The following is a 144,179-nucleotide window of genomic DNA, read 5'->3' on the forward strand; positions in this document are numbered from 1 at the left end:
CCTGAGTCTAACCACAAAAGCCCCAGAAAGCCCGCTCGGGCGCCCACCTTTACGGGGAGGACGGGCGACGGGAGGGGCTGCAGCGGGACCCCCGCACTCGCCTCCGGTGGGGGACGGGGGAGGCGGGGGAGCGGGCCCGGAACACCAGCGGTGAGCGGTGCCACTTCGCGTAGAGCCGCCTTCCTGCCCGCGCAGGACCAGGCGCGCCCGCCAAACGCTCCGGCCGCCCTCCGCTCCCGGCACTCTGGTTCCAGGGCCGCCCGGGGGGACGCGGTTGGCCGCGACACCGGAGGGGGGCGGGTCAGGAAGTGGGGGCGCGGCGGCCGGCAGCTGGTCTGGGGACGCCGAGGGGTTCCGCAACACGGAGGGCGGGAGACTCTGGGCCGCGCGGGAGCCGGAGGGGCGCCCCGGCCTCCGCGGGGACGATGGCGGAGGAAGAAGGTGACCTCCCCGGGGTCCAGCGCGCCTACTGTCGCCCGAGGTCTCGGGAAAGAGGGGCGGGGACTCGAGGGCCCCGGAGGCCGGGGCTGCGGGCGGCCGCGGCGGTCCGGCGGGAAAGAGCGGGGCGGCGGGGGGAGGTGTGTGGAGAAATTCAGGAGGAGCGGAGTAAATAGCCCGAAGCTGTGTCGGCTCTAGTGGGAAGCAAAAGTGGAGCTTGAAGTTGGGAATCGTGTAGGAAGAGAGAAACCCGTGGGGGGAGTGGTGGAGAGGGAGGGCTGTGAGCAGATGATTAATGGGGTGGGGGACATACTTTGGTTTAGAAGATGTAGGTTTAGGTACTGAGTGCATTTTCGAGAGGGATAGTTGTTTAACCAAATGCCCCTCAGTCTGAGTGCGCTCTTTAGAGGTCTGTGGATTCTGACGAGGACCCGCAGGCCAAGGGGACAAAAAGAGGCAAGGGTTTGGGGTAGACGTGGTAAGGTGGATTGGGAGGGGATGAGCAAGCAGAAACTGAAGAAGGTCAAGTTCAGTTACAGGTTAGGGCGAGATGGCAAAGGGAGAAGGGATGTAAGTGGTTTTGGGGGGATCCGGAAGCCAGGAGTGCTTTCAGGTGAAAGTGGGTGGGCTGGAGAAAGCTTTTCATGCCCCTTCAGGGCCAGTGCCAAGAAAATTAATTCATAGAAATCGATAAGTATGAGGGAAAAATGGGGAGTTGGGAGGAACTTAGAGATGTTATAGGAAACATTCGTGTCATGGTATCTTCATGATGGGCATGCTACTTTCAGGCATAGGTATAATGGTGTCTCTTGACTGAGCAGTTAGATTTTTCATCCTTTTGGAAAACATGACTTTTTACCTTACTGAGGGGGGTTGTGAATGTGATCTATTTAGATTGAAGCCTTACTGAACCAAGAGTGCAAGAAGGGAGTTTCAAGAATTCAGTGGAAAGCAATTAAAAAAAAATTAATTGTAAGAATTGTTTGCTGCTCTGTGACTTGCTGCTCTGTCCCTGTGCTCCCTCTTGCTTCATATTTGCCTCCTCTTCCTTAAGTTTCCTGTGTTAAAACTGATCTAAATTTAAGACACTCTACCTAAAAACAGCTTCAAAAGCAAAACTCTTTGTAGTTGGTAAGGAAGAATGTAATTCTGTTTGTTGCCTTGGTTTTATCTTTGGTTGCAGTATATGTAATACATTTTTTGATATTTTTTCCTTTTCTGACTAACTGCAAATCTCTAGGGGTAGGTTGATGAGCTAGCTTGTATGTTTCCATGAGCACTTAAAGCATAAAAAAATTAATACTGCAGTACTAAAAGTCTTTAATATTATATATCATGCAAATGAGAAATTGTTTTAAGAGGTTATAGTTACACCTAACCAAATAGGTATGATGTAGAACCAGTTATGGTTTCACAAACCATACAAGTCTGTGAAATTTAATTCTGTGATATAAAATGAAAAATGATTTTTGTTTGTAGAATTACAGATAATCCAAAGCAATGAAATACATCTTGGAACAATTAATGGATTGCAATTTTGTTAAAGTTTATTCAACAAATTTTTTAATTCCATAAATATTCGGCTGTCTAATGTGTTAGGTACTGGGATATAATAGTCAACAATGAGTGAGTAATTCTCATTTATTGTAATCTAGTAATGATATTTATAGTAAACATGTCTATGTCCTAGGCATTATTCTGAGTACTTTCCATTTATTAGGCACTCTATACTTATTTTCAAAATGCATGTTATTTGTATTCACTGCATTAAAATTAGACTAAATAGTCTATTTTACTTGTATCCAGATGTTCTCTGTATCGCTTTTTACTTATCATTCACATTCACTTGGATCCTCTTCATTGTCCCACTTTTCTCTAAGTAAATACTCTTTGGGAAACCTCATCTTCTCTTGATGCTGTAGAGGGTCATGGTATTTATATTTATGTTTCCTGGAAGATATGTTAGAACAAAGGAAGAAGTGATAGCCTTGAACAGAGCAGTGTTCACAATTCACTTGGAAGTTGCTATGTATAGTCTAGATGGGCATTTGCAAGCCTGTTTGTAGCCCTGTTAACTATCTTATGTGAAGATCACTGGGCCAGAGACTGAAATAGCAGGTTATTTTTGTGGCTATGTTATCATTTTTATTTATTTGATTTCTTCTTTTATTCCTTATTTTTTGATATGGACAGGTTCTTTTTTTTTTTCTTCCTTTATTTTGGCTGTTGGGTCTTAATTGCGGCACGTGGGGTCTTCATTGAGGCATGCGGGATTTTTCTTTGTAGTGTGCGGGCTTTTCTCTAGCTGTGGCGTGTGGGTTTTCTCTCTCTAGTTGTCACACGGGCTCCAGGGTGCGTGGGCTCAGTAGTTGTGGCGCACGGGTTTAATTGCCCCGTGGCATGTGGGATCCTAGTTTCCCGATCAGGGATGGAACCTGCTTCCCCTGCGTTGGAAGGCAGATTCTTTACCACTGTACTACCAGGGAAGTCCCTCTTTTTTTTTTTTTTTTTTTAATTGAAATATAGTTGATTTACTACTTTGACTTTTTCTTTACAATGCTAAAAGTATAAGATAGTGAAAAGGAAACCTGGATTCTATCCCAGAGCTTTCCTATCAAGATTAATAATCTAGTTTGTCCACTGCTTTGGCCTTTGTTACTTATCCACCTAAAGATTCTGGGCTTTGTTTATCAATTATGAAGTTAAAAGATCAATATAAAGGAAATGAGGTAAAGTTTGCATCCAGTCAGTTTTGATTTATGGTCACAGGCAAAAAATTTAGGGACAAGATTGAAGAGATTGGTTAAAAAGGTTACTGTATTTCCCAAGTAGTACTTTTTGCTCCCACAATTTAATGCCACTGAAATTGCCATGTCTTAAAAATCAATGCACATATTTAACATGGTAGTGCCAATTATCCCCTTGAAAAACTTATCAAATAGTATCTTAAAATATATGGCTTCTTAGAATCAAGAAAATATAGTATTGGAATTCCCTGGCAGTCCAGTGGTTAGGACTCTGCGCTTTCACTTTGGAGGGCCTGGGTTCAATCCCCGGTCAGGGAACTAAGATCCCACAAGCAGTGTGGCATGGCCAAAAAAATAATAATAAAGAAAATACAGTATTATAGATCCTTTACAGATTATTCATTTGTATGATAAACATTGCTAATACAGATTCCTGAGAGATGACTAAGATTTATATACTTCATAAATAACTTGGGATTCTGTGCAAAATTTTTGTTAAATTCCCTGGTGGTCCAATGGTTAAGGCTCCATGCTTCCCCTGTAGGGGGCACAGGTTCCATCCCTGGTCAGGGGACTAAGATCCTGCATGCTGCGCACTGTGGCCAAAAACAAAAACAAAAACAAAACAAAACAAAAAAACCATTTATGTGCACAGAGAACACTTTGTTAAAATCCTTGTAAAGTGATTAGTTTTATAGAGAAATTTTTTTAAAAAGAAAAATGATAGCTTTTTGTAAAGAACACTTTTTTATGTGACTATCCCCTTCCTTCCCAAATTATCTTTATCTTTTTTTTTTTTTTAAAGAAATTCATGTTCTTTTATTTATTTATTTATTTATTTATGACTGTGTTGAGTCTTTGTTTCTGTGCGAGGGCTTTCTCCAGTTGCGGCAAGTGGGGACCACTCTTCATTGCGGTGCGCGGGCCTCTCACTATCGCGGCCTCCCTTGTTGCGGAGCACAGGCTCCAGACGCGCAGGCTCAGCAATTGTGGCTCACGGGCCCAGCCGCTCCGCGGCACGTGGGATCTTCCCAGACCAGGGCTCGAACCCGTGTCCCCTGCATCGGCAGGCAGACTCTCAACCACTGCGCCACCAGGGAAGCCCATCTTTGTCTTAAATGTGTGCTTTTAGACTGTCTAATAAAAAAAGCCCTATCTAACCCATTGGTCACATAATTTGTTAACTTCCTCAATAGATTTGTTAACTTGATTTCTGAAATTACCCAGTTAAATTTTTTTTTAATCCAGTACTCTTAATGTGTTTAATCATGCAAGTGTATCTACTAAGTATATGTCTTGTGGTTATATTTTTTCCATGTATTCTTTTTTAATAAAATCTAAAATAATAACTTGCATTTGAAGACTTCATTTGGCTTTACATAAATTTTCATTCTTGTTGAATGCTTCTAACTTTTGCTTTAACCCATAGCGGAGGAAAATTAAAAGGAAATCATGAAGAAGGAATATAATAATATTTATTAGTTGTCCCATATTTTGTATGCAAAAATACTCAATATCCATGGTATGGCTTTTCTAATAATGTCATTTTCTAATGTATTCACTGACTTTACGACTTAACATGATTATAAAATAAATGATAAATAGTATAAAAATGGTTAAAAATTAACTAGTCAGACAGAATCCACTAAATATACAGTATTATTTCCCTCAGTGTGTCAGTGTTTAAAGATATTTTAGCAAACATGTGAATTTGCTTTGAAGCTACTTTAAAATCCATTTTACTCATTTTCCACAGTAAAGTTAGAGAATCAGCCATCTGATCATCAGCAACAGTAGCTGATTCATTTCTCCTTTTTTAACTCCTCCTTTTAGGCTCATTTTTCCTAGCCTTAAGCCATTACTGAGAGAAAAGAAAAAACTCTGCTTCTCTTAGAAGGAGATAAGTTCTTGTACCACCTGAAACCTTGACAGCCCATCATAGTATCTTACATCTACATGACATAGTCTACCTCATAATTAACTCTAGGGAGGAAAAGTAGCTAAGTTGAATATCGTAAATTCCTGTTTAATTTGGAATTTAGTTTACTGATTTGGAGGTGCTTTCTGCATTACATTTTTTTAATCGGGTATAGAAAGAGTAGATACTCTAATTTTGGGAAAATTTCTGAGAGTTCCCCAAATATAGGGATTTTTATAGGTTCAGCCTATTTTCCAATACCTAAATCTCTAAGACTGTTGAATGATAATGATACCACAGCACTGAAATTCTCTAGAATCTTTAGGATTATTTTTAAAAATGAACTATAGGACTTCCCTGGTGGCGCAGTCATTAAGAATCCGCCTGCCAATGCAGGGGACATGGGTTCGAGCCCTGGTCCGGGAAGATCCCACATGCTGCGGAGCAACTAAGCCTGTGAGCCACAACTGCTGAGCCTGCGCTCTAGAGCCCGCGAGCCACAACTACTGAGCCCATGTGCTACAACTACTGAAGCCCTCGTGCCTAGAGCCTGTGCTCTGCAACAAAAGAAGCCATCGCAATGAGAGTAGCCCCCGCTCACCGCAACTAGAGAAAACCCACGTGCAGCAGCGAAGACCCAATGCAGACAAAAATAAATAAGTAAATAAAATTTATTTTAAAAAAATGAAGTATAGTTTTATGATCAATGTATTTTATTTTATTTTTATTTAAAAAAAATTGTTAACTCATGAATGATGCATGTTATACTCTCAGGTAACTAGAATAATAAGCTAATTTATTAAATAACACTTTGTTCTCCAGTCATTCTGGAAAAGAGTTTACTTATTTTGGGATATTTTAAAAATAGCATCATTTCAGGAGAAGAGCTCAGTTTATCAGTAGGACTCTGAAAGCACGAGTTGGAGGCAGAACTTATATTGTCTGTTTGTAGTAAAAGAAAGTTTTGCGGGGAGTGCTAAAATAATTATGAAGAAAGTTATCTTTGGTACAAATAGTTCTTCATGGGACTTTTGCCTAAGTATAATAAAAGTAAATCAGTTCGAGATATAGACAGAATAATTTGATACATACATTGCAATAACTTCTCAAATATTTTAAGGACCAACTATAGAACTGCGCCAAAGAAAAAAGCCAAAGTCTTCAGAAAATAAAGAATCTGCCAAAGAAGAGAAAATCAACAATACTGCAATTCCTGAAAGAGTTCCAAAACGTAAGTTAGATTTGGAGTTTTTGTGCTATTACAAAAATAGTTATGTTAGGTAATATATTTTACATTAATATTTCAAATGTATAAACATATTTTGTCTTAAGTATGTGGTGATATTGGTCGACTTTCATTAGGTTTTGCTGTAGAACAATTCCTAAGTCTCACTGGCTTACGAAAAACATTTATTTCTGATCAACATTACATGTTGCGGCTGTAGGTTGGCTGATGTAGCTTCATGTCATGAAGGCAGAATCCCTATTTGGGATGTATTTTTCTTGTGGCAGAGAAAAAGAGCAGGAAAACAGGCAGAGTCATGCAGTACCTCTTAAAGTTTCTGCTGAACTGGCACACTGTCACTTGTACTCACATTCTGTTGGCCCAACCAAGTCATATAATCAGTCTAGACAGTGGGATGGAGAAGTTTAGTCTGACTACGGGGAAGCATGGCAAGTCACATGGTAATAGGCAGGGATGAAAAATCTTTTTATAGGAAAGGACAAAATAGTTGGGAATAATAATAACAGTCTACCACATTCTGGCCTTTTGGTCATAAATATTTACTTGTCTCCCTCAGACAAAATATACTTGGTACCTCCCCGACCCCAAGGAGGACATTCAGTCTTATCCAGTCAGGGCATCAGTCTTGAAGCCCAAGGTCTTGTTATCTTCATCAGGGTCAGCTATGACTCATTCAATCCAGAGACCTATGAATTAAAAAGACAAGTTATCTGCTCTGTGTCAGGGGTCCCCAAGAACACCCCCATGTTTAGAGCTTAGAAGGAGTCACAGGTCTCAGAATTTAGTCATATTCACAGCTATAATTTATTACGGTGAACAGTACAAAACAAAATCAGCAAAGGGAAAGGGCCTATGGGCTGAAGACTGCAAGAAACTAGGCAGAAGCTTCCAAGTCACATAGGAAGACTAATGCATAATTCCTTCAGGATCAAATTGTGACATTTGTAGGTTTGTCTACCTGGGAAGCTTATTAGCAACTCTGCTCAGGGTTTTTACTGGTGGCTGGCCATGTAGCCTCTGCTTAATGAGTAGGAAAATTCTAGAGTCCCAGAAGGAAAGCAGTATGTATGAACCACACTGTTTGCACAAATAAGTTAGGCACAGTAAACCACTCAGTAGAAAATGGTAGGAACCCTTTTGAAATCCAGGGTCCCAGATGCCTGCCAAGAGCCTACCTTGTAAGCAGGCTTTTCTTAGCAAAGCACATGCTCCCTCTCCCATTATACACTTTTGGATGGGGATAGGATATCAAAATAAATGCTTCCATTCAGAAAGAGGAAGAGCGAGAGACACATTAACCACTGGTCCATAGCAATTTTGAAATCCTACTAGGTAAATATGAGGTCTTCCTCCTCTGGGGTAGGGAATGTTTCTTGATTAGGCCCTAGTTGTTTTCCTTGGAAGTAGTTTCCCAGTTCATTGTTCTTTGTCGTCCTTGGCTTCATCCTCTGGAGGTCCTTCCATTTCTGTTATCCTTCTGAAGCATATCTGAAAGTGGCTTTGGAGAATATGCCATCCTTAGGAGCTGAACAGCTTTCATAAATAGATTCTTTCCTATAGGGAGTTCAGGGACCATTTATATAAATTTGCTCACATAAGATAAAGGCAGTGAGTCACCTACAGATCTAGTTCAAAGGTTAGCAGCAAGAAAACTTTTTGGGAGCTGGAAAATAATAATCCATCTGTGCATGACAAAACATTTTATAAAACTGTTTCCTGTGAATAGCTGCAATTTTAATACTAATTTTTAAATTATTTTAAGTAACAAGATCACAAACAGAATACTACTAGAGTACCTTGATTATCAGCGGCTTTTTTTTTTTTTGACATTTTTATTTTAGACTGCAAAAAACAAAAACGAGCAAACAAACAAATAGCAAAAAACTTGAAATAAGCTTGTCAAATGATGTAAATTCATCCTTTCCAGGGAAGCAGAAGGTAGACCAGTGCAGGTTATCCTCAAGGCCACATACATCCTGCTTCACTGCTGCTTGCACTCTGCTGGGTTTTGATCCTTCTTTGGGTCATAGTCTGGATTATTTTCCTCATCTCCTTCTTCTTCCCCTTCCTCATCTGCTTCTTCACCTTCTTCATCATAATCATCATCATCATCTTCAATAGCTTCTCCAATAAAGTATAACACTGATCTTGGGATTATACGCTCACGTAAAAAGTGACCAATTTCAAAGTCCACAGCAAGGATAGCTTCGGCATCATCATCCAGATCTCCACTCTCAGGAACTTCAGGAGGGGCAAAAAAATTAAAGAAAGAGTCATTAGAAACTTTTTTGGTCACAGTACGAACTGTCCCACATCCCTTGTGTTTCTGTTTCTTCTTAATGGTTTTCAAAGTGACATTCTTCCCGTTTTTCCAATCTATCTGGCACACTGTACAACCCATAATTTCTGGTCCATCAAAAGAAAAAGGATCAGAATCATCTGGTTCTGACCTCATCCTATATGTCTTTGTCAACCCTTCATTTGTCAAATATTCATTGGGTTCAAAGTGAAATTCTAAGACAAAACTCATAGGCTGACCAGCATCTGAGAACTTCACTTTAATATTTTTCAAGTGCTTCAGAATAGGTTCATCACGTTCCTGAACCATATCACTGAGCAAGTCAACATTCTTAAACATGGTCAGCCAAAATTCAGGAATTCCCTTGGGGTCTTCTTTTTCTTCATCCATTTTGTCATCTACAATCTTGGCCTTTTATTTTAGCTCCTCTGAAATTTTATCTTCCTCATCTGGTTTCCATTCACATTCTTCTTCTATAGGTTCATAAATGGCATTAATGATCTCAAATCGCTTATCAAATAGAGGCTGATAGAGCACAGCATACTTTCTTTCAAGATCATGAACTTCCTCATAGAACTTGGCTTCTATCTGTGCACATTTAACTTGAAGGTTTTTGAGAGCATTCACACATCTTTTAACTACCCTAGACAAGTTGTCGATGTCTGCCATGTTGTATGAATGCCAAATATCAGTGGCTAGCGGGGGGAGCCAGGCGGCCAGAGCTGCGCAGGCAGTGACTCAGGGCGGCGGTGGGAGGAGCAGAAGCTATCAGCTACTTTTGATTACAGGAAAGAGATACATTAGAACAGAATTGGCCCATTTGCAATCAGGAATGAAGAGGAAAATAGGAATCCAAAATTTCTGGGGCTTGTAGTGTTGAAATTAGTATTGTTTGTCTTTTCAACTAGCAAAAAATATTCAATGAAATTGAGAAATACTTTAAGTAACAAAGGCTGATTAAGACGAATCCTTAGGGCAACACTCAAATCAAGGGCATGACTGTCACATAGTTTGTTAAAATGTATGAATGGATTAAAGTAGCTCCTAGTAACTCCTTTCAGTTGAATAAAGCACTCAGGGAAAAAGAACAAAGGGTGTGGCTTTTGTGACAAATAAACAAAGCTTCATAAGCTCAAAATACTTGTAGTTAAATCTTTGAGAGAGGCATATGTAGAAGAAAAATTGTGGGTATAGTTATTGGAGTATGGAGTTGACTGGAATCAAGTAGGTAAAAAGCCAACAAAATTGTTCTTTTCTTTGCAAAAATGAACGATTTAATTTTTAAAAATTAAGATATAACTAACATATCATAAAATGCACAGAATCGGGGCTTCCCTGGTGGCGCAGTGGTTAAGAATCAGCCTGCCAATGCAGGGGACACGGGTTCAAGCCCTGGTCCGGGAAGATCCCACATGCCGCGGAGCAGCTGGGCTCGTGAGCCACAACTACTGAGCCTGTGCTCTAGAGCCCACGAGCCACAACTACTGAGCGCATGTGCCACAACTACTGAACCCTGCACGCCTAGAGCCTGTGCTCCACAACAAGAGAAGCCACCGCAATGAGAAGCCTGTGCACCGCAACTAAGAGTAGCCCCTGCTCGCCACAACTAGAGAAAGCTTGTGTGCAGCAACGAAGACCCAACGCAGCCAAAAATAAATAAATAAATAAATAAAAAGAAAATGCTGCTTAAAAATGCACAGAATCATAGGTATTTTAATTAAATGAGTTTTGGTACTTGACTACAACTAAGATACATAACATTTCCCTTATCCCAGAAAGTTGTTTTCTGTTCCTTTCCAGTAGATTTTCCCTGTACCCCCCAAAGCAACCACTCTTCTGATATTTTTCAATATTGATTAACTTTGCATGTTCTAGAATTCCTTATAAAGGGAGTCATACAGCATATATGTCCTTGGGCCTGGATTCTTTCACTTAGCTCAATATGTTATCCTTTAAAAATATAATCATTTTGAGATTCATTCGTCTTGCTGTAAGTGTTCCTGCTTTTCTTGTTGGACATTTGAGTAATTTCCAGTATTCTGCTATTATGAATAAGGCTGCTGTGAATACTTGTATGAATCTTTTTGTGGACATCTATTTTTATTTCTCTTAGGTAAAAACCTAGGAGAATTGCTGGCTAAGCTTTGAGAGAGACATACTATCAAAAGAACTGCCAGCCTAGATTAAGAAGGACACAACTATTCATGTCTTAAAATGATGTATGAGTCCCTAACTTTCTACGTGCAGAAAGCAGGCTGAGTAAGCTGCTCTAAGGGTATCTTTATTATTATTATTTTTTAATAAATTTATTTATTTATTTGTTTATTTATGGCTGTGTTGGGTCTTCGTTGCTGTGCGCGGGCTTTCTCTAGTTGCGGCGAGCAGGGGCTACTCTTCATTGCAGTGCGTGGGCTTCTCATTGCGGTGGCTTCTCTTGTTGTGGGGCACGGGCTCTAGGCGTGCGAGCTTCAGTAGTTGTGGCACATGGGCTCAGTAGTTGTGGCTCGCGGGCTCTAGAGCACAGGCTCAGTAGTTGTGGCACACGAGCTTAGTTGCTCCGCGGCATGTGGGATCTTCCCAGACCAGGGCTCTAATCCGTGTCTCCTGCATTGGCAGGCGGATTCTTAACCACTGCGCCACCAGGGAAGTCCCAGGTATCTTTCTTGAGAAGGAGTGAGTGTGTTTTGCCTTTGAGAGGGAAGTAGACATTTGTGACTAATGGGGCAAACCCTGGTGGATCCTTTTATTGTTCCCAAATGTTTTCTCCCTGCCCTGAAAGTGGATTATACATTCCTTCCCATTACCATGTGATTTGGATTGCCTCTCTGAAGTGGAGTATACTTCCCTACCCCATTGTCAGGTTTATCCATGTGACTTTCCTGGGCCAATGGAATGTGAGTGGAAGTAGCAGTGTACTAGTTCTGACCAGAAATTGTAAGAGGCATTGTATGTTTTTGCCTGTTCTCCTGCTCTTTTCCTCTGTAATGAGAACAGCATGTCCCAAATAGGGACTGATTCCATTCTGGAATTCTGAAGATACAAGAAGAGCCACAGCTAATCTAAAGTCTGGAATTGAGTGGAGAGTGACTGCTGACCCCAAACCCACAGTAACATGAATGAGAATTAAATATTTGTTCTGTTAGCCACTGGTAATATAGGGGTCACTTTTTCACTACAGCAAAGCTGACTAATAGAGTGATCATTTAAAACGTTTTGGAAAATACAGTATAAGAAAGGTATTTAAACAATTTAGAGATAGCTCCTATAAAATAGTATTTTCCCCTGGTTACAAAAATATATTTTTAGGGTAGAAAATGTGAAAATAGAGATAAGTATAATGAAAATATATGCATAATTCCAGTAGATAATAACTATTCTTAAAATTTTGGCAACTACTGCTTATATTTTTTTCAATGTATTTATACTTTTTTCTTTTCTTTTTTTCACTTTTTGTGAAATTGAGTCCTACAGTTTTTTTTTTTCTTTTGGCCGCGTGGCTTGCCGGATCTCAGTTCCCTGACCAGGGATTGAACCCTGGTTGGGCCACGGCAGTGAAAGCCTGGAATCCTAACCACTAGGCCACCAGGGAATGCCCATGATAACTTTTTTAAAATAAATTTACTTATTATTTATTTATTTATGTTTTGGCTGCATTGGATCTTTGTTGCTACACGCAGGCTTTCTCTAGTTGCGGTGAGCGGGGGCTACTCATTGTGGTGGCTTCTCTTGTTGAGGAGCACGGGCTCTAGGTGTGCGGGCTTTAGTAGTTGCGGCACACGGGCTCAGTAGTCGTGGCATGCGGGCTTAGTTGCTCCGCGGCATGTGGGATCTTCCAAGACCAGGGATCGAACCTGTGTCCCCTGTATTAGCAGATGGGTTCTTAACCACTGTGCCACCAGGGACGTCCCCCGTGATAATTTTTTAATAAATAATTTTCAGGGCCCAGAGCTCTGTATTTTCTCTAAAATATATACACTTATACCAAACACTGATAGCTTGATTCCAGCTTTGACTCTTTACAAAATCTTTCAAAAACAAAGTAGCACTAAGGTAAGCATTTATATATAAGATTTGGTTGAATATATTTTTTGTAATAGCCCTTGATAATTAGGATTAATTTGTCATTGTCCAAGACTTAATTAAAAAAAAAACAGGAAAAGATACATATTTAGGAACTTTGTAGCACTTTTACCAAATTGCCATGGTAGGTAAGTTTTTTTATTAGTCTGTTTATAGTTTACATTGTGTCAACATTGCTTTAATTAACTGTCATATATTTTTGCAAGTATGCTTCTGTAGCCCAATTATAATACCTATTGATAGTATTTACTGATCTCTTACTACGTGCCAGGCCAAATGCTTTACACGTACTATTGGAAGCAGTGATTTTATTTTATTTATTTATTTATTTATTTATTTAACATCTTTTTTGGAGTATGATTACTTTACAATGTTGTGTTAGTTTCTGCTGTATAACAAAGTGGATCAGCTATATGTACACATATATCCCCATATCCCCTCCCTCTTGCGTCTCCCTCCCACTCTCCCTATCCCACCCCTCTAGGTGGTCACCAAGCACTGAGCTGATCTCCCTGTGCTATGCAGCTGCTTCCCATTAGCTATCTATTTTACATTTGGTAGTGTATATATGTCCATGCCACACTCTCACTTCGTCCCAGCTTACCCTTCCCCCTCCCCATGTCCTCAAGTCCATTCTCTATGTCTGCATCTTTATTCCTGTCCTGCCCCTGGGTTCTTCAGAACCATTTTTTTTTTTAGTTTCCATATATATGTGTTAGCATACAGTATTTGTTTTTCTCTTTCTGACTTACTTTACTCTGTATGACAGACTCCAGGTCCATCCACCTCACTACAGATAACTCAATTTCATTTCTTTTTATGGCTGAGTAATATTCCACTGTATATATGTGCCACATCTTCTTTATCCATTCGTCTGTCAATGGACACTTAGGTTGCTTCCATGTCCTGGCTATTGTAAATGGAGCTGCAATGAACATTTTGGTACATGTCTCTTTTGAATTATGGTTTTCTCAGGGTATATGCCCAGTAGTGGGATTGCTGGGTCATATGGTAGTTCTATTTTTAGTTTTTTAAGGAACCTCCGTACTGTTTTCCATAGTGATTGTATCAATTTACATTCCCACCAGCAGTGCAGGAGGATTCCCTTTTCTCCACATCCTCTCCAGTGTTTACTGTTTGTAGATTTTTTGATGATGGCCATTCTGACCCGTGTGAGGTGATACCTCACTGTAGTTTTGATTTTCATTTCTCTAATGATTAGTGATGTTGAGCATCCTTTCATGTGTTTGTTGGCAATCTGTATATCTTCTTTGGAGAAATGTCTATTTAGGTCTTCTGCCCATTTTTGGATTAGGTTGTTTGTTTTTTTGATATTGAGCTGCTTGAGCTGCTTGTATATTTTGGAGATTAATCCTTTGTCAGTTGGAAAGCAGTAATTTTAAAACAATTGTGTCATGCTGATTTTTTTTTTAGTTTTTATTTTGTTTATTTATTTATTTTTATTTTTTGGCTGCACTGCAAGCCTTGTGGGATCTTAGTTCCCTGACCAGAGATTGAATCCACGCCCTTGGCAGTGAAAGCGCAGAGTCCTAACCACTGGACCTCCAGGGAATTCCCTGATTCTAATGTTTGATTTATTGGGTAGTGTCTTTCGAGCACTTTGAATATAATTCTTATTAATTTAGTGATATCTAGCTAGTTATTCTATTTAATGTCTCTAGTATGCTATACAAATTAATATTTATTAAATAATGTTTTGAAAATAGCTAAGATTTTAGTTTAGCCAAGTTAATAAGTCAACAAGTTTGTTTTTACAAACCTCTCAGTCATTTAATAATGTAACACTGGGCTTTGGGCCTTTAGGCCTGGGCTTAATTTACTGAAACTTTTTTTTCCCCTATAGTTTTATTGAGATATAATTGACATACAGCACTGTATAAGCATAATGATTTGACTTGCATACATCATGAAATGATTATCACAAAAGTTTAGTGAATACCTCGTATAGATACAAAATTAAAGAAATAGGAAAAAAATTTTTTCCTTGTGATGAGAACTCTTAAGATTTTACTTTCTTAACAATTTTCATATGTAACATACAGCAGTATTAATTATATTTATCATGTTGTACATTACATCCCTAGTACTTATTTATCTTACAGCTGGAAGTTTGTAATTTTGACTGCCTTCATTCAGTTCCCTCTCCCCCACCTCTCACCTCTGGTAACCACAAGTCTGATCTTTTTCTCTATGAGTTTGTTTGTTTTTGAAGTATAATTGACCTACAATACTATGTTAGTTCCTGTTACACAACATAGTGATTTGCTATTTCTGTAGATTTCAAAATGATCACCACCATAAGTCAGGTTGTCATCTGTCACTATAATTATTGACTATATTCCCCACACTGTACATTTCATACCTGTTATTCATTTATTTTGCAACTGGAAGTTTGTACCTCTTAATCTCCCTCACCTATTTCTCTCCTCCCCCACCTCTCTGCGCTTTGGCAACCACCTGTTTGTTCTCTGTATCTATGACACTGTTTCTGTTTTGTTATGTTTGTTCATTTGTTTTGTTTTTTAGATTCCACATATAAGTGAAATCATATAGTATTTGCTATTATTATACTGAATTATAGTTAATAGCTATAGCAGGACTAAATCATCCTGTGTTTAGAAAATTCAAATGTGTTTTATGTTTTCGTCAAAAAGTATTTACATAGGAGCTTCCCTGGGGGTGCAGTGGTTGAGAATCTGCCTGCCAATGCAGGGGACACGGGTTCAAGCCCTGGTCCGGGAAGATCCCACATGCCGCGGAGCAAGTAAGCCCATGTGCCACAACTACTGAGCCTGCGCTCTAGTAGAGCCCATGTGCCAGAACTACTGAAGCCCACGCGCCTAGAGCCCATGCTCCGCAGCAAGAGAAGCCACTGCAATGAGAAGCCCACGCACTGCAACGAAGAGTAGCCCCCGCTCACCGCAACGAAGACCCAACACGGCCAATAAATAAATAATGTTTTTTAAAAAATATATTTACATATATATAATGTGAATACTTTGTATATGATGTTGTATATGATGTTTTAAATACGTAATCATCAAAAGTCATTGAATTGTACAATTTAAAGAGCTGTATGTAATTTATAGTATGTAAATTATTCCTCAATAAAAAAATTTCTTGATAAGGAAAGAAATAACAATAGTAATTCTGAATGAACCTTTTTTTTTTTTCTCTAGATATTTGGTAGTACATTCCTTTTATTCCTTTTTTAAATTAGTAGACTTTAATTTTAAATTTATAGAATAATTGAGCAGACGGTATAGTACAGAGTTCCCATTTTACATGCCCCCCCGAATTTTCCCTATTATTAACATTTTATATTAGTATGGTACATTTGTTACAATTAATGAACTTACATTGATACATTATTTTTAACTAAAGTCCATACTTTATTCATATTTCCTTAGTGTTTATCTAATGTCCTTTTCTGTTCCAGGATCACATCCAGGATACCACATTACATATAGTTATCATGTCTCCTTAGACTTCTCTTGGCTGTGACAGTTTCTCAGACTTTCCTTGTTTTTGATGACCTTGACAGTTTTGAGGAGTACTGGTTGAGTATATTGTAGGATGGCCCTCCCTTGGAATTTGCCTGCTGTTTTTCTAATGATTAGACTGGGATTATGGGTTTTGGGGAAGAAGACCACAGAGTTAGAATGCCATTTTTGTCACATCATATCAAGGATACATACAACCTTTGATTACTTTTTCTTTTTAATAGAAGTCCATAAATATAAATATCATCCACAACTGATTACTTTTAATATGCTTTTTCAGATATATTATTTCAGCGCTTTGCAAAGATATTCATTGGCTGTCTTGCAGCAGTTACTAGTGGTATGATGTATGCTCTCTATTTATCAGCATACCATGAACGGAAATTCTGGTTTTCCAACAGGCAGGTAAGAAGAAAGAATTTTGAGCATTTGAACGTTTGTTTTAATATTTAATGTTAATTTAAATGTGTTTTCCAGGGAGCCAAAACATATGCATGATAAGTGTGACAAGTGCTTTCTTAATGTTACGGCTGTAAGCCAGTAGGAACAAAATGGTATAGAAGCTGTTTTGAGTCACAGTATCAACCTTGAAAAATTTAATAGAATGTATTTCAAGGTGGTAGAACAGAAATTATGAGGGGGCTTTCCTTCATGCAATTGATTTATCAGGACTTTTGATGACAGTGAAATGTTATGAAGTTTAGTCAGCTTTTTAGTAGTTTTGGTAGTTTACATTTAAGAAACAGTCTGTGGAAGTTTCAGCATCAAAATATTTTAATTTTTAGATTAGAATGTTTTGAGGTGCTGAAAATGATTAGCAGACATAACAGTATTTATTAAAATGTTGCCTCATACTAGTATGTTTAATGTTTGGTTTTAAATCATGTGTTAATCACGGACTCTTTACTCACTATAGTTATATTCATAATTCATTTGGCCTTTGAATAAGTTTTGTTTTCAGACTTACCTTCACAATCAGGTATACCTGTAATATGCATTGGCAAAGTTCGTGGTGTTACCACTTGACTCTAAAGTTTTTTTTGTTTTTGTTTTAGCCCAAACTCCTTTTTGTTGTTGTTCTTATTTTTGAGTGAGTAGTCAAGCTGACTAAATGTTTTTAAGCCATTGATTTATCTAACACCACCAAAACATTTAACTGAATAATTACTTACCTGTATTGATTTGACCAAGGCTTTTGTATATCCTGTTTCCTTGAAAATGTTATGAAGATTAAGTATTAGTTGTTCTCAACACTGGATGTACAATAGAAAAATCTGGGATGATTTAAAAAATAACTTCCCTCACAGATTCTTAGGTGGGGTGGGGGGAGTGTCTGGGGTCAATATTGCACAAAATCTTTCCATGTGATTCTGTTATGTAGGCAGAATTGAGAACAATAAGGTTTGGAAATCTAGAAGACATCCATGAAGAGCATTGTGATGAGCCAGGAGCATTGGCATCATCTGGGAGCTTTTTCAGAATTGCAGATTCTCAGGCCACACTTTAGAATCAGGATCTATGTTTGAATAAGATCTCTAGAAGTTTTATATGCACATTAACTTTGAGAAGCACTGATTAAGAGTTTACATCTTTGAAATTTTAGAAAGAAATATCAGTACCCATTCATAAAAAATAATTTTGAGGAAATTTATTTAGACTAATAATCTCTAAATGAGAAAAAAACAAGGGGTTCACTGGTCAAATAGATCTAGGAAAGACTTTATAGAGATTCTCAGTGCATAATGAATACTGAAACTCTGAAAAGTCTTGCAATGAAAAAACTCATTTAACTTTCTCTAATCCAGCCTTGACATAGCTTATTTAACTCTTTTTAGGTAACACCCATTAATACCTTAGGAAGTTCTGTTGATCAAACTTTGGGGAAACTGCTCTGATGTCTTTTGTATTAATTGATAAAATTATGCATGAAAATAAACATGTTTCATTTTAAAAGATTATAGATTTATGAAAGCTTGATTCAGCATGAAAAGCACAGGTTTCAATGTTTTTGACTACCTATATTCTTGGTTCTGTACAGCCTAATTTTAGGAATTTTAAGATTTACTTACATTTCTGGGAGTTCATTTGAAAAGAACTGGTTAGTTATCTGCTGCTCTTGAAAAGCCCTAATTAAGGGCTTGCTATTCTGGATACCTAGGGAAGTGGAATAGCAATAGAAAAATAATACTTTCTTTTTAAACTTATATTTTTATTATGGACTTCTAACACCTCAACCATCATTTTTTATTTCCTGCTATACTATTCTTGTTCTCCTTATGGTACTACTTTGGGTTTTCCTTTCAGATATTTCTTATATATAATAGGCAAATAACTTAACGAGTTACAATCTAGTTTAAATCTTAGGTATTTCGTTAAAGTGATTGCCAGATTATTGAAAAGTGTAATCTTATTAATATGGCCACTAGTGATTAAAGGAAAATTCAAACATGTCTTTGAATAAAAGGATAAATAAATGGCATTAATTTGGAATATGAGGAGAGAAAAAGATTGCAGTTGAAATTTAAGACACTGGTATTGAAATAATCATTTCATTTTCTTTTAGGAGCTTGAACGGGAAATCACATTTCAGGGTGATAGTGCCATTTATTATTCTTATTATAAGGATATGTTAAAGGCACCTTCATTTGAAAGAGGTATGATAACTACATTTGTATATTTAGTAACAATATTTTCCTAAAATAAAACATTGTTCTTATATGTGGGAGCCCTTGAATGTGGAGATTTGTCTCAGAATGTAGGTATTGGTCTTTCTTGTAGTTAATTTAAAAATTGGAAAAATGAGGCACAGAGTATTATATTTTGAGATCCTTCTTGATAATAGTTTAAAGTATTTAATGACTTCTGAATAACATGTTCAATTCTTGTAAAAGCAGAATAAATAATCTGGAGAAAAATTTTTCTGGCTTTAGGTGTATACGAACTGACACACAATAACAAAACTGTATCTCTGAAGACTATAAATGCAGTGCAGCAAATGTCTCTATATCCAGAACTTATTGCCAGCGTTTTATATCAAGCAACTGGTAGCAATGTATGTCTCTTTTGACTTTAATATTTATTTTCTCACATATTTATGAATCCTCAAAATTATACATTGTCATCCTATTATCTCCTTGTCTCTCTTTTTTTTTTTCCCAATTAGGAGATTATTGAGCCAGTATATTTCTATATTGGCATTGTTTTTGGATTGCAAGGAATATATGTCACTGCTTTATTTGTTACAAGTTGGCTTATGAGTGGAACTTGGCTAGCAGGAATGCTAACTGTTGCATGGTTCATTATTAACAGGTAAGAAAGGTGTTTTTCATTAAGTTTTACAATTTTTTGTGACTGTGGTAGAGTTCTAAAAATGGCTCCCCTCTCCAAACCTTCCATGCCCTGATTCCTGCCTGTGAATATGATGAGATTTCATTCCTGTGATTATGTTGTGTTGTACGGCAGCAGTCCCCAAACTTTTTGGCACCAGGGACAGGTTTCTTTGAAGACAGTTTTTCCACGAAGTGGGGTGGATGGGTCAGGCAGTAATGCGAGCGGCAGGTGAAGCATTGCTCGCTCGCCCGCCGCTCACCTCTTGCTGTGCAGCCCAGTTCCTAACAGGCCGTGGACCAGTACTGGTCCATGGCCCGGGGTTGGGGACCCCAGTTATACGGCATAGTTGACCTTAAGGTAGGAAGGTTAGCTGGTGGGCCTGATCTAATCGTATGAGCCCTTAAAAGTGAGCAGCTTTCTGCAGCTGGTACAAAAGGGAAGTCAGAGATATTTGAAGCATGAGAAGGATTTGGTGCCTTGTTGCTGGATTGAAGTGAGGAGGAAATGAATTCTGCCAACAACCAGTGAGCTTGTAAAAACTCTACAAGCCCTGGATAAGAACTACAGCCCCAGTTGATGCTTAGATTTTAGCTTAAGGAGGCCCTGAACAGAGAATCCAGCCATACTGTGCTGGGTTTGTGAGCTAATGAATCTGTGTTATTTTAAGCTGCTACATTTGTGGTCATTCGTCATGCAACAGTTGAAAAATAATACACCCACCTCTCTCTCTCTTTTTTCAACCATAGCAACATTGGCATACATGTCTTTCCTCATTTATTTAAAATTGATGACATAGCTTCATGAAAAGAAGGAAGAGCCATCAGATGTATCAGTTTTAAGTTAACCACTATATTAATCTGTGACAGTGTGCTTTGAATAATAAATCCATTCCTTTTGGTGATTAAAGGAGCCTCAGTTCTTTAATAGTGGGTACAAAGAGAGTAGGGGATGGGACTTCTTTGAACTGGAGAGCTAAAATTTTCTTGGCATTGGTCAGTGTCAAAAATTTATTTTTTGAATGATCCTTTTTTGGCTTTTGAAAGTGCTTCCTCTCCATAGCACCTTACCCTCATAACACCTAACATGATTAAATTTTAGAAAATGAGACCCTTCTTCTGTTACACATTTTCTTTTGGCAACTGCCAAATGAAAAATATGGTACTTCAAAGTCACTGAGTTTCAGATTTAGGGCCATATCTCTTACTGGGCTTTGTTTAGGGTCACATGCTGGCAACTGTTTGAAGTAAGCAATTTAAAAAATCTTCCTTAGAAGTTTTCAAGTATAGCTGTCCAGCTTTATGAGTCATCAGTATGTTTCTTCTTAACTCATAAAGGGAGTACAGGGATGAACCAAACTTTATTATTATAAAAGCAACACATGTACATCATAAAAAAATTGAAACCAGCAAAAATAAAATAATAACTTCACATTCCCACCACCTGGAAATCACTCAGCATTGTTTATATCTTGGTGCATATTCTTTTGGACCTTTTGCTATTGTGAATATGTGTGTGTATACATGTATGTATTTGTGGTATATGTATGTATATATATGTATATATTTTTTTAACCAAGATGAGATATATTGCACATACTGTTTCATATGCTGCTTTCCTTATTTAGAAGCCTCTGCCTTTCTATTTCAATAACTTTTTTTTTTTTTAGACACAAAGAGCTTTTTAATTATTATTTATTTATTTTTGGCTGTGTTGGGTCTTCGTTTCTGTGCGAGGGCTTTCTCCAGTTGCGGCAAGCGGGGGCCACTCTTCATCGCGGTGCGCGGGCCTCTCACTATCGCGGCCTCTCTTGTTGCGGAGCACAGGCTCCAGACACGCAGGCTCAGTAGTTGTGGCTCACGGGCCTCATTGCTCCGCGGCATGTGAGATCTTCCCAGACCAGGGCTCGAACCCGTGTCCCCTGCATCGGCAGGCAGATTCTCAACCACTGCGCCACCAGGGAAGCCCTCAATAACTTTTTTATCTTTTCTAATACCCAGCCCATATTAGAATTTCCTGTGTTGACCCCAAAATACCCTCTATAGCTGGTTTATCCAAACCAGTATTTAATCCAGGACTACGTATTGCATCTGGTTGTTATGTTCCTTAACTCTCTTTAAATCTAGCATAGTCCCTTTTTTTAATGACAGTTGGCTTGTTGAAGGGACCAAGTCAGTCGTCCTACAGAATGTCCCAACTTCTGGATTTTTCCTGTTGCTTCCTTGTGGTGTTATTTAACTTTTCTCTGTCTTCTGTGTTTATGTAATCTGGAAGATACCTCTAAAGGCTTGATGGATTCAAGATAAGCAATTCTGGTTAGACTATATTGTCGATGATGTAGTTTTCATGTTCTGTGACTTTACAAGTTACAGGATATTTAGTTGGCCTAACCCTAGTGAAGCTGAAATTGACTGCTGGTTTGAAGGATGACAGTCTGATCTCTCCATTGAATAATTATGTTTTCCTCTTATGACTATAACACAATCTGTGTGGTGTTCTGGGGCATCAAATGAGCATCCTTTTCACCGTTAACAATATACCCAAGGGTTATAACTCTAGTTGACAGTCTTTGCGTAATTTAGGGTTTATAAAATTAGGTTTTTCTATTTTCATTAGCTTCATTCTTCAAAAGTATAATCTTTCTTTATTAACCAGGTTCTTTGGTTACCTTTAAATTCAGTTACTATTAGAAAGTTAGGACAAATGCTTAATTTCACTTTAATTACCAATTTCTTTGTAAGAGATTGTTTTAATAGCTGTCTCATACAGTGATAAAAGCATTTTCTGGTGTTCTCCTTTTTAAGCATCTTTCTGTACTTAGAGATTTTCATTGATTCAATAGGGCTAAAATACATTACCATCATTGTTCTTTTTCTTGCTTAAATTTTTACAGCATTGGTTGATGGGAGTGCTTTCAGACTGGCTCCCGAGTTCTTTTGACACATATTCAATAATCTTTGAAAGTGTCCTTTTTTCTGGCTCAACAGGAAGAGCAGGCTCACCTTGTATATTCCAATGAAAGATTTGCAATTAGCCTTTTCTCTCTGGAGCTTTGATTCCTTTTAGTATAAAATAGTATTAAGAGAATCTGGTATGGATGCTAGGGGTATAGATGACTTCTTGTTAAGTCAGAAAGTGCCCGTTAGAGAACATTTTAAGTTGCCATGTAGTCTTCTAAAATTTCATTAGGATTCATTGTTAGAAATTTAATAGCACACTCACAGAATTTATTTCAGTGCTAATAGACTAGGTCTAGAAATTTCTTGCTTTTTAGAGTGAAAGTGTGTTTCGCATACAGCATTATTTAAAATAGAGACCTTCTAAAAGGATTGCTTTCTTGACTATGTGATGCATTAGTTATTGCTGCATAACAGATCAACCCAAAACTTAACAGCTTAAAACAACAAACATTATCTCTCACAATTTCTGAGGGTCAGGAATCCAGAGTGGCTTATCTGGGTGGTTCTAGCTAAGGGTTTCTTGTGAGGTTGAGTCAGTAGTTGGTTGGGGCTACAGTCATCTGAAGGCTTGACTGGCCTGGATCATTTTTACTTAGTTCACTTCGTGTGGCTTTTGCAAGAAGCCTCAGTTCCTCACTGGCTGTTGGCCTAGAAGGCCTTAGTTTCTCATCACATGGACCTCTGCAGAGGGCTGCTCACAGTTTGGTTGCTGGCTTCCTTTAGAGTGAATGATCCAAGAGAGACTGGAGTGAATGTGTCATAGTGGAAGCCAGCTATCTTTAATAACCTAATACCAGAAATGATAGAACATCACTCTGCCATATTGTGTTGGTCATGCAGACTAATTGTGGCACAACATGGGAAGTGGCTACACAGGGTGTTAATACCAGGAGGCAGGGACTGTTATGAACCATCTTGGAGGCTGGCTGTCACCTACAATGAACTTTAATATTCATTTCATTTAATCCCCAGATCTTTCTTCATCAGAAGTTCAAAGAGAAAGACTAGGCAACTTTATCATGTAAAAATAACAGCAATTAAAGAATAATAAGTCTCCCTGTCAAATAAATTATTTTAAAGATCTTAGTGAGAATTGTAAGGAAATTGCCTTATTTAATTATAATTCAATTGCCTTATTAAATTGCCTTGTTTAATGACACAATATATCCTGGGTAGCTGGAGCAGGAGTTAGGTAGAAATATTAATTTGATATATTCTGTTAAAGTGTATCTTTTAGCAATTGAAACATCTTAGCAAGTAGCTTTTCTTTATGTGTTTGTTTTACATTGTTTATTTTTTATTGGTATATATTTTCCTTTTTTTTTTTTTTTTTTGGCCGTGTGTTGTGCGGCATGTGGGATCTTAGTTCCCCACCAGGGATTGAACCCGTGCCCCCTGCAGTGGAAGCACTGAGTCTTAACCACTGGACCGTCAGGGAAGTCCCATATTGGTATATATTTTATACTGCAAAATATATTTGAATGCCATGAAAGAGTATGCTGTCTTTTTTATTTATCAGCTTTGGTTTATATATGATTGCCTAGAAAAGTGCAAAAAGATATTAGTCATTCCATTATATTATGATTATTCGTTGTGTTCTTAATGACATTTTGTGATACTCGTTCCTTAATATTAGAAGTAGAAAGCAGGATTATAATATAGCTCCTGTTTGTTCAAACTAAAGGATGTAGGTATACTAGAAAATTCAAGAAAATTTCAGGAAATAGCACTGTGCATATAGTAGTGGGGGGAAATCAGAGGCAGATGACTCCATTTGATCAGACTTATCACCAAAATGGGCTAACCTGAGTCCGGTCTTCATGTATAAACAATATAGAAATTGCTCTTGGTCCCCACTGATCGTCTCATCTACAAATATATCGTTGAGAATCACTTTCAGTGGACACATGTTTATATTTGAAAAGCAAAGAAAATATATCTGATTAAAAGTCTATACTAAGTTTAATCTTTGGCCAAAAAAGGGTAACTGTGCACATTGGTGATTCATAAAAGGGTAAGATGCAAGGAATGCACATGTCCCAGAGTTAAAAAAAATAATGGTAACACATGGTGCTGGGTCTGTAATAATGATATTGGTATTCTCTGGATGCTTGTGGAAGTATAAAGGTTTTCAATTTTAGATGTCAGTTTTTCCCAGGAATTTCATTGTATTCCAAGGAATAATTCAAAAAATAATTTTGAATTATTTAATTATTATTAATAATTAAATAATTCAAATAATTCAAAAAAGAAGGAAAGAGTTCACTGCTTCAACTTATTTATTATAGTATTATTTGTAATAATATGAAAAATTAGAAAACAACCTAAATATAAGGGAATGGTTAGGTAAATTGTAATATGTCAATGCAAGGGAACATATAGCCATTAGAAGTTATACTGATATTGCATAGGTGTTTTTCAACTTTCACACATTATACATTGGATTGACATGCCAAGCTGTTTTTCACGTCTAATCTAAATCAATGTTTCTCAAACTTCAGTTATATATATTTAAAACTTAATAATCATGGATTCCGTGTGTTGATTTAAGTAATTTGAATGGTAATGCTACTTAAATATAAAGCATTAAACTATGTTTTTAAGCTCCTTATGTATTGAAACCAATTTACTAATAAAGTAACAAACCAGTAAAATATTAACTAAAAACTTTAATGTGAAAAATTATATTTTGCTAACGCCAAATTTCTACTCTCTGTGTATGACAAACCTACACAGTTAGGTACCGTGAGATGACTCGTTTCTCATCATGTTGCTCTGTTCAGTCCATTATGAAATCTCTTTTTTTTTCTTTTACCACAGTGATCAGTACATCATTCTGTTTTTACTTGGAAATACATCATTTAGTATTAAGACCATTTCATTTTTTTTCTGATTAGCCCAAGCTAATTGAAGTAGTACTGTGTTACCAACTGGATTGTTAACACAAACATGGAAGTGAGTCCTGAAATCTTTTTGGCAGTAGTGAGTTACAAAGTGGTCATCCAAGTGATTCAGGTTATGTTTATACTATGATGTGTTTAAAATGAAAACACAAAAACTCAGAGTTAGCTGATCTCTGGGAATGTATCCATAGATACAATTGATAAAAGTAGTTATTATTTGAATTGCTGGTTTGTGCTGCTGTCTGCTAGACTCTGCCGCTGGGGAGAAAAAGTGAGTCTCGTTGGATTGTCTCACATCCCACTATTAGCCTTCTGGTTCTCACTACCACCAGGCATGGATGGTGTGGGGAAGAGCAAGAGTAGCACAGGTGTTCAGGACTGTGGCCGTGAGGAGGTGTGTTCACGTGTAGAGAATAACTGGCAGAGACCCTACTCAGTTTTTGCTGCAGTGACTAGAGAAGATTTCCTTCATCCCTTCTCCAGACAGTGCTTCTGGTGCAGAGTTTTATAGGTTTCACTGCACTACGCTGTGCGTTGGGTCGGGGTAGTGAGTGAGTCTTTGGAATGAGGATTGCCAGGTTCACCTTCCCAATCCTAGGCTGATAGAGTGGTTGACAGAGTCCTGACTGGAGAATAGACATCTTCTCCTTCGTGCTTCCTGACTTATGACACGTTAACATCTTGTTTTGTCTTTTAGAAAGCTAACTTTCACAACAATTTTTCATAAATAATATTGTATGAAAGTAAGTGGCCTTTAGAATACATGATGTTCACTAAATGGTATTGCAGCAATCAAATCTGGAAAAGAAATACTTACTGCACACATAGTAAAATAAATTCCAATTGGATTAAAGAATTAAAAGTTAACAATGAAACCAATGATCACTATACAAAAACATTGGTTCCTATTTTTAAAAACTGTTTTTAATAGGTAAAGTCAGAAACAATGTAAGTGTATAACAATAGGAACTGGTTAGATTATGATAAACCTGTACAGTTATGTGCCATGACCATTCAATATTCTTGAAGTATATTGACATATATACTATGGAAAGATGCTCATAATATATTGTTAAGTAAAAATAGTTCATTACAGAGTTATAAAAGAGATAAGATCTAATACTGTTTACTAGGTTCTGGACACTGTACTAAGTTTTTTCCAGCTTTTTCATTTGATCTTCATGTTTTTAATTTATGTATATATATTCAATTACATATACATTCATAGAACACAGGTTATTTTCTAATACTTTTTAGAAATTTTATTGAGATGTAATTGGCATAGAATAAACTTGTACATATTTAAAATGTAGAAGTTGATAATTTTAGACATTTAGACACACTTGTGAAACCATCAACAAAATCAGTATAATACACATTATCACACCCAAAAGTTTTCTTGTGCTTCTTGGTAATCTCTCCCTCTTTCCTCTTCTTACCCCACCTCTACTGCTGTTCCACTGTCTTCAGGAAACCAGTGATCTGCTTTCTGTCACTATAAATTAGTTTGCATTTTCTAGAATTTATATAAATGGAGTCATATAGCATATACTTTTTCGGTTTTTTTTTTCCTCCACTCAGCATAATTATTTTGAGATTCATGTATGTTGGGTGTATCAATAGTTATTTCTTTTTATTGCTGAGTAGTATCCTATTGTATGGCTATACCACATTAAAAAAATTTTTTTTTTAATTTATTTTATTTGTTTTTTTGGCCGTGCTGCATGGCTTGTGGGATCCTAGATCCCCAGCCAGGGATTGAACCTGCGCCCTCGGCAATGAAAGCACGGAGTCCCAAACCACTGGACCACCAGGGAATTCCCTATATCACAATTTGACTGAACTAAATTACACACAAGAATGTTTGTCTCCATTAGGAGAATTATGCAGCAATTTTCATGAAGTTTTTTAAGCAATAGCACCTTAGTTTTTTGTGTGGGAAATAGCCATTGGGTTTATGAGATCCAGATTTAATTATTATTGGGAAGGGAGTCCATTGCGGTGTGAGGATATGCATAGGAGACAACAGGCTCTCAATGAAAACTGATAGAGGAGAAACTTAGGAGGTGCCTGCAAAGACATTGTGTTTGATTGTGGAGATTTTCAAAGCTCTCTAGCTCTATCACATAAAGGACTACTGTAATGTTAATTCTGGGTAACCTGCTGATTGAAAAAAGTATTAAACTAGATATCAGAAGATATGCATTGTAATCCTAGTTGTGTCACCTACTAGCTATATGACTTCATTAAGTCATCACCTCTCTGAACTTCGTATTCCTTTTATATAAGGGTTAGTATAAGAACTGTGGATCTGCCAGGCCTGCTAGTTATGTAGTGCACATTGTGCTCTAGAGAGGGATAGCCATCTTGTTAAGGGAAGGGAGGGTGGGGGGCTGAACTCCAGTGTACTCTGCAGCAAGCTGTGTGTTGTAGCATGAGGCTGTATCTGCCCAGAGCAGGGATGCCTTTTTCAACTTCTCACAGAGGCCCGTCTATTCATCAAGCAGACACAGCAGCACTAAGTCTTCCTGGGTAGGAAGTAAGGTAAGGGTGAAACACTATTAATCTGTTCAAAGATGCTGTATAGGTAATGGTGGCTTTGTCCATGCCTACCTCACATGATGTGGAGAACAGTGTGTGAAAGTGCCTTGAAAAGTATAGTGTTACACAAATATAATGTCTTGCTATTTTGCTGTTCATCTGTGGTTCATTTTAGGGTAGATACGACAAGAATTGAATACTCCATTCCTTTAAGAGAAAACTGGGCACTACCATATTTTGCATGCCAAGTTGCTGCACTTACAGGCTATTTAAAAAGCAACTTAAATTCTTATGGAGAGGTAAGATACAAATTTATTTGTCACAATTCTGATGTATTGCAAATGTGGTACATAATTTTAAAGCTATTCATATTAAGAGTTAAATTATATTCAGTGAAACCTGGTTACTACACAGTAAAGGATATAGTTAGGTAGTCTTGTTATAACAGTTATTCTGTAATCTGATTGACAGTAAATTATATTTATGAGAAAGGAGGTGTTATATTGTTTTAGTACAGTTACTTGACAAATATATGAAGAATATCTTATTTTGAAAATTAATGTCTCGTTATTTTACCATTTCTCTCACTTCTGGAACATTGATGGCCTTTAATCATCACAAGTTGAAGAATATTAATGAAGATATAAAGAGTGACTACAAGGGACAACAGTGGTAGCACTGCATATTTTGTTTGCCCGTATGTTTTCTGTGACTGAGGTGTAGGTAAGCTAGTGAGCTTCAGGAGACTATCCTGGATAGTTTAGATTCTTACTGTTGTTGTGCTGTTGTTGTTGCCATAAGCCCTTTCAGCAGTCAAGTGAAGCTTAGAGACTCTGTCTCAGAATAATGATTTTAAATGCATAAAATAAAATAAACGTGATTATAAAACGCAACCAATTACACTGAAATTGACTTAAATGTAGCAATCCTTTGACAGTCTGTCTGCCTGTCTTAGGTTAAGAATTCCTGGCTAGAAAAAGGGACTGTAGGGACCTGGTTGGCCAGGAAATTGTATTTACTTACGGTTCCTTTTTGAAATCTCTGAAAAATGTTCTTTCCTCCTTTCAGTGACATCAGATGTCCTGAGCATAGCAAACTTTATTTCATTTTTTATAACACTAGTATTTCCTTTTTTATCTAAAATAATAACACATTTCAGATTTGTAATTTTCCTTTTGTTGGTTTTGTATAAACAGCTTTCTGAGAAAGAATATTTTCTGTAATAGGGAGTCTTTGAGTGTTTTCCTGTTATATTGTGCAGCCTTCTCTTAGGGAAGAGTAGTTCTTCAATTTTTGAATAAAAGTGTATAATATAACAAAATGAACTGCCTAAGCTTCTTTGTATTTACCATTATTTTGAATTAATATGAAAGTTTTGTTGCCAAAAAAAAGGTTTATCAAATATTTATTTTATTTTATTTTACTTTTGGCCATACCGCCCAGCACGTGGGATTTTAGTTCCCCGACCAGGGATCGAACCTGTGCCTCCTGCAGTGGAAGCGTGGAGTCCTAACCACTGGACCTCCAGGGAATTCCCTTTCAAATATCTTTTTAATAAAACCATTATTCTTATTTATTTTAAAAGAAGGAGTTTTGGAAAAGGTAGAATGAAATGTAAACTTATTTTTTCCCTTCTATACTATATTTTATATTTTTCTGAAAAACTTTTTTTTATTGCCATGTTATGTATTCTTTCCAGTATTTTTTAAATTCTAACTTTTTTAAATTAAAGTAATACAGGGGCTTCCCTGGTGGTGCAGTGGTTAAGAATCCGCCTGCCAATGCAGGAGACACAGGTTCGATCCCTGGTCTGGGAAGATCCCACATGCCGTGGAGCAGCTAAGCCCATGCACCACAACTACTGAGCCCACGCGCCGCAACTACTGGAGCCTGCACACCTAGAGCCCGTGCTCCGCAACAAGAGAAGCCACCACATTGAGAAGCCTGCACAGCACAACAAAGAGTAGCCCCCACTTGCTGCAACTAGACAAAAAGCCTGTGTGCAGCAACGAAGACCCAACATAGCCAAAAATAAAATATATAAATAAATAAATTTTTTTTAAAGTAATACATCTACGTTGTACAGATGGTAAAAAAAAAATTCAGTCAGTGCAAATGGATAGATATACAGTGAAAAGTATATTTCCGTTCAGTTTACTGTTGTTTACCAAGGACCTGGTGCTTTTTGAAGGGATCCAAGAATAGCTTATACCCCTATTTTAGTTTATACTTTGTTTCTCCTTTTTTATTTAACCACAATTATTTTTCTCCATTTTGAAAGTATTCCGTAATATTCTCCCTTCTTCCCTCCCTTCCTCTTTCTCTTTTTTTCCTCTCTTCGTATTAAGGTAAAGGAGGAAAATTGTCCTTATCAGTTATTTGATTATTTATAACTAACCACTCATCTGATACTCAAGAGTACACAGCAAGAGCAAAATATCTATGCAAATATTAAAGGGTAACAATACTAAGGATTCTATAAAAACATGGTAGTAAAAAAAAGCAGGTTTACTGTATTCTTAGCCCTTCAGCTTAAAACTCAATTTTTTAAAAAGCAAAACTGCTCTTTCTGCCTCTGCTGCCGCCATGGTGCCCGTGAAAAAGCTTGTGGCACAGGGTGGGCAAAAAAAAGAAGTAGGTCCTAAAGTTTACTCTTGACTATACCCATTCTGTAGAAGATGAAGTCACGGATGCTGCCAATTTTGAGCAGTTTCTTCAGGAGAGAAAGTGAATGGAAAAGCTAGGAGTCTTGGTGGAGGTGTTGTAACAATTGAAAGAAGCAAAAGCAAGATTACTGTAACTTCTGAGGTGCCTTTTTCTAAAAGGTGTTTGAAATATCTCACCAAAAAATATTTGAAGAAGAATAATCTGTGATTGGTTATGCGTAGTTGCTAACAGCAAAGAAAGTTATGAATTGCATTACTTCCAGATTAATCAAGATGAAGAAGAGGAGGAAGACGAGGAATAAAACTCAATTATCTGGTATATTTTGTATGAGTTCTTGAATAAAACTTAGGAACCAAAAAATATACCTATATAAAAAGCAAAACTGTCCAATCCTTCAATTATGTTTGCTTCCCCTTGAACTTACCCTGTACACACATGCCTTTGTGTGTGTGTGTGTGTGTGTGTGTGTGTTGAAATCTAAAGAAGGTTTGTACCTGAATTAATAGTATTGTATCAGCATCAATTTCCTGGTTTTGACAGTGTATAATGGTCGTGTAAGATATTGTCGTTGAGGGAAGCTGGGTGAGGCAGTCCATGGGAATTCTTTTTTTATTTTATTTTTTTCTTTTGTGGCTGTGTTGGGTCTTTGTTGCTGTGCGCGGGCTTTCTCTAGTTGAGGCGAGAGGGGGCTACTCTTGATTGCGGTGTGCCGGCTTCTCATTGCGGTGGCTTCTCTTGTTAAGGAGCACAGGCTCAAGGCGTGCGGGCTTCAGTAGTTGTGCCTCGCGGGCTCTAGAGCGCAGGCTCAGTAGTTGTGGCGCGTGGGCTTAGTTGCTCCGTGGCATGTGGGAATCTTCCCAGACCAGGGATCGAACCTGTGTCTCCTGCATTGGCAGGCGGATTCTTAACTACCGCACCACGGGGGAAGTCCCATGGGAATTCTTTGTACTGTTTTTGCAACTTCATGTGAACTAATTCAAACTAAATATATATATGTATTTTTTATTATAACATTTTTACATGCATTCCTTTTCTGGGGGGAAGGGTGTATAATTGTATGAATTTTTATCATGTGTAATTTCAAGTAACCATTACCATAATCAAGATGTGTATGTATATATACACACACACTATACGTCACTTATGTTACCCCTTAATAGTCATATCTTTCCCTCAGCCCTAACCTCTGGCAACCATAGATTTGTTCTCTATCACTGTAATTTTGTCACTTTGAAAGGTTATGTAAATGGAATTCTGTAGTATGTTATCCTTCAAGATTGACTTTTTTCATAAAGCCTAATGCCATAAACATCTATCCAAGTTGATGTTGCATGTACCAGTAGTTTGCTCCTTTTTGTTACTGAGTAGTTGTATAGCAACATGGATATTTTAATCATATATTTTGTACTTTGCTTTCCACTCTTGAGACTAGATCTCATGGTCCCAGTTGCATCAGGATATCCAAGATCAGATCTTTTGTGCAGTTACCTGGAGCCATCCAGAGATATCTGTGGTTGATTACTGAAACCCATTTAATGTTACTTAAGTAATGTATATAAAAAAGCTGACAATAAAGGCATAGTTGAAAATGAAGTGAGAAAGGTAAGGGGTAGACAAGAGTGCATAGAATTTTGAAAATGTCCAGAGAAAGGAGAAACTTAGGTCATTTTCCAGATTGTGTTTAACATGTATTTCTATTATTATTATTATTATTATTTTTAATTTGGTGGCACCGCATGGCATGTGGGATCTTAGTTCCCTGACCGGGGGTCCAGCTAGGGCCCTGCCAGTGAAAGCGCCGAGTCCTAACCACTGAACCACCAGGGAATTCCCTCTATCATATTTTCACTGCATGTTCTTAGAGTAGTTTGAGAATAAACCTTTGGAATTGGCAATTTGTTTCATTATACTGTAGCTTTTCCCTAGCATCCCCAAAGTAATCTCTAAGTGGCCAGTAGGTTACTTAAGCTGGATCTAGATCTGACCCTTCATTGATTTCTGGAGCTGGTTTTTCTGAGGATAATGGTTTTAGGCCTGGTTATTACAGTTCTGTTGTTCCACATTGGAAGATTTCCAGAACACTTTCTCTTACAGCTATGGTGATAGATAGAGCAGAAGCTTATGTATTCTATCAGTGCTGAGCCCTTCTGGGCCTTGCCCTTGATATTTGATCAACTGGTGGAATTTTTCCATCTCTTACATTTTGTTATCTGGTCTTAATCTTATTCAGGATGCTGAAAAATTCTTACATCTGCTGATGGTCTGAGGTATCTCTGACTCTGGAATTTATCATTGAGTATAGTCAGCTGAGTCTGAAAGATTTAGTTTTAGAGAACACAGTTCTTATCTTAGGTTTCTTGACTTGACTGTTATTGTCCTTTCATTGTTCTTATCAGAACCAATTCTTTTGACACTATGGCTGATGGAGGAATTAGGAATAAAAAGGTAGGTCCCTAGAAGAAGTTGAGACTGTTGCTAGAAATATGCTAAGACTTGGTTTCTCACTAAGGGATCACTTGGAAGATGACATTTGGAAGGACAGAATAGATTTTAGCCAGGCATATTTCAGGCAAGGGCAGTGAAATCCTTGTGTTTAGTATTTTAGCAGATGAAAACAACTGAGAGTTTTATATGGTTGACAGTATAAACTTTGGGAAAAGGTAAGGCCCCACTGTGCTGAAAGGAAATGAAAAAAGAAATGGACTTTTTTCCATGGGGTGTGGAATAGGCTGAGACATAAATAGACTAATCACATGGAAGCTCTTAGGAAAATATGAAGCACCAGGGAGTGAAAATATTATAGAGTGAAAGGAGTTACTTCCACTGTAACTAAAGCCCAGCAGTCAAGTCTAGTAAAAGCCACCATTTAAAAATATTTATTCCTTTATCTCTTTTGGGGTGAAAGAAAATTGTACTGAATTTTCTTTTTTTCTTTGTCTTCCTGAAGTTCTCAGTATAATGTTGAACATTGAAGGGCAAGTGGTTGATTTCTCTCTAGAGTGCTTGATTTAAGATCTTATTGTTTATGTAAGGATTTAATAATTATGTGATTTAAAAACAAAGTTTCAAAAATTGTATAGCCTTAAAGTGGAACCCGTAACAGAGCTGCAAAATTTGAGGTAACAACCTCATAGATTTTTATAGTAATGAAGCTGTTGATATTTAGTTTCTTTCTTTGTTTTCCCTAGAGGTTTTGCTACTTGTTGATGAGTGCTTCAACTTACACATTTATGATGATGTGGGAGTACAGCCACTATCTCTTGTTTCTTCAAGCAATATCTCTCTTCTTGCTAGATAGTTTTTCACTGGAGCAAAGTGACAAGGTATTATGGCATTTCAAAATTATGATTTTAAATCTAGAGAATAAATGTCTTTATCGGGTTGCATAAAACCATTTAGCTTTTAAGCTTAATTTGAAATGTTTTAATAGACTGATTTATACTTATACTCAAAATGTTGCTAAACTCATTCTCCCCTAGTCATTTTAGAAACACTTTGAAATTCCCTTAAACATGGTCTGCTTGACCAAAGTCACCCCTGTGCTTCCTCTCTATTTCTAGCCATTTCTTCATCTTCCCTTTCTGTTTCTTTAAAAAAAGAAAAAAGTGAAATATAGGAATGTACAAAAGAGTATATGTATGCTGTATATACAGTGTATAGAAAATATATGAGTATTTGAACACCCAGGCCAAGATATGGAGGATATGAATACTAGAAGCCCCTTTTTCTCAGTCACATCCTGCTCCCTCCCCATCAGAGGCTGACTGTCCTGAATTTTGTTAATCCTTTCCTTCTTTTTCTTTGTTTTTTTTGCCACCTATCTATGTATTCCTAAAACTATGTTGTCAAATAATGTATTGTTTACTCTTGCCTGATTTCCTTCTGAGATTCATCCCTGGTGATGTACAGAGCTATATTTCATTCATTTTTATTTATTGATGTATTCTATTGCTGATGAACATTTCAGGTTTTTTCCAGTTTATTGTTCATATGACCAATGCTGCTATAACCATTTTTATACATGTCACCTGGCACAGAAGTGCAAGATTTTTCTAGAATATATAGTGGAATTACAAGTCAAATTCATAGTGGAATTACAAGTCAAAGGATGTGTACGTATTCAATCTAACTAAAGATATCAAGCCTTTCCCCAGAATGGTTATATCAATTTATACTTCAGTCAGCAGTAAAGGTTCCCATAAACATTTTGTTCCTTTGTTTCTTTATCTTTTTCTCTTTTGCCCTCTCTTATCTTTTTTTCTTTATTTATAAACATGTATTAAGTATTCAATATGTTGTCTAAGCCAGAAATTTGGGAATCTTCTCGCTCTCCTCTTCCTTTTCTTCAGATGGTCCAGAATTCTGATGAGTACCAACATTTAGTTTATTTCAATAGAGAGAATTTAATATAAACAATCATTAACCAAGTATAAAGTTGTTAACTTGTTAAATGAAAAGGTAATAAGTACCTGAAAGTATTATAGAGGTAGCAACTTCAGGAAGCAGCTACCACCCCTAGAGCTGAGGGCTGAAAGGAAGAATTTGGAATTATTAACACGTAGAAGCTTAGAGGAGGGAAACCTGTGGAGCTGTAACAGACTTCTGAGGAAGGGCCACTACTCAGCTTTGCTGGTATCTCTGAACTGGGAAGAAGGGCTCTGTGGAAATGGGACCCAGACTTCTGAGAATGGTACTCTGGCCAGCTGATTCTGCCATCTCTGGGGTAAGAAGATGTGATAAAGCTCGTTCTTCAAGTGTTAGGAAAACTGCAGCTGCATCCAGCTGCCTTAACAGGAAGGAATTACTCTGTTGGAGTGAAGAAGCATTGCTGAGGTGATCCTGCCAGGAACTGCAGGCTGCAGTAAGGAACACGCCCCTGCTCTCTCCTCCAACCTTATTATCTCTCTCTAGCATGGATTGGCAGAGATTAATAGGGAACCAAATGAAAAAGCAGAAATGTAGATTGAAGAAGCCGGCCCCAGCATTACGAGGCCAGGATAGAGGGATAGGTTTGGAGCTAAGAGAACCAGCAGCCAAAATGAAAAAATAGAACATTACCAGAACCCAGAAGATCCCAGAATGCCCTCTCTTGTCATTGCTTCAGCCTCCCGACAGTGAGGTATCTTTTTAAAAAATGGCTCTGGCCTTTTAGGGATTTTTTTTCTTTCGGTTTTTTTTTTTTTTAACTTTTAACACTCTGCCTTTTGATTCCTCCCCCTCCCCCCAACTAGTGTCTATATTTTGTCTTAGTTCTCCCCTTTCTAAAAAGAATTTATTTTATGATAGATTAAATTATTATACTATTGAATTTTAGAAAAGAAATATAGTAAGACATAACTTTCCTGAGAGATCTTCTATTAGGAAATTGAATTTAACTTTCTTATTGTCACTGTTAAATGGACCAAGTGCAAAATACTTTTCTCTGGTGCTACATTTCGTGGGAGTATATTTTCACTGGGTAGGTTTTGGGAACTGCTGCTAACGGTTATGATTTTTGATTTATGCAGCTTGATGTTGCATAGATGGACAAGACAAACCAAGTGAAATTAAGTCAGAGCCTGGGATTAAAGAAGGTTCTTCCAGTCTGATTTAGACATCCATGGTTTCAAAGCTTTTTACTTTGTTTGCGGAGAGTTCTTTCTAAAAAGGAAGTGATAAATTAGTTACATTCCATGGCATTAAAACTACGAATTGAATGGTTGTAAATATAATACTGTCCAAAATTATAGTAGAGCATTTACTTTATAATTGTAGTCAAATCTTATCTAATGAAAAGATGTACAATAAAATTCATTTTATTCTCATTCATTTTATTTTTGTCCCAACAGGTTCATGAAGTTTATAAAATCTATATATTTTCTCTCTTTCTGGGATATTTACTGCAGTTTGAGAATTCAGCTTTATTGGTATCTCCTTTATTAAGTTTTGTAATAGCCTTAATGCTTGCTAAGTGCCTTCAGGTAATTAGAATTACCTTTTTATCATTCTTGGGGTGAATTTTTAAATTGTTAATTTTTTTAAACCTCACTTCTTTGTTCATATAATTTTCCCCCCTGCATAGCTGAATGTGAAGAAAGGAACTTTCGTGGCTAAAATAATGAAAGTGATTAATTTTTACTTGGTGTGTACTCTGACAGTGACATTGAATATTATAATGAAGGTAAGTAACTCTGTGTTTGAGATTCATGTGGTAGAGCAAATTGAATAATGAAATATACTGGGCTAAATTTTAACGAGAATAATGGGATAGTAAAGTAATAGAGTTTGTGCAGTAACATTTTTAGTTGAACAATAATCATACCTAGTATATTAGGTGAGAAAATAGGATTCTGAGTCTTTCCTATAGAAATACTTTTTAAAAATTACACTTTATTTTTCATTTAATTTAAAATATCATCATTACCCAATTAACACTAAGTAGTATATGGAATAAATTCAGATGAGTAAAAGACATTCAAAAGAGTGGGTAAGTTATTTAAGCCAGGTGGGATAAGGTTAAAATCTTACTACCCTATTATAGTTTTATGCTTAACTATAAGGTAATGTGATTGACTATGCCAATAAATCTCCTTGCTTCATAGTTACATCATGTATTTTTAATTCATATTTTTTGTTTTGTAGTCTTGCTGTGTTTTCTAGTTCTAGTATTGGACTGAAGCATATTGCTATAAACTTAGCTAATAGTTCTTTGTTGTAACTAGTGTTTTTCTCCTTCAGATGTTTGTCCCACACAAAGAAAATGGACATATGCTGAAATTCCTTGAAGTAAAATTTGGACTAAATATGACTAAGTAAGTTTTAGATTATGTAAGTTTACCTAACTCTATACCACTTAGAAGATAAAGAGCAAAAATAATCAAAGGAGGGAGTATACACCTAATTACATACCACTTAGAAAATAATTTAGGATATTACAATATCTAGAAGAAATAAGACATTAATACTTTTCTCATTTAAAAAATAATCTCATTTAAGTCTTTTAAAATTAGATATACTTAAACCTCAATAGCATCACAGTATGTTGAGGCTACTTTCCTTGATGAGGAATGATGATACAATCTAAGGTCAGAATAAATTAAAGATTTAAAATGAATAAAGAACCAAGGAAATTTTAACCACTAACCAGCAAAATGTTATATTACAAAGAGTATGGGTGTAAATCAACTATAGTTCAATTAAAAAAAGAAAAAAGTTCATGATATACTCCAAATCTATACTTTAAAAAAAAAAAAGGGCATAGGCATTAAAAATGGGGTGGTCAGTAAGATATTTATTTTATAGCAAAGAATCTTACCTTTGGTCATAATAGTGGATTGGACCAGAAGCTGACTTTTTTTTTTTTTTTTTTAACATCTTTATTGAAGTATAATTGCCTTACAAGAAGCTGACTTTTTAAATTCAAAAATAGTGTTGTACCTTTTGTTTGTTGGTTAAATGCATTTTTTAAATCTAAAATGAAATAAATGATTTTATGTACTGATAGAGTCCATTTGCATAACAGAAAATATATATTCACCTATATATATCTCTAGTTCATATAGTAGACCGTAGAATCTTATAATCATTTGCTGGGATTCCATGGGATTTTAGATACTGTGAATGAAATTTTATGTTGTGATATATCAGTTAACCAAGTGTTTGACATGGCTTAAACACTGGAGAAATCTTCTGAAGTGTAAATCGTATATGGCTATCTACTAAGATAAAAGGATCCTTTAAGAGGCCATGTGCTTCATAAAGGTAGGGACCATGTCTTTTTCAGGTGTATTTGTAGGCCTGACACTCAGTAGGCAACTAGTAAAAGTTGGTTGCAGACCTCCATAATTGATGGCCTTTTCACTGACTTTCTCTTTAACCTTGGAAGACTCTAGAATGAGCCTAGCATTAAGATCTGCTTTTGTCCAGTGTTTCTTAGTTGGTGTTATATAGTGCGCCTTTGTTCCTCATGTCAGGTACTAGGCTTCACAAGGTAATATACTGGGTATTTTAAGATTAAAACTTATTAATCTTGTCCTTAAGAATATTGCCAGCTCATTAGATAGTTTTTGTTTTGTTTTGTTTTTTGTTTTTTTAAATCTTTTTTTTTTTTTTTAGTTAATTTATTTATTTAATTTTGGCTGCGTTGGGTCTTCATTTCTGTGCGAGAGCTTTCTCTAGTTGCGGCAAGCGGGGGCCACTCTTCATCGCGGTGCGCGGGCCTCTCATTGTCGCAGCCTCTCTTGTTGCGGAGCACAAGCTCCAGACGCGCAGGCTCAGTAGTTGTGGCTCACGGGCCTAGTTGCTCCGCGGCATGTGGGATCTTCCCAGACCAGGGCTTGAACCCGTGTCCCCTGCATTAGCAGGCAGATTCTCAACCACTGCGCCACCAGGGAAGCCCCATTAGATAGTTTTTATACAATTAATGTCATGGGTGGTATAAATAATAAGTGCCTCATGCGCAAATGTGCCAGTTGGATATCAGGATTTGTAATTCACCAGAATTTCAGGAAACATTTCTGTTGAGACGGACTTCTAAGAATCAGTAAAGAAGTGTTAATAAATATTTATTTAATGTGCAAGGTACTGGGCCAGGTACTCTGGGGGATACAAAAATGACTGCAATCTAACACATAGCAGATTGCGTTAAGCACTATAATAAAGGGATAATTAAATTACCATGGGAATATGGGGAAGGAAGGATTGAGACTGGGGTTATGGAAAGAATATCATTAAATTGGAATTTGAATTAGACCTTATAGAATTAGTTACTTTAGTAGGCAGATTTTTTTAAAAAGTGCTTTCGTCCTAGGTACAAAATATTTTGATGGCAGCCTCTTTGATACAGTTGTATAGCTGTTTGGCACATTGTGAAACTTTGACCTTTTAGTTTAAACCCAGTGATTTATGAAGCATTCTCAGTCTATCCGTGAGCACTCCTGAACATCATTCCATCGCTTACCTCCTCCCCCAGGGCTAGGTATTTCAGGATTAAATGGAGGTTGAAGATGGATTGGGAGTGAGAATGCAGATAAATCTACGTATAACTAGGAGGCTTGTTAATTATATTTAGTGTGGGTTAAAAAAAAAAAGTTTATCTGGGCTCTTATAGCTCAAAAAACTTACATTTCAAATTTTACGATTTCTGTCTTAATAATTAGATACCTCTTTTTAAAATGGGTCCTAGTCGAGTTACATTTATCAATATAAAACAGGGCTGTCCAATAACAATATGACATTAGTTGCATACCTAATTTTCTAGTAGTTGCATTAAAAAAAGTAAAAAGAAACAAGTGAATTGAATTTCAATAACGTACTTTATTTAATCCAACATATTAAAAATATTATTTTAATGTGTAAACAATATAAAATGATTGAGATATATTTTGTATTTTTTAAATTCCTTTTTTCATGCTTTTTTTATCTTTGAAGTCCAGGGTGTATTTTGTGCTTTAAAGACTATCTCCATTTGCACTGGCCACATTTCATGTGCTATTAGCTACATGTAGCTAGTGGCTATCATACTGGACAGTGCTTTTAGAGGTTAGACAGTTGAATTTTTTTGTTATCTTCCAGGTAAAAATAGAAAGTAAAACTCCCCTAAAACTGTATTGGGTTCTAGAGATGGTCACATTGCTGGATCATAAAAAAGTAGTAGTTTTAAATTTATTAGGGCAGTTTGTTGAGGAGGGTTACTAATGCTATTATTTTCATTTATAAAGGGTATGACCTTGCTGTTGTAAGTTAATGGATTTAGGAAATGTGTTTAGTTTTGTCTTAGTTTTTACTGAGATGAAAAAAATAATTTTAAGTTCAGTACTTTAAAACATCTGTGATTTTAATATCATGCTTTTGTTTTCTGTAGGAATTTTACAATGAATTGGCTCCTATGTCAAGAATCCCTTCAGGCACCATCTCAAGAATTTTTTTTGCGATTGACACAGTCTTCTTTATTACCTTTCTATATTTTAGTGTTAATTACTTGTTTTCTTTCTATGATTCAAGTTATTTTTAGGAGAATTAAGTAAGTACCTGGGAGAACCAATCATATTCCTAACTAATAAATTATAGAAATATATAAAACTTATTTTTAATATCCTTCCAATATTTGTGTGTTTTAGAGTTTCTAATTGAATTCTCTCTTTATCAGTGTGTAAAATATCATTATAAGTTAACTAGATAAAATTCAAATTTAAGCTTATACATCTAAATATGTAATATCCATATTTATTTATTTAGGCAGTGCCGGGTTTTAGTTGCAGCACATGGAATCCTTAGTTGCGGCATGCGGACTTCTTAGTTGCGGCATGCATGCGGGATCTAGTTCCCTGAGCAGGGATCGAACCCAGCCCCCCAGCATTGGGAGTGTGGAGTCTTACCCACTGGACCACTAGGGAAGTCCCTGTAATGTCCATTTTTTTATTTTTATTTTTTATTTTTTTTTTGTAATGTCCATTTTTAATGCAGGCATAATATTTAAATAATCAGTTAAACTTTTACAGACTCATTCACTAATTTACTCAGATTTTTTACGTACTGTAAGCATAATTTTTTCTACTTACATGAAACTAGTAGTATAAGTGATTTTAAATTATAAAGTTTGACTATTTAAAAATATTTTTATCAAGCTTGAAAGGAGGTTGTGTGTAGTATCTTAATTTTGAGAACTTAGTAATTCAAATTATTATTTAACTATATTGATTTAGCAATCACTAGTTTAGTGATAATTCATCTTAGAAAAGGAACCTGTGTATCTTTTTTATTATATTTCCTGAACTTTCATGTTTAGTCTTTATTGAGGCAATTGTCTTCAAGTTTCAAAAGCCATTTTCAAAGACTTGGAGATATGTAAGTTAGGTATTTGACCAGAAGAATATACTTTCAAATTTTAAGAACTACCTGTATTTTTTTTATGAAGATATTAAAGATCTTTGATTTTTCAAATAAATATTTTCGAAGTAGTAAAAAACACATTTCTTTCAGTAGTGGTAAGTCCCTGAAAGAAACTGTTACGCTTGAAGATGGACAAATTGGAGAAAGGCCAGAAATAATTTATCACGTGATTCACACTATTTTATTGGGCTCTCTTGCAATGATTATAGAAGGGTAAGTGTATATTTGAGCCATTTGTTTTTACAAAGAATTGTCCTTTCTAATGGTAGTTAGTGGATACTTTCAAGAACACATTTATAAAACACTATAAAAACTCAAAAAAACCTTAATCTAACTGGAGTTTAGAGAGGTGTTTATAGTACAATGAACCGATATTTACTTATTAATTTATGTGTTCAAAAACTATTGAATGTTTTCCAAGGGCCAGGCATTGTGCTAGGTGCTGGGGGTACAGTGGTGGACAAGAATCTCTAACCTTATGTAACTTATGGTCTAATGAAGGTGACAGATGCTAACCACACAAAAATAAAATTATAACTTTGATAAGCAAAGGAGAGGTAAATGGTGTTATGAGGGTGAGGGTTCAGTATGCCCTTTTCTTTGAGGTTTGACTCAGATGAGAAATAAGACATAGGAGTATAAAATGGTTCTGAGCACCCAATTTCAAAGTGGGGAGGAGGTTTCTTCATACCAACAAATAATTCTCTGGACACCAGTTGGGTATCCTACAGTTCAACTCAATTTTGACACTATCTGCCAGAAGTACCGTCAGAATCCACAGGCTTGGGTTCAGTCCAACAAGACTCCCCTGCTACCTCTTCAGACAACCAGTTACAAGTCCAGGTTGTCACCTGTGTTTCTGGTGAACTGGCTATAGATCAGAGGTTCCCAAGACACCCTCCTCAGGTTTGATTAATTTGATAGAGCAGCTCACAGAACTCAGAGAAACATTTTACTTACTAGATTACTGGTTTATTATCAAAGGATATAAATCAGGAACAGCCACATGGAAGAGGTTCATAGGGCAAGGTATGGGGAAAGGGCTGGAGCTCCCATGCTCTCTCCAGGAGAGAGAAATCCCTACATGTTCACCAACCGGGAAGCTCTCTGAACCCTGTACTTTTGGGGTTTTATGGAGGCTTCATTACATAGGCACGATTGATGAAATCATTGGCCATTGGTGATTGAACTCAGCCTCCAGCCTCTCCCCTCCCCAGAGGTCTAGGGGGTAGGACTGAAGGTTCCAGCCCTCCTCTCATCGCCTGGTTGGCTCCACTGGCAACCAGTCCCCATTCTTAGCTGCTTTCTGAAAGTCACCTCATTAACATAATAAAAGATACATTTAAGCTCTCAGCACTTAGGAAATTCCAAGGGTTTTGGGTGTTGTGAGCCAGAAACCCGTGGTCAAAAACCAAATATATATGAGAAATATATTTTGGTCATCTGAATGATTCTGATTCTGATAAAAGTTGCATTGGAGAACTCTTTTTTATGTGTGACCAAAAGGCCTTCGAATATCTTCCACCCCAAACTGAGTGTAGTCCTTAAATTTCAGGCCTTCCCTCTTGAATGGCCAGAGCCTTGGTAAGCCTGCTGCACCTATATACACCCATGCTGCAAAAGGAAGATCCAAAATGTAAAAGCCTATAAGTGTTGGTTGAGCATGCTCAACTGTGTGTCACCTCACACTCACAGATCAGATAAATTGCTGCCATGAGGAGGAGCAGTTAAGGCTCTGAAATATAGGGAGGGGGATGAAAGCAGGGAGAGGTGAAGACTATTGATATAGTATAAGATTTAAGTTTCCTTTAATTACGAATACAGATACAGAATCACAGTCATTTTAGCAGTACCCGTGGTGCTTTCACCAGCACGAAGCATAGTTATTTTCTCATTGTATTGGTTTTTTACAGGTATCTTGACTATTGTTTATATACATCACTACTTCAAAATTATAGTAATTATTAGACCTGCATTTAATGTATTAATAAACAAGTACAAATATTGCTGTATTACAAATACAAATTTTATTATTTGATATCAGTATTTCAGTATAATTGGTTTCCTTTGTAAGCCCATGTATTTTATGCATTTAGAAATGTTTTCTTATAAGGGGTCCACAGACTTTATCAGACTGCCAAACCCATGACTAGGGGGTATCTCTATGGAAACTTGAAGTGAGAATAAGGTTCACTCTAATAGTTAGCAATCCATAGTGCCTAAATAGGATGAAGAAGTGTGTTAATCCATGAATATTTTAAGTGATTCAGGGTTTGAGTCTCATCTTGTTGCCTTGTAGTACTAGAATTTTGGAGCATGGTTTACCTTTTTCCCCTCCTTCCCCAGTTTTATTTCCCTCTGAAAAAGAACTTTTTGTTATTCCCACCATTCTTCATTGTTGGATCTGCCATTTTAAGTTCAAGATCCCTTTTTTGAACATGTAATCTGCATTATTCTATCATTGGTCCTTAATTCTCTAATTTACTCACTAGACCTCTAAGACATGATCATCTATTCATGCAGATAACTTGCATGGTCCCCTAGGAGGTGCCCGGCACTCTACCAGGTAGGCAGTAGGGATTAGAGAGATATGAAATCTAGTCTTTTTGAATCTTTTCAAAGAGTTCCTATTCTAGATAAGTAAACCAAGAGCTAGAACAAAGTAAAATACTATGCGAAAGGTATACAGAGGGTGCTTTGGTCATCCAGAGGAGAGGTACTAACTCACTTGTGGAAAGTAGGTAGGGGAAATCAGCTTAAGGGAGATTTTCTAAACAGGGCCACAGTCTTGAGAGATAGAGATTGGCCAGGCTGTCAGTTTTCTCATGTGCCTGTGTGTGTGTGTATGTGTGTGTGTGTGTATAATAATCTGGGAAAAAGAAGTATTTTTTGGGAACCAATACTATGGGATGAATGTGAGGGAAATAGCGAGACATGTCTGGAAAAATAAGCAGGGAACAGATCAAGTGTTTTAAGCAGAAATTTGACATCATCAACTTTACTTTTTTAGGGAAAATCTGTCTGGCAGCAATGATTGAGAAAGGTTTGAGGAAAACAAGATTAGAGGAAGATAAACCAGTGAAGAAGGTATCATAGTAGTATCTAGAAGTGAGTAGCAACGGAGATGGAGTAAAGGGGCCAAAACTAAGATATTTGGGAATTGGAAACTAAATAAGGAGTAGCAGGGACTGTGGTGGAGGGATCCTAGGAAGAGTTGCAATTCAGAAGCCAAAGGAAGAGTTTTTAAAGGATATGATCAGAGAGAAAAGACAGTGAGGAAAGAGAGATGAGTGTAGACTTCAAGAAGTCTGGCTATAAAGGGAATCAGAGGCTAAGGCAGCAACTAGAGAGGGGTGCAGTTTTACCAGGAGGGAGAAACTTGTGTGCATTATGGAATGGAAACACTGAGATTGTTCTGCAAACTCTGGCTGGAACTCTAATCATTTAGGGAAGTAGTACGAGAAAAAACTGAAAAGGTATGTCAGGACCATATTTTAGAGGGCCCTGAAAACCATTTGGGTGAGTTTTCATTTATTTCTGTAGGTATTGGGAAACTAAAGATTTTTGAACAGAACATGTCTTCTCATAGTTATGTTTGAAAAAGATTCATCTGGCATTTGGTTGAATTGGAAGAGAATTTAAAAGTTGAGATGTTAATTAGCTGGCTATTGAAATAAAATGGTAAGGAGGGGTTGGATACGAAGAAATCAGTGGATTGGCACAATGGTGCAATGTCTAGAGCAGAGAGCTTGTGTTCCAAGGGATGTCATATACATGTAGTTCAATGTGAGTAGTCTCTCCTGGAGTTATAAAGCAGACTCTAGTATTGTTTCTGGCTGACTGGAAAAATAGGTTTGGTATTTTCTGAAATGGGGAAGTTATTGGTTGGAGGAGATACTGGTTAACCAGAGGAAACGAATGCAGTTCCTCTGTCTTAGCAACATGTATTCTATATACATCCAACTACTTCTCTCAAAGCCTGATTCAGTATTCATTGTTTTAAACCTTAAGTACATTCTCAAATTGGTCCTTTTGCTTTCATATCACCCTAGACCTTATATAAATTTTTTTATACTTATTTTCTAATTGTTTCCCATGTGTTCAGTTTTATTCCATCTTAATAAAGCCCTCCTTGAGGGCTGTAGCCATGTCTTGTTTTTCTTTTTTCCTCTCTAGTACTTTGGTCACCCTGAAGTGTATGATCAATAAATTTTTATTAGATGAATGTTACTTTGTTTTCCCCATTTCATAGCTCTGCTCTTTTATAAAACCAAAATAGTTCACATTTATACTCTGGCCTCATATTCTTCTAGTCTCTTTTGAGTTTGTCATCAAAGAATATATCTTAGAAGGATCTTATTGTTTCCTTAGTCTTAACTACAAAAGTTATCTTCTGAGCTGTTATTTTTCCTTGATAATCTGTGTGAAGCAATGACATCCACAAATTTTTCTAAACTCTTCCTCTTCTGTCTTCAGCTTTTACCATCACCTAGGGTGATGGGTTTCTTTTGTTTCCTCTACAAGTTACAACTTAACGTAAGGTCCTGCCTTTTATTTGCACAAGTTCATTTTTCTGTACACCTGGATTTTTAATCTTTTTAAGTTAAGGGCCCCAATTTTTCAATCCTGTTTTTAAAAAATTAATCTCAAAAGTAATAATGCAGATTGTGTAACAAACCCAGATAATATAGATATGTATGAAGTAAAAAATGAAAATCCTTCCATCCCAGTCCTCAGAGGTCACAACTGTCAGCAATATCTTTTCAGATGTTATTTTTTGGCTATACTGCATATATGTACATTAGGAAAAAAACCACCAAAAAACTAGGGTAACAGTATACATAAAATTTTGCAGTTTGCTTTTTTGTTTTTCATAAGGATTTATTATTTAATCAGTACCTGTTGAAGGATAGTTAGGTTTCTTTTTTTTTTTGCAATTAAAACAACATACTGCAGTTAAAACCCCACATGTATATCTTTATACATTTATGCTAATATATCTGTAGGCTAGATTACTAGAAATGGGATTGTCTTGGGGTATTTAGAATTTTTATAGGTTCTGCCAAATTGCCTTCTGAAAAAGTATAACAGTTTATATTCTCTCCAACAGTACAATTTTACTACACCTCATCTATATTAATGTCTTATTTTATCCTCATTTTAGTAACCCACATGTCTCTTGATTATTTAAGAAGTGAGTAACAATATGTTGCTGAAAATTAGAGGCTAAGCTTTTTCTTTCTCCTTCTACATTGTGGTATTTTCATGAGTATTAGGAAAGAACTCAAAAGAGAAATCACATAATAATGATGTTTATAAGATAGCTCATGTATGACTCTTTTTGTCTTTTCCAGCTTGAAATACCTCTGGACTCCTTATGTGTGCATGTTAGCAGCATTTGGTGTATGTTCTCCTGAACTTTGGATGACACTTTTCAGGTGGCTTCGATTACGAACTGTACACCCAGTATTGTTGGTGAGTCATTGTTATTTTGTGTTAAGTTCTTGTTTCTCTTTGAACTATATAAATGGGAACCACATGAATACAATTAAAATAGCATGAGTAGGGCTTCCCTGGTGGTGCAGTGGTTAAGAATCCTCCTGCCAATGCAGGGGACACGGGTTCGAGCCCTGGTCCGGGAAGATCTCACATGCTGTGGAGCAACTAAGCCCGTGCACCACAACTACTGAGCCTGCGCTCTAGAGCCCATGAGCCACAACTACTGAGCCTGCATGCCACAACTACTGAATCACACAAGCCACAACTACTGAGCCCGCCTGCTGCAACTATTGAAGCCTGCGCGCCTAGAGCCCGTGCTCCGCAACTGGAGAAGCCACCGTAATGAGAAGCCCGCGCACCACAACTAAGAGTAGCCCCCACTCACCCGCGTGAAAGAGAAAGCCTGCGTGCACCAATGAAGACCCAACACAGCCAAAAATAAATAAATTAAATAAATAAATTTATGAAAAATAATAGCATGAGTAAATCGCATTATGATTTATAGGTAGAAAAAAAGATTCTATGGAAAACATTTTTTAATAATTTCTGATTGTAAAAGTAGTGTGTTTCAATGCAGACTACTTAAAAAATAGAAGGTAAAAATATAAGTGAATCAATGTGAGAGGCTTTCAAAAATTAATTTTGATAATATTTTTCTCAGTTTGATTTAGAACTATGGTATGTTTTCAGTGAGAATGGAACATTTACACTGTGCCTGCTATGTGTAATGTGCTTGCAATAAAAAGATAAATAAAACATGATTAGGGGAATTCCCTGGCAGTCCAGTGGTTAGGACTCTGCGCCTCCACTGCAGGGGGGCACAGGTTCGATCCCTGGTTGGGGAACTAAGATCCTGCATGCCCTGTGGTGCGGCCAAACAAAAAAAAAAAAAGAGAAAACAAAGAGATTAATTTCATCAGGTGGATTACAGTCTCCCAGTCATAAAAACAGATAAGAAGTGTTGATAGGGTGCTGTTGGAACAGAGAAGGGCTAATTAATTCAGTTTTTTTAGGGATTCCCTTTTATTCTGTTTGATGTATTCAAAGGGAATAAAAACAGAGGTAAAGAAAAAGCACAATATATTTAGTTTTGTTGGCACATAAAATGTGAGGTAAGAGTGGTCAAGAAATGAGACTGGAGAGGTCTAGGAGGGTAAGGTCATCGAGGCCTTTGAGTGTCCTGTCGTGCTTGGTGTTATCCCACAGGCAGTTGGAAGACATTGACATGTTTATGCAAGGGCGGGAGAGAGTCAGCCTTACATTTTCTCTCAGCTCACCCTTATAGTTTTGTGAAGGATAGGCTTAAGGGTGAGAGACTGGAATCAGGAAGGGGACTGTCACCCAGGTACAGGCCATGGAGGATGGAAACGATAAAAACTTCAATTGTTTTGAGAGCTCACTATGTGTCAGGTACTGTTTGAAGCATTTCACATGCTATTCAAAGCTTACAAAGACTTAGTTAAGTTTTATTATCTGTATTTTATAGACAAACAAACTAAGGCATAAAGTGGTTAAATAACTCACCCAAGATCACATAACTTGTAAGTGTAAGAACCATGATTCACACCCGGGTTCTTCTAGCTCCAAAGCCCATTTACTTAATACTGTACTACACTGAAGTGAAAAAAATAGAAGAGTAATAAGATTTGGTGCCTCATTAAGTATGGGAGAATGAAGAATAGGGAGAAATCATAGATGTTTCTTAGGTTTTGGGTTTGTGTTACTGGATTGTGGGGTCACCAATAGACATAGGACAATAGGAAGAGAACAGGTTTTGGTAGGAAGATGATAAATTAATGATAGTCATGTTGTGTTTTGCCAGTCTTTTTTCCGGAGGATTTTATGCATTCTTATCTTAGCATAGTAGTATATTGATGTATATTGGCTATTTTTCCTGTGTTAATTCATTGTCTTTTTGTTGTTGTTGTTAGCTATTTTCATAGCAGTTCAATGTTTTTTGTAAGCTCTTCATAAGTTAAATTCCTGGAAAAATTGTCAAATATTGACTTACTATTTTAAATATTGTGATGTGCATTACCCTTTTTATGTTCTGCCTTAAATTTATATTGCAAATATGTATTTCTCACTTTGTCTCCAGCTTGATATAAAATTTATTATTCTTTACCCATCTCACTCTGTGTACTAGGTTCCATGCTGACTCCAATTTCTCTGACTGAAATTGTTATAACTGTAAGAATATTTGATTGGTCATAGAGTCAGTGCCTCTGTAGTACATTCTGAAATGTATTTATCCATAACCCTTTTTGCTTTAACATTTTAGGCTCTTATTCTGAGCATGGCTGTCCCTACTATAATAGGTCTCAGCTTATGGAAAGAGGTAAGAAAATTAGATTTTTCATAAGATGAAAATATATGTTATCTATAAGGTAGTGATAAATTTATATGTGTGTGTAGGATACTTATATTGGAACAGTATTCTAACAAAATAAAGCGTGATATACTTAATAATACGTACTCTTCTACCAAAAGGAACATGATAGAAGAGGTAAAACATTTTTACAATGCCATCTGATGCAATTTTCTGTAGTCTAATACTGGTATTATTTCAGTTTATAATTGACAAAGGAAATGGCTGAATAAATGGTATTTATAAGTAAATAGTAAAAAGTATTTTGGCAATCCCCCAATTTAAATATTTATAAAATAATGTAAACTCTTTGGCTTATCGTAATGTAACATGAAATTAATTGTCAGTAAACCTGTGAATTATTTGACTTGATCTGAAATTTATTTGTTTGCTTACTTATTTATTCAGTGTGCATGTGCATGAAAGATACAACTGATGATTACTTGTTTGGTGGATAAAATTATGTATTGAGCGTAGGCAGTGAATTAACCACACAGTAGATTATTCGGGCTGAGAAGAACTAGCAGGAAACTGAAGGAAAGTAAAGCAATCCTTGCCATTTTCTGTGTGAGAACTGTGTTGTAACATTGTTTGTCGTAAGTTGGCCTCGTAGTCTTTGGAAGTACTCTGAAACAGTTTTAAACTTTCTAAATACTTACAGGTTTTGGGGATTTTGTTTTGTATTTTAGTTTTTTCCAAGATTAATGACAGAATTAATGGAACTACAAGAATTTTATGACCCAGATACGGTGGAACTTATGACCTGGATAAAGTAAGAACTGAACTGCCCAAGACTGTTGTTAAGCTATTAATTAATCATTGGATGCTATTTAGTGGATTCAGGGGAAATAATAAATTAATCCTTTTCCAAGTTCTTCTCATAAATCTCAGGGATTTTACCCTGTATTTTTAGGGATATTTAGTTTTCATTTAGACATACAATTCTAATTTTCTAATTGAACTCATTTCCATCAAAATATAGTATTGATAAGTTTTAGATATGAAACTCTAGCTGTTAAACATCTAGAAATGTGGAATAAAAAGGAACCAATGTTCTTTTATTTAGATAGTCAAGAGATGCTTCTTTTAACCGGAGTTGGAGATGAATGAGCGGTGGATTTCTAGTCTTGATAACCAAGGTTAACAAGATTTTTAATTTTAATTTTAACACTCATGCAGATTTTAATACGACAGGAGATGTGCTCTTGGGACTATAGAAGCTGGGAATTTTAATTGAAACACCTCGTTCCCTCCCCTAACATACATATATAACTAAGGGACCCTCAAAGGGCTACACTATCAGTGAGAGGATGGACTATCACAAAATAGCCATCAAGTGGTAGAGAAAGATGATAAGAAAGCACGTCTTCCTTGGTTTCAGCTCTTGGTCAGAAATAAAGTGTCTCTCCTGAATTTGTAGCAATGCATCTGAATTCACATGTTTGTAGTTTGAAATTATACTTGTCTAATCCAGGAAACCCTATATCAAGAGATTAGCATAAAAAGTGGTCTGGGATGGTCTGGAGTGCCTGATATAATCCTCAACCCAGGCTACCCAGGATTTCGCAAATAAAGCTTCATGAAGATAAACTCTAAAGTTACAAAACACATGAAGAAACAGTTCAACACAGCAAGAATCAGTTGTCGGTTGTGATAAGCAATAGAAGTAGACGTCTAGCAACTTCTGATAATAAAATTTGCTTGTGTCAGTTTTTGCTGCACAGTGGACTACCACAGAACTTAGTGGCGTACAAACAATAAACATTTGTTATTTTGCACCATTTCAGTGGTCAGCTGAGTAGAAGCAATTGGTAGGATTCTTCTGGTCTGGGCCAGCTCATCTGGGACTGGATAGTCTGGCATGGCCTTTCTCACATGTCTAGACTGGGTAGGTGTCAGCTGAGATCATGGAGTTGACTTAGCCACATGCTTCTCATTATCCAGCCCAGGTGAGACTGGGCTCATTCGTAAGGTGGTGGTTGTCGAGTTCCCAAGAGCAGCAAGAGAGGACAAGTCGCAAGGTCAAGCATGTTTTAAGTCTCTGCTCAAATTATGTTTGCTGTTGTCCTATTGGCCAAAACAAGTCATATGACAAAGACCAGTGTTTCCTCCAAGAGCATATCTGTAGAAAAGAATCATTGTAACCATTTTTCCAACCAGTCTACCCTATGGATAGAGACTATGAAATAGTTTGAAAATTTTTAAACACATAGAAGAAGAAACTAAAACTTGAAAAAGGAATGAAACACTCTCAGAAAAGGCCAGGATACTAGGGGAAAAAAGGCAAAAAATGTTTCTAGAAATGAGGAATAGGTTTATAGAATAGGTATATAGAAATGAGAATGATAGGTCTTATTATAAGTTCTTCTTATTATAATGACACCTCTTGTATGTATAAAAATTATTTTTTTAGATCATCCTTAACTACTGCCTATTAATACTTTTTTGTGAATTGTATTTACCTTTGTGGAACACTGATTATATAACCTTGTGTTGTCATTAACAAAAGAGAAAGTCACATTTTTTGTGTGTGATTTACCACAGTATTTTCAAAAACAGCAAAGGCCTAAACATTGGACCTTTTACATCAAATGATTGGACATTTATGTCACTGTGTTGTGATTTTTCTGTTTCATTTTTGTTTCCCCATTACTGGGGGCTCCTTGAGGACAGTGGCTGTGTGCTGTCTCTTTATTTTCATAGCTTGACAATATCACTAGCACATAGTAGGTAGATGCTGAATGTTGAATACAGGGAGGTAATAAATAAGTCAGGACATAAGAGCAGCCCTTTGGGACCTGTCTTGTGAGTGGCATCTATCTGGGACTTTGGATTATGATTTAGAGTAGGGAAGTCCTTCATGTGTTATCTGGAGATAGACATATGGGTAAAGGTAGGGAAGGAGCAGGAGGATAGATGGATCTGGAAGGAGTTGGGTTCTGGTGGTTAATATTTGCCAAAGATGAATTTGAGAATTCACAGTATCAGCATTGAATTGTCACTCCCATTACCCTGCATTATTTTTTAATAGCATTATTACCACCTGACCTATATGTTTATCCTCTTCCCCTGCTCCCTCTTCAAAGCAGGGACCTTGTCCTCCCACCTCTCTTTTTTAAATATTTATTTATCTTTAGCACTCTGAAAAGTTTCTGGCACATAATAGATGCTCAGTTTTTTTTTAATAAATCCAAAAATTAAATGAAATGAAAACTGACATTGAAACTTAAGTGTGCAATACATTTTAAGTTGCTTGGTATTTCAGAATTGATATAAATCAGTGATCTAAATAGTATACTTACCTTTTCAGTGTGTGAATATTTATGGTTCTTTGCAGAAGGCAAGCTCCAGTTGCAGCTGTTTTTGCAGGAAGTCCACAGTTAATGGGTGTGATTAAATTATGCACTGGATGGATGGTGACAAGCTTGCCTCTTTACAATGATGATGATCTTCTCAAGAGAAATGAAAATGTAAGGCATTTTAGATTCTACATTTGGATCATTTTTATATGACTCCTTAGTATAGTTCTGTAATGATGCATATGTTCCTGGTTAGCTAGGAAAATCCAGACAATTTTAGAAGAGTTAATTAGCTTTAGTTTTAAAAAAGCTGTATAATACATTTAATCGAGAGGCCAACATTAGAATATGAAGTTCTTTGTTTTATGGAAAGTATGGATATGTTTCTAGGAGAAACATTTCATTTCCCACAAGGTTTCAAGGGACTGATGTGTAATATTTTATAAAGGGAAGCATTCTTTTGAGAATATCATTGTTCTCAATCAAATTATTGAAGGAAGGCTTTTAGTTAATGTCTTTATATACTTTGTATTTCCAAGCCAAAATTCTATTATTGCTTATAAAACACTGATTTATTTTTCATTATGGGCTATTATTAATAACTTAGTATAACATTAGTGTGGTATCTAATTGCTTCTTGTTCAGAGAATGTATTATTTTGAATGTTTGGTATGGATTTAAATGGTAACTTCATATCTGAAGGTAATGACCAACTGAACCTGAGTTCTAAATATTCTGTTTTTCAGTTGGAGAGAATTTCATATAGTTTTTAAGTATACTCTAAGCTAAGGAGGAAGTATAGCAGTATAGAAGTTAGACTCTAATACAAAGGTTAGACTCTAAACTTTATGACCTTGAGCAAGTTTCTGAATCTGGAAGTAATAATAGTTCTTACCTCCTAGTTGTGAGAATTAAATAAGATAATGCACTATGCCTGAAACAGTAAAATTAAAATGTTAGCTAGTATTAATATGTACTATTAAATTATAATTGTATGTGTGCACACACATTCACATATAACCACAGAAAGTAGAGAGGAGTTCAAAAGCAGGAGCAGTCAGTTCTGCCTACAAAAATCCAAGTCTTCATAAAGGGCATTTGCTTGATCTGGGCTTTGAAGGATGACTAGAAACTTGTTTGGAAAAAGAATACAGTGATTCCAGGTTAAAAAAGTCACATGAGCCTTGAAATTTGTTTGGCCATGAAACTGGAAAATAAAATAAGGCCAAATTCTGGAGGACCTGGAAGGTCATGCTTAAGAATTTAGACTTGCCCTGGAGGCATTTGGGAGTCATCAAAGACCTTTCATAAGCCCAGGAGTGGAACCTTAGATCTGTTTTAGAGTTAATTAAGGTCAGGGAACAGTTGAAGCAGGGGAGAGGTCAGAGACGGGGAGATCTACCTCGCAGTGATTTACCTGAGAGGCAACAGCTGCCTCTGATTAGTATTTGCTGCGGTTGAAAAGGTATTGTTGCTTAGAAGATACACTACTGCATATTCCTAAACTTTACTTTTTGTGGATTTAAACCAACAGACTCTGACATGGCTTTGTTTTCTTTGTTGTCTTTTGATTGGTCTTTGTCCTAATATAGAATTTCAGAATCACTTATAATTAGGTCAGAGTTCTAATTAGGTTCTAATTAAATTTAAACATTTTAGAGTTTTTAGTTTTATGTGACTTGGCTGTGAGAATAGGAACCATTTTTTTTTCAAATCTTGGTCTTTCTATATGGTGTCTAGTACATAGCAAGTACTGAATAAATTTTTTGTTAAAATAAAATTCAAATTGAACTCCATAAGTGAGACCATACCATTTGAATTAGACACTGTCTATAATTCATAACATGTGACTAATCTTTATAATCAGTGATTATAGGCCAGCGATTCTCAAACCTGGGAAGATGGTGCTCCCAGGGGACATTTGGCAATGTCTGGAGACACTTTTGGTTGTCACAGCTAGGGGAGGGGTTCTACAGACACCTAGTGGGTAGAGACCAGGGATACTCTTAAACATCCTCCAGTGTACAGAACAGCCTCCATTCTGTCCTGACAAAGAATTACCTGGCCCAGAATGTCGATAGCGTTGAGGTTGAGAAACCTCACTCTAGTCTAACAGTAATGTTATTGTCATTGCATAGAGGTGTTTTTTATATGCCCCAGTAGTATGTTACAGTTTCCCCAAACTTAAAAATAAGTAAAAATATATATAAAAAACTATAAATAAGTATAAGGTGGATAAGATAGAACCATTCACATGAACTTATTTAACAAAGTGAAGTGAGTGAGAAACTTCCTCTTGATTTATTAACATTCTGTGTTCCACAGAATGAGTATCTCTAGCACCTCAATGGACATTGGACCTAAAGTTGCTGAATAGACAGCAACCATAACATGTAGTAAGCAGCTGCTGAATATTCTGCAGATAGACTGGAATCTTGTCCAATCTAGGTTGCAAATCTCAGTATTTTCATAACAAACAGTATATGATACTTCTGGCCTAACTTTTGTGGTTATCCAAGGTTAACATTTCAGAAAACCTGAAAAACGTATTATCTGATAAGATCCAAAGTTTATTATCTAATAAGGTCAGCAAAATTGTAATGAAGAACACCACGTAATCAAGACATGAGTTTTAAGCATGCATCCCTGTTCTTTCAGTATTTGTGACAAGGGTCAAATTATTTTTAACAACACTGACTTTATCTCATGTATAAAATGAGTATAAAATACTATGATACATGGTAATAAAAAAAAGTAATGGAACGATTACAACTCAATAATAAAAAGACAACCCAATTAAAAAAATGGACAAAGGCCATTTGCAACAACGTGGATGAACCTTGAGGGCATTACGCTAAGTGAGGTAAGTCAGATAGAAAAAGACAAATACTCTATGATATCACTTATATATGGAATCTAAAAAGGCTGAACTCATAGAAACAGAAGAGTTGTGGTTGCCAGGGGTTGGGAGGGTTGGAGAAATGAGATGTTGGTGAAAGAGTACAAACTTCTAGTTATAAGATGAATAAACTCTAGGGATCTAATGTACAGCATGGTGATTATAGTTAATAACACCGTATTATATATTCGAAAGTTGCTGAGAGTAGATCTTAGATGTTTTCCCCACAAAAAAGAAACGGCAATTATGTAACATGATGCAGGTGTTAGCTAAAGTCATGGTGCTAATCATTTTGCAACATATGAGCATATCAAATAAACATGTTGTACACCTTAAACTTACACAATGTTATATGTCAATTATATCTCAATAAAACTGGGGAAAAATGGGCAAAGGACTTGAATGGACCTTTCTCAAAAGAAGATACACAAGTGGCCAATAGCAGATGAATATAAGCTTCCTGAGGGAAGGAATCAAGTGAATATCATTATTTTCCACAGATAGTACTAAGAACGTAGTAGATGCTTAATGTATAATTTTGATAAACAGAAGTTTTAAATGTCTTTTAAAGTTGTTGTTTTAATTATATTCTTTCAGATCTATCAAATCTATTCAAAGCGATCTGCTGAGGATATTTATAAAATACTGACATCCTACAAGGCTAATTACCTAATTGTAGAAGATGCTATCTGCAGTGAGGTGGGACCCGTGAGAGGCTGTAGGGTTAAAGATTTATTAGACATTGCAAATGGCCACGTAAGTAACCATTCGGAAAATGAAATTTTTTTGAGAAAAATGACTTTATTAAAACCTATAAAAGTATCTTCAAGCTTTATTTTTGGAACTTAACTAAGAATGTAATTAAAAGTTATATAACAGTGGGGGGAGCTTATTAAAAGTAGTTGGAACTATTTTTTCAATGTACAAAAGAAAAGTTGGGCAATTTTGCAAAAAAAAAAAGTTTACCAATATCTCAATTCCTTATTTGTTGCCTGTACTTGTGCATGTTCAACATTTATAAACAAAAAATAGTTTGTTTTGAATGATGATTTTATTTTAACATAAAGAGCAGCCGTTTGTTTTGTTATATTCTTATGTTGAGAAATTTCTTGTAATCTGATACATATCTAGAAAAATTGCTTACTAAATTGACACAGTCCTGTACATTGAGTCCCTATTATCCACAAACATTAGTGTATTCAGAGCTACTTTAGTTGTTAGGATTTAACTGTATCTTAAGTTTTCATTGATTTTAGCTATTTTACCAAGCTTTCTTACTTCTCAGCCTACAGTATATACTGTATACCTGGCAACTAAGACTGACAGGGGAGTTTGCATATCTGGTAATTAGTGTTTGTATATCTGATAATTAGGCACTGGAAAGGGTGCCTTTACTCCTGGGAAAGTTGGGGGTGAAGGATCTTAGGCAAAGTTCAGTAGGTCATTCTTGTTTGGAGTGCATATTCTATTCAGGTTGCAGCCAAGACTTTTTCTTTCCCTTCCTCATTAATTAGCTCTTTGTCATAATCATCGCAGACCAGTTTGGAGGTGAGAAATTAGTTTGTTGGTTTTTTTGGGGGGGGCCACGCTCTGCGGCATGTGGGATCTTAGTTCCCCGACTAGGGATCGAACCCATGCCCCCTGCAGTGGAAGCACAGAGTCTTAACCACTGGACCTCCAGGGAAGTCCCGAGAAATTAGTTTTTATGATTTCCACCTTTCCCTCTCTTCATGACCCCTTAATCTTATAATATAAACTTATTCTGTTTTCTGCTGCATGTATTTTGAATTTTCTCTGTTGGCACTTGATATCTGTGGTCTTTGGCTTCATTGGAGACAAAATGGAACTTTAGTAAGCATCAGGTATTCAGTAATTCCTGCTGTACTGCCATCTGCTGTCTAGAGCCTTCTCCTTCTGCTCTTGGCTACCCTCTTGCTCCATTTTGGAGATCAGGTTACTTCTTCTTTCGTGTAATGCCTGGCATGGACTTAAAGCGAATCCATCCTTTTATTCTTAAAGTTGACTCTCTGACATCTTTCCTAGGCATTAGAATAATATTTAGTATTTTATTATAGAAAACTCTTCAAGCTAGCTAAGCTATCTTAGTGAACCTCGTTAAGGTGAAAATGTAAAGGATTGTACTGGATAAGTCACAGAAACTTGCTTACTAATGTGAGTCAGTCCTGCACAAGGAGAAGAGTATGAATATACATTAAGAGTATATGTCCATTTCTCAGCCTTGGTAGGCTCCATGATAAGGTTCTTCAGAGGAATGATAGTAGACTATGGAGACATAGCCTTTTAATTTTAGGATTAAATCTTTTAAAAATTGGAAAACACTTTATACTGATTTCTCAGTCTCAATGGGAAGCTCAAGAATTTAGTGGACATGGTAACTCTTATGAAGAGGCTTTTATTTGCTGAACAATATGAGATGTTTGCTAACTAATGTGAGATAGTCCATGTTTAGCAATAATATTTTTTTTCATATAAACATCATCACTTGTACATTGATTGCATTTCTCCTGTAAGCTTAATAAGCTTTTTAATATTTTGTTTCATATCGTTTGATAGGTGGTTTGTGAAGAAGGTGACAAGATAACCTACTCAAAACATGGAAGATTTTGTCATGAGGTCAAAATTAACTATTCTCCTTATGTGAATTACTTCACTAGAGTATACTGGAACAGATCCTACTTTGTGTATAAAATCAACACTGTGATATCCTTTCAGTCTTGAAAAATAGCAGAGCCTTCATTTCAAAGACTTATACCACCTGAAGTAAAATGCAATTTTCTTCTACCTATGTGGTGTCTTTTGGAAATCAGAGTATGGACGTTTGAAGTGTTGCTGCTGCTTTTCCCCTCCTGCTGTTAACTGGATCTAGAATTCTTTGGGGGGAAGAAGATCAAACATTACTGTACTTTGGTAAAATGTCAAATCTGCCACTCTGCATCATTCCAGCCAGGTGTTTTCCTTATTGCTACATGGTCTTTAAAGATTTTACCTTCTAAACTATTGTAAAATTTTCCTCATAGATCTTCATTCCATCATAACATTAGTCTTGAATTTGAATATGTTCAAGGTCAGAGTATATATCTCAAATATAACATTTAATAAATACTTAATGTGATATAGAATAGAAGGAAAGAATTACTCTTTCCCTCAAGGCAGTTTCTGAAGGTATTTCATGGTGTATAATAGAACTGAAATATTACAATAAAAAACTAATTTAAATGTTCACTGAAAATTTGTGGCATTTAAATTAAAATGGAAATTGTATAAAGGAAAGTGATTTTTAAGGATATACATAAAGATATATCCAGATTTTCCATGATACTGCTCTCCTTATCTGCTGCTTATGTAAATGAGCATTTTCTTAGTAATATACAGTGTATGATATTGCATTTCATCACTTTATGACTATCAAGTGGTTAGTTTTTTCACTTATGCCCATAAATTTGATACCAATTGAATCATGATAAAACAGTAACTCTTGTTACCTATGTATTTTTTAAAACAGACATTTAAAAGAATGTTCAAAATTTAAAAATAAGAAAAAAAAAAAAGAATGTTGTTTAGGCTTTTAAAAAATATGGATATGGAGTATATAATCTATTCACATGTTTCCTATTGAAGTATTAAGTAAAAAATTAAATCTTTATCAGAATGAGAATATGAGCAACTAAAATGAGCAACAATTTCTGGAGATATGTGCAGATGCTGTTCAACATACCTCTGCATAGAGGTGTATTTATGATAAAACACAAGTGCTATTATTTATGAAACGATGGTACAATCTTCAATATTAAGAGCAAAATGACAATTATAATAAAATTCAGAGCACAGTTCTACAATCTGTTATGTTCCTTTAAGTTAAATGTTTTCATATTTTTAAATATTAATTAAAAGAAATTCTAAATGATTAATTTGGCCTTATAAAGAGATTCAGGATGGATGTATCATTTTAATAAGATGGGATACATGTTCAGTTTTACCTTATACACCTGTTAAGTGAACAGATTTAAAAATTTTTCACTTGTTAGAGTGCTGTAAAAATTTCAGTTTCATTACTCTAAATTACTACATTAGAAAGGAACGTCTTTCCATTTTCTTTATTTTCTGTAATATATATTTTAAAAGTACAAAAGCACATGCATTCTTAGATTAGCTCTAAGATGTTTTGTTCTTTTGGAGCTTAAGAATTGTTTGATAGCAGTGTCATATGTCTGGTGCATTAGTTTTATTGGTTCTCATTTCACGTTTTTATATAACTTTTAACAATTATATTAAGATAGCTACAGGCAGGTTATTTCAGGTTCTCTGTACATCTTAATAGTGAGTCACTAGTATTTAGCATCAAGCCTTACAAAAATACTACCATAGTTACCTAAGTACACAGTGAATAGTCACAGGGTAGTACTTACAATTAGAGGGAGCATGTAAAATAATGTAATTTAAAAGTCAGCTTGCATATTTTGAAAGGGAAATAGAACAACCTACTTTCTACCTAGCATGAAATTGAATTTTTATTGATTTACTTTATGATCAAATATGCTGAATTAGTTTTGATTGTTGTATGTTTTTTGTTTTTGTTTTTGACATATTAGTAAGTTGCTTTTGCTTCTGTCAACTTATTTCTTAAATAAAATAGGTTTGGATCAGTTTTTAATTGAATTTTTTAAATAATGAATTTTTCACTCAGCATCAGTTGAAAAGAAAAATGTGAACTTTATTATAGAAATAATAATACTGGGTATGAAAGATAAGCTTATTTGCTTCTATCTTAGCTATAGTTAAAACAATAGTGCTAGAAAACTTTGAGGAGCATTTAATTAATTTCCTTATTTGTAGAGTAAGAAATGATTAAGAATTCTGCAAGTAATTCCATTTGGGTAACTTACAGTTGTTAGGTATGACAATAAAGATCTACTGTGAAAGGGGCAAAATTTATGGGTTTGGGGTAGAAGGAATTTCTCAAAGAAATACAAAACGTAGATACTTTGCCCTTGATGTTGCAAAACTATTGAAATAAGTGCCTTAATAAGGAGGTTAAAACAAGAAGGTTAAAAGTAAATAAAAGTTTACTTTTTATTTTCAAAAACAATTATCCATTTCTTACTTTTTCATAAGAAAAGTTTGGTAACTTTTTCCTCATCATTAAGCACAGAGAAAGAATCCTCACTATGCTATTTTCACTATTAACTTTAATTCATTGGTAAGCAAATCTTTGTTAAGGGTAGTGATGGGATTTCTAGCCTGCTAAATTAATTTATTTAGCTTCTCAAATGTCAAACAATCGAACAAGTAAAACTTACTTGATAAGGTGTATGATATTGACTCTGCTGGTTTATATTTTCTCTAACTTTGGCATCTGTGTCGGTGCATTTTGTTAGACTGGTAGGGTTTCACAGCCTATGGAGTATGCATTGCACTTCTAAATTTTTTTCTTCATTACTTTCTGAATATATAAACAGCACGTTTTTTCAGGACATTTACCCAAATTGGTAAAAGCCTAATGTTATGACACTCTTCCGTACAGTCTAGATTGATTCAAGGAAAAGTAGAAATGGAGGTCAAAGTGTGTTACAAGTTGGGGCTGAAAAATATGCTTTAAAAAAATAGGCTGTTAATTTCTTGAAAGGAACAGTGAATAGCCATCTTATTAAACTTTGTTGTTTTGGGGAAATCAATTGTTTTTTGGCCCTTTCTATTTTTGAACTGTTAAAACATTTTGTTGCCTTTTGTGGGTAAAAGTAGTGTCTCTCTTTATAAAATTGTTGGGGTTTCTAAAAGTTGTATGTAAATCAATTTCTTGGTAAATTTATTTTAAATGCATGAATATTTAAAAGGCATATATTATGAACTATTCTGTGTATTTAAGAACCTATTGTAAAGCAAATAACTACTTCCTGATTTACATCTCAATATATTATCTCATTTGTCCAGTTTTTAAAATATACATTCTCTATTGTTGCTATTTGCTAATAGTTTTAGATCCCAATATGTATTAAAATGACAGCTCTGAAAAGTTGCAAGTAAAATTGAACAATTTCTTATTGAAATAATAGCTCATTATTTAGTTTTTGAATGTGTAAAATTAATACTTTAAATAAAGTTAGTTGTGAAAATTGCAAAGGAATGTATTTGATTCAGCCATTTTCCATCCATTAAGGTTTCTTAGCATTATATTTGTTTTCCATAATAAAAAAAAAGGGGAGCATTTTAGAACCATATTTGCTGAATTTAACATAAAAGCATCTCTGAATCATTTCTGTTTAGAAGTCTCTTAGAATTTGCAACATTCTAATTTTGGTATATATAATCTTATGTGCAGTTTTTTTTTTTTTTGGCTGCGCTGGGTCTTTGTTGCCGTGCGTGGGCTTTTCTCTAGTTGCGGCGAGCGGGGGCTACTCTTCGTTGCGGTGTGTGGGCTTCTCATTGAAGTGGCTTCTCCTGCTGCAGAGCACAGGCTGTAGGTGCGTGGGCTTCAGTAGTTGTGGCACGCAGGCTCAGTAGTTGTGGCTCACGGGCTCTAGAGCGCAGGCTCAGTAGTTGCGGCACACAGGCTTAGTTGCTCTGCGGCATGTGGGATCTTCCTGGACCAGGGATCAAACCCATGCCCCCTGCTTTAGCTGGCAAACTCTTAACCACTGCGCCACCAGGGAAGCCCCTTATGTGCAGTTTTATAAGAGGTACACTGAACATCTGACCACTGTATTTAGTGAGATAATAGTATCAAAAAGAAATATGCATTCCATACTTATGGGGTAAGATATCTCATAAACAACCCTTTCATATTTTAAATTAATAGCTTTGTACAGCTATTTAACAAAGATGAATACAACTGATTTTATGTATGTTGACTTTTGAATCACATCTACAGCAATGTATATTTAGATTGTGTTCTTCCTGTAACTAAGGCTACATCTTTGCAAAAGAATAAAAGTTAATTTCAGTAAACATAAATCCTTTAAAAGAGTTGGGTTATGAACTAGTTTACTTTGTAACATTAAATGTACTTCTATCAAGAATGAAATTATTTCATGCTTAATCACATTCCTTGTTTTGTTTCTATAATAGAATTCTTCTTAGAATTTTAAGTTGTCTTTTATTTATATATGAACCTTTTTTGGTTGAAGCTTTATTGAGATATAATTTATATACCATACAGTTCACCTATTTAAAATGTGCCATTGAACAGTTTTTAGTATAATCACAGAGTGTGCAACTATCATCACAATCAATTTTAGAATATTTTCATCACCTCCAAAGAGAAACCCCACACCTTTTGGCTGTCACCCACAACCACTCCATCCTCAAGCAAATTCTTCTAATATGCTTTCTGTCTCTGGACAGAAAGTTCTACTTTGGACATTTCACATAAATAGAATCATATAATATGTGGTCTTTTGTGACTAGCTTCTTTCATTTAGCATAATGTTTTCAAAGTTCATTCATGTTGCATGTATCCCTTTTCATTGCCAAATAATATTCCATTGTATGGATATACCACATTTTGTTTATCCATTCATCAGTTGACGGACATTTGGGTTGTCTCCACTTTTTTGGCTGTTATGAATTATGCTGCTATGTATATTCGTGTACAAGTTTTTATGGTTTTAAAAATTATTTATTTATTTATTTATTTTTGGCTGCACTGGGTCTTCATTGCTGTGCACGAGGTTTTCTCTAGTTGCTGCAAGCAGGGGCTACTCTTTGTTGCAGTGGCAGGCTTCTCATTGCGGTGACTTCTCTCTTGTGGAGCACGGGCCCTAGGCGCGTGGGCTTCAGTAGTTGCAGCAGCGGGCTCAGTAGTTGTGGTACACGGGCCCTAAAGCGTAGGCTCAGTAGTTGTGGTGCAGGGGCTTAGTTGCTCCGTGGCATGTGGGATCTTCCCGGACCAGGGATCGAACCAGTGTCCCCTGCATTGACAGGCCTATTCTCAACCACTGCGCCACCAGGGAAGTCCCTGTGTACAGGTTTTTGGGTGGACATATGTGTTCATTTTTCTTGGATTTATGTCTAAGAGTAGAATTTCTGGGTCATGTGATAACTGTAGTAACTGAGGAACTGCCAGACTGGTTTTCAATCCTTCCAACAATGTATGAAGTTTCCAATTTCTCCACATCCTCACCAACACTTGCTATTATCTTTCTTCTTCATTATTGGCATTGTAGTAAGGTGTGAAGTGGTATATCATTGTAGTTTTAATCTACGTTTCCATTATGTCTAATGATTTTGAACATCTTTTTGTGTGTTAAGTGGCCATTTGTATATCTTCTTTGGAGTAATGTTCATTTATAAATTGCCCATTTCTAAACTGGGTTGTCTTTTTATTATTGAATTGTAAAGGTCTTTATAATTCTAGATTATAAATCCCTTGCCAAATATGTAATTTGGAAATACAGTTGTCCCTTGGTATCCATGAGGGTTTGGTGCCAGGATCCCGCCCCGCCATGCCCCGTGTATACCAGAATCTGTGGATACTGAAGGCCCATAGAGGGTCTCCGTATCTTCAGATTCGGCATCTGTGGATTCAACCAACTGCAGAACATAAACATAGTATTATATTTATTGAAAAAAATCTGCACATAAGTGGACCTGTATAGTTCAAATCCATGTTTTCAAGGGTCAACCGTACAGTTGTCCCTTGGTATACACTGGGGAATTGGTTCCAGGAACCCTGCAGATACCCAAATCACTTGTATAAAATGGCATAAAACAGTCAGTTTTCTGTATCTGGGGGTCTGGCATCTGCATATTAAACCAATCAATCTAAATCATGGCATGGTTGAATCCTGGGATGAGGAACCTGTGGATATGGAGGGACAATTGTATTTCCTTCTAGTCAGTGGGTTCACTTCACTTGCTGGGTAGTGCCCTTTGAAGCACAAATGCTTTTCATTTTGATTGCATTGTTATTCACATTAGATGTTATTGATAACAGCGTTTTTACTTTGATGTGTTTGAAGTAGATCTCCTTGTATGCATCCTACTTGGGGTTTGTTCAGCTTCTTGGTTATATACATTAAGAGTTTTTTAAAAATCAGTGCTTCCCTGGTGGCACAGTGGTTAAGAATCCAATGCAGGGGACACGGGTTCAAGCCCTGGTCTGGGAAGATCCCACATGCTGTGAAGCAACTAAGCCCATGCACCACAACTACTGAGCCTGCGTTCTAGAGCCCGCGAGCCACAGCTACTGAGCCTGCGTGCCACAACTACTGAAGCCTGTGCACCTAGAGCCCGTGCTCCGCAACGAGAAGCCACCGCAATGAGAAGCTTGTGCACTGCAACGAAGAGTAGCCCCAGCTCGCCACAACTAGAGAAAGCCCACGTGCAGCAACGAAGACCCAATGCAGCCAAAAATAAATAAATAAAATAAATTTTTAAAAAATGTGTTAAAAAAGTTTTTTAAAAATCAAAGTTGGAACTTCTTAGGTTCCCATTACACATATGTTGGTGTGCTTAATGGTGACCCACATTTCTCTGAGGCTCTGTTCAATTGTCTTCAATCTTTTTTCTCTTTGTTCTTGGGATTGCATAATCTCTTATCAAGTTTGCTAATTCTTCTGTCAGTTAAAATCTACTGTTGAGCCCCTCTGCTGTGTTTTTCATTTCAGTTACTGTATTTTTCAACTTCAGAATTTCCATTTGGTTCTTTTAAAAAATAATTTCTTTCTCTTTGATATTCTTTGTTTATAGCAACTCTGGATATTGACATCCCCCTGTCCCCTGGAGCTTGTTAATTATAGATGGCTTATTTCCTTAGTGTTGGATGGACTGTTTTAGTGATGTCTGTTTCCTCCACATTGTGGAGCCTCTGTTATTGGTCCTCAGATGTCACTGCCTTGATCATGTACACATATACTCTAGCATGACAGTGATTTTAGTAGGGTTCCTTACCATCTCTTTCCTTGACCCTATCCAGCTGTTAAGCTCCGCTAGTCATCAGCTGATTGCTCTATTTAGTTTTCAACAATCCCCCGGGGCATAAATTGCACCACAATCTGATCCAATTAAATCCTGGCTCCTTTGAAGTGTAGTATTAGGGAACAATGTTTTTGGTTTGTTCGAAAGCTAGGAGGGCTCTTAGCTGTCTGTTTCCCTGGTTCTGTCTGGTAAGCTAGGTGGCCTATGGTTTAGCTGGTATCTCTTAAAAAGCCACCAGCTTCCTCTTAGTTGCTTTCCATCAAAATATCCATTGTTTGGAGTCTGCTTAGACTTGATCTTTCCTACACTCTGTTTCAAATAAAGTCAGTTCCTTTGGGGATAGCTTTGGAGCTCTGTTTTACATCCTGGTTCTGTCCCTAGGCAAAATCACTGAGCCACAGCTGTGGAGCTGGGAGTGGAGACAGAGTTATGTGTCTGAGTGACCCTTACTTTAGGAGCAGGCTTCTGGGTGGGGATGGTCTGGTCTTCTTGACATGCCTCTCCCAATTTGGAAACTCTGTCTTACAAATTAGCTGGGGGGAGAGTGATCAGGGGCCCACTATTCTCAGTGTGCCATGCCTGAGGTAGAGCCTCTATTCTAAAAGTGGGGACTAAGTGAAAGAAGGTAGCCCCTCATTTCTTGGCTTCACTTGCTTGGAATTTAGCCTCTACAACACGTGGCTGGGGGAGATGAGAAATTCTGGTAGCCTACTCCTCTCAGGAAGATACTGTAGCCCTTGGCTGGGTACTGAGGGGCTGTACGAACCTGGAGTGGAGTTTCCATCATGCTGAGCTGAAGGGAAAAGGGAGGATTCCAATACCACATGGGGTCAAATGCTACAGGCACTGGCTGTTCTTACAGAGTTTTAGCAGATTTTTTGGAATAAATATTTCTTCATTTGCTATATGTCCTTAGATCAATTTCCAGAGATTTTTAAGTGGTTGTTTTTTTAAAAAATCATTGTCGGAGGGCTTTCCTGGTGGCGCAGTGGTTAAGAATCTGCCTGCCAATGCAGGGGACACGGGTTTGAGCCCTGGTCTGGGAAGATCCCACATGCCGCGGAGCAACTAGGCCCGTGAGCCACAATTGCTGAGCCTGCGCGTCTGGAGCCTGTGCTCCGCAACAAGAGAGGCTGCGATAGCGAGAGGCCCGCGCACCGCGATGTAGAGTGGCCCCCACTTGCCGCAACTAGAGAAAGCCCTGGCACAGAAACGAAGACCCAACACAGCCATAAATAAATAAATAAATAAATAAATAATTTTAAAAAAATCATTGTCACCAGTTAGGTTTTTTCAAGGGGGCTCCTCACACTGCCATTCCAACTGTGGGAGTGTATATGTAAACTTTAAGGCTATTAAGGACTGCAGAAAAATTTAGCAGGTCATTTACAGTACCTACTAATCAACTTTCTCTCTTGATAGTATATTGTTAAAGAAATAGAATTAATGGAATTATTGCTTAGCTGAAAACTTGGGGCTAGAGCTATTGAATGAGGGAATGGCTGTTTGTCAGTCTGATAAATGTCCTATAGAAATGAAAAAATAGGCCCAAGTAATTGATGCAAATATTCAGTTATAATACTATTTAGTGGATTTCATAACCACAGTGACAAAGTACAATGAAATGAGGATAATGTTTACCCTGTAGGGTAAGTGGTGAGAAATAAAAATCAGATTTTAAGTAAAGCATTTTAAGTTCTTGCTACATAGCTAGTGTTTTGTAAATGTAACCTATTATTTTCTCACATTAAGTTTTTGTCCAGTTCCTAATACAAAGCAATGTAAGCACTTTCACAGCTCCTATACAGTATTGTCTTTTAAAAAGCATTCAGTGTTGCATTAGAAATTAATTATTCAAGAGTTAGCCCTAAGGGGGAGATAAAAACAGCCCTAAGGATGAGCTTATTAAATAAAATATAAGTATATTTGACCAAGTAACTAGCAATATATATTTACATGATTCTAAGGACTTATAATTTTTATAAGCAAAAAAAGTGATACACACATACACACATATATAATTTTTTTTAAAATTTGAGATCCTTTTTTACTCCCTACTCAGTGAGCATTAATATAAACAAATCTCAGCCATTCTATTATTACCTTATATGACTGGCTTTGAATTTTGAGTCATCTTTAATGGTGAAATGCAAAGAATTTTCATGGTCATACTTTATTTATAGGACCAGCTCTGAAATGAATCCTGCTTTAGTCACATGAAACATGTATGTATGACCAGAGTTAGGGTCTGGTTTCTTTTCATCACTACCTGCTTTCCTGGAGCAGAGAACCAGCTGGAAACTCCTGTTTTATAGTTGCTAACTTAATCCAGATGGAAGCAGAGAAACAAAGTGATGTCATGTCATTTTGTTCCAATCACAACTGGGGAATCCTCTAGTTAAACGCTTCCACTTGCAAAGAGCAGAAGTTAACGTACCTTAATAAAGGTTCAGGAGGGAGGAGTTTCATTGTGGAAATAAATATCAGGAGCCAAGACCTCTTAAGTAACCAGTGTCTCTCATTTGCTGCATGGTCCCTCACCAGACATCTGCATCTCACTGCATCTCCTCTGTTCTCTTAACAGTTAGTTACCTATGCTTACTCATTTCCTGCTTTTTTATTCCTTTGGTTTGGCCTATTCCTAAACCTGGGTCATGGCATCATTTCAGCTTCAACTCCAATTTTTTAATTGCCTTGATCTATTATACTCATTTCAAGTTTCTGTGAGAGGGAATCTGGCCCAGCTTGAATTTTTGGACTAGGCCACTGGCCGTATTTAGTAACAATAAACACTCATTGAGCATTTACTTTGCACTAGTCACTATACTATATGCTTTGACATAATTCTTTCATTTAATTCTTTGACAACTCTATAGAATAATTAGTATTATTATGTCCATTTTACAGATAATGTTCATACAGCAAGTAAATGTTGTAACTGGGATTTAAAGCTAGATTTACTCTCTTGGCTGGCTTTTGGCATTTATCTCAGATTTGTGGAAATGGGAGATCTAGGAGATGGGGACCTCTTTGGCAGAAAGAACTGAGCAGCAACCTCCGCCAAAGAGGTTGAGACAGGCTGGGACCTGGTACCCTTTGCTGCACTGCTGCAATGCCTGTACCTGGACAAACGTCTCCTCCAGCTACAACATATTGATACAAAGAAACTATAAGGGACTAAAAATAACTATGTGCGTGCACAATTGGGACGAATTATGGACAAAAAATACAAAAAGACCAAAAAAAACCCCCAAAACCCCAAAACTAACTGCCACCTATGAAGACCCGGAGCAAAAGCAGGGTACTACTGCACATGCCCCCTGCACACACCACCACCACCAAAGGGGTGGGCAAAACACTTGAGTCATCGCTCTGGCCCGACCACTGGACACACCCCTACCATCATCCCATATAAGGAACCAGCTCACCGCCCTCAGGGAGTGAGCAAGGGAACCTTACTTGTTATTGCTCCTCCCTGCTGCAGCAGGGCCCCAATAAAGCCTTGTCTGAATTTCTTGACTGGCCTCTGATCAATTTCTATTGACTGGGGAAGGCCAAGAACCCTGTTTAATATCAGTTCCAGATTATTCTCAGGTGCGTAAGCTTTATTCAAGGAAACAGAAGCCAACAGACCATGTGATAGAGGCTAACGTGAGGTCTCAGTGTACCAGTTCTAGAGCCGTCTGAGTGCAGCTGCACAGTGCGCAAAGGGCCCTCTGCCTGGAATCTAGGCAACTGCAGCAAGGATGGGCACCCCGGGAAGCGCCCCTGGTGGGTGGTCTGTGTTGAGACCAAGTCTCTCGAGTTGGCTAACGCGGCGAGGCATCCTGAAATCGACGAGTATTTAGAGAATACTGCTTGGCACTAATTAATGGAAACCGAGTTGACAAAGTGCAGGGAAGCCTCACCCTTCCGCAGCAAACAACTGCAAAAGCTCGGTGGCCAATTGCCCAGGAAGCGAATGGAGAGGGGGCGGGGCCCGTCGCCAATCGAGGGGAGCGGATTGGCTGCTGAGTATGGGGGCGCGGAGTCACGTCCTAGTGTCTGGGAGCTCCGGCATCCCCGTCGCAGACCGCCGTTTGCCTGCCTGCAGACCCCAGCGTCTGGGTCTCGGGTTTCCGGGGCGGGCGTTGCTTCTTCCTTTCCTCCTGGGCTTCAGAGAGCCCTGCGCTCCCCCAGACGGCTTCACAGGGTCGCGGGCCCCGCCCCTCCTTGTCGCCTCCGCGGGACCCCTGGAGGGCGTCACACCTCGTGCTGGTGGCCTCGGGAGCACAGCCTGGCGACCAGCTGTTCGCGGTGCCCCAGGTCCGCGCTTGTCCGGGGCGTGGCCGGCTTGAACTGCTCGGAGGCGGCCAGCGGCTGCCCGGCGGGGGCGTGCCCAGGTGCGCGTCGAGGTGCAGCTGCCCAGTAGACACTGTAATCCCGCCGGCGGGCGGAGCAGCGGGTGCGCCACTCCCCGCGTGGATACCGGCGGGCGCCGGGCGGCGAGGCGCCGTCCGAGCTCCGCGGCCCCCGGGTGCATTCCCCAGGCTGCGCCTGCATCGCCGCCGCCGGGGGAGTGGAGGTGGCCGACTGCCGCGCGACGTCGGGGCACCGGGGAAGCGGAAAGGGAGAGCGTGGGACCTCGGGGTCCGCGGCCAGTCGGGGGCCCGAGAGTTCTGGAGTCCTGTGGGTGATGCGCCCTTTCTTCGGTCCTCCCAGAGGCACTAATGTTCGCAAGCGTTGTTTTTGATTTTATGGGGCGTATGCAAGTAGCCAGCAGTTTGGGGCACAGCTGCAAACACAAATGGAGTGAAGCGCCGCCGGAGCGGTGCGGGACTCCGGCTCTTGGGTGCGCTCACTTATTGCTACCCTTTCCCGGACGCTCCTGGTAGAGTTGACCTTCTCTGAGACTAATTCCACTACAGCTACTTAGAGCTGCAGGTTGGGGGCGGGGTGGTCGGGAAGTGATGTGGCTTTGATTCCCTTATTGTTCCTGAAGTTTTCGAAGTGTGGTCATGGGAAAGATTTGGCGCCTACTTGGGAGCTGGGAACGACCTGGTGAAGAGTTAGTTCAAGGCACCTTGATGGGAAGAAGGAGCAAACCCAGTCAAAGCCAAGTGCAGCAGTCGAGTGTGGATGGAGGGCGCCCCTGCTCCGGGAAGGCCTGGGCCGCTCTCTCCCTGCGGCCCAGGCAGTGGGTGTCTCTGGTGATAAGGGTGTCCTTTTACCTCCAGAGGCAGGGAGGAAACCTTTCACATGGGAGACTCAGTTCCTGCTCTCAGGAGGACAGGGAGGAGGGTCAGTGTCCCTCTTGTATCAGCTATTTCTTAAGTAACTTTAATTCAAAATAATTAATATGCCACTTAGGCATATTTGGGGGCAGCCTGCCCTGAGCCCCAATACCCCTTGAGATGATCAGTTTATTATGAAAGGATATAACTGAGGAACAGCCAGATGGAAGAGATGCACAGGTCAAGGCGCAATGAAACAGTGCAGAGCTTCCGTGTCCTCACTGAGCTCGCAGCTCTCCCTGAATCTCCCCTTGGTCACCAGCCTTGAAGCTCTCAAGAAGGAATGACTTTTTGGTAAAGGTGTTGAGGCATAAACCAGATAAAGGGCTTTATATATATATATATTTCCCCTGCTTATTCCAAAAGGTTCTTAAATAGTTTACATAAATATAGTAGCACAAGATAAACAAATTGAAAATAATTGGGGGAGGAGTTCAGAATAGGGAAATAAGGACGAGTTAGGTTATGTAAGTGGTTGGTTTGGCTCGTAGAATGGAAAAGGGAGGAGTAGTGAGGAGAGGTGAGAGAGCGTGTATGACACCAAAAGGGGTCACTTAACACACACACACACACACATGAATGAATGCAGTTTTTTTTTTTGTAATGCTGAAAATATATAGAAGGCCTATAGTTAACAATAATGGACTAACGTTCCATTTCCTGTTTTGATATTGTACTACGGCTATATGAGATGTCACCATTGGGAGAAGCTGGGTGAAGGATATAGGGGAATCTTTGTGTTATTTTTGCAACTTCCTGTAAGTTATTTCAACATAAAAAGTTTTATTTAGAAAAACTATAGGGCTTATGGAATAAGTAGGGTTGGGACACTATCCTGAAAAACTTCATCAGTGACACTTCTTTAAAGAAAGAGATAAAACAGTAACACAGCTTTACACATGTTAAGTGATTGCAAAATTTATAAGTACTACAATAAATATGACTACCTTGAAATAAAAATTGGTATAATTTTACTTGCCTCCAGCTCTACCAGTTGGTCCTGTTAGCTTAAGTGTAATATGCACTGTTCAATGATCGTGTATGCCATTCAAAGATGGCTCTTTTATTCCAGAACTCCTCTTTTCCCTACCCCCTCTGCTCTTACTGCACCCCCCGCTTCTGTCTTCTCAGCTTCTGTTTTTCCATTAACTCTTTTGAGAACTCACATGGTGCCTATTGACTAATGCCCTTTGGACCTGAGACCATTATTCAAGATGTGCCCCGAGTCCCTGTCTGGGTGTGTGAAGAGAATCGTGCCTACAGCTGTTACTTTACTCCCCAGGCATACAGTTAGTAAGCTGCCAGTTGGTGTAAACCAAAAAGTGAAGAGATCAGCAAGTCGCATTTCATTGAAGCAGTTGTACTTGTTTGTATAACTGTTGCTATTTCAACTGTTATTTTAAACATTCGAAACTTGCCTGACTTTAACAGAATTACACTCAGCCTGTCATTTTGGCTGTACTTGAGAGCTATTGTGGCATAGTGTGACACCGTGAGCCAAGTATCAGTTTTCAAGTGTAGCTTTCTTGATAGTTTGGTTCTTTAGGAAGCTTAATTTCAGCGCTTTCGTATCAGATCTTTTTCCTACTGATAAGATAAGGAGGTGGATAGGGGATGCAACTCAACATATTTGGGGGGAGTCACACGATTAGGAAGAAGAGAGAATAAAATATAAGTATTGTGGCAAAAAAAAAAAAAAAAGAAAACTTAATTTCTCAGTTGCCCATTTGGGGAAGGCACAGGGTAGGGTTGTGCTTCTTTCTGGAGAGGGGGCATGCTAGTCTGACTTTCTTTTTGTTTTTTGGCCATGCCCTGTGGCTTGTGCGATCTTAGTTCCCTACCAGGGATTGAACGCGGGCCCTCGGCAGTGAAAGCGCCGAGTCCTAACCACTGGACCGCCCCTAGTCTGACTTTCACTGTTTGGTTTATTTCAGATTTTTAGTTTCCAAATGCTAAATATGCATGAGATTTATAGCTGCACGTCTAACCTTAATGCACGGCCCTTCCTCTCCACATGGACTGTGGCCTGAAGAAACGGTTTTGTGGTTTAGGGAGCTCTGTGTCCAGTGCTGTCAGCCCCCGAATCTGAGGTCACAACTGGGATTATCCACTGTGTTGAAGGGAGGAAGTCAAATGATGTGCCCTTCGCTCTGGCCTTTGGGGTCAGATTGTGGGTTTAGGTGTTCCTTTAAAAATCTCAGGAAAGGGCTTTTTAAAATTTTGGCAAAAATGGTCAGGCTGCTTCTAAATCTGTGTGCATTTACAGTGAAAGAAAAATTGTGTTAGGTGTTGGTGGTTTCTAGTTGCCTTCCACATGCAGTAATAACAACAACATTAACATACACAAGATTTATCAAGTTCTGTGCAGCCTGAACGGTCTGTTTCATGCTCTTACTCTCCTTGAACCCTCCCAACAGTCCTATAAGGCGGATGGTTTTAGGAGAGGGGAGATGGTTTCCCAGGCTCACAGACGCCTCCCTCTCCAGCACAAACACTTTTATTTCGACGTTTTCTCTTTCTCTTTAGCTTCTCTTGTAATAAAATGGTTTCCAAGGAGTTTAACTTGTCAAACCTTGATTAATAAAAGAAAAAAAAAACAAAACCTTTTTTGAAGGGAGCAACAACCAATATTTTTATTAGAATATTAAAGGTGGTTGTTTAAGTGTGCAATTAGAGGATCTAACTTCCTGGTATTCTCATGCTTCTATTTGGGTAAGTTTTAGGAAAAACCTTGTGGGGGAAAGACTGATTCTTGGGAAATTTGTTTTTCACCCCTTATTTTCCCCTTTATAGTCTCCCATTCAAGCACGTGGTGGGGTGCGGGATGCATTCTTTGGTGGGGTAGGAAGGGCACTGGCAGATTCTTCCAGCCGGGGAGACCCCGGCTTGTGCCAGTGTGGAGGAGGGCAGAGCCCCTCAGGGCCTGGCTGAGTGCAGCGCTGGTGGGGACACCATGCTTGGCATGGAATCCACAGACCCAAGAGCTCATGTGGGCTGGAATGAGAGAAACTTTGGCATCGTGTTAAGACCCAAAGCTTGATACTCCCCTAGGAAGGTGAGTGAGACCCCCAGGAATGACCTGGGTTACATTTTCTGCCAGCCTGGCGGGATGGAGTCTGGAGTCAGCTGTAACACTGAATGAGACTGAGATTCATACCAGTTATGTGAGTAGACTTTTGTATAATAGGTGGATGATATCAAACTTCTTTTAGAAGTCCTACTCTATGTGAAATAGCCGAAGCTGAACCATCCAGCCTGAAGCAAAAGGAGAGGTGTTTGTTCTTGAAAGGAAGGTTGGGTTCAATTCATTAGATTACAGGCATACCTCGAAGGTATTCAGTTCCAGACCACCACAGTAAAATGAGTCACATGAGTTTTTTGGTTTCCTAGTGCAAATAAAATTATGTTTATGTGGTACTGTAGTCTATTAAGTTCACATGCAATAGCATGTCTTAAAAAATCAATATACATACCTTAATTTAAAAATACTTTAATGCTAAAACACGTTAACCATCATCTGAGCCTTCAGAGGGTTGTAATCTTTTTGCAGGTGGAGGGTCTTGCCTGGATGTTGACGGCAGCTGACTGGTCAGGGTGGTGGTTGCTGAAGGCTGGGTTGGCTGTGGCGAGTTCTTAAAATAAGACAGTAATGAAGTGTGCTGCATCGATTGACTGTTCCTTTCACAAATGATTTCTCTGTGGCGTGCGATGCTGTTTGATAGTATTTTACCAACGGCAGGACTGCTTTCAAAATTGGAGTCAGTCCTTTCAAACCCTGGTGCTGCTTTATCAACTAAGTTTATGTAATATCCTGAATCCTCTGTTATTTCAGCTATCTTCTAGCATCTTCACCAAGAGTAGATTCCATCTCAAGAAACCGCTTTCTTTGCTCATCCATAAGAAGGAACTCCTCATCCGTGAAAGTTTTATCATGAGATTTCAGCAAGTCAGTTGCATTTTCAGACTCCACTTCTTTTTTTAAAAAAATATTTATTTAATTAATTTATTTTATTTCTTGGCTGTGTCAGGTCTTAGCTGCAGCACGTGGGCTCTTCGTAGCGGTGCGCGGGCTTCTCTCTAGTTGTGGTGCGTGGGATCTAGAGCGTGTGAGCTCTGTAGTTGTGGAATGAGGGCTCTCTAGTTGTGGCTCGTGTGCCCAGTAGTTATGGCATGCAGGCTTAGTTGCCCCGAGTCATGTGGGATCTTAGTTCCCTGACCAGGGATGGAACCGGTGTCCTCTGCATTGCAAGACGGATTCTTAACCACTGGACCACCAGGGAAGTCCCCCCCAGACTCCACTTCTAATACTAGTTCTGCTGTTTCCACCACATCTGCAGTTAAGTCTTCAACCCCTCAAAGTCATCCATGAAGGTTGGAATCAACTTCTTCCAAACTCCTGTTAATGTTGATATTTTGACCTCTTTCCATGAATCATGAATGTTCTTAATGACATGTAGAATGGTGAATCCTTTCCAAAAGATTTTCAATTTACTTTTCCCATATCAATCAGAGGAATCACTATCTATGGCAGCTATAGCCTTACAAAATGTGTTTCTTAAATAATAAGATTGGAAAGTAAAAATGACTCCTTGATCAAATGATCCTTGATGGGCTACAGAATGGATGTTGTGTTTGCAGGCATGAAAACAACTTGAATCTCACTGTACATCTCCATCAGACCTCTTGGGTGACCAGGTGCATTAATGAGCAGTAATATTTGGAAGAGAATCTTTTTTCCTAAGCTGTAATTCTCAACAGTGGGCTTAAAATATTCAGTAAATCTTGTTGTAAACAGATGTGCTGTCATCCAGGCTTTGTTAGTCCATTTATAGAGCACAGGCAGAATAGATTTAGCATAATTATTAAGGGCCCTAGGACTTCCCAGTGGTAAATGAGCATTGGCTTGAACTTCAAGTCACCAGCTGTATTTGCCCCTAATAAGAGAGTCAGCCTGTCATTTGAAGTTTTAAGCGAGGCATTGACTTCTCCTGTCTAGCTGTGCAAGTCCTAGATAGCATCTTCTTCCAATAGAAGGCTGTTTCATCTACATTGAAAATCTGTTGTTTAGTGTAGCCGCCTTCATGAATTATCTTGGTTAGATCTTCTGGATAACTTGCTGCAGCTTCTACATCAGCACTTGCTGCTTCACCTTGCACTTTTATGCTTTGGAGCTGGCATCTTTCCTTGAACCTCATGAACCAACCAGCTTCAGACTTTCCTTCGGCAGCTTCTTCACGTCTCTCGACCTTCATAGAATTGAAGAGAGTTAGGGCCTTGCTCTGAATTAGGTTTTGGCTTAAGGAAATGTTGTGGCTGGTTTGATCTTTTATTCACACCAGTAAAACTTTCTCCATGTCAGCAATAAGGCTGTTTACTTTCTTATCATTCGAGTGTTCACTGAAGTATCACTTTTAATTTCCTTCAAGAACTTTTCCTTTACATTCACCACTTGGCTAACTGTTTGGTGCAAGAAGCCTAGTTTTTTTTCATTAAGTTCACTGTCTTATTATGGCCACGCTTCGTGGTACCCCAAAACAACAACAATAGTAACGTCAAAGGTAACTGATCCCCAATAACAAATATAATAATGGAAAAGTTTGAAATATTGTGAGAATTACCAAAATGTGAGAGACACTAAGTGAGCAAATGCTGTGGAAAATGGTGCCAATAGACTTGCTCAATGCATGGTTGCCTCAAACTAATTTGTATAAAGGAAGCGTTATTTGTGAAGCACAATGAAGTGAAGCTCAGTAAAAGAAGGCATGCTTGTATTCTCCAAGGATGTTCAAAACCTGGTACAGTGAGCCATGCGAAGAGCATGGAGGGAGTTGTGCGGGGGGTGCGGCAGGGGATGGGAGGAAGGAGGTAGAACTTCATTCTTCTGGGGGCTTATTTGTGCCAGACACTTATCCTTCCATCCACATTGTGAGGTAGGTAGTGATACTTGTACTTTACAGATGAGGAAACAGGAGACTCAGGAGAGCCTGTGTCTGAAGAACTGGCGTGAGGGTAGTGGAATTTGCCACACAGGCCCGTGCTTCCTGCCCTCTCTCAATTTCCCGGAAACTCTTGGGTTGCACATTTACCTATCAAAACAGTCAACGATTTTGAAGCGCCTCAGGTAAAGGTCCTGGCCAGTCTCTCCTGCTCTCCATTACCTCCTCTCTGAGGCCTGCCTTCACCCTCAGAGACGAGTCCATTCTTTGCAGGTTTTAGGTTGAGTTATGTCCCCCAGAAGACATGTCGAAGTCCTCACCTGTGAATGTGACCTTATTTGGACATAGTCTTTGCCGATGTAATCAATTTAAGATGAAGACATTAGCGTGGGCCCTCATCCAATGGGATTGGTGTGCTTGTAAGAGGAGAATGCCATGTGAAGACACAGGCACACAGGGAGAAGTCATGTAGAGACCGAGTTTGGAGTGACGCGTCTACAGGCCCAGGAAACCCAAGGAAGCTAGGTGAGACATGGGACAGACACTCCCTCTGAGCCCTCAGGAAGAATCAGCCCTGCCCACACTTTGATTCTGAACGTCTAGCCTCTAGAAATCTGAGAGAATAAATTTCTGTTGCTTTAGTCACCCAGTTTGTGGTACTTTGTTACAGCAGCCCTGGGAAACGAATACACTACACTGCCTAAGAATTTGTAACATGAGGCCCTTCACAGGTTTTCTTGTAACTGGTGGCTCATCCATCTCTCGCCTGGCTCACCTGTGGGCTGGATTGGTCTTCTCTCAGCCCTGTAATCATAGACTTTGAGCCTCCTTTCACATGTGGCCCTAATTTTGTGTGTCTTAAAAGGCCAAAAGCTAAGGCTTCTCTCAAAGCTAATGCTTCCCGAGGGCTCTGGGGGGATGAGACCAAGGAGCAGCAGGTGTAGTGAGTGAGTCCAGCAGTGGGTGCCAACAGCCCTTCTGTGGCTTCTTTGGCCCTGAGGTGGGCAGAGCGTGGCCGTGGCCAATGCTGGGTTGGTGGGCATCATGGGGGCGCCTGCAGGGCCACTGTTGCCAGCTGCATTTGAGGTACCTGTGGAATACGCCTTGGATACGTGTACACAGTTAAACTCTTCCAGAGGAACAGTACCATGAAATGGTGTGGGTCCTGCCCTCTTCAAGCTCTTGACCCAACCTGTGGGTTTCAGTGTTGGACACCATGTTTTTAAACTTTCTATGTGACTTGAAAAGACATTTTGGGAGCTAAGAACTGGTTTGTAAAAGAACTATCACTGCTCAAGTGAAACAAAAGTTCTCCTTTTCCATTAAAAAATAATGTCTCGGGGCTTCCCTGGTGGCGCAGTGGTTGAGAATCTGCCTGCCAATGCAGGGGACACGGGTTCGGGCCCTGGTCTGGGAAGATCCCACATGCCGCGGAGCAACTGGGCCCGTGAGCCACAATTACTGAGCCTGCGCGTCTGGAGCCTGTGCTCCGCAACAAGAGAGGCCGCGATAGTGAGAGGCCCGCGCACCGCGATGAAGAGTGGCCCCCGCTTGCGACAACTAGAGAAAGCCCTCGCACAGAAACGAAGACCCAACACAGCCATAAATAAAATAAATAAATAAAATTTAAAAAAAAAAGAAAAAAGAAAATGCTCCCTATTTCACTTACAAAATTAATTAAAAAAAAATAATGTCTCATTTAAAAAGGCAAGCAACACAGTTTAAAGAGGCACAGCAAGCATCAGAACCAGACACAGCAGGGTTGTTAGAATTATCCAACTAGGCATTTAGGATATGGTTAACATGCCAAGGGCTCCAATGTACAAAGTAGACAGCATGCAAGAACAGATGGGAAATATAGGCAGGAAGATGAAAATCCTAAAAAAGAATCAAAGAGAAATGCTAGAGATAAAAAAAATAGTGGAACAGAAATGAACAACGTCTTTGATGGACTTATTAGTAGACTGGACATGGCTAAGGAAAGAATCTCTGGGCTTGAGAATATATCAATAGAAACCCCAAAATATACAAAGAACTCTTAAAACTCAACAATAAGAAAACAACCAGATGGGCCAAAGACCTTAACAGATACCTCACCAAGAAAGTATACAGATGGCAAATAATGCTCCATGTCATATGTCATCAGGGAAATGCAAATGAAAATAACAACGAGATACCACTACACACCTATCAGAATGACCAAAATGTGGAACACTGACAACACGAAATGTTGGTGAGGATGTGGAGCAATAGGAACTCTCATTCATCGGTGGTGGGAATGCAAAGGAGGACAGCCACTTTGGAAGACAGTTTGGTAGTTTCTTATAAAACAAAATCTACTTTTACCATGCAACCCAGCAATTGTGACCCTTGGCCTTTACCCAAGGGGTTGAAAACTTATATCTACACAAAAACCTGCACATGGATGTTTATAGCAGCTTGATTCATAGTTGCCAAAACTTGGAAGCAACCAAGCTGTCCTTCAGTAAGTAAGTAGATAAATAAACTGTGGTGCACCCACATGATGGAATATTATTCAGTGTTATAAAGAAATGAGCTGTCAAGCTATAAAGAGACATGGAGGAATCTTAAGTGCATATTATTAAGTGCAACAAGCCCATTTGAAAAGGCTACATACTGTATGATTCCAACTATATGACATCCTGGAAAAAGTAAAATTATGGAGACAGTAAAAAGACCAGTGGTTGCCAGGAGTTGAGGGGAAGGATGAATGGGCAGAGCACAGAGTATTTGGGGGCAGTGAAACTCCTCTATATATGCTGTAATGATGGATACATGTCATTATATGTTTGTCCAAACACCTAGAATGTACAACACAAAGATTGAACCCTAATGTAAACTACGGACTTTAGGTCATAATGATGTGTCACAGCAGGTTCATCAGTTGTAACAAATGTACCACTCTGGTAGGGGATGCTAATAATAGGGGAGGCTACATATTTGGGGGCAGGGAGTATACGAGAAATTGTTACCTTCTTCTCCATTTTGCTGCAATCCTAAAAACTGTTCTAAAATTTTTTTCTCTAAAAGAATACTGATGGCTCCATTCCACAGGCTGGGATTTTGACTGTTGGTCTGAGTATTAGGATTGGTTAAATCTCCCTAGGTGATTCTAATGTGCATCAAAGTTTGAGACCCATAGCTATAATGCATGCATCAGAATCACCTGGTGAGTTTGTGATCGCACAGCTCTTTGGGCTCCATGCCCAGACTTCCTGATTCAGTAGGTCTGTGGTGGGGTCTGAAAATTTGCATTTCTAGCAAGTAATCTGATGATGGTAATGATGCTGGTCCAGGAAGAACACTTTGAGAACCACTGTATGAGAGTGATGTCAGTTAACATTTTCTTTTCTACCCACTTGCTCCTCCCTCCCATACCAACCCCTGACGACTAGTAGATGACTCTCTTAGTTTAGTTATATCTACCCAGGCAGAGTACATTCAGTTTAGGAAAACTATGTCGTGAATAGAGTTCTGTTACAAAGCAGGGAGAAAAATTAGAGAAAGATATTGAGAAATTCTTTTTCTCATTTATTTCTCATCACTTGAGTGGAAGCGATGGGTAACACTGGGACAAGTGGGAGGGTGAGGCTGAAGGAGATCTCTCTTCCTTTAAGTTGGTCAGTCTGGGAGCCAACTCCATCACCCACTGCTTTACTAAACATTTCTCTTAAATTGCATTCTTCAAGGAACAGAGACTGATTTCTGCCCTACTTAACACATTCCGTAATTTCAACATTCCATGGCTGTAAGAGTGCTCCCCAACACTGTGTGACACGGCTGGGATTCCATGGTGCTCCATTTCAGTATCCTCTGAAACATTTCAGTGGTGCTGAGAGAGACTCATTTCTTTACATCTAAAATCACTTTTTTGCTGGAGAATGAAGTTGTGGAGTTAAGGTGTGTTTTATTAGTTTGCTCATTTGTTTCTCATCAAGTCTTCAAAATGCTAGGGGGTCAAAACTCAAAGACCAGTGTTACGTTTTAGGCCAACAGGAAGTGTAAAGCCAGTTTTCTGGTTGAATACAATAATGCTGAGAAACATTCTGTGTGTAGTTTTAATTTAGCACAAATTTATTTCATTGAGTTTTCATTTTCTTCTCCTGGAAAACTAGAAATCAAATGAACATGACAGTATTTATTATCAATGTTTATGTAATGAATTACCCCAAAATTAGTGACTTACAAAAATTAACATTATCTCATAGTTTCTGTGGATTGGGAATTTGATAGTGGCTTGGCTGGGTGTTTCTGGCTCAGGGTGTCTCATGAAGTTTCCATCAGGATGTTGGCAGGGACTATAGTCATCTAAGGCATGACTGGGGCTGGAGAATCTTCTTCCCAAATGGCTCACACACATGGCTATTGGCAGGAGGCCTCAGTTCCTCACCATGTGAGACTTTTCCAAAGACTTCTTGAGTGTCCTCCACTAGTACACGCCCAGCTCTGAATCTGGGGGTGAAGTCTGAGTCCCTGGTTCTCCAGAGGAGAGTTGGGGTGCAATGGTGAAAGAAAGTTCAGTGTATTCTGGACATGAAAAACAGCAAATGCTTATGCCAGTCTTTATCTTTGTGCTGCAGGCTGCTTATTTAGCATAGCAGGTAACATGTAGTAGACATCCAGGAAGACTTTCTTGAACTAAATATAAGTCCTGCTTTTAGGGAGACAAAATTTGATGATGACAAGTAAACATACATTTTAAGTACAGTGTGGTAAATGTTCTGATGGGGGCCATGGAAGCACAGGATGGGGCACTGACAGGCCAGTGGTGGGGAGAGGGCCAGAAGAGGCCATGTCTGAGCAAAGTCTCTAAGTCAGCCTTGCGTTAGGCTACATGAGCTCCAGCAGAGAGACTGTGAGGAGAAGAGTATGTGGCACCATTGGGAAGCTGTAGATCAGTCTGTGTGACTGAATCAAGGTGTAAGGAGTTGAGACCATGGCAAGACCAGAGATCAAAGAGATGGACGAGGTCTGGCAGGCCTTGCATGCCCTGCTGGGGACTTTGGGTTTTATCCTTAGGGAGATTCAAAATGATCTGATTAATGTCAGAGAAAGATCCTATGGCAGCAGAATGCTGGCTGGATTTAAGGAGAGCAGGGGATGTGTGTAAATGATGGCAGAGGGACGAGTGAGCTGGTCACTGGAGCAATTAGGTCACATATGATAAGGGCTTTAACTGAGGCAGAGATAGCAGCAAAGAGGATGGAGACAAGGGACGAGAGTAGAGAAAGAGTAGAGAAGAAACTCTTTCCAGTTTGATGTGGCAGGTACTGCTAATTGTCTCCCAACACCCATTACCCCCTTCTTCCTTTAGAGTAGGATACTACTATACCTCCAAGTACTTTAGCTGGGCACATGGTTACCCAGAACCATGACTACATTTCCCAGCCTCCCTTGCAGCTAGGCACAGCAGCCATGTGACTAAGTGCTGGCCAATGGGATGTGAGCAGAAGTGGTGTGTGCAACTTCTTAGTGTGTCCTTGAATGAAGTGGAGTGTCCTCGGCTATGTCCCATCCCCCACCCCTTTCTGCCAGCTAGAATGTGAACAGGATGGTTGGAAGTGGAGCAGCCATCCTGCACCACGAGGTGAATACCTCACTTTGAGGACAGCAGAGCTACAAAGACAAAAGGAGCCTGGGCTTCTGACATATTACCTCTGGGTCTCTTTCCTACAAGAGCTAAATGAACTTTGTCTTTTTATTTTTTTTTAAACCTCTTGTTTTTATTTTTAATTTTTTAATTTTTATTTTTTGGCCATGCCTCGTGGCTTGTGGGATCCTAGTTCCCCGACCAGAGATCGAACCAGGGCACCAGCAGTGAAAGTGCTGAGCCCTAACCACTAGACCACCAGCGAATTCCCTGAACTTCTGTCTTGATTGATTCTTGTTGTTTTGGATTTTCTGTCACTCACAGCTGAACTTACTCCTAATGAATAAACTTGGGAAGGACTCATGTCATTTATCCATTCTGACTTCCTGTCTTTAGACAAAACTTCAAACCATTCTAAATAGAGACAAACTTGCTGTTTTAAAATATTTGAAAGGGGTTTTCTTATGAAACCTCTTTTGCTTTTCATTGTTGATTTTTAACAAGTGGTTGATGTAAAATGCTTAATATAGCACCCAGCACATGGTCAGTGTAGCTAAAGTGAAAGAAATCGCTATCTGGAAGAGATATCTGCATCCCTACGTTCATTGCAGCCTTATTCACAAAAGCCAAGACATGTAAACAACCTAAGTGTCCATCATGTGGTATATATATATACAATAGAATACTATTCAACCATAAAAAGAAGGAAATCCTGCCATTTTTGACAACATGGATCAACCTTGAGGGCATGAGGCTGAATGAAATAAGACAGGCAGAGAAAGACAAATACTGCATGATCTTACTTATATGTGGAATCTAAAAAAGTCACTCTTAGAAACAGAGTAGAATTGTGGTTGCCAGGGGTAGAGGGTGAAGGAAATGAGGAAATGTTGGTCAAAGGTTACAAACTTTCAGTCAGAAGATGAATGAGTTCTGAGGATCTAATGTACAGCACGGTGACTGGAGCTAACAATGCTGAATTATATACGTCCTTGAAATTTGCTAAGAGAGTAAGTCTTAAAACCCCACACACAGAAAAGGTAACTATGTGAGTTAATAGATGTGTTAACTAACTTTATTGTGGTAATCATTTCACAAATATGTGTATCAAATCATCATATATACTTTAAATTTATACAGTTTTATTTGTCAATTATATCTTAAAGCTGGAGGGAAAAAATCAGCATGGTGTAACTGAGGAGAACCCACAGAAAATAAACATATATGTATTTTGCATTCCTGAGACTCTTCTATTGCACTGTCTCTAAATATTAATTAAATGTTTTTGTCTTTAAAAAAACTCTGTGAAAACTGCTGAAGAATAGGAAAGTTATAATTAACAGCTATGATTCCACAACTAAACTCACCCTTGTTAAGTCTGTGGAGATAGTTTATCCCGGGATCTGACTTCCTCTTGAGGGGGCAAAGTGTGATTTAAAGTGATTATTGTCGTAACGGGCTGGCTGCTGCTTTCCTGGAACCTGGAGTGTGTGGTCGGCGTCCAGGCCACTGACAAGAATGGCTGCAGAGGCCTAATTGCATCCATCTCCATCTTGGTGGGTTCCAGGCCTCCCCAGTTTATGAATGTGATTCACAGTGTTCTTATTCCAGAAAATACACCAGCAAAGGAGCCACAAGGGTAGCAGTCAAGATCCCAGCAGGAAACAGATGAGCAGCACTCAAACAGTTAATTGAAGAGAGGTACGGGCAGCCGTAATGGGCCCACAAAGCATGGAAAATTACCCAGGGCTGCCACTGTTAGCCCTGAAGAGGCAAAGGGGGCAGGGGTGTTACTGGAATCAGGGGAGAACTGTAGCCTTGAAGAGGGGCCACCGGATAGGAGCCGCTGCTCAAAGTGAGGTACCACAGCGAGGGAGGGCAGTGGGGGTGGGCAGGAAGTGCATACCTGACCTCTCCCCCCTCCTTCTCTCCTCTCCTGCCAGTGCCTCCCATTGGGTGAATCCAACTGGAAGCCAAAGACAAGGGGACCCAGGCCTAGAGTCCATAGAAATCAGCCCCTTTGCACTTAGTTTGTTGTCTTAGCGATGGACAAGGGGCACCCCGCACAGATGGGTACCACCTCCACCCAGTTCTGTGAGGCCAGTGTGGATGACGAAGGGCCACGTTTTCTCAGTCAGTGTGAGTTCCCGACAGTGTGCTGTTGCTAGGCAACCTGCTAACTTCCCTAAGAAAAGCCACTCAGTTCCTATGAGAAGTCAATGAAATTTACAGCACCACTTTGAAAAGGGATATTGGCCTGGGAAATGCCAGCAATGAGCTCAGTATTGTTGATTATCTCTCAGACCCTGGTTGTCAGTGCCCCTTGAACACAAGGTGTCCTCAAGGTGGTATCGTGGTGGTTGTCATGGGATGGGGGATTCCTGTGTGAGCACAGGCAGCTCTGGAGCTACCGAGGGCCTGGGCAGAGTCAACAAGAGGCAGGTTAGTTGTGTTCATCTATGGTGCCCCATTTCAGTCTTTTTTCTGCAACCTGATTCAAATTTTCTGCCCTTGTCATGTTCTCTCTCCCATCTTTAGACATGTTTGCTTTGTGCATAATTCTATTATCTAATATTTATTTAATGTTCTGTAGTCACTGAGCACTGGTGATTTTATTTTTCAGTTTTGTTTTGGTTTTTTTGCTATGAATGAAATGCTAATCAACTTCTGCCATGTGTTACCAGGAGAGCCTTGACAGCTGGTGTAAATGATTCTCTGACCAGCTCATGATGGTTATTGTTGAGTTTGTTGGGTTGAATTACTTGACGTTCTCTTAAACCTAACCCAGGTCACTGAGAATACTGTTGGAATAATTGCACTTGCAACGAAGTGTAATGAAATCTTTTATCTTCTATATATATTTAAATGATAGTTTTATTTATTCTAACGAATACTTGACAGTGTGTAGTTCAACAAATTGTGCCAATGAAATGCTCCAAGATGCTATGTCTCTCCTTCATAAATAGTTGAAAATTAGGAGACTTTTATACTGTATGCTTTATACAAGGTTCACTTTATGGGAGAAGCAGGAAAATATTGATGGGAAGCAAGAACAGGTTGATTATTTCACATTTTCTTGTTAGGCTAGAATGCCCTGGTTGAAGTCGGAAGTCTGTGGCTTAGCAACACGCTGGCCTTTGGGAGGCCCTGGATGATTACCTACATCACCTAATGGCAGAGCTGCCTCTGTCTTCTGGTTCTCTCTGTAATTAGATAGTATAGACTGAAAGCAATCCATGTTCAGTGTAAAAAAGATCAGGAAAATTGAGAAACCCATGAAGAAAAGGTGCAAAAATTTAAGTGGATTGAGGATTTTGGAGAAGAAATCAACATTCTGTGGGTTTGGACAATTGTATAATGTCATGTATCCATCATTATAGTATCATACAGAGTAGTTTCACTGCCCTAAAAATCCTCTGTACTCTGCCTATTCATCCATCTCCCTTCCTTACCCCAAAGACATGGCAACCACTTATTTTTTTACTGTCTCCATAATTGTGCCTTTTCCAGGATGTCATATAGTTGGAATCATTCAGTATGTAGCCTTTTCAGTTGGGCTTGTTGCACTTAGTAATATGCACTTAAGGTTCCTCCATGTCTTGTCATGGCTTGACAGCTCATTTCTTTATAACACTGAATAATATTCCATCATGTGGGTGCACCACAGTTTATCCACTCACTTACTGAAGGACAGCTCGGTTGCTTCCAAGTTTTGACAATTATGAATCAAGCTGCTGTAAACATCCATGTGCAGGTTTTTGTAAGTTTTCAACTCCTTGGGTAAATGCCAAAGAGCACAACTGTTGGATTGCCTGGTAAAAATAGATTTTGTTTTGTAAGAAACTGCCAAACTGTCTTCCAAAGTGGCTGTCCTAGTTTGCATTCCCACCAGCGATGAATGAGAGTTCTTATTGCTCCATTTCCTCCCAAAATTTGGTGTTGTCTGTGTTTCAGATTTTGGCCTTTCTGATAGGTATGTAGTGGTATGTCATTGTTTTCATTTGCACTTCCCCAATGACATATGATATGGAGCATATATTTGCCATCTGTATATCTTCTTGGTGAAGTATCTGTTAAGGTCTTTGGCCCATTTCATAAGAACAACGAGGTTGTTTTCTTACTGCTGAGTTTTAAGAGTTCTTTGTATATTTTGGGGTTTTCTATTAATAGATTCTCAAGCTCAGAGATTCTTTCCTTAGCCACGTCCAGTCCACTAATAAGCACTCAAAGACACCCTTCATTTCTTTTTTAAATTTTATTTTATTATTTATTTATTTATTTATGGCTGTGTTGGGTCTTCGTTTCTGTGCGAGGGCTTTCTCTAGTTGCGGCAAGCGGGGGCTACTCTTCATCGCCGTGCGCGGGCCTCTCACTATCGCGGCCTCTCTTGTTGTGGAGCACAAGCTCCAGACGCGCAGGCTCAGTAGTTGTGGCTCACGGGCCTAGTTGCTCCGCGGCATGTGGGATCTTCCCAGACCAGGGCTCGAAGCCGTGTCCCCTGCATTGGCAGGCAGATTCTCAACCACTGTGCCACCAGGGAAGCCCCACCCTTCATTTCTATTACAGCATTTTTTATCTCTAGCATTCTTTTTGGTTCTTTCGTATGATTTTCACTTCTCAGCTTACATTTTCCATCTGTTGTTGCTTGCTGTCTACTTTATTCATTAGAGCCCTTAGCATATTCATCATAGTTGTTTTAAATTCCTGGTCAGATAATCCCAACATCCCTGCTATGTCTGGTTCTGATGCTTGCTATGTCTCTTCAAGCTATGCTGCTTGCCTTTTAGTGTCTCTTGTAATTTTTTCTTGATAAGTAGGCATAATCTACTGAAGTGCTGTACTTACGCCTTTAGCATATGTGGGGGAAGGTGTGGAGGAAGGCAAAGCATTCTCTAGTCCTATGATTAGGTCTTGGCCTTTTAGTGAGTCTGTGCCTCTGGAATGTGAACTCCAAGTGCTTCTCACTTTCCCCCATTTAGGTGGGAAAGGATGGCTAGAGTGGTCTGGGGTTGGGTATTTCCCTTCTCCCAGGCCACTTAGGCTCTGATAAAGCCCCAGCTGTTAAGCTGTGGTTAAATAGTTTTTCCTGAGGGCAAAGTTCTTTGTATAATTTTGGATAACAGTCCTTTATCAGATATATCTTTTGCAAATATTTTCTCCCAGTTTGTGGCTTGTCTTCTCTATCTCTTGACATTGCCTTACACAGAGCCGAAGTTTTTAATTTTAATAGTCTAGCTTATCAACTATTTCTTTCATGGATCATGCCTTTGGTATTTTATCTAAAAAGTCATCACCATACCCAAAGTCATGTAGATATTCTCTGTGTTATCTTCTAGACATTTTATAATTTTTCATTTTAGGCCTATGATCCATTTTGGGCTAATTTTTGTGAAGAATGTAAAGCTTGTGTCTAGATTTTTTTTTTTTTTTTGCATGTGGATGTCTGATTGTTCCAGCACCATTTGTTGAAGAGACTGCCTTTGTTCCACTGAATTGTATTTGCTCCTTTGTAGAAGACCAGTTGACTCTATTTATGTGGGTCTCTATTCTGTCCCATTGACCTATTTGTCTATTATTTCATCAACACCAAACCGTCTTGATTACTGTAGCTTTATAGCCTTAAGGAATTTTCAGGAAGACTGATAGGCAGAAGAAACAACAACCACACCATGGAACTGCTCTAGAACAATCCCTACCACCTCTGCTTGGACCTTAGGTCACATGCAGAGCTCTGGATGGGATTCTGGGAAATGTTGATTTTTAGCTTTCCTTACAGAAAAGAAGCCACTAGAGGGTCATTGGGATGAGTGATGCTGAGCCAATTTATCATATATGCCACAAGGATGATCCAAGTTTTAAAAAGAATTTTGCATACAGATGCAAAATTAGGAAAATAGGAAAAGGACTGGGAAGGGTAAATGGGCTTTCCTTGCTTTGCATGGTTCCAGTATACACTGATGTCATTTACCTTGGTTTAGTTAAATAACACCAGTCCCTCCACAATACAGTTCAAATTTCAGTTACCATGGTCTATGAACTGTAAGGAATTAAATAAAGTATAAACTTCGCTGCCAGGCCTTCAATCTATGAGTCACTATGGAAATAACAGATACATGATGAGTCATGATCAATGACCCATTAGGTCACTTCTTTCAAAGTCTGTGATTGGTAACTGCACATCTGTTAGTCAGTTCACACACAGACAGCAAAGCATGTTGATTCCTTGACTCCCAGGGAGAACCCCAAGTGACATTTTACAGAAATGGATCATTGAAAGAGGGAGTTGACCAACCAAAATAAAACTACAGGAAAGAAAGAACAAGTGATAATGTTTGAATGAAATTGGAACCAAATGTAAATGGAGTTGTGGAATAAATACCTGACCATGGGTATATCAATGTTGTCACTGTTCAGAGACTAGATATGCGACCAAAGGAATTTTGTGAATGTATTGCTATAAATGAAGAAAGACGAAGATGTCCCAGAGGAAGTCACATCAGCAAAAATAACAACATTAAAGGACCTCTCAGAGATATTTCATGACATTGAAAGCACAAAAGATAAGATTTTGGAAGCTGATCCAAATTTAGAAAAAAGTATGGGAATTTGCCAAGGTGTGGAAAAGATGATCACTCCATCTCATGAGTTATATTATGAGAAGAAGGCAAGCTCTGTTGAAACTACTTCTAATAAATTTTTTTTTTTTTAACTTTTGGGTTTATTTATTTATTTATTTATTTATTTATTTATTTATGGCTGTGTTGGGTCTTCGTTTCTGTGCAAGGGCTTTCTCTAGTTGCGGCAAGTGGCGGCCACTCTTCATCGCGGTGCGCGGGCCTCTCACTGTCGTGACCTCTCTTGTTGCGGAGCACAGGCTCCAGACGCGCAGGCTCATGGGCCTAGTTGCTCCGTGGCATGTGGGATCTTCCGAGACCAGGGCTCGAACCCGTGTTCCCTGCATTGCCAGGCAGATTCTCAACAACTGTGCCACCAGGGAAGCCCACTTCTAGTAAATTTTTTATGAGGAAATAAAATATTTTAATTTCCAATATTTCTAATGTTTAAATTACAATGTACTACATAAATATTAGTTTTTCTATTTTTTCAATTCCCTGTTCATTTATAACCATCAGAGAGCTTTTAATGTTCTGACAAAAATTTTTAAAGGTTATGAAACAATAGTAATGTTTTCCATTGATTATTGAGATCATTTTTGCATCGTTTCAGCTTGCATGGTCATTTTTATGGTTCAGCCCTACTGTGCAAAGCAAGGACTGCCTATATATCAAAATGTTGATAATGGTAAGGTGATAGGATTATTGGCAATTTTTAATTTCTTCCTTTTGCTTATGTGTATTTTCTAGTTTTAATTCCATAAACATGTATTGATCTTGTAATTTAAAAAGTGGCAAAAAATTATAAAAATTTTAGAAGAATAAAAATGATACAGTTTTGTGCAGATATAACTATTTGAAAGTGTCCATTAAGTCTTTTTTTGGCGGGGGGCTGGGGGAAGCTCTGAGGAACTAACACAGATCTCTTGTGGTTAAATATTATCAGTAATAATGAAAACATTTCATGATTGATTAAATCTCATTCTCTAAGAAAAGTAGAATCAGCAACCTAATATTTTAATTGGAAAATCAATGAGAACTGATTATGCAGTTTAGTTACTACCTAAAGTGGTCTAACAGCAGTAGCAGTAACTATTGGATTCACCATAATTTAATTAGACCAACAGTGCTAATATTTTAGAATAGATTTATGTATAAAGAGTAATACATTTTGTAATTGTTTTAGGTTTTGACTGCTTTTTAAAGTATTTGAATCAGAATCAGCCACGCTAAATTTGTTCATTGTAGTTCACATTGTTTGAGAGATTAAATTAATATTTAGATATTTAAGAAACACTGGTTCTCAAAAATGTGTTTATTGGATTTAACTATGTGAGCAATAAACAAAGTCCAAATAGTAGTGAATGCTCCTCTCCAAGCACAAGAAATCCTTGGATGGTATAGAATCTTATCCACAAATACACGGAAAGGATTAGTACTCTGAGTAACCCATGAATAAGAGGATACTTAATGAGCAGCCCTTATGTGACATATATTGGAGAATAAGGCCACCTGAAATCCTTTTAAGAACAAAGTGGATGAAAGAATGAATGGACATTGGAAAGTGTATGCATCTGTAATCAAACAAGATGATTACGTTTTTATAAAATTGTAAAATTCCAGCTAGAATAATTTTTCCAAAAATCACAAAGGCCCAAAGGAGTCTACCCTTAACAAATAGTAAGTTAGCTTGTTTCATTGTTAAGATTGAATGATTCTTGTCCTAGTAACAAAACTCATGATGGTATTCGAACATTTTTCTGTACTTTGGTTGAAAATATTTCTCTCAGAAGATGCTGGTCCTAATACCTTAGTAGCTACTGTCCATGCTATGGATCTTGACAGCAGTGGCATGTTACATAAAATTGCAGGAGGAAACAAAAAGGGGGACTTTGACCTGGAGAGTCAGAAAAGTAGAGATAAGGGCTTAAGAATGAGGGCAGGACACAGTCATATCCATCATTTTATTTGAGCCTGATGACAACGCTATAAAAGTCATTGTTATCCTCATTTTAGAAGAGACAAAACAGGTTCAGAGGGATTGATTTGCCCAAGTTCCCACGGCTGTGCCAGAACTGAATCCAGAATTGAATTTCTGGCTTCTGTCTAATGTTCTCTACTCTATACCACATTCTGGCTTCTGTCTAATGTTCTCTACTCTATACCACATTCCATGTGGAAATCTCAGGATTTAGCGTGAGTCTAAACAAACGTTTCTCAATTTCTTCTGTTTTCTTATGGCCTCCTAGGGAGCCTTTTCAGGTATTCTTTTTGCAATGGTTTCCCCCATGAAAATTTAATACCACAGACATACTGTATATATCTGTCTATGTACCTGAATGTAGGTTGTGCTTTATCCATAAAAAGAGAATTTTTCACTCCTTCAAGAACGAGTTTTCTCCTCTTTGGGGCTAATATCACTCCCTTAGAGAATGCGTGGTCTAAAGAGCCAGTCTTTTTCACCTTGTGGATTTGGGGGAGAAGGTGATCGCTGCTGGTATATTGGTGAGACTCAAGCACCCACTGGGCAATCCCACTGGATCATACTGCACACCCTAGGTAACACAGTTTAAAATCCCCTAATTTCTTTTGAGAGACAGATTATATGAGACACACATCATCCTTGGCCATGGACACCTTCACTGACCAACAAGGAAAGAGATCTTTCTCTATCTATGGTAGAATTACGAATTCTACTGTGAATTTTTCTTGGTCCAAAGTTAAGCACTCTAGTACTTTGTTTGAGGACATTTCTATGGGAATTTCATTGTTGGAGTTGCTAACACCAGCTCGTTGCGTTCATTATATCAGCATTTAGAAGCTGAAATCATGGGGCTTCCCTGGTGGCGCAGTGGTTGAGAATCTGCCTGCCAATGCAGGGGACACGGGCTCGAGCCCTGGTCTGGGAAGATCCCACATGCCGTGGAGCAACTAGGCCCGTGAGCCACAACTACTGAGCCTGCGCGTCTGGAGCCTGTGTCTGGAGCCTGTGCCCCGCAACAAGAGAGGCGGCGATAGTGAAAGGCCCGCGCACCGCGATGAAGAGTGACCCCCGCTTGCCGCAACTTGAGAAAGCCCTCGGACGAAACGAAGACCCAACACAGCCAAAAATAAATAAATAAATAAATAAAATTTAAAAAAAGAAGCTAAAATCATGCTGTGGCAATGAGTCTCACCTTCAGTAAGAAAGCAGACTCTTAAAAGCGAGTGCTTAGAGGCAATGCCATTCTATTGGTCGAGACACCTTGTCCAGGGGTGCGCTGTGAAATGCAGCATCGTACAACGGTTGCCTGGTGGCAATGGATCATTAAGATATTGCAGGGACAAATCATTCACGTGATGCAGTGTCCCAAACTGGGAACTGGCAACGACGAGGTATACTGAGATTTTAGGGATTACAAAGAACAGACAATCATCGTCATGGAAAGAAACAAATCTCAAGGAAGACAGGAAACTCAGGGAAAACACAATACTGCTTAAAGTCTCTTTAATTCTCTCTGCAGCAACTGGCCTGAAATGGATACTAAAAAAAATCTTTAGGCGTTTAGTTTCTCTCTCCTTGGAGCTAAACCTGGTTTCGTATCTCTGCTTCTCCTTGTATGTCTGCTCCATTCTCATCTCTTTGTAGACCCGCTTGCTCTGCTTACGAAGGACTGCTTCCAGCTCCTAGGCCTCGTGATCGTCCAGGTCCAGTGCCTGCCACAGGCAGCGTTAGTCTCTGGGCCCCTTAGTTCATCCGTCGAAGGCATGTGGCAGAAGTCACAGACTGCTGACCAGCCAGGGGGCTGCCTGCCTTTGGCTAAGTGACGGTCCCTGGCTCTCCCAGGAGCTCATGGGGGGCAGCACCACCTGAACTGTCAGAGTAGAGGAGGGCAGGGTATCAGAAGTGACCTGCTTCTATTATCAGCACAGCTGAAGTCACCAAAAGCGCAAGTGCTTTGCAGCTAGTTAGAGCCGAGAGCTGAGTTCCCCACACATTTGCAAAAGGAATGTGGCTCTTGGTGACAGTCAGGGTCGTTCCAGCATCTAGGTTTCTCGTTGCCCGTGACAGTCTTGCGGCTCTTCGTCTCGAGTCCTGTGTTGTTCTCTCACAATGTAGTTTGGATACATGACAGGCGGCTGAACGGAAGACATTTACCTCTGGACAGTACAAGTGTGGGGTCTGCTGTGGCCATGGGCGGATCAGGCACTGTGCCGGGCGCTGCTCCTCAGGGTGCCACACCAAGCCCTGGCAGTCCTTCTCGCTGCGGGGACTCGTGGGGAGAGCGTGAGTGCGCGTGCGCAGAGCATTCTCCTTTCCTGTCTCGCTGCTGACCTTGCCTCCAGACCGAGGGGGTGCGGCTCCCGGAGAAGCACGTGAAGGAATTGGGTCAGGTCTGATTTGGCTTAAATGACAAACTGAATTATTTTTCGTTTATAAAGGTCCTTCCGGGGTTTTGTTGTTTGTTGTGTACAGTGAACTTCGGGCTTCTGAAACGTGGCTGAGAATTCCTTTCATGCTAGAACAGTGCTTCTCAAAACCACCCATGGTGAAGAACGAGTTTTTTGTTTTGTGTTTTAGTTTCAATCTGTTACAGACTGACGTGTGGTTTTCCAGTTCACACTGCATGTTGAGCTGCCACGCAGGTCCCCAGCCTCCAAACTCTGCTGAATTCGCCCGCAGGCCAGGATGATGTCCACTTACTGTGAACATTTCCAAACTCATACTTTCAATCCCAGTACTTAGCCCGCCGCAGACCAGTAACAAGCAGTTTGCGGGCTGACACCAGTCTGTGGACCCCACTTTAAGCATTGCTGTTCTCTGACTTTGTGTGTATGGGGTCTGAAGTCAGGTGATTTGAAGCAGTCACATCGTTGGCCACCATATTCTCATCTGTCCTGATTCTGAGCTTGTCTGGATAACACTTTGGAAACTCATCTTATGCCATGAGATTGAATGAAGTCAAGTGCTTGCTAAGAGCTGAGTATCTGCCTTGGTCACTTATGATTCTTCCACAGCATGAGGAAATTGAGAGTAAATATGGCCTGTGGTGCCCAGGTTGATATGTTAATGTAACAAAATTCTTCTAGCTACTGAGAATGTCAGTAAAGTTCTGGGGTCCAATTCTGAAAGCACACCTTGAATTTTTGTCCTATCTGTATGCAGAGAAATTTTTATGTTTTCAAGCCTTTAGTGTAGAGGTGTATACTACTTGGAAGTAAAACAAAAAGAGATTAAAATGAAAGTTCCCATGACTTCTTGACTCCAGATGCCCTGCTGATAGACCAGACGTGACAGACTACCAACTAGTCAGAAGGGCTGTGCCTTTTTCTGTGAAAACTGGAAATGCAGACATGGAGGCACCTGTCTGGCCCAGACCCTGACTAAGGTTGTCTGCCACTGTAGACAGGGTTATACAGGAAGGTGGGGTGAGGCTGGCAGGTCGGAGCAGAAAGATCTCGAGGACGCAGCTTTGACTCCATCGTGGCGATCAGCATGTGCCTGTTCCTCGTATTAGGTAAAGAAGATCTATGTTTAGTTACCCATTCAGCTGGGAATTATTTACGGGTAATATAAAGACAGATGTTTGCAATGTGAATGCTGCCTTGTAAGAGCTTTAAATACGTTGCTTGGTTGTAAAACCTAGAACATAGCAGTGAATCACAAGTCTTAGGAGCAGTTTAGTAATGCTATAGGTCAGAGAAAGGAGATAAAGGTTTGCAGCTCTGGTTTATAGGGACGCATTTGCTTGTATGTGAAATGTAGGTGCTACATGTTCAATAAAATGTCTTATTTAGTTGGCAAATATTTATTGGGTGCCTGTTATGTACCAGGGACTGTACTAGGTAAACAATGCAACCACTAACCTGCTCCTTCCCACTCTACCCTTGAGAGCTTAGGGTCTAGCAGGGACATTAGACTGTTAAGTAATCGCAAGGAGGTGAGATGAATGCCAGGATGTGGATGTGCAGTGCTATGGCAGCAGGGAACAGGACTCAGAGAAGGCTGCAGAGAAAGTTAATGTAAGAGTAAGGAATTTATGTTTGATAGCTATAGGACTCACTTATTATATCTCTCCAAAGATCTATTTTTGGAAGTCTCTATGAAGATGTGATTCAGTTAGGTGTAGCAGGATAGCTAGATTACCTCTGGGACTTCCCTGGTGGCACAGTGGTTAAGAATCCACCTGCCAATGCAGGGGGCACGGGTTTGAGCCCTGGTCCAGGAAGATCCCACATGCCGCAGAGCAACTAAGCCCGTGCGCCACAACTACTGAGCCCGCGTGCCACAACTACTGAAGCCCGCGCACCTAGAGACCATGCTCCACGACAAGAGAAGCCACTGCAATGAAAAGCCCATGCACTGTAACGAAGAGTAGCCCCCGCTCTCCACAACTAGAGAAAGCCTGCGTGCGGCAACGAAGACACAACGCAGCCAAGAATGAATAAATTTATTAAAAAAAAAAAAAGACTAGATTACCTCCAATCACCAGCCTCATGTTATGTTCCTTCTTCCACGTTGCGAAGTATCAGAGGTGATCTAGGTATGAATACCACTCCCAAAAGGCCACAAGATGGCAGTGTAACTATTAGCAAAATACTTGAACAGTTTAAATTACACATTCGTAATTGAATTGTATTGCAATGGCTTTTTAAAAAAATTTCAAATAAATGAACTGCATTTAAATTTATTTATATTTATGTGATTCTCAGAGGCCCTTTGTGAAAAAAATCTTTAGGGTGCACAATAGTAATAATATCTCTATTCATTTTTTTTTTCATTGTAACTCTATTTTCCTATAGTAGTCAGTGGGGGAGGCCAGATTTCAGAAGGCAAGAGTTTATGACTTACTGGAAGAACAAGAATGCTGGGAGGATATAAGAGAAAATATTTTAAACTCTCACTAAGTCTTCTTATAACATGAAGGCTTCATGAGGAGACTATGACCAGCTACTGCTGTTTATTATCAGCATAAAACAGAAACTCCTACTTGAATAATTGTTGAGCATATACAGAATATGGACCTTGCAAGATACTCTGTGACACATAACCAACATAGTAAAAGTGTTTGCTAGAATTCCACTTATTCTTATGATATTACTAAATCTGGTACCATCTCTTTTGTGAATTTTTCCTTGACCTAAAGTTACACACTCCAGTGCCTTTCAGGTCCTGTGTCAGCCTTCAAGCCATTTGATTAATTAATAATTACAACAAGCTTCCCTTCCCATCTTCCTTTTCCTTCCCGTATTCCTCCTCCAAGGGGAGATGTCAGCACCCAGCATCCAAACAGTTGGGGGCAAAGTGAGGAGTTGTTGCACAGCGACTTGCTTAGCATTAGGGCTTGTCCCGAAGGCAGCCAGGGTCACTGGGTTGTAGGACTTTCACTTTTAAAGCTGGGACAGTCTTGGCCAAACCAGGATGAGCTGGTCACCCTATTGGTGTCCAAGGAAGCGGGGTGGTCCGAGAAGATGTTGCGGAGAGAGGATGATGGAGGAAGTGTAGTAAAATATTAACAATTGAGACATCTGGGTGAAAGGGTTGTGAGAGTTCTTGCAACTTTTCTGCAGGTTTAGAACTATTTAAAAAACAAACAAACAAACAAACAGCAAAGTATCTTCTTTTGGCCATGCTGTGTGGCTGTGGGATCTTAGTTCCCTGACCAGGGATTGAACCCTGAGCCCACAGCAGTGAAAGCGCCGAGCCTTAACCACTGGACCGCCAGAGAATTCCAGCAAGGTATCTTCTTGATGAAGTAGAATGGTAAGTTTGGCTTCTGGGATCCAATAAAATGGAGACTCAAATCCCTATTTTACTACTAACTAGGTGTGTGATACCGGGTAAGTCACTTAATTCCTTTGAGACTCCGTTTCCTCATCTATAAAATGGGCACACTTAATAGTACTTACCTATTGTAGGACTGTTATGAGGCTTAAATGAGATGGTATATGTAAAACACTTGGCACAGTGCCTTGTTCATAAATGATAAATACTATATTAGCTATTATTTTTTATTATATGTTTCAGGTGTACAGAATTATTATTCATCATCTGTATATACTACAGAATGATCACCACCACAAGTCTAGCTACCATCCATCACTATACAGCTGACCCCGTTCACCCATTTTTTTTTTTTTTTTGGGGGCTGCGTTGGGTCTTCATTGCTGCACGCGGGCTTTCTCTAGTTGCTGCGAGTGGGGGCTACTCTCCATTGCGGTGCGCAGGCTTCTCATTGCGGTGGCTTCTCTTGTTACGGAGCACGGGCTTTAGGCACACAGGCTTCTGTAGTTGCAGCGCGCGGGTTCAGTAGTTGCAGCATGCAGGCTCAGTAGTTGTGGCTTGCAGGCTCTACAACGCAGGCTTAGTAGTTGTGGCGCATGGGCTTGGTTGCTCCACGGCATGTGGGATCTTCCCCGACCAGGGATCGAACCGGTGTGCCCTGCATTGGCAGGCGGATTCTTAACCACTGTGCCACCAGGGAAGTCCCCCCCTTCTCCCCTTTGGTAACCACTAATCTGTTCTCAGTACCTATGTTTTTGTTTAATTTTGTTTGTTCATTTGTTTCATTCTGTCTTAGATTTCACATTTGAGTGTATGGCATTTGTCCATCTCTGTCTGACTTATTTCATTTAGCATAATATCCTCCAAGTCCATCCGTGTTGTTGCAAATGGTAGGATTTCATTCTTTTTTATGGATGAGTAGTATTCCATTATATATATAATCTTCTTCATCCATTCATTTATCAATGGACACTTGCAGGTTGTTTCCATGTCTTGGCTATTGTAAATAATGCTGCAATGAACATAAGGGTGCATATATCTTTTTGAGTTAGTATTTTCATGTTCTTTGGATAAATACCCAGAAGTAGAGTAGCTGGATCATATAGTAGTTCTACTCTCTCTCTCTCTTTTTTTTTTTTTTGGTCCATGCTGCGTGACATGCAGTATCTTAGTTCCTCAACCAGGGATCGAACCTGTGCCCCCTGCATTGGGAGCTCAGTGTCTTAACCACGGGACCACCAGGGAAGTCCTTGGTAGTTCTATTCTTAATTTTTTGAGAAATCTCCATACTGTTTTCCGCAGTGGCTGCACCCAATTTTCAGTCTCACCAACAGTGTACAAGTGTATATGAACTATTATTTTTAATGCAGAAATGGGTTATATTTCCTTCTGCCACATTTAAGAGCAGCAAATGATTCTACATGGGTAGAACTGTCAAAGCTTAAAGGAGCAGGATAGTTAAACTGATGTTAAGAAAGAAAATAGAAATAGCCCATGAAGATGAACTACAATTTCAGAAACCTAGAACAATTACTTAGCCCTCTTTTTAAAATTATTATTAGTGCTTATGAATTGCAGTGAAGGAATTTATGCTTAAGTATAATTCCTCTGGCATGTAATTTTATTTGTGAGGAATAAGATTCTAATGTAAAATAGCTCATCTTTAGAAACAAAAAACTCAGCACATATCGATACTGAAAATGTCATCAGGCAGCGGGCCATGACAGAAAGACTGTCATTTTTTGGTACTTGCAGAAAATTGCTTCTCTTTCTGTTTTTTAACATGGTGAAGTATTTCCAAGAAAAGTTTCAGTTGGAACATTTAAATCAATTTAAATACAGCATACGGTCTAATTATAATTTAGAGTTATCAGGTAGAAGGTGGTCCATTATACTGAAGCCCAAATAAGGGCTCAAATTCTGGTTTCACCAGGATTGTTTGCTGGGAGACTTTGGGAAAGTTACTTAACTTCTCTGATCCTCACTTTCTTCAGCTGTAAGATGGGGTCATAATACCTACCTTGTAGGATGTTGTAAGTATTGAATGAGAAAATGAGGGTAGAGTACCTGGTATGAGTCATGGTATATAACCAATGCTCCATAATAGTTTGTTTCTATAAGCCCATACAGTTTTCATGGGTTTTGAGGAGATATTTGGGACTGTAAAAACATGAATACATTTTTATACTTCTTAAGAATAATATGTTTTATTTAAATTTTTGAGAATTTAAAAACGTTTACAGAAGTACAAAAAATAATATACTAGACATATGTTTTCACCATCCACCCAGAATTGACAAATGTTAATTATAAAATATAAATATTAAATATATAAATATTACAGATAAAGCTGCAGTACCTGTGACCCTTCCACCACCCCACCTGCCCCTTCCTACCCTACTCCTGTCCTAGTCCCTTTCCCCTCTCTCTCAGAGCCAAACAGTGGAAAGACTTTGCTGCGCAAGCCTCAATAAAGTAGTTTTTCAAACTTTTTAGTCTCAGGATCCTATTACACTCTTAAAATTATTAAGCACTCCTAAGAGCCTTTGTTTATGTCAGTTATATCTATTGATATTTACCATATTAAAAATTAAAACTGAGAAAAACTTAAATATGTAATTCATTTAAAAATAAAAATAACAGGCCTATTATGTGTTAACATATAATTTTTATGCAAAAACCCTTTATTTTCATTAAAAATATAGTGAGAAGAACAGCATTGTTTTATATTTTTGCAAATCTCTTTCATGTATGACTAATAGAAGACAATGGATTCTCATATCTGCTTCAGCATTCAAACTGTTACAATACGTTCTTTTGGTAGAAATATCAAAATTTCTTTTCAATGAAAAGCCAGCCTCATATAGCTATGTAGTTGAAAAAGGAGAATGTTATGAGCATTTTCAGATAGCTGTAAATTCTCTTCTTTGATACTATACCAAAACTCGAGAGAGTGGTGGGTTATTTTGTTTGTTTTGTTTTGTTTTGTTTTATTGGAGTATAATTGCTTTACAATGTTGTGTTAGTTTCTGCTGCACAGCGAAGTGAATCAACCATATGTATACACATATTTCCTCCCTCTTGGACCTCCCTCCCCCCCATCCCACCCAACTAGGCCATCACAGAGCACCGAGCTGAGCTCCCTGTGCTATACAGCAGGTTCCCACTAGCTATCTATTTTACACATGGTAGTATATTTATGTCCAACTTAACCTCCCAGTTCATCCCACCCTCCCCCTTCCTGCCGTGTCCACACGTCCGTTCTCTATGTCTGCCTTTCTATTCCTGCTCTGCAAATAGGTTCATCTGTACCATTTTTCTAGATTCCACATATATGCGTTAATATACGATATTTGTTTTTCTCTTTCTGACTTACTTCACTCTATATGACAGACTCTAGGTCCATCCACATCTCTACAAATGACCCAATTTCATTTCTTTTTATGGCTGAATAATATATATATTATATATATGTACCACATCTTCTTTATCCATTCATCTCTCAGTGGGCATTTAGGTTGTTTCCATGTCCTGGCTATTGTAAATAGTGCAGCAATGAACATTGGGGTACATGTGTCTTTTTGAATTATGGTTTTCTCAGGGTATATGCCCAGTAGTGGGATTGCTGGGTCATATGGTAGTTCTATTTTTAGTTTTTTAAGGAACCTCCATACTGTTCTCCATAGTGGCTGTATTAATTTACTTTCCCACCAACAGTGCAAGAGGGTTCCCTTTTCTCTGCACCCTCTCCAGCATTTATTGTTTATAGATTTTCTGATGATGGCCATTTTGACTGGTGTGAGGTGGTACTTTATTGTAGTTTTGATTTGCATTTCTCTAATAATTAGTGATGTTGAGCATCTTTTCATGTGCATCTTGGCCATCTGTATGTCTTCTTTGGAGAAATGTCTATTTAGGTCTTCTGCCCATTTTTGGATTGGGTTGTTTGTTTTTTTGATATTGAGCTGCATGAGCTGCTTGTACATTTTGGAGATTAGTCCTTTGTTTGTTTCTTCATTTGCAAATATTTTGTCCCATTCTGTGGGTTGTCTTTTCATCTTTTTTATGGTTTCCTTTGCTGTGCAAAAGCTTTTAAGTTTAATTAGGCCCCATTCACTTATTTTTGTTTTTATTTTCATTATTCTAGGAGGTGGGTCATAAAAGATCTTGCTTTGGTTTATGTCAGAGTGTTTTTCCTATGTTTTCCTCTCAGAGTTTTATAGTGTTCAGTCTTACATTTAGGTCTTTAATCCATTCTGAGTTTATTTTTGTGTATGGTGTTAGATAGTGTTCTATTTTCATTCTTTTACATGTAGCTGTCCAGTTTTCCCAGCACCATTTATTGAAGAGGCTGTCTTGTCTCCACTGTATTCTTGCCTTTTTTGTCATAGATTAGGTGACCATAGGTGCGTGGGTTTATCTCTGGGCTTTCTATCCTGTACCACTGATCTATATTTCTGTTTTTGTGCCAGTACGATAGTGTCTGGATTACTGTAGCTTTGTAGTATAGTCTGAAGTCAGGGAGCCTGATTCCTCCAGCTCCATATTTCGTTCTCAAGGTTTGCTTTGGCTAGTCGGGGTCTTTTGTGTTTCCATACAAATTGTGAAATTTTTTGTACTAATTCTGTGAAAAATGCCATTGGTAATTTGATAGGGGTTGCATTGAACCTGTAGATTGCTTTGGGTAGTATAGTCATTTTCAAAATATTGATTCTTCCAATCCAGGAGCATGGTATATCTCTCCATCTGTTTATGTCATCTTTGATTTCTTTCATCAGTGTTTTATAGTTTTCTGAGTACAGGTCTTTTGCCTCCTTAGGTAGGTTTATTCCTATGTATTTTATTATTTTTTTTTGTGATGGTAAATGGGGTTGTTTCCTTAATTTCTCTTTCTGATCTTTCATTGTTACTGTATAGGAATGCAAGAGATTTCTGTGCATTAATTTTGTATCCTGCAACCTTACCAAATTCATTGATTAGTTCTAGTAGTTTTCCGGTGGCATCTTTAGGATTTTCCGTGTATAGTATCATGTCATCTGCAAACAGTGACAGTTTTACTTCTTCTTTTCTAATTTGTGTTTCTTTTATTTCTTTTTCTTTTCTGATTGCCGTGGCTAGGACTTCCAATACTATGTTGAGTAATGGTGGTGAGAGTGGACAACCTTGTCTTATTCCTGATCTTGAGGAAATGCTTTCAGTTTTTCACCATTAAGAATGATGTTTGCTGTGGGTTTGTCATATATGGCCTTTATTATGTTGAGGAAGCTTCCCTCTATGCCCACTTTCTGGAGAGTTTTTATCATAAATTGGTGTTGAATTTTGTCAAAAGCTTTTTGTGCATCTATTGAGATGATCATATAGCTATGTAGTTGAAAAAGGAGAATTTTATGAGCCTTTTCAGATAATTGTGGATTTTCTTCTTTGATACTATACCAAAACTCGAGAAAGTGGTGTTTTTTTATTTTTTTATATGTATATATGAATTTATTTATTTATTGGCTGCGTTGGGTCTTCGTTGCTGCACGCGGGCTTTCTCTAGTTGTGGAGAGTGGGGACTACTTTTCGTTGCGATGCGTGGGCTTCTCATTGCAGTGGCTTCTCTTGTTGCGGAGCACAGGCTCTAGGCATGTGGGCTTCAGTAGTTGCGGCATATGGGCTCAGCAGTTGTGGCTCGCAGGCTCTAGAGTGCAGGTTCAGTTGTTGTGGTTCACGGGCTTAGTTGCTCCGCGGCATGTGGGATCTTCCCGGACCAGGGCTCGAACCTGTGTCCCCTGCACTGGCAGGTGGATTCTTAACCACTGCGCCATCAGGGAAGCCCAGTGGTGGTTTTTTAAAGGTTAGTTGCAATTTGGAACCTGCAATTGTATCAGTTAACTTTTCAAACTCTGTTCTATTACAATCCATTGCTCTGTCTTGTAATTAGAATGCATCTTGTACTCATTACAAAAATATTGATTGGTTTTCTGAATTATATGACCACCCAAAAGTTGACACATTTTATTCCAATATCAAAAAAAACTAATTATATCACCACCTATTTCATTAGAAAAGTCTGTAAGCATTGGAAAGCTGTCAAGTTCACAGTCCAGAATTCTAGTTTTTACTTGAAAACTCAAAATTTATCATTAGCCACAAATACTGTCAGTTGTTTTCCATGAAGTGACAGACTCACTTTGTCCATTTTTGAGAAAATGTCTGCCAAATACCCAAGTCTGAATAACCATAATTAGTCTGTCCTTGTTCTTTCAAGTAAAAATGGTGTTTCATGAAAAAGCTGCTAGTTCGGATCATAGCTCAAATAGCTCAAGTTGAGACAACCACTGTACTTTGCTTTCCAGCAGAGGTGCTTTATGTGTGCTTCTCATTTCATATAGAGAATATTAAAAAGATATGACATGTATTCAAGGTTCAAGAGTTAATAAAATTAATACTTGTTACTGTGTCACCATGGACATAAGTGAAATCGTCATTTTTTAAAACTGCCAGTAAGTGGTGTTGGTGAAAAACAATGTCACTGCTTTGATGCATGCTGAGTTGCTACAAGTTCTTCCCACCATTGCTTTTGAATCATCAGCGCAAATGTTAACACAGCAAAAAGGCAAATTGCATCTTAGTATTGTGAAAATAATTCTGACCTCAAAGACTCTCTGAAAGGATCTGGGAGGTCCTCTGGGGATGGCAGACTATACTTTGACAATGCCACTTCAGTCCATTTATGTGTACATATTTGTATGTATACATACATACATATCTATGCACAGTATATGGCATTCCGGGGGTTTTATAATTCACACATATCATATTGTACTTATTTTTTCCATAACTTGCTTCTTTTGACTCAGCAGTATGTTTTTGAGATCTATTCATATTCTATATACTAGTAACAATTGGAATCTGAAATTTAAAAAATTATTTGTAATAAAATTTAAATAAATTGTGAAGGAATTTAAATAAATTTAAAGGAAGATGTGAAAGATCTCTGTACTGAAAAACTACAAGTCATTGCTGAGAGATACTAAAGAAGACTTTAATAAATGGAAAAATATGCCATATTTATGGATTGAAAGACTCAAGATGTCAATTCTTCTCAAATCTTTCTATAAATTCAGTGCATTTTATAAATTTATTTATTTATCTTTTTATTTTTGGCTGCACTGGGTCTTCATTGCTGTGCATTGGCTTTCTTTAGTTGCGGCGAGCGGGGGCTACTCTTCGTTGCAGTGCGTGGGCTTCTCATTGCAGTGGCTTCTCTTGTTGCGGAGCACGGGCTCTGGGCACAAGGGCTTCAGTAGTTGTGGTGCGTGGGCTCAGTAGTTGTGGCGTGTGGGCTCAGTAGTTGTGGTTCATAGGCTCTAGAGCGCAGGCTCAGTAGTTGTGGCGCATGGGCTTAGTTGCTCCGCGGCATGTGGGATCTTCCCGGACCAGGGCTTGAACCCATGTCCCCTGTATCAGCAGGCGGATTCTTAACCACTGCACCACCAGGGAAGTCCTTACCACATCTTCCTTATCCATTCATCTTTTGATGGACATTTAGGTTGGTTCCATGTCTTGGCTATCGTAAATAGTGCTGCTATGAACACAGGGGTGCATGCATCTTTTCAAATTATAGTTTTATCTGGGTATATGCCCAGGAGTGGAATCGCTGGATCATAGTTCAACTCTATTGCTAGCTTTTTGAGGAACCTCTATACTGTTTTCCATAGTGGCTGCACCAATTTACATTCCTACCAAGAGTGTAAGAGGGTTCCCTTTTCTTTACACTCTCTCCAGCATTTATTATTTGTAGACTTTTTAATGATGGCCATTCTGACTAGTGTGAGGTGGTACCTTATTGTAGTTTTGATTTGCATTTCTCTTGCATTTGATTTGCATTTTGCAAAGACGAGCATCTTTTCATGTGCCTATTGGCCATCTGTATGTCTTCTTTGGAGAAATGTCTATTTAGGTCTTCTGCCCGTTTTTCAATTGGGTTGTTTGTTTTTTTGTTATTGAATTGTATTAGCTATTTGTGTATTTTGGAAATTAAGCCTTTGTTGGTCGCATCATTTGCAAATATTTTCTCCCAGTCTGTAGATTATCTTTTCATTTTGCTTATGGTTTCCTTTGCTGTGCAAAAGCTTATAAGTTTGATTAGGTCCCATTTGTTTATTTTTGCTTTTATTTCTATTGCCTTGGGAGACTGACCTAAGAAAATATTGGTACGATTTATGTCAGAGAATGCTTTGCCTATGTTCTCTTCTAGGAGTTTTATGGCGTCTTGTCTTTAAGTCTTTATGCCATTTTGAGTTTACTTTTGTGTATGGTGTGAGGGTGTGTTCAAACTTCATTGATTTATATGCGGCTGGCCAACTTTTCCAACACCACTTGCTGAAGAGACTGTCTTCCTATTGATATTTTGTTAATTTAGGCCCTCATGATTTTATTACTCTAATACATGATTTCCAAGCTGTGTTCTTTAGAGCCTAGGATAGAGTTTCAGGAGTGGGGGGAGTGATGCAGGAATGGTTTTTACAGTGATAAGAGGACTAATACCAGGACCCCAGGAAGCACCAAAATGAAAGAGTGGGAGAGAGGCAGGGCAGAATCCAGAAAGAGGATTGCACAGCAAGAGAACAAGGCAATGGTTGCCACTAAAGCACTGATTTACTTTCACGTATGGAGGAGCTACTTCCATTTATTTTTCCTAAAACTTTTCAAAGCTCTACCATTTCATTCTGGAAAAGACCATAAGCCATCAGTCTTATCCTCTCTATTGAACGTTGGAAGCAGCCTGAGTACAGTGGAAAGATCACCAAAGCTCTGGCTCCACCCCTTGTTTTTTGGGAAACCTTGGGCAAATAATAACTCTGGAACTTCAGTGTTTTCATTGGTTAAAACATGTGTAACAGGGTCGTTTATAGGAGAAAACTAGAATCATGTATATGAAGAAAGCACTATATGATATTTGCTAACATTTGCCCATGTTTCTAGATGTCAGGCCTTGTTTAAAAAGCTTACCTGTATTATCAAGTTCTGCCTTTAATTCTCTTATCAACCCTAAGATTAGGCACTATTATAATTCCTGATTTACAAATATGAAAACTAAGGTTCAGAGAGGTTAGTTTGCACTCAATATAGATCGTGTGCACGACCTATGAATACACTTTTTTCAACTTCGTTAATAAAAAACACAAGAACATTACAGAATTAAGGTAAATGTAAAATGGGCTTAGTAACTCTAGCCGGGATATCAGGAGAGTTAATTAGGCGCTAAACACTGAGAGCTAGTCCTGAGAAGCAGCAGAAAAGCTAAATCTCACGTGGGCCATCAGCTGTCTCGGAAAGGGGGCGGAGACGCTGGCGCCCAAGACACGAGGGCACATCCGCCGAGAGGACCTAGGTAGTAGGAAATCTCAGAAATGGAAGTGGGAAAATTGAAAGCACCGAAACAAACTTTGCCTAGATCACAGTTTGAACCTGTAGTGCTCACTGCCTTTTACGAAGACGGTGAGGCCTATTGATAAGCCTGTTTCATTTGCTCGCTGAGAAACTCCCAGGGAACCGGGAAAACCAACCTGCGACCCAGCTTACCCGCAAGCCGTCTCCCAAGGCAACTGGGAGGAGGCGTGGTCTGAGGATAGGTCCCGCCCTCTTTCTCCAACTCAAATAACGATTGGCTTGGAGGCGCGGCGGTGGCGCCAGGAGGCGGATCCAGGATACCCAGCTCTGGCTGGGCCGCGCAGCCATTTTGGACTGTGTGGGTTTCCGGGACGTTCCGAGTGCGTCCTAGGTCCCAGGGGTTCTGCAGATCACAGGCCCAGGGCCCGCGTCCGAGTGTCAGGTTGGAGCCGGGAAGCGTCCCGGGGGGTAGCGGCGGCGGGGGCAGGATGAGCGCGGAGGCGGCGGACCGGGAGGCGGCCACCTCCAGCCGGCCCTGCACCCCGCCGCAGACCTGCTGGTTCGAGTTCCTGCTGGAGGAGTCGCTGTTGGAGAAACATCTGCGCAAGCCCTGCCCGGGTAAGCGCGGCGCCTGCAGCTCGAGTGGAGCGGGACCCGGCCACCGGCGCTGCCCTCCCGTCTCTCACCATCCCACGCCTTCTCGGCCACGAACCTGCGGCTCGGGAGGCGGGGACCGGAGCCGAGCTCTGACGAGGCCCCCGGCTAAGTATTAAACACACCAGTGCGGGGGCACTGCTGTGGGAGGCCAAAGAAAGGCGCAAAACAAAGGCGCTTCCGCATCCACCCCCTTTTACTGTTCGGGGTTTTAACACCTGCGAGATGGCCTTGTGAGAGTATTTGGTTTGGGGAGGCTGGCTCGAACCCTCCTCTTGACAGAACCCCGCGCAGTTTGGGGAGATGGGGAGAGAAATCAGCTGTTCGGGGGCTGATCCTGACACTAATTAGTTAACTATCTTAGGTTCCTATTTAACTGTTTTATTCCTCAACGAGGAGACTTTACCGACTCTTAATTATATATTTCAAAGTTAGGCTGTAAATCAAAATGAGGAAATCTTTGAAAGCAGAAAAAAACTACAGTTGCCAGATGGTTATTGTATAATGATGATCATGATTAATATCCCAGTTAATGAGTGCTCTCAGGGAAGGTGGAAAACCCCAGGCATTTCTGGAAAGAGGTACTGGCATGAAAACGTTAAGTTCCTTGGATGATATTTTGCTGATTAAGTTTGAATCCAGATGTGGCTTGTTCAGTCTAATGGCCTGGCCTTAGTCTCCTGGTGGAGACTGCTGTGCGAGAAGTTAGTGTACTTCACTTGGGCAGTTTTACCACCTATATTATATTATGTTCTTTTAATTCATTGCTTTTGACTAACGCTTGTTGAGTGTTTCTGCGTGCCAGTCATTGTGCTTAATGCTTCGTATCTGTTATCTCATTTAATCGGTCTTCATAGTAATCCTGTGAGGTAGGTGGCATTATCCTCTATTTTGCATGACAGAAACAGGTGCAGAGGTAACTTGATGCAGGTCCCACTAATTAAGCGTTAAAACAGTGATTCTAAAGATGACATTTCTTTCCTCTAATTGACATTCGTTATTTGCTGAACTGGAAATCTATAACCATTATGTTCTTCCCTGTAAAGTGCTTTCTTCTGCAGGAATCTGTTATCCTTTCTTCCTTACACCCTTCCTGATCTTTCCCTTTAATCCCCAGGCACACTTCTTATAAATCATAATCCTTAGTTATTCTAACTACATAACTGTTTGGATTTTTTTTTTTTAACTTTCTTTTTAATTGAAGTATAGTTGATGTACAATGTTTCAGGTGTACAGCAAAGTGATTAAGATACATATATATATATTCCTTTTCAGATACTTTTCCATTATAGGTTATTATAAGATATTGAATATAGTTCCCTGTGCTATACAGTAGTTCCTTGTTTATTTTATATGTATCTGTCAATCCCAAATTCCTAATTTATTCCTCCCCCCTTTCCCATTTGGTAACCATAAATTTGTTTTCTTTGTGAGTCAATTTCTGTTTTGTAAATAAGTTCATTTGTATCACTTTTTTAGATTCCACATAAAGTGATGTCATATGACATTTGTCTTTCTTTGTCTGACTTACTTTCTTAGTATGATAATCCCTAGGTCCATCCATGTTGCTGCAGTGGCATAATTTCATTCTTTTTTATGGCTGAGTAATATTCCAATGTATGTATGTACCACATCTTCTTTATCCTTTCATCTGTCAGTGGACACTTAGGTTGTTTCCATGTCTTGGCTATTGTGAATAGTGCTGCTATGAACTTAGGGGTGCATGTATCGTTTCAAATTAGAGTTTTCGTCTTTTCCGGATACATGCCCAGGAGTGGGATTGCTGGGTCATATAGTAACTCTATTTTTAATTTTTTAAGGAACCTCCATACTGTTTTCCATAGTGGCTGCACCAGTTTACATTCCTGTCAATCATGTAGGAGGGTTCCCTTCTTTCCACACCCTCTCCAGCATTTATTATTTGTAGACGTTTTGGTGATGGCCATTCTGACTGGTGTGAGGTGATAGCTCATTGTAGTTTTTTTTTGGTTTTTTTTTTGTTTTTGTTTTTTATAAATTTATTTATTTTTGCTGTGTTCGGTCTTCGTTTCTGTGCGAGGGCTTTCTCTAGTTGCGGTGAGCGGGGGCCACTCTTAATCGCGGTGTGCGGGCCTCTCACTATCGCGGCCTCTGTTGTTGCGAACAGGCTCCAGACGCACAGGCTCAGTAGTTGTGGCTCAAGGGGCCAGTTGCTCCGCGGCATGTGGGCTCTTCCCAGACCAGGGCTCGAACCCATGTCCCCTGCATTGGCAGGCAGATTCTCAACCACTGCGCCACCAGGGAAGCCCCTCATTGTAGTTTTGATTTGCATTTCTCTAATAGCGATATGGAGCATCTTTTCATGTGCCTGTTGGCCTGTTTGGATTCCTTTGTGGTCAAAAACTAATACAGTGAATCCTTTGGATCTTCATAATTAGAACTTAAGTTCAAGAATTATTTTCTTTTAAATCCTAGATCCTGCACCAGTTCAACTTATAGTCCAGTTTTTGGAACAGGCTTCTAAACCTTCAGTTAATGAACAGAACCAAGTTCAACCTCCACCTGATAACAAGAGAAATCGTATTTTAAAGCTTCTTGCTCTTAAAGTTGCTGCACATTTGAAGTGGGACTTAGACGTATTAGAGAAAAGGTATACAAGATTTAAATGAATTTATTTTTAGTACTGTTAGATATCTTGGTTTATTTCAATATGTGTTCTTATAATATTGGCCCTTAAAATGAAAATTATTTTTCTCTGCATTCTTGGTAAAATATGCAAGTAGTTTTCAAAAGGTGTAAGAAAATATTTGACTATTAGATGAATTTAAATAACCTTTTAAAGTATAAACTTGGTGTTATCAATAACGAGCCATTTTATTATTGTTCTTTTTTTTGATGTGATAAGTAGAGAAAATCCACGCCTAAACAGTTTTAAATGTTCAGTTTACTTTTACATATCTGAAGAAAATGAATAAAACTTAATGATGGATGGTACATAATGTTATGGATGATTCCCTATTGAGTAAGTTAATTTTACTGGGCATAAATCAATCACTATCTCCCAAACCATTAAGCTGTCTTATTAGAGTCAGTGGTTATTTGTTTACAAATAAATAATTTCAAAGGCGTAGTTATAAAATGATTTGTTTTCATCCCCTTCTCACAATTTAAAAAGAAATACCTTATAGAACATTTGGGAAAATTCAGAAAATAGGAAATAATAGAGGAGGGAAGAGTAGTATTTTTAACATTTTTGTGTGATTTTTGTTGTTTTTCTCCCTTTATTTTTAAACAAAGTTGTGAATATACCTGATATACTGTATTGATTTGTTTTATTTCACATAGCAGGATATCATGAGCATTTTCCCATTTTGTTTTTTGGAGTTTATTCCATTGTATAGATAATTTATTAACTGTTCCTCCATTGACAGTTTTCTCTAGTTTTTCAGTTTTATAAATGACAGAGCCTTAAATGTCTATGTCCGTAAACTTTATCTGAATTTCGAGTTACGGCCTTAGTATAGATTGTTAAATTGCTTGGTCAAGTGGTATAAACATTTTTAAAGCACATGATGCATATTACCAGATTGCATTCCAAGGGAGTTGTATTAGTTTATACTCACACTAGTAGTATTTAAACATTTTTTCACCATATCTTCTATAGCATTAAAATTAGAATTAAAAAAAAGTTTTATTCTTTAATCTAGGGGGAAACTTATCCATTAATAGATTTGAGGCATATCAGCAGGTAGCAATGTGTACAAAAAAATATGATGTATGTGTTACACTTGGAAAATTGAGCATTGATTGGCTATTTGATGGTAAGCAATTAAAATTTTTTTAGATGTGAAATTTATACTGTCATTATGTTAGGAGGTAATTTTTTGGAGATATATTCTGAAATACTTGTGGAAAAAATGATTTAATATTGGGAATTTGCTTCACAATAATATGGGAAGGAGAGAAGTGGGTGGAGTGGAGATGAAACAAGATTGGCCATCAGTTGATAATTGTTGAAGCTGGATGATGGGCACATTGGGCCATATTATATTATTCTGTCTACTTTTGTATATGTTTAAATTGTTTTCATAATGAAAGCTTAAACAGTCTTTTTGAATTTGATAGGTATATTTTCATATAAGTTGTTGAGACAGGTTAATAAAATGGTCCTGTAGATTTACTCCTTTAACAGTGTAATTATTTTTAGTGAAAATACTGAATTGTGTATTTTGTGCTTACACAGCTTATATACCTTTTGATTCTTCCTTTTTAAGTTTGTCTGTTCCAGTACTGAATATGTTACTAAATGAACTGCTGTGCATCAGTAAAGTCCCTCCTGGAACAAAGCACGTAGACATGGATCTGGCCACTTTACCTCCAACCACTGCCATGGCTATACTTCTCTACAATAGATGGTAAATGTTTTCATAAACCTGAAATGTGTTGGGCAGCCTCTCTTTAATTGCGCTCTGACTTTCAGGAATATGCTTTTAAGTTACCCCTTCTACTCTAGGGATCTCTCAGAGGATCTTGGAAACAGTGAATCTGTTGGTGGAGAAAATTTATGACTGCATAGATGAAAAGAATTCTGATAAAGATGTGGATGACTTACAAAGTTTTTACTATATATCAATTAGAATTTCAGATAGTTTTTAAGTCTTCTAAGGAGTACTTGAAAAAATACTTGAAGTGTTATTTATACTGTGTTAAATTTTGGTTTTTTGGTCTTTTTTACAGGGCAATTAGGACAATTGTTCAAAGTAGTTTTCCTGTCAAACAAGCAAAACCTGGACCTCCTCAGTTAAGTGTGTAAGTTGGCCAATAAGACCCTTACTTGGCACTTTTTTCATCAGAATTTTTTTTAATTTTGTAAGTTTTTAATAACTCCTGGTACAGAAGGAGTAGAGCAGAAATTGGAGGGCAGAAGGCCTGCATAAAGGTGGGTTTGGAGGAGTTAGAAGGGTGAGAGATTCAGATAGTGCTTTGGATATCTAGAGTAGAGAGCTCTGAAAAAGAAGGGGAGCACTTTGTAAATTGTGCCTTTCATCTTAACATTAGCTGACCTGCTTCCAAGTATTAAGATTGTTTTCATTTAATTAAATTTACTTGAAGGAGATATATTTGTTTTGTATGCTGGAAATTATTTTCATTTAGAGTGCAAAAGTTAATTACCATAGTTTGATCATATCCAGAGTTTTAAACCTAGTTCTTAAATTCCAGATAGCAACTTACCCAAATTTGGAGGAAGAGAGTATAGTTTCTAACTTGATACAAATGAGCTTTTGCTATCAGTAAGTTTTATTCTTAAACTGAGGGTTTGTTTATCCTTAATGTCTTAATCATTAGTTCATCTGAAGAGTTTAGCAGGATTCCTAGCACATTTTAAATGCCTAAGAAATATCTGATAAGTAAATGAATAAATGGAAGAAATCATTATTTCTAGGCAACATTATTTTCTAATGCTACCTACAAATATCACCTAAAAATATCATTAGTAGAGGGACCCTGGTGGAGCAGTGGTTAAGAATCCGCCTGCCAATGCTGGGAACACGGGTTTGAGCTCTGGTCCAGGAAGATCCCACATGTCGTGGAGCAACTAAGCCCATGTGCCACAACTACTGAGCCTGCGCTCTAGAGCCTGCGAGCCACAACTACTGAAGCCCGTGGGCCTAGAATCCTGTGCTCCGCAACAAGAGAAGCCACCTCAATGAAAAGCCCACGCGCAGCAACGAAGACCCAGTGCAGCCAAAAATAAAAATAAATTAAAAAATATATATATCATTATTAGAAAATCACTTTCTGGGTAATGTTTTGATGCTTAACATTTGTGTTATATTTTTGTTTGTTTGCACGTCTATATCACCATGCAGATGCTTATCTTTTGTTACTTTTTAAACACCAAAAAACTGTTTGAGGAAATGAATAAATGAAGAAGTAAAAAAAAAAAAAAAATTGAGAGTTTTTTTGTAATACAAAGCAGATGAGAAAATAATGGTAAAGGAGCATCAGCATTGAGTTTTTGTTTGTTTTTTAAGCATGAAAAGAAATAGCATTAAAAACATTTTTATTTAAATTCAACCTCACTTTCAAGAATGATCTTTAAGCTTTGAATTTTCAGTCTTGCAAGTAATGTTCGATACTCTTCAATCGTTTCTCTTCTAGTATGAATCAGATGCAACAGGAGAAAGAGCTAACAGAAAATATTTTGAAAGTGGTGAGTATTGGCATCAGTTACACTCTAACCTTTCTGGGACATATTTAGAGCATGTGTAGGTGCTTCTTCTAATCTTAGGTATATAAGAGTTGGCAAGGTCTAGATGCAATGGCATTTAGATTTTTACTTGTTAGAACATAGTTTGGTAATGTTCTAAATCGTACATTAAAAAAAAAAAAAAAATTAGTTAATTAATTAATTTTGGCTGCGCTGGGTCTTTGTTGCTGTGCCCGGGCTTTCTCTAGTTGCGGTGAGCAGGGGCTTCTCTTCATTGCGGTGCGCGGGCTTCTTATTGTGGTGGCTTCTCTTTGTTGCAGAGCACGGGGTCTAGGTGCACGGGCTTCAGTAGTGGTGGCTCACGGGCTCTAGGGCGCAGGCTCAGTAGTTGTGGCGCACGGGCTTAGCTGCTCTGTGGCACGTGGGATCTTCCCGGGCCAGGGCTCGAACCCGTGTCCCCTGCATTGGCAGGCAGATTCTTAACCACTGTGCCACCAGGGAAGTCCCTGTACATGTTTTTAATGTTAATGAGAGTGCTTTACCACCAATTCTGTTGTCAAATATTTCACAGTACTTCAGCAGATGTGAGAAATCACTGTTATAGGTGATATGTTTATATTCTTTTATGTTCTCCCAAAATTCTACAATAAACATGCATTATATTTTAAAATTTTATTTTTTAAATTAAAAAAATTTTTTTAAAATTTATTTTTATTTTTATTGGCTGCGCCGCACAGCTCTCGGCATCTTAGTTCCCCAACCAGGGATTGAACCCGGGTCCTGAGAGTGAAAGTGCCGAGTCCTAACCACTGGACTGCCAAGGAATTCCCTAAAACTACATATGTAGTCAGAAAAATACAGTTATTTTTTAGTTGCTCTAGTCAGTATAAAAGTAGAAACACAGTAGTTCCCGTAATTTAAAAATGATCTCTGTAATTCTTTATTTAACACCTACAGTGTGCCAGAGATAACAACTAAAGTGCAGGGGCTGGGAGAGGAGAAGGAAGATAAGAGACAGTCTGTATCTGTATACAACAGATAATGTATTTTTAATGTAGAAGCAAAAAACCTGCATCAGTTTATTATTATTATCTAATGCCTACTAAAAATGGCTGGCACATTGAAGCATACAAAACATTTCTTGAATAAATCAGTGGAACTGTGCAAATCTTTAAAACATTTTTCATTATTAACTGTTTTATAGAAGAAAGACATCAATCTTTTCCAATATGTGTTTTCTAATTTCGCAATAGGAACCTACTGTTTCATTTATTTATTTATTTATTTATTTTTTTAATAAATTTATTTATTTATTTATTTTTGGCTGTGTTGGGTCTTCGTTTCTGTGTGAGGGCTTTCTCCAGTTCTGGCAAGCGGGGGCCACTCTTCATCGCGGTGCGCGGGCCTCTCACCATCGCGGCCCCTCCCGTTGCGGAGCACAGGCTCCAGACGCGCAGGCTCAGTAGTTGTGGCTCACGGGCCCAGCCGCTCTGCGGCATGTGGGATCTTCCCAGACCAGGGCTCGAACCCATGTGCCCGGCATTGGCAGGCAGATTCTCAACCACTGCGCCACTAGGGAAGCCCCCTACTGTTTCATTTAAAAAAAAAAAAATTATTTATTTATTTATTTGGCTGCACTGGGTCTTAGTTGTGGCACTTGGGATCTTCGTTGCCATGTGCAGGATCTTTTTTTTTTTTATTCTTTTTAAAAAATTATTTATTTATTTATTTATTTATTTAATTTTGGCTGCATTGGGTCTTTGTTGCTGCGCGCGGGCTTCCTCTAATTGCGGCGAGCGGGTGCTACTCTTCGTTGTGGTGCGCGGGCTTCTCGTTGCGGTGGCTTCTATTGTGGCAGAGCACGGGCTCTAGGCCTGCGGGCTTCAGTAGTTGTGGCACGTGGGCTCAGTAGTTGTGGCTTGCAGGCTCCAGAGCGCAGGCTCAGTAGTTGTGGCGCACGGGCTTAGTTGCTCCGCGGTATGTGGGATCTTCCTGGACCAGGGCTTGAACCCATGTGCCCTGCATTGGCAGGCGGATTCTTAACCACTGTGCCACCAGGGAAGCCCCCCCGCGTGCAGGATCTTTTAGTTGTGGCATGCAGGATCTTTAGTTGCAGCATGCGAACTCTTAGTTGCGGCACATGGGCTGTAGTTCCCTGACCAGGGATCGAACCCGGGCCCCCTGCATTGGGAGCGTGGAGTCTTAGCCACTGGACCACCAGGGAAGTCCCTCTTTTTTTTTTTTTTAAGATAATTTTAACAAATATAATTGCACTCCTGCTATGTTAGAAACATTTTTAAAATAGATTAATACACTAAGCTACTAAGTATCCTGTAAATATTTTTTGGTTAATATAGTCCAGTGCTGCCATTTTTGTATTTTAATAATTTGTTTATTGATCTTTTGTAGCTAAAAGAACAAGCTTCTGATTCTATCTTGGTACTAGAGGCAGCCCTTAAGTTAAACAAGGATCTTTATGTCCACACGATGAGAACTCTAGATTTATTGGCCATGGAGCCAGGCGTGGTAAATGGAGAGACTGAGAGTTCCACTGTTGGATTGAAAATCAAAACCGAGGAGATGCAGTGCCAGGTATTTATTTCAGTATTTAATCAATGCATGGCAAATTTTTGGAAAATCTTATTTTTAATTAGAATTTATTTCTGCCCTTGTCCCTTTGATTTTGACTTCAGATGCTATTAAGACTTTGCATTGTATTTAATTTGTGAATTTTATAAGACCTCACTTGAAATTTTTCTAAAAGAAATGGAAGGAAAATTTCATTTGATCTTTTGTCTCTGAACTGGTTTCCCAGTTGTATTTAGGAGACTGACAATGCAGTGAGTATGTAACTAATTTACAGTTAATTCAATATTATTAGAAATCTAATCATACCAAAAAAACAAAACTAATATTGTGCTAAACTTTGAAAAATGTGGGGTACTAGAGAAACACCTAGTTTTTCCAAGATCTTAAGGTTGCCTGCTTTCTGTAACTCTGTGCTGTAGTTCCTTTGTTGCTTTCAGCTGTTGTTTGTTGTTAGATATTTTTTGTATTGATGTCTTCTTTTTCCCTGCTGGATTGTAAACTCTTTGAGGTCTCTTTTTTTTTAATATATTTGCCTCTTTCTCACTTTCTAGCACAGAGTCTTGAATATAATAAAAATTTTAAAATATTTGATGATTGCCTAGAGAGGGCCACTAGCCTTTTACTTTCTGTGTTCTTTTTACATTCTATGTTCATTGTGTGAGTTGGCATGACTTCTTTAATCACTATTTCCCAATCTTGAAAGGGCAGAAGTAGCTCTGACTTTAAAGGGTTTGGAGGTACCTTTTCAGATTAGCTGGTTCTGGAGTTGAAAATAATCCCTTTTCAAGACTTGTTAAGATGGAGTCTTGTACAGTAGGAGTAGGAGTCAAGAGGCAGTGACAGTTGGTAACCACTTTAAATGGTCAATGAAACTTCCATGTAGGAGGTTTCTGGTACTGTCATATCTTACACTCACTGAGTCTGTTTAAAGTCTTGGTAACATGTCTGATTTTCACAATGTAGTGGATGATATGACCTGAAAAAACAGAATTCTTACATAAATGTGCAAGGTAAACCCTATGAAATATTCTTTTAATTACATAGCTGAGCCATAATTTCTGTTTTTTGAATAGCAAATTAGTACTAATACTCATTTCCTGACATGTTAATATTTAAAGTGCATTTGCGGTCTTTATGTTACTAAAATTTACCTGACTCAAAAGAAAAATCTTAAATTTTTCCTTAGTTAAACCAAAAGTATTACTGTCCTTCAGGGCAGCTTCATTATCAGATTTGTTTTTTTGTTTGTTTTAACCTATTGACCACCTCTTAACTATAGAATTTAAACTCGTTTTAATGGCTAGTCAGTATAATTATACTTGAAAGTATCTTTTTGGTATCTTGTACTCTGCCTGGAAAGGGGAATTATATGTAACTGTAATATGTATGCATATGTCTGTGTGTTTATGTGTGTTTAAATCTTTCTCTATTATGTATACACACACATACTATTTTTAAAAATTGCTTTAACACTCTTTTACCCTAGATGGAAGGAAGCGCTCTAGAATGAAAATCAGCGCAACATTAAATGTGGATTAAATAGTGCAAAGCAGTATTCTGGAGGCTGAGAAGAATTAATCTTGATTTGTTGAACAGGGCAGAACAGTATCTGTAATGCATATCAGTAAAGAGTAGTTCAGTCATGAGTACCAGAGACTATTACAGCTTAGGAGTTCAGAGGGGGAATGAGTATCTGTTGGCTAAGGTTGGTTTGGTGTAAATGGAAATACGGGGTGTGGAATGAAGTTCATTTGTAGATCTGATGTGAATGGGGAATTGAGAAAACTGGTGTGATTGAAATAGAGGAGAATAGAGAGGTTTGGAGAGAGAAATTAGTCCAGATTCTGAGATCCTTGAAGATCAGGCCTTGGGGTTTGAACTTTCTCTTACCTGGGGGAATAATTTGAAGGCTTTTTAAGAAAGTCATATTGAGAAGACAGATCAGTCAGCCTTGTGTAGAGTAAATTTGAGATAGAGTATTAGGAACCTAGAGATCTGGCTTCAAGTCTGGGCTCTGCCAGTATTTGGTCATATGCTTTTAAGCAGAGATGTCACTTTCTGGGCCTTAGTGTTCTTGTTCATAAAATGGCCAAGTTGAGCTCAGTCTCTGAGTTCTGCATTCATTAAATTTAGGTATCAATTTATGAATGTTCTTGGAAAAATATACAGGTTCTATTAGAAAAAGACAACTGGAAATGCATTATCATTTTATAGTCATTAATTCAAATTTCTCAATATTTTATTCTGGCCAGTTCTGTGATAGTAGACATTTGCCCCTTCTATCCGTTTTGGAGAGACACCCCGGTGGCTGTCCCCCTATTCTATGTTAGAAGAACCCCCTACCTTCTGAGACTTGATGGGAAGCAGAGCCTGTTTCCTATAATAAAACTGAAAACTCCAGACACTAGCGTTCTCTACCCCTTATCCTGTTCCAGGGCAAGTATGTCACATAGGTGTGACACACAGATACATTTAGTTTAGACTGAGTTAGGAGCTAGCTAGTAAGTCAGTGAAGTGGGGAGGGTAGATAATCCAGTTGTCTTTTTGTGATGGTGAGCCAACAGCAACAGTGACAGTAAAATCTAGTTTCCAGGGGCAGCCCTGGCAGAAGTGGAGCTGCTGCTTTCAGTGTCTAGTGCTGGTGGCTGCAGGTGACATGATCTGTGGAGTCTGGTGTTGAGATGGCTGCAGTGGTGTTTCACTGCATCAGTTTTGGCTCTTGTTCTGGCTGCTTGCTTCCCTTCCCCTGTTTGCTTTCCAAGCCTGATTCTTTGGCTTTCCCTATAACTCCGTAGGCCACCTGACATCCTGAGGGTAAACCTCTTTTCTGCTTAAGTCAGTCAGAGTTGACTCCTGTTGCTCGTGACTAAGAACATGGATTGTTTCACTGCTCATTGAAATGGTTTTTTCTTTTTTGCTGTATATGTTCCTGTGTTTTGCTGAGATGAAGACGCCTTTGAGTTTTGTCAGCTCTTAAGTTCATGAAAAATTACTGAGCAAATTGGTATTCATTACCATTTTAGGTGTGCTATGATTTGGGTGCAGCATACTTCCAGCAAGGCTCTACAAATCCAGCTGCCTATGAAAATGCCAGAGAAAAATTTTTTAGAACCAAAGAACTAATTGCAGAGGTAAATACAATCATAACAGGCATATGATTTTCAGTCCTTGAAAACATCTATATGTTTTTTGGCTTTAATTTTTCTGATGATAAAAAAAACCCAGTAAATGTTCATTGTTGTAAATTTGGTAGTTCAAAAAAGTAGTGAAAACATCAAAAAAAATCTGTAATACCCCTTTCGTAGTTTTAGCTTATTTTTATTCCAGTTTTTATTCTTTATGTTTTTATACAGTTAAGCTCATGCTGTAATATGCTATTTTGTATCTTGCTTAAATATTTGAATAGATATTTTAAATGTATTCAATTCTGTTATATAGTTGTGCTGTGACTTTATTTTCCTAATGTTTGGGCATTTAGATTGTTTATTTTTTTAATTTATTTTAAAGTTGCAAAATTTATATCTCCAAGCATAAATTTTTGTTTGGACTTTAGATACTTTCAGGTTAAATTCCTGCAAGTAGAATTACCATGTCAATGGTCATTAATGTTTTAAAGGATGTAATAATATGTAAAGCCAAATTGCTTGTTAGGTACATTTCTCCGAAGGCACTCCAATCAGCAGTGAATTTTTTTTTAATTGCTAATTTGATGTGTGATCTAGAATATCTTTTAAAAATTTGCATTTCCTTGGTTCCTAGTAGGGTAAACATTTTCATGTGTTTGTTGTTTGCATTTTTCTTTTTGTGATTCAGAAAACTGAATTTTAAAGTATATAACTAGGTTTTTGTATGCCTGGTGCCCAGAAAAATTCCCACTTCAATCTTTCCTTTCTTCACCAGAGACATTGATTAAATGTACTAGAGATTTACTTTATTGGGAATCCCCATTTTACTTTGCCTGGGGCACTCATCAGATTTCTAATTTTATGGCATTTCAGGTATAGTAGTTTAAAACTTTAATTTTTAAAAAAAGTGTGTCTTTTAAAAATTTTTGTCTGTTTTGGTGGAAGCATTTCTGTTTATTCCAGTTGAGTGAAGATTGAGTTTTCTTTGCTGTCCCCCTTTAAATCTCTGCAAGTATATGTATTTTAAAATATTTTAAGCTTGTTTTTAACAGTGTTCACTCTTTGTTAGTGTCTTAATTTTCATACCTACATAGAGTAATAATAATGTCTACCTTTATGTTGGCCTGAAAACTCTAAACCAGGAGTCAGCAAACTTTTTTGTAAAGGGCTAAATAATAGATATTTTAGGCTTTGTGGGCCATATACAGTTTCTGTGGTATAGTCTAATTTGTTGTTATGGTTTTTTTCCCCCCCTTTACAACCCTAAGAATTGTTCTTAGGTCAAGAAATCTATAAAAACAAGCCACGGGCTGGATTTGGCCTGTGGGCAATATTTTGCTGACCCCTGCTCTAAACCTTTTAACTTTTTATGGTTCCTCCAGCCCTGAATTTTCCATTAGCATTTTCTTGTACTGTTAAAATGCACTAAATGGGTGCTAGACTATTGTTTCTATTACATTGATGGATAATGATATATACCTCTTACTTTACAGATAGGTTCATTATCTCTTCATTGTACCATAGATGAGAAGCGGTTAGCTGGCTATTGTCAAGCGTGTGATGTTCTTGTACCTTCTTCTGATAGTACATCTCAACAATTGACTCCATATAGTCAAGTCCATATTTGTTTGAGATCTGGCAACTATCAGGTAAGATGTGTGATGGGGATACAATAGTGTAATGGTAAAGCACTGGAAGCCAGACAGCTGAGTTCAAATCCTGACACCACCATTTACAGTTGTGCCATTTAGGGCAAGCCAGACTGTCAGATTGGCCTGTAAAATAGTTTTAATAATTAAGCTTCTTATGAGAATCAAATGAGAAGTTATAGTTTATAAACTCTAAGGCAAAGCACTGGACAGATGTTGACTCATTATTGATATTATCCTTTCTTGAAGGTATAGAATTTGCCCATTTTAAGCACATTCTATAAGAAACTCTGTAGGCAGAACTTTTAAGTTTTAAAATTACAGGTAGAGAACTTTTAGTTTTATGGAGCCTAAAGTCTTGTGTCTGATCTGAAAGTATGACCTCGTAACCCTGCCTTATTAGCCACTGCGAACATTAAGACTGAAGGAGAGCGTGAGCAGAGCGGTTTTGGTAGGTTTGGATAGTCTATTACATAGCCCATTTTGCCAGGGAGTCTGGTCATCATCTCAGTTTTAATCATGAAAAGGGCTTAAATTAGTCTGTTGAGATTTTTATTGCACCCTCTGTGTATATATCTTTAGTTTTGTAATGAAAATCACTGGGAATTAGTATTTGTACTTTTAAAACCTTTTTTGGAAAGCCTTCATTCTAGGAAGTGAACAGTGCCTTCATGTTATTTAATTCAAAACAGAAATTATGAAATGACAAAGCTATAGCATACCTTTAGTTTTGTGTCTCCAAACGGACTTTTAGCCTAGGTTTTTAGTTCAGTCTTCTCAACTAGAGTTTATTTTTTTTCAGAGAAAATAGAAGAGAGGGGATAAGTACTTCCTCTCCCTCCCTCTGGCCTCTTTTTTGCAAATTCTGCTTTGCCCTAGGGAAGAAAATTAAACTTTCTTGAAGATAGATTTCAGATACAGATGAAGTTATTAAACACTAGAGATCTTTCAGTTACGTATTCCTAGTACAGGCTTATGGAGGGTGGGGATCAATTATGATAAGATATAGAATCTTTAAGAAGGTCCCTGGAATGGTGAAGACCTGTGCAAACAAGACCTTGGAAATGTTACTCATAAATAGGCACATATTACTGTGAATACAATAAAGTGCCAAAATGCGTCACTCAGAAAGTAGTGTAATGGGTAGCTAGGAAGGGGGAAAGAGCAATTTTGTTGCAACTCTGAAATTTATCACTTCAGTTATGTATGCAGGAGTATCTTAGAAATCATGTTTACCTTTTTTTGTTTTTTTGTTTTTTGGTAATAAGATTCTGTTTGTATTAACTGTATATTTTTGTTTTGTGCTGATGAAGTAGTTATTGAACAGTTGTAACAAATATGTCTTCTCACATTTAGGAAGTGGCTTACTTGCCCCTGTGTAGCTTATGTTTTGCTATGGAGGTGAAACAGTGGTTGCTTTATAGTTTTGAAACCATTTTTGTCAGTGCTTTTGTGGTAGAGCTGATTAGCTTTAGCTGTTTCCAGAAATCCCCACACTATCACCCCTTCTTTCTCTCTTCCATTGATAAAGAGATAAAGAGTTGATAAAGAACAGAAAAAGACTAATAATGTGGGTGTTTCTGTAATTCACTAAATAATATATTTTAAACCATTTAAATTGATTAGAATAGTTTCTTAACATGTTATATTTAGATGAATTATTTTTAATTAATTATTTTAGTGTTTTAAAAAGTTTGTTGTATGAACCCCTCCCCCCCTTTTTTTTTGGCTGCACTGCACGGCCTGTGGGATTTTAGTCTCCCTGCAGTGGAAGTGCAGAATCTTAACCGCTGGACCGCCAGGGAAGTCCCTGAACCCATATTTAAAGTGGATGAGAAGAATTTAAAAACTTTCTCTCTAATAACATAGCTGAATTACTTCTTATTCATTGATTCTGCTCTCACCTCTCCCTTTTGATCTTCAATTTTCAAAAATGGTAAGGGGGTGCTATTTGTATCTAACGTAATTTTAAAATTTTAGAAAGAGAAGATTTTCCTAGCAAGAATTTTATTTTTTCCTAGCAAGATGTTTTAATGATTTTCTTCACTGTGTAATTTCTATTATAGAAAGACTTTTTAAATTTTATTAAAAAAAATTTTTTTTGGAAAGATTCTTTCATGATCTTTGAAATGGATGCAATTTTGTGTCTGTGTTCTAGGAGGTAACAAAGATTTTCGCTGAAGACAATTTGACCTTCAGTTTACCTGTGCAGTTCCGGCAGTCAGTCCTAAGAGAGCTCTTTCAGAAAGCTCAACAGGGGTAAGGAAGTGAATTACTTTTTGACTTTTGAATAAAAGGGTAAGTGTGCATTTCAGATTTATCAAAAACATCCCTCCAAACTACCTGTATGTCTGACACAATACTTTCACTTTTTTTTAGTATATGGGAAGTTAACGTGGCCAGAAGAGCCACTTTAATGTTCATCTAATCCATTTTAAAAGTGCTTGGGGGAAAAAAATTTACATAGCAGAATTTGATTCTGTTACCTAATCTGTATAGCTAAATTGTCCCTTGATAAATTCAAGAACTTCCCATGACTTAGGTATTTACTAACGTGCCTGAATATCGTAAGATCTTACCTCTCAAGAATAAATGGCTCATTCTTGTGATTTTAGTTTTGCAATATATTCCTTTTTATTAAAAAAAATTAGTGTATCTGCTTTTGTATTCTACAGAAATGAAGCTCTAGATGAAATCTGTTTTAAAGTCTGTGCCTGTAACACAGTCCGCGATATATTGGAAGGTAGAGCGATTGGTGTTCAATTTAACCAGCTATTTCTTAGACCTAATAAAGAGAAAATAGACTTTCTTCTTGAGGTAAGACGTTTTTTCCCCTTTTGATTTATAATTTTGCTTTAAGTTTACCAGTGATCTCTTAGCTACCAAATCCAGTGCCCTCTTTTCTGTCTTCATCTGACTTGCCTCTCTGGCTGATAGATGTTACTACTGATAGACCATGATCTCCAACCCTGTCTTCTGCTGGAGCTCTTTTCTGGTTCTCCTCCATCACTGGATTTTCCTTAGTCTTCCACTGACTTCTCTTTTGCTCTCCCTTTAATGTTTTTATTTACAAAAGTTTTGTCCTTGGCTCACTTAACTTCTCATATCACTTTTTATTCTCATCCAAAACTTCAGTCACCTGCTCACTAAAAACCCTTGGATCATACTTCTTGCCTCTCATGTGAGCTCCAGAATCTGTGTTTCTACTGGATCTTTCTCTTTCTTTAATAGTCTTAATGTAATAGACCTTGAGAGGAGTACATAGAGTACAATTAATACCATTTAGTTCTAAACATACAACACTGCCAATGCTCTAGAAGTCCTTCTTATGCTCCTTACCAAACCCTCTCTGCCTCTCCTTGAGGAAACCACTGTCCTGCGTTTTGTGATAATCATTTCCTTGCTTTTCATTACAGTTGTATCACCTTTGTATGTACCCTTAAAGAATATTCTTTAATTTGCCTGTTTCGAACTTTCCATAAATGAAATCATACAAAATAAATTCTTTGCCTCTCAGTGAACATACTTGAGATGTTTTTTCAAGTTGTATGCAGATACAGTTTTTTTTTCCATTGCTGTAAGGTGTTACAACATTATATGACCATGTCACAATTTATTTATTTATTCTTAAGATGATGGACATTTGTGTTATTTACAATTTGTGCCTATTGTGCTTCTTGGAACATACTGTACATAAATCCTGGTGCACCCACATACGATTTATCTGTTACATTCCTGGAGAAGGTTTATCTGCAATATTACTATATAATTTCCAAATGTTTTTGCCACTAGCATGCATGAGAGTTCTCGTTGGTCAGGATCTTTGTCAGCACTTGGTATTGTCAGATTTCCTGTCAGGGTCATGGTATAATGGTATCTTATTGAGGTTTTAATGTCCATTTCCTTTATTACTGAGGAATTTAGCAGCTTTTCATTTATTTTTTGCACATACAGATTTTGTCTTTTGAGGTACCCATTCCAAGTGGTATGCCTCATTTTTCTGTTGAATTGTCTTTTTTTTTTTTTTGCAGGAGTTTTTTATATATTCTGTCCTTTACTAGTTTTAAATATTGCAGGTATCTTTTCTGCATTTCACTTCTCTTTTAACTTTTTATTATTTTAAAAGTTCTTAATTTTAATATAATAAAATTTATCAATCTTTTCCATAAAGGAAAAGATTAGTGGATTTCTGTGTCTTGTTCAAGAAAGCTTTTCATATCCTGTAGTCGTGAAAATTGTTGTATATTTTACCTTCTAAAAGCTCTAGAGCTTAGCCTTCTTTTCACATTTAGGTCTTTAATCCACCTATGATTGATTTTTGTGTATTAACATGAAGTATGGGGTCTGATGTCATTTTTTTCCTCACTTGTTCCAGTACCATTTATTGAAAGTTCCATCTTTTTTCTACCAATCTCCAGTACTACCTCTCTTGAATGCCAAGTATCCATACGTGTGTGGGCCTGTCTCTGGGCTGTGTTCTGTACCACTTTTCTGTTTGTTTACCCATACATCAGTATCCCTGTCTTGATATCATCTGAAGTACAAACCTTGGTTTTCAAAGTTGTATCGGTTATGCTCGTCTTTTGCGTTTTCTTGTCGACAGTAGACTCAGATTGTCAAGTTCCGCAAATAAGCCAGTTGGATTTTTGTTTGGAACTACGTTACCTTTAAAAGCCGATTTGTGAAAAGTTAGTGTCTTTACAATATTGAGTATTCTAATCTGTGAACTGGTGTAGGTTTTGATTTATTTAGGCATTCTTTAATGCCCTTTAAAGCTTTATAATTTTTCCATAGAAGTCGTTTTATTTTTTTTATGAACTTGAAAATAGTTTATGCATTGGTATAGAGGTATAGTTGAACTCTGTATAATGATTTTGTTTCCAGCTACTTTGCTAAACTCTTAAAAATTCTGTTTATCTGTAGGTTCATTTGTTTTTCTAAATATTCTTTATCTGTAAATAATGCATTTTGGTTTTTTCATTTTCTAGCCTTTTCATTTTTATTTCTATGTACTTGTTCTTACTGTGCTGACAATGATCTCCAGAACAATGTTTGGTAGAAAGGGCTCTGATGGGCTTCCTGGTTTCATTCTTAGTCTCAAAAGCTTGCACTCTTTCACTGTTTAGAATGATGTTTATCATAGGTTTTTCTTACAGTTACTCCTTATCTGATTAAGGAAGTTTCTGTTTATCCTTAATTCACTGAAGGCTCTTTTTTTAAAAAAATCATGAATTATTTTTAGATTTTATTAAATGCTTTTTCTATGTCTATTATGATAAGCACGTAATTTTTCTCTTCTAATTGGTTAATGTAGTGAAGTATATTAGTTTTTAAGTGTTGAAGTACCTTGTCTGGATAAACCCAACTAGGTTGTGATCTTTTTTTTAAACTGAGATATAATTGACATGTAACATTGCATTAGTTTTAGGTCATGTTATGATTGTTTTTAATATATATTGCTGGATTTGGCTTGCTAATACTTTAAGATTTTTTTACATTCGTGTGTGAGATTGATGCATCTGTTTTTTTTCTTTCTTGTCCTGTCTTTGATTTTGTTACTAAGGTCATGTGTGCCTCATAAATAAGTTGAGGTATGGATCATATCTTTTTGCCTGGAAAAGAAAATGGACTCATTGCTTTTTTCAGTGTTTGGTAAAATTTACCAATGATGTATTTGGGCCTGGAGATTTTTTTTGTGGGAAGATCTTTGGCATTGATTCAATTTCAGTGATTTCATCTGCTGTTCTTTTTTCTTGATTAGTTTTGAGAAGTTCTTTTCTAAGAATTTGTCCACTTTATCTAAATTTTTAAGTTGATTAATATTAATGTTTTTAGTTATCTTTTCAGTGTTTATAGCATCTGTAGAGATGTCACCTATTTCATATTTTTCATTTTTAAAAAGTTGAGGTGAATTCACATAACATCTCTGTTATGTTGCTTATCAGGAGTTACCACATATTCCCAAACACATGACGACACATGTACAATGCATCTCTATATTTGAATAAACAATCTCATGAAAGGACACTAAAGTATTATTTATCATAAGATCTTACATATGGTAGCAAACTTAATTATGTATACAGTGGGGCAAAATTATTAGAATGTAAATATATTGTACATACTCCAAGATGCTCAGATGTGTTATATACTGATAGCATGACCTATTCATCTGAGCAAAGTACTTTTAAGATACTGTTTCTGAGCATGGTAATTAAAAATACTATTATTCCTTTTTTTCTTTTAATAGCTTCATTGGGATGTAATTCGCATACCATACAATTCACCCATTTAAAATGTACAGTTCAGTGATTTTTAGTATGTTCATAGAGTTGTGCAGCCATCACCTCAGCCAGTTTGACAACATTCATTCCTCTCTGCCCATCTGCAACAAAACTCCTTATCCATTAGCAGTCATTTCCCATTTTCCCTCAATCCCTTCAACCCTAGGCAACTCTTAATCTACTTTTTGTCTCTGTAGATTTGCCTGTTCTGGACATGTCATATAAATAACTTCTTTCACTTAATGTTGAAAACTTGAAAAATTTGATCCATGTTGGAGTGGGTATCAGTACTTCATTCTTTTTTATAGCTGAATAGTATCCCATTGACTGGATATGCTCTTCAGTGTCTATTTTGAGTGTTCATTCATCAGTTGATGGGCTTTAGGGTTGTTTCCACTTTTTAGCTCTTATGAATAATGCTGCTATAAACATTATATAATTTAATTTTTGTGTCAGCATATTAGAGAATATTTGACAATTTCTTAAGGTTAGGGAGCTTTTACACTAATAATATATATTTTTTGACTTCTTGTAAATAATATGTGGGAAGGAAGCCTAATCTAATAAACTCAATAATATTATAAGGATATTATTTTTAGATAACTAATATTTTCATAGCTGGTTTCTGTTACTCTTTATTTTCATTGTTTAGTTTTTAAACCTTGGTTATCTTCTTAACCATTGGTTCTATATACTTTAACTATTATCGATCATTCTTTTCAACTATCTAAGATGACCCTTTTCTCACTTTTCTGACAGGAACTTCTGATTCTTAAATTTATCACTCCATTTAATTTGGCAACGTACTTTGTAAATTTCGGCAGGACTTGTTCGTATGCTAAATAGATTATTCTTTACTGCATATTCTTTGGTCTCATCTCTTAAATTTCTTAACCAAATCTGTGACTGATAATGTTTGAAAGGAAAATTCAGTTGTTTTTAAATCTAAACTTTTCAGACTGTAGTATAATTATTTTAAAGTACCCATATTCAAATAAAAATTACTCAAATTCCTAGGTATGTTCAAGATCAATAAATTTAGAAAAAGCTTCAGATTCTTTGAAAGGAAACATGGCAGCTTTTCTAAAGTAAGTGCCTTTCTTTTCTTTTTCTTAATTTTGAACTTAGTCCTGTGAGAAAAATATATTTTATTCCATATTGTTTTGGATTTGCCCTGCCTATCTTATAACCAGGCAATAATTGGTATTTAAGAACAGTTATGGTTTAGATTCATGTAGTCGCATACAACTTAGGATTCTGTCAGTTACTCCTTTTGTATATTGTAGCATTGAAATCACAAATTTTAAATAAGGACCAAAAAGAAATTTTAAAAGCTGTTTCAAATTATTGTTGTGCAGTTATTGAATGGTGGCTTTTTAAACAGTTTATTAATAAAAATTGGTTAATATGATTGTTTTCCCCAAACTAAAATTATACACTTTTTTGTTTTATAATATTTCTTACTGATCTAGGAATGTGTGTCTGGGGTTGGAAGACCTGCAGTATGTTTTCATGATTTCTTCACATGAGCTTTTCATTACATTGTTGAAAGATGAAGAACGAAAGCTACTTGTTGATCAGATGAGGAAGAGATCCCCTAGAGTAAATCTGTGCATTAAACCAGTAACTTCATTTTATGATATCCCAGGTTAGCTCTGCTAGCTAAAATGTTGGCACATTCTGCCCCTCAGTGTATTTGAGGATATCCTCTTAATTTGTTTCAGATTACACGAATGCTGGTAATTAATAGACATTTACCTGTCTTTTGTAGTCATATTTCTGTCTAAGCAGTTAAGTCTTGGGACTCTGCTGAGTCTCTGGTTCATGGAGATATAGGCCTAGATACATAAAAGATTTTAGCTGGGGAAGTAGACCCACGTAACTCTGCTGCTGTGTTCTTGAAGGTAAAAGAGGATGGGAGGGGAGTGGTTGAGAACAATAAAAGGTACAGGCTTGCATGCATTTCAGCCTGTATATCACCGTGATCCTGTCTTCTGGCTAAACATTCAGCTTTGGTAACATTGCCATTTTTGCCTTATTTATTTGATGATTTTCTTGCATTTTTTTCTCTTATTTTATAAATATAAGTAGAAAATATAGTGCTGCTCATTAATAAGGAATACAAGCTTCAACACTTAATATGGGGGAGACAGAGAATTCAGTTGGCTGAACGAACTTTTAAGCTGCTTTGACCCTCATTAGATTTAAACTGCTTTGACAGTCCAGGTGTAAAGGGAAAGAATAATATTAACACAGATAAAATGCTGGAAATGCATTATTGAAGACTATATCTGAAAGCCGAGTTGTAGTGAGGGATTTTAATGATCAATTCTTCATTTTCTGGGGAAGGCAGTGCCTCCACCTCCTCATTCTCCCCTTCAGAAAACACATTCTTAATGTTTATTGCTCAAAACATTTTATATGTGCTTTTAACACAGTATATTCCAAAGTAGGAGACTGTCTATATAAGTTAAATTTTTCCATATATCCCACATAATTCTTTCCATGTACCAGTTACTGATTTTTATGTTTTTATTTTCATTATCTTTATTAAATGCATTCATTTATTAAATGAAGACATAATAAAAATTGTGTTAGGCTTTCTATATGAGAGTGAAGTTAAAATAATTTGCATTAAGTTGAATAAATCAGTTTTCAAGATGAGAGATGCTTTTAACTTATAATACTTATAAACATGCACAATTTCTCTCAGTAAATTACCATTCTCATATTTATAGGATTATGTATACCTTTGAATCAAATCATTATTTAAATGGAAACCTCTCCTTCCTTTCTTAGCCTCAGCAAGTGTCAACATTGGCCAGTTGGAGCATCAGCTGATATTGTCAGTAGATCCCTGGAGGATTCGACAGATTTTAATTGAATTACATGGTATGACTTCAGAGCGCCAATTCTGGACAGTGTCTAATAAGGTAAGAAAACCCTCTCTTAAGCACAGATAAGAAGGGACTTCTCTGGTGGTGCAGTAGTTAAGAATCCGCCCGCCAATTCAGGGGACATGGGTTTGATCCCTGGTCCGGGAAGATCCCACATGCCTCAGAGCAACTAAGCCTGTGTGCCACAACTACTGAGCCTGCGCTCTAGAGCCCGCGAGCCACAACTACTGAGCCTGCGTGCCAAAACTACTGAAGCCCGCGTGCCTAGAGCCGTGCCGTGCTGTGCTCCGCAACAAGAGAAGCCACCGCAATGAGAAGCCCACGCACTGCAACGAAGAGTAGCCCCCGCTCACCACAACTAGAGAAAGCGCGCGTGCAGCAAGAAGACCCAACGCAGCCAGGAAAAAAAAAAAGAACAGATAAGAAAATTATCCTTGTTTTCTGATGTAATTTCATAGAAGAGCTGTTCCCTGACCTTTTTGGGAATAAGAACCCCTTTTATTTGTCAACAATTCATCAACAATGTGAAGGACCTGCACATGAGAGTAATTGCACTTTGAACATCCATTGACAGAGAAAATATGAAATATCCAAAAAAGATACTATTAAATCAGTAACAACCAAAAATGAGTTTATATTTCATTTGTTGTCATAACACCTACATGCATTTTCAGTATAGCTGTTAATATGTGTGTAAGGTATAATATTTATGCAATCTGGAGCTAATACTTGCTGTGTGCTTACAGAGTATTTTTGGTTTAGTTTTTTCATATCTTCTTGGAGTCTAAAGCCTACAGTTTAGAACCACTTCATTAAAACTTCTTTTTAGAACATTTTTGGCTTTAGATATTCTTTTTAAAAATGCCAAGCTAATGTTTCTGAAGTTGTCTATTTAAGTTTTCCTGTGTGGAAAGTGCAAATGAAAATAGCTTTTTAAACATTTCAGTGGAATGTAGCTTGAGATACAAGGGAAACAGTCCACAGATACAGGTGAAATTAAAGTACTATGGTAGAGCTTCTAATTTAACTGCATACTCCTCCTCTGCTGAATATGTAATAAAAAGCAGCAAGAAATTGCTGTATATTTTGTGGGGTTTGAACGTAAAAGTGCAGTGAAATGAAAAATTGGTCTGAACCTTAGTTGGGCTTCTTAGCATTGACAGTGTTATTTGTGTTCATTTAAATAGAGAGCAAGCATATAGCATAATAGTTAAGAGCAGGAGTTCTGGTACTAACTGCCTGAGTTTGAATGCCAGCTCTCTACTTAACTAGCTGTATAGTCTTTGGCAAGTTATTTGACTTCTGTGTGTCTCCATTTTCTCATCTGTGAAATGGAGATAATAGTACCTACTTAATACTGTCGTGAGGATCATATGAGTTAATACATATTAAACTCCTAGAATTTTTTTTTCCTTCTTTATTTCTATAGGCTATCCTTCAGAAAGTTCCAATCCATTTAATTATTTATTACTAGCTTATTATAGTGATTATGTTCATTTTGATTAGCATTTCAATACAGCTGTCATTTTCCTTTCTCTTTCAAAAATGACTTTTGAATGATTATTTAAATGGGGTTGACTATTACTGAAAGATTCTTATCTAGATTTGGCTTTATGTGTGTGTATTTGTGGATTTTTATTTCTTCTAGTGGGAAATACCTTCTGTCTATAGTGGTGTTATCCTGGGAATCAAAGACAATTTAACAAGAGATTTGGTTTACATTCTAATGGCCAAAGGTTTACACTGCAGTACTGTTAAGGTGAGTAAAAGCATACATTGACATCTGGTTAAGAATATGCTTTGTAAATTTAGCATGAAGCCAGGAATCAGAATCAGTTGTGTTTTCCTGATCTTAAAATCATAGTTGTAGGCCTAGGAGGATATTTGAAAAGGCGTTTTGGTTTTTCTTTTTCCCTTTACCCTCATAACTATACGAAAATGGTCTTGGACATGTGGCTACTACTCTATTTCTTTTAAAAAATTAGAGAACTTGAATAGTTCTTATTTGTATTTAGGGTTCAGTTAGTAAAGATTGTATTCCAAGCTAAAGAAAAAAACAAAAATCATTAAAATTACTTTTGTAGATTTTACATAAGGATCTATTTGCGAAGTAATCTGGGATGGAAATACAGATTTGGGAATCATCAAAGATCACCCTGGGAGAATATTCAGAACCTAGGGGATCCAGCACAGGGTCCAAAAAGAGTGGCGTGAGAAAGAGTCTGGTATGAAGACCAGACTTGTGGGGTCATAGTAGCTAAGGGGATAGAGGATGTCAAGAAAAGGGAATGGACAGTACTGGGTTGCAGCCCCTAAGCCCAGTAAGGTAACTGAAAGGTATTGAGTAGATTGTGCCATTAGAAGATCTTTGTTTAGTAAGAGCTATTTCTTCTTCACGATGTGGGGGATAGAAGCCATATTGTACGAGTGAAGGAATCAATGTGGAGAGAGTAAGCGAAGGCTACTCTTTGGAAAAATTAGAAAGAGATGTGTAGGAAAGGGCTTGGATCATAGTTGATTTGATATATTTATTAGTCAATTATATAGGCTAATAGAGTTGTGTGCAAAATTTTAGAATGTGGAACCTTGTTGAAGGGGGTAAGGTCTAATTCTGACTATCTTAGGTGGAGAAGGGTGTTTAATCATGGAATTTTATACCTGTATGATATATGTATATAATATTTATATAAAACTTTCAGTTTTGTTATTTTTTAAATTTTTTTGGCCACGCTGCGTGGCATGGGGGATCTTAGTTCCCAGACCAGGGATCGAACCTGTGCCCCCTGCAGTGGAAGCGTGGGGTCTTAACCCCTGGACTGCCAAGGAAGTCCCCTAGTTTTGTTACTTTATAATTTATGTAAAACTTGTTTAGTAATATAGCATGTATATTATATTGATTGTTTACTGGATGTTTTTTAAAAATTACAGGTAATTCCCTGGCGGTTCAGTGGTCAGGACTCTATGCTTCCACTGCGGGGGGCACGGGTTCAATCACTGGTCGAGGAACTAAGATCCTGCATGCCGTGTGGTGCAGCCAAAAAAAAAAAAAAAAAAAATTTACAAAAGAATTAAGTATTTATTGGAATAAATCAACAATGCAGAGATGATAAAAAGATGATAGTCTAGCCTCATCTCCCAAGATAACCAGTGTTAACCATTTAAATTAATTCTTCTCCTCTTTGTTCTGTACTTATAAAGACGTATTTTTTGACTCCAGAGGAAAGGTGATTCAGGCTATTCTGCTGTTTCTTTTTATAGGACTTTTCCCATGCTAAACAGCTATTTGCTGCTTGTTTGGAGTTGGTGACAGAATTCTCACCAAAACTTCGTCAGGTCATGCTGAATGAGATGCTGCTTTTGGATATTCATACACATGAAGCTGGAACAGGGCAATCTGGAGAGAGACCGCCTTCTGATCTTATTAGTAGGGTGCGAGGATATCTGGAAATGAGGCTTCCTGGTAAGACTTTTTTCACAAAGCCAAATTTCAGAAATTTAGTACTCAAGTAACTGTGGGGAATATTCTAAAAGAATATTTACTGGACTTTTTACCATCTATGAAAAAATTATTTGTCTTTTAAAACAGAATTCAGATGTGGAGTTCACTTGAAAACATTGGGGAAAATGTAGGAAATTATTAATTTCCTAGGATTGCCATAAATAAGTACCAGAAATTAATTAATTAATTAATTTAAAATTTATTTATTTTTGGCTGCTTTGGGTCTTTATTGCTGCAGAAATGAATTTTTTCATGATTTTGGAAATGAGATTTCTGAAATCAAGGGGTCTACAGGGCTACACTCCCTTTGAAGGCTCTAGAGAAGGATCCTTCCTTGCTTCTCCCTAGCCTCTGGTGGCTCCCAGCAGCCTTTGGTGTCCCTGGGCTTGTAGCTGCGTCACTCCAGTCTTTCCCTGTTTCACGTGGCCTTCTCCTGTGTGTGTGTGTGTCCATGTCCTCTCCTCTTGTAAGGGCAGCAGTCATTGGATTTAGGGTCTACCCTAATTCAGTATGACCTCATTTTAACTAACCACATCTGCAAAGACCCTGTTTCCAAGTAAGATCACCTTCTGAGGTTTCGGGTGTACATGAATTTTGAGGGTACAGCATTCAACACACTACAAAAACTATATTGCAATTTTAAGATATTCTGTTAAAAGGTTCAAAATGTCCTTGAAGCTGCATGTTGAAGGTTTATTTCCTCATAGCTGCCATAGACAGCCCTCAGCATGATTGTCTGTGGGTCAGGAAGTCACTTGTGGTCACTTTAGGAACAGATTTTGACTGTCCAGTTCTAAATGTAAAGATCTTATTATGAAAAGGAGCTTATCATAAGAATTTTTTTTTATCATAAGAATTATCATCTGTTACATATAATCTTGCTTAGTTAAAGCAGTTTCTTTTACATGTTTTAATAATATTTAGAGCATTTCAATCATACTGTACACATTTAATACTGTAAATAGTACAATTGAAGTGTAAAGCAAGGTCCTAATAATGTGCCCAAACAAATGGCTGCTGGCCCTCTGGGGTCTTTTGAATTAATTTGTTATAACATTGTGATTTCTTGAAGAAATTACAACTTTTTAGCACTCTGTAGATAGAATACCTTTGAGTTTTAATGCATCAGTGCCCTTCAGTATCACAATAAAAACTGATCTAATTAATATATATGAACTGTCAACAGAGTGTTTTCTAAAACTCTTTTTTTTCCTTTTTCTTTTCGGGCCGTGCTGCGCGGCTTGTGGGATCTTTGTTCCCCTACCAGGGATCGAACCTGGGCCCTCGGCAGTAAAAGCACAGAGTCCTAACCATTGGACTGCCAGGGAATTCTCCAGAGTGTTTTCTTTTTAAAGGTTGAAGATTGGTTCTCTAAAATGAAAAGCAAAACGAATTTTAAAAACCCTAACATTTATTGAGTGCTAACTACATGTCAGACACTCTTCTGAGAGCTTAGGTGCATTAACTGATTTAGTCCTTGCAGCAGCTTCATGAAGTAGCTTCTTATTTAATTATCCCCGTTTTGTAAATCAAGAAACTAAGGTTAAAGAATTTGGCCAAAGTCATGAAGTAAGAGACGGAACTGTGTTTTGAACTCATCAGGCCAACTTAAGCCTGTGCTTTTACTCTTTGAAATGGTTGGAAATGCCTTCAAATAATTATAGTCTCTTTGTACTACCTTTTTGGCCTTTGAGTAGTTTGGAGTTCACTTCACTTTTCCTCCCTCCCTCCCTCCCTCCCTCCATTCTTCCTTCTCTCCCCTAACTTACTGAATGTTCATCTATTTGTCCCGTAGTTTGTGTTGTAAGCAGTGTTTGAAATGAGAAGGAAAGGATGTACTGTTAGGAAGAACAGGAAAATGTTTGAACCCCACTCTCTAGATGCTGATTCTTCTTTAAGAACCATTGTGGACTCACTAATGAGAGATGCCCGGTGAATAAAGGACGCCTTGGAGCCAAATGCTGTCTGGCCTTCCTTTGGCAAGGTGTACGGTGCACAATGCACAGTGACGTGTTGTACACTGGGGTATTAAATTTACTTCTGTCTTCACTCCTTCTTTAAGGAGATGATGCAAGTAATGTATTTTTACTTAATTTTGGTGTGTTCCTGTGCCTCTTTTTTGTCATCTCCAGTTGCTTTTTGGGATAAAGTGAGGTATAAACAAATAGCCACAGGTGAAGACTTTTTAGAAAGACTGAAAAATATTGGTACTCAAGAAGTTTAATAGCTCTCCCCATTTTAAGTTTTAACATTGTTATTTAGTATTCATTGGGTTTCTTTTCCTCTTTCTTGAAATGCATTAAAACCTGAGTATTATATACTTTGAGCTACAAAAATTCACAATGTATTTAATATTAAGGTATATTTAATAATTATTTATTTCAAAGGAAATAATGGTCAAACAATTCTGAGTGATTTTTTTCCCCCATATCTTTTTATTTAAAATTGTTACAGGTATAGTAAGTATTTTTTGAATGAGTGAATGATTGGTCTCTTATGAATATTTATCGTGTTTTAATCAGGAAAAATTATTAAAAAATGAAAAACATATTAACATGGATTTATTACAGCTTTAAACGTGGTTTACCTATTTCTGTGCTCTAAATAGCTAGAAGTTTATACCATACCATTATATATTTGTTTTGTTTGTGTGGTTCTTCTCTGCTCATTTATTTATTTATTTTTGGCTGCGTCGGGTCTTAGTTGCAGCCCGTAGGCTTCTCTCTAGTTGTGGCATGTGAGCTCCAGAGCTCGTGGGCACTGTAGTTGCAGCACGCGGGCTCTCTAGTTGTGGCCTGCGTGCTCAGTAGTAGTTGCGGCATGTGGGCTTAGTTGCCCCTGTGGCATGTGAGACCTTAGTTCCCTGACCAGGGATCGAACCCGCGCCCCCTGAATTGGAAGGCGGATTCTTAACCACTGGACCACCAGGGAAGTCCCTCTCTGCTCATTTAAATTATAAATTTGTAGAGGCTGGGTACCAACTCCTAGACTTCCACAGTAGAGTATTAGGCATCTTAAGGTGTTCTTAGTAGAGAATTTTGTTGATTAATAGTGGGGACTGTGGCAGCCTGTTATTGGGAAACCTTAAACTTTCTAGAGAAAAGTATAAAATATTAGTGTTTTTCTATTTTTTCATCTGTAACTATTGTTTTTAATTTGTTCAGCTGGAATCTGAGCAACTATTTGCTTTGTTATTTATTGATTGATTGATTGCCACACTGCACTGCACGGCTTGCAGGATCTGAGTTCCCTTACCAGGGATCAATCCTGCACCCTCTGCAGTGATAGCACAGCGTCGTAACCACTGGACTGCCAGGGAAGCCCCATGCTTTGTTCTTTTAGTGTTATGACGGTAACTCCAACTACTTTCTTCTTTGCTGTTTAGATATTCCTCTTCGTCAGGTTATTGCCGAGGAGTGTGTTGCTTTTATGTTAAACTGGAGGGAAAATGAATACCTTACCCTGCAGGTTCCTGCATTTCTGCTTCAGAGTAATCCATATGTAAAGGTAATTCATGTTTAATCTAAATAAAAGGGTTATTAGGCTGGGATTATTGGACCAGTTTCTCTAGATCTGTACTACTTAGGGAGCTTCTCCAGTTTCTAAGATTCAGTCTAAGTTTGGACAGATGCTTGTTGGTTTGTGTAGTTTTTGATAATTCAGGTACTTGAGTTTGCCCTCTCTAATATTTTTTTCTTCTACCCTATAGTTATAAGAATGCAAGCAAAAATTATTTCGTTAATAGACAACATTTTGGTATAATCCTAAACTAGTGAGAAGTTAGTCAGCTTTTCTTGCTTTGATTGATGTAGTCAAACCCTGGTTTCAGCTCTGGAATACCCGGGTCTAGCTGGGTTGGACTGGGGGGGCCGTTAGGGGTGAGCTGCACCCATTTTTCCATTTGAGCACCTTACCCTTCTTCAAAGCCTATTAAACTCTCCAAGTTGATACCTGATTCTTATTAGGCTACATGTTTGTTATTAGTGATTATTTCCATATGAAACAGTTCATTCAGTGAATTGATGGTGTGTTGTTTGTTTATTCTCCTTTCTTAACTACACCTATCCTGCACGACTGAAAATGCTTTTGTGTGGAGAAAACATCAAAAATAAAGAGAGACAGGAGGTCTTCCCTAAGATTCTTTCTTTCATGTGTTAATATTATGTTTACCTTGAATAAGCAGTGAACTTTTCCCCCTTTTTGGTCTTGTAGTTAAAAAAAAAAAAAAAAAAAAAATTCATGGTTTACCACTTTTTTGTATATGTTTGGTCCTTCAGATTTCCTTACTCTTTTCTTAATGCTTGTGTTACCTTTTGTTCTTACCTGCCATCATCTCATCTTCAGTACACAGTCCCTTAAATGGATGGTTATCTGGAAACCTTGCAACACTGTACCAGTTTTTACGTTTGCCTTTGGTTATTTGTTTCTTCCTCCTTATTTCATGTATGGCCTTTAAAAAACTGAGCTCATTTCACTTCAGCCCTTTGAAGACTTACTGATTTCTTTTGTTTTTTTCCTCCTTTTCTTTATGGTCGTTCATAAAAATTTGTCATACTTGAGTCATCCTTCTCTTTGGAATTTCAGACATTGGATTATATCTGTTTTTTTAGTGAACTTTCTGATAGGAGTTCCTAATATCTAGGGTATTTGTCTGATTATGCCCAGCAGTCTCTTGTCTTTAGTAAACTCTCAGATGAGACGACCGTTTCGTTTCAAGATTATCGTTTCCACTTGGAACGGTAGCTTGTTGCTTAGTATTATGACAGTGCAGTAGCTTTTCTCTTTGCTTCTCTTAGCTGTGAATTCTGTGGAGCTGTGCACCAGGAAGCCTGGCCGCATGTTTGAGGGCCTGCAGTGTGGAAGGGCACGGGGTATTGTGTTGTAGGTTGCCTAACCTTGGGCTAGGTTAGCTCACTGCTTCCTGCACTTCCCCTTGATCTGGCCACAGAGGAGGAAGGGTATGAGGTGACCTTGCTGCAGGGGCCACTGAGGCATCTCCTCGTCTCATCTGGATTAGGGTTTTGTGTGTCTCCTTCCCTAGTTGGCCCCTTGTCCCCTTGTTAATGTAGAGGAGAAAGTAATCAGATTGAGAAGTCTAGAGTAAGGGATTAGGTATTAAAAATTATACAATTTAGAGCAGCTTTCAAACTTTGAATTTGGTGTGGAATATATATACAGATGCTTAGGGAAGAGTCTGGAAGGATATTAACAGTCATTATCCCTGGGTAGTGAAATATTAAGTGATCTTTAATCAATTTTATTTTCCATTCTCTTAGGAATGGAAAAAGGAAAGGAAAAAATCTTAAGCACGTGACTAAATATGACCTTTTGAGATAATAAAAACAGTCCAGCCTCTCCCTTGGATCAGTATGGGAGGTAGTATAGTATATTGGAAAATGTACAGCATTTATGGGCACTTGGATTATGAGAGACTAACTAGTGGGAGGAGGAGGAGAGGTTGGTGCCAACAGTCATAATGGTATAAGACAAAGACCATGGCTTTTGTCATGGCCTGCAAGGCCTTTTAAGGTGTGGGAGCTTCTCCTTCTCCCTCCCTGTCATGCCAGCTCTGTCTGTGGTGCCGGAGCGCTCACAGCCCTTGTACACACAGTGCTTTCTCAGGCTTCCGCACTTCTGCACTTCTGTGTGCTGTTTGTTCATTTGGCCGAGATGCTCTTCCCATTTTTGCCTGTTTGTGTAGTTTCTTTGAAGCTTTCCATAATTCTTTTCTTCGCAAACTTGCAGTTCTTGTTACTTCTGTACTGTTGTACTGTGGACATATTTCTTTTGTTGCACTTATACTGTATAGTAAATTATTTGTTCACCTGTCTGTCTTCCCCGTAAAGCAGTGAGCTTCTTGAGGACAGTTAATTTTCATATTTTCAGTGCTTTGCTTGATACCCAGCACATAGGAGATGCTCAAGAATGTTTGTGGAATTCAACTGACTTGGGGCCTAATACCTCTGAAAATTCTTACTTTTAAGTGAATTTACTTGCTTAATGTGGTAACCTTCAGCCAAGCATGGGATCTCTGACAACAGAAAATGAAATTGAGAACTGCAGTAAATAACTTGTGTATATTGTGATCCTAGTTGTTAGAGAAGAGTATGTGCAGTAGGCACGCAGGATGAAATATCCTCCTAGATCAGGGACCCTTGATTTCCATTCACATAGCCTAGCTAGGGTTTTTTTTTTTTTTTTTAGAGTCAGAGAACATAATTTTCTCCTTTTTAAAAAATATGTATTTATTTATTTATTTAATGTTTTTGGCTGTGTTGGGTCTTCGTTTCTGTGTGAGGGCTTTCTCTAGTTGTGGCAAGCGGGGGCCACTCTTCATCGCGGTACGCGGGCCTCTCACTGTCTCAGCCTCTCTTGTTGCGGAGCACAGGCTCCAGACGCGCAGGCTCAGTAGTTGTGGCTCATGGGCCCAGCCGCTCCGCGGCATGTGGGATCCTCCCAGACCAGGGCTCGAACCCATGTCCCCTGCATTGGCAGGCAGATTCTCAACCACTGCGCCACCAGGGGAGCCCCCTAGCTAGGGTTTTTAACACCATTTTCACTAGCTTTAGGAAGCACCAGAATTCTTGTAAATTAAGTCAAGTGTTCAGGTATTTATTGAACTGTACTTTCAACTTTTCTATGTTTGAAATTTGGGGGAAAAGCACTGTTTTCACCTTTGTCATAATCCTGCCTCTTTCTTTAAGCAGTGGGACCCCGTTATGAACCTTTTCTAGGTCCAGTCAGGGAACTGGGGATTCCTGATGGACGTGAATTATCGTTGGCTACTTTACCCTCTAAAGAGAAATGATGTATAAGAATTACTAAAAACAAAGGATAGAGGGGCCCTCTCTTGCTTAAATTATAGAGGGAAAGACGTGCTGGATTTGGCATATAAGCCTATTTCTTTCTCTACATTTTGGGCCTTTCTTTTCTCTGCCTTTTGCTTTCACCCCTTCCATTCTTTATTTCTGGGTCCTTCCTACACCTTTGGTCCTGAAGGCTGCCTTTATTCAGATCAGTCACTTTCAGTAATCTGTCCTTCCTTAATTCTACCTCCTCACATCAGCAGTAGCTCCATCCCCAGTTGCTATCATTTTTCTTAGAGAAAAGTTGCTCTAGATCTTGTTCCTTTATTCTGCCAACTTCAATGTCCATATTTTTTCCTCGTTTTTTTCATTAAAATTAAAAAAAAATTGTGTGTGTGAGTGAAATTTAACCCCTATTTTAGTCTCATCTCTGGGCTTTTACAGTTAACATTGTAGTGTATATGTTCCATTACGGGCTTTTTTTTTTTTTTTTTTTTAAGGTGGGATCATACTATGTGTATTTAGCAGTTTTGTTTTTTCCCACTTAATAGGTCACATACCTCTTTGCATTGTCTCAGTTTTATTCTCATTAGACTGTAATTGTTTAGAAACAAGGAGGTTTATAATGTGGCGGAACCAGAGGATCCCCTTCCCAGATCGGATTCAGATCTGTCAGTAGACAGTGAGCTCTCAATTCCTCAGTGGTTGGATAGAAGGCACAGCATAAGATACCTGTGCTTCGTATGTGTAGGCAGTTATTTATCTTTCTTCAGATGTTCCTCAGTAATAGAAATAGCATGTATGACATTACAGATTATCTTTTGTGTATTTTCTATCTGTTTTTCATGTTATAGCTTGGACAGCTTTTAGCAGCTACATGCAAAGAACTTCCAGGCCCTAAAGAAAGTAGACGGACTGCTAAAGACCTTTGGGAAGTTGTTGTTCAGATCTGTAGTGTGTCCAGTCAACACAAACGAGGAAATGATGGCAGAATTAGTTTAATAAAGCAGAGGGAGTCTACATTAGGTATAATGTATCGGTATGTTTCTATCAGTTTGTTTTTTTAGTTATTTATTTATACTATTTGTACTGTTGTAAGAACATCTACCATTATCCTTGGGTATCATAAAGATGGACAATGTAAGAATTCTGTGGTGCTGATCTCCGATGGACTTGTCTGATATGGCCACCTTAGGAAATACCTTGTTTATATGTTACTTTAAGAGACTACTTATTAATCATTTAATATAATCAAACCTGAGTTCAAAATCAACAGTTTTGGTTGGATAGTACTGAAGATGTCTCATGTGATTAAAACAGGAAAGACATTTTATTAGCTTTATACGACAGTAGAATATTATACTCTTCTATACATGCAGGACTGGAAAGTTAGGAATAAACCTTCACGTATAATTTACTTTCTTGTTTTTATTTTTAATTTCTGATATTAAATGTATATACACAATTTGTGTTTTTTGTAGGAGTGAACTGCTTTCTTTTATCAAAAAATTACGGGTAAGCTTTATAAAAGTTGATCTAATTACTATTGCTGATTTCTGTAGAATATGACAAAAGAATATTGAATGTTTAAATGCTGATTATTTAAGTAATCTGTTAATGTGCTTTTTATCTTCAGTGATCATTTTTTTGAGGATGGGATAGCCTGAATGGAGAAGTTTGTTTTGCATTTACCTTACCATGTTTTAGTGAATAGAACAGGTGTTTTTTAAACTGTAAAGAATTCTTCATAATAGGGCTAGATGGGTGAAGCCTAACTTTAATTTTTCTTGATAGGATTAATATCATTTATTTATTGGACATAGATTCCACTCTTTAAATTCCATCTTTTAAATATTATTTTAAGGAATAAAAAGTCAACTTTTTCTAGAGGTAGCTGGAAGTACTAGTTGGAAAGAGGTCTATTAAAATATATATAATATTTAAGGATACTGTGTTTTCTTTCTCATAGGAACCGTTGGTTTTGACTATTATTTTATCACTCTTTGTGAAACTTCACAATGTTCGGGTAAGTATTTTATAATTTCATCTAAAAAATCTTTGGAAGAAATTTCCTTTTAAATCATGCTTTTTTTTTTTTTTTTTAAATAAGGAGGACATTGTGAATGATATTACAGCTGAACACATTTCTATCTGGCCATCCTCCATCCCCAAGTAAGAAGTATTATAGCTTACATTTTATTAAATTGTTTATATATTTAGAAACCATCCTGACTGATATAGATAACCTTGAATAATTTGATGAAAAGGCTGCAATTTGTTAGGACTCTATAGCCAACTTCATGTTTCTCTATTAACAGTAATAATCTTCTTAAAAATTATGGATAAGGCATAACTAAGTAAGAGCTAAGGTATACTAGCCTTAAGTAGAACCTAGACAGTCTCTCAGTAGTCCTGATTCCTTGTCAGTGGTAGAATTAGAAAATTGAGGCTAATGAAAGAATGACTTTCTATCAGGTTTTTCTAACAGTGATTGTCAGAGGTTCCCAACCCTTTTTAGTTGCCTTAAGAAGTTCTTTAAGTAATTTAAGAAATCTTCTCTCTTAACTTTCATTACCTGAGAATCACAGTAAGAGGATGGGGGAATTTTGGGCGGGAAGAAGAAGAGGTTCCTTTTCTGGAAAAGAAACCATTTATATTTTTCTCTTCCCACACATAGCAACTTCTCATTCAAGAGAGTCCATTTGTTTCCTCACAAAAGTTACTTTTCCTTTTCTCCCTTCCCGGCCAATCATCTTCTTTGTGCCTGAAGGGCAGATCTAGGCCTTATTTTATTGCTTTTAGTGGCATTTTTGAAGAAGAAAAGATTGTAGTAGGTAGGTAAGCAGGCAGTAGAATGAGAGCAATTTGCTTCTGTCTCAGTCTTAGAGATTGGAAGCCGTTCTCTCTCTGACAGGGATTTGGAGAGTCTAAAGTGGGTGAGTGACCCTTCCCTCTGCTTACTGAGCCTTAGTTCCCACAGAAGCACTATGCTTCCTGAAGCAAATAACTGCAGATTTTTACATAAAATTCGGTATATTAGATAGCAATCCAAGAATCAGGCAGAGGTCATTTTGCCTTTTTAATTGATGGTTGTAATACCTCTTTGGTGTTACTTCTTTGGCCTAAGTTTAGACTGTAAACTAATGATTGATTTTTTTCAGTGTGTGTTTATAAATGGGGCAAAAGAATGGTTTATCATAGAGGTTCTCAGCCAGACTCAGAGATTGAGTCCCAGCCTCTCCACTTCTCAGGTATATGACCTTGGGTTAGTTGCTTTCTGTGCCAGTTTCCTCATCTGTAAAATGGGTATAAGAATAGTACCTACCTTGTGAGGATTAAATAATAAACTTTCTAAGCTAGGTGTTTAGAATAAGGGCTGCCACATAGTAGGCTTAACGATTATTTTCATGATAAAATTATTTTAATGTAAATTAACCCAGAGAAAATAAAATGTGACTAAATGTTTGACCAGAAAAGATATTTCTCTTGAGCAGGAGTCTTTATTGACTCCAAGAATAGTGTGAGGATGGCATGGATTAAGTATTACTATTTTAAAATTGATTGTTTGATATGTAGATAGAATTCTTAGACTTAACATTTTATAATTTCTAGGAAACATAAACCAGTATAACTCATTTAAATAATTGTAAATAAATTAGTTGTAAATCAACAGTTGGGTATTTACTAATGGCACCACAATACTTTCCCACTGTACTGGGAACAGTGGTGAGTTATGGTAAAATCTAACCCCTCAGGGCAACAGGAGTACTTTGTCCAACCTTGTTAGATGATAGAGCCAGGACTTGAATCTTGGTGTGTTTCTGAAGCCAAAGCCTGTTCTCCCCCACTGGGTCTCGCTGTAGGGGCTGTCAGCGTGTTTCTTGGGTGCTGGCTTGGCTTTATCCTCACAGTTCTACCTCCTAATTCTGCATCTCAGGACTTCCAGGCTTAACTAGGCTCAGAGCAGCTGGCCCCCTTCCGTACTCTTTTTTGGATTCTTCATTGCTTCCAAATGCGCTGCAGTGATACCCTTGCCACAGCTCGCCCCAACCCGGTGAAACATCTAATCCAGAGGAGTTAGTTAACCCTTACAAGAAGCCACAAGGTGAATTTAAGGCCACGTAGCAGTACTGTTAGTGTTTGAGCCCTTGTTTTCTGTAGCTTCCTCTAGATAACAGAACTTAAAAATCATTTGGAAAATTTTTATGAGTCTGTCTCTTTATAATTTTGTTACCTGTAAATTGTGCATAAAAAGTGGAGACAGGGTTTTATCCTACGACCTTTTTTGTGCTTTATATTGTCGAATATTTAAAGATACTTTTTAGAGTGGCCTTCTTTGGCATTTTGGGGAAAAAAAGGAATCAAAAATCAGATTGTTTTCAGCCCCTTATA

At 38.0% G+C, this 144,179-nt stretch overlaps 2 protein-coding genes and 2 pseudogenes across 15 annotated transcripts in view; 3 read left to right on the forward strand and 1 right to left on the reverse strand.

The window, feature by feature from the left end:
- Positions 1 to 308: 308 nt before the first annotated feature.
- Positions 309 to 59,791, forward strand: DPY19L4 (dpy-19 like 4). Of its 9 annotated transcripts, none has more exons than XM_082432713.1 (20): positions 311 to 441; positions 1,333 to 1,410; positions 6,224 to 6,334; positions 16,533 to 16,657; positions 18,816 to 18,906; positions 19,183 to 19,304; positions 19,416 to 19,561; positions 28,159 to 28,282; positions 33,839 to 33,973; positions 36,479 to 36,610; positions 36,712 to 36,810; positions 37,368 to 37,441; positions 40,492 to 40,650; positions 41,610 to 41,732; positions 46,874 to 46,994; positions 49,300 to 49,356; positions 50,076 to 50,158; positions 52,724 to 52,856; positions 56,182 to 56,340; positions 58,159 to 59,791. In XM_082432713.1, exons 4-20 carry the CDS (start codon positions 16,595 to 16,597, stop codon positions 58,321 to 58,323), a joined length of 1,986 nt encoding a protein of 661 aa, XP_082288839.1. In that variant the 5' UTR covers positions 311 to 441; positions 1,333 to 1,410; positions 6,224 to 6,334; positions 16,533 to 16,594; the 3' UTR covers positions 58,324 to 59,791. The 9 variants fall into 9 exon arrangements, with proteins under 9 accessions (XP_082288833.1, XP_082288834.1, XP_082288835.1 ...); XM_082432714.1 differs by lacking the exon at positions 1,333 to 1,410 and adding an exon at positions 5,500 to 5,763 and having other exon boundaries at positions 346 to 441; XM_082432715.1 differs by lacking the exon at positions 311 to 441 and adding an exon at positions 466 to 481.
- Positions 8,177 to 9,407, reverse strand: LOC309646419 (nucleosome assembly protein 1-like 1 pseudogene; annotated as a pseudogene). Its single transcript has one exon. The product of its transcript is annotated as a nucleosome assembly protein 1-like 1 pseudogene (transcript).
- Positions 28,655 to 33,506, forward strand: LOC309646432 (large ribosomal subunit protein eL22 pseudogene; annotated as a pseudogene). Its single transcript has one exon. The product of its transcript is annotated as a large ribosomal subunit protein eL22 pseudogene (transcript).
- Positions 59,792 to 106,409: 46,618 nt separating the features above from the next.
- The window catches only part of INTS8 (integrator complex subunit 8), a 46,626-nt gene continuing 8,856 nt past the window's right edge, over positions 106,410 to 144,179 (forward strand). The window contains exons 1-20 of one of the 4 annotated variants that reach the window (XM_082432691.1): positions 106,410 to 106,712; positions 109,203 to 109,377; positions 111,002 to 111,142; positions 111,465 to 111,536; positions 112,890 to 112,941; positions 115,348 to 115,530; positions 118,551 to 118,658; positions 120,146 to 120,301; positions 122,460 to 122,560; positions 122,977 to 123,118; positions 127,603 to 127,673; positions 128,058 to 128,233; positions 129,385 to 129,518; positions 131,131 to 131,241; positions 132,741 to 132,942; positions 136,367 to 136,488; positions 140,642 to 140,826; positions 141,269 to 141,302; positions 141,757 to 141,813; positions 141,898 to 141,959. In XM_082432691.1, coding sequence (XP_082288817.1) covers positions 106,583 to 106,712; positions 109,203 to 109,377; positions 111,002 to 111,142; positions 111,465 to 111,536; positions 112,890 to 112,941; positions 115,348 to 115,530; positions 118,551 to 118,658; positions 120,146 to 120,301; positions 122,460 to 122,560; positions 122,977 to 123,118; positions 127,603 to 127,673; positions 128,058 to 128,233; positions 129,385 to 129,518; positions 131,131 to 131,241; positions 132,741 to 132,942; positions 136,367 to 136,488; positions 140,642 to 140,826; positions 141,269 to 141,302; positions 141,757 to 141,813; positions 141,898 to 141,959 — 2,414 coding nt within the window. In that variant the 5' untranslated portion in view covers positions 106,410 to 106,582. The remainder of the gene's footprint in view (positions 106,713 to 109,202; positions 109,378 to 111,001; positions 111,143 to 111,464; positions 111,537 to 112,889; positions 112,942 to 115,347; positions 115,531 to 118,550; positions 118,659 to 120,145; positions 120,302 to 122,459; positions 122,561 to 122,976; positions 123,119 to 127,602; positions 127,674 to 128,057; positions 128,234 to 129,384; positions 129,519 to 131,130; positions 131,242 to 132,740; positions 132,943 to 136,366; positions 136,489 to 140,641; positions 140,827 to 141,268; positions 141,303 to 141,756; positions 141,814 to 141,897; positions 141,960 to 144,179) is intronic. The other 3 variants (XM_082432688.1, XM_082432690.1, XM_082432689.1) reach the window with 3 other exon arrangements.

Source organism: Balaenoptera physalus, assembly GCF_965194825.1.
Source record: "Balaenoptera physalus genome assembly, chromosome: 17".
Taxonomy (NCBI): Eukaryota; Metazoa; Chordata; class Mammalia; order Artiodactyla; family Balaenopteridae; genus Balaenoptera; species Balaenoptera physalus.

Bases quoted from the DNA above. Each gene is read 5' to 3' on its own strand.
- DPY19L4 (XM_082432707.1), top strand. The intron at 41,733-46,873 runs GTAAGTGTATAT...TGTCTTTTCCAG, and splicing joins CTTGCAATGATTATAGAAGG to CTTGAAATACCTCTGGACTC. The intron at 49,357-50,075 runs GTAAGAAAATTA...TTTGTATTTTAG, and splicing joins GTCTCAGCTTATGGAAAGAG to TTTTTTCCAAGATTAATGAC.